The sequence below is a fragment of the Gopherus flavomarginatus genome, chromosome 6 (genome assembly GCF_025201925.1).
Source record: "Gopherus flavomarginatus isolate rGopFla2 chromosome 6, rGopFla2.mat.asm, whole genome shotgun sequence".
NCBI classification, from domain to species: Eukaryota; Metazoa; Chordata; order Testudines; family Testudinidae; genus Gopherus; species Gopherus flavomarginatus.
The window spans coordinates 735,404-846,582 of record NC_066622.1 but is presented as its reverse complement, the minus strand read 5'-3'; the positions used below and the strand labels follow the sequence as shown (position 1 = coordinate 846,582).

At 56.8% G+C, this 111,179-nt stretch overlaps 2 protein-coding genes across 9 annotated transcripts; both read right to left on the bottom strand.

The window, feature by feature from the left end:
- Positions 1 to 2,412: 2,412 nt before the first annotated feature.
- On the bottom strand, positions 2,413 to 37,395 carry CPNE9 (copine family member 9). 3 transcript variants are annotated; one of them, XM_050959818.1, is made up of 20 exons: positions 37,307 to 37,395; positions 28,040 to 28,080; positions 26,016 to 26,062; positions 23,639 to 23,742; positions 20,069 to 20,108; positions 17,174 to 17,250; positions 14,518 to 14,581; positions 13,031 to 13,134; positions 12,803 to 12,907; positions 11,636 to 11,677; positions 10,826 to 10,901; positions 9,818 to 9,871; positions 8,784 to 8,845; positions 7,675 to 7,721; positions 6,434 to 6,615; positions 5,893 to 6,020; positions 5,230 to 5,332; positions 3,946 to 4,003; positions 3,497 to 3,570; positions 2,413 to 2,898 (listed from the first exon to the last, which is right to left on the bottom strand). In XM_050959818.1, the coding sequence occupies exons 1-20, from the start codon at positions 37,381 to 37,383 to the stop codon at positions 2,746 to 2,748; spliced, it is 1,638 nt and encodes a 545-aa protein (XP_050815775.1). In that variant the 5' UTR covers positions 37,384 to 37,395; the 3' UTR covers positions 2,413 to 2,745. The 3 variants fall into 3 exon arrangements, with proteins under 3 accessions (XP_050815775.1, XP_050815777.1, XP_050815776.1); XM_050959820.1 differs by lacking the exons at positions 17,174 to 17,250; positions 26,016 to 26,062; positions 28,040 to 28,080; positions 37,307 to 37,395 and having other exon boundaries at positions 23,639 to 24,332; XM_050959819.1 differs by lacking the exons at positions 20,069 to 20,108; positions 23,639 to 23,742; positions 26,016 to 26,062; positions 28,040 to 28,080; positions 37,307 to 37,395 and adding an exon at positions 18,909 to 18,998.
- Positions 37,396 to 38,134: 739 nt separating this feature from the next.
- MTMR14 (myotubularin related protein 14) lies at positions 38,135 to 100,098 on the bottom strand. Of its 6 annotated transcripts, none has more exons than XM_050959812.1 (19): positions 99,873 to 100,098; positions 99,304 to 99,452; positions 84,169 to 84,277; positions 77,495 to 77,570; positions 76,627 to 76,687; positions 75,003 to 75,125; positions 73,423 to 73,496; positions 68,013 to 68,083; positions 66,751 to 66,825; positions 63,591 to 63,657; positions 62,336 to 62,421; positions 61,856 to 61,932; positions 61,530 to 61,566; positions 60,440 to 60,510; positions 59,553 to 59,602; positions 59,187 to 59,325; positions 55,767 to 55,931; positions 42,724 to 42,879; positions 38,135 to 38,496 (listed from the first exon to the last, which is right to left on the bottom strand). In XM_050959812.1, exons 1-19 carry the CDS (start codon positions 100,002 to 100,004, stop codon positions 38,316 to 38,318), a joined length of 1,899 nt encoding a protein of 632 aa, XP_050815769.1. In that variant the 5' UTR covers positions 100,005 to 100,098; the 3' UTR covers positions 38,135 to 38,315. The 6 variants fall into 6 exon arrangements, 5 of the variants coding, with proteins under 5 accessions (XP_050815769.1, XP_050815770.1, XP_050815773.1 ...); XM_050959813.1 differs by lacking the exon at positions 73,423 to 73,496 and adding an exon at positions 73,385 to 73,422; XR_007775187.1 differs by lacking the exon at positions 42,724 to 42,879 and adding an exon at positions 53,179 to 54,034 and having other exon boundaries at positions 38,417 to 38,496.
- Positions 100,099 to 111,179: the final 11,081 nt, after the last annotated feature.

Below are 111,179 nucleotides of genomic sequence, written 5' to 3'. Positions count from 1 at the left end.
CTGGGCTGGGGACAGGAAATGCCCCATGTGACACCTGCCTGACCCTGTTCTTCATAGATTCCAAGGCGGGAAGGTCCCTGGTGCTCACCTCGTCTGAGTCCTTTGTAACCCAGGCCAGAGACCTGCCCCCCTCCATAACCCCTAGAGCAGAGCTGTTAGAAAACAGCCATGCCTGGTTTAAACCCTGTGGGACATGGCATCCACCAGGCCTGCAGGGAAGTGTTCCAAGGGTGAATTACTCCTCTCAAACCAGGGGGCAGGGAATTATCCAGCCCTAGTGCACGTGTTTTCACACCGAGTGCCCCCCAAAGCCCGAACCCTGGGAACTGAGTACAAGAGGCAGCGGTGCCCAGTGGATGACGCCCTCCACTGAGGTCCCTGGCTGCTGCTGGGTGGCCTTGGGCAAGTCCCTGCCCCTCCCACCCCTTGTCTATTTACAGGCCAAGCTTGACTATCAATGTTCATCTTGTGATGCTTTCCGGTGGAGTGGGGGCCTGATCTCTGCTGGGCAAGGGGGCTGTACAGCCCTGGCATGCACAGTGGGTGTGTGCAGCACCTGGCACAATGATGGCTGAGCTCTGTTGGAGGGGAGGCTGGGGGCTGTGCAGAACCCGGCACAGTGGGGCCCCGATCGCAGGCATAACCATAATATAAAATGCTTTCAAGGCCTAGCAGACAGCCAGACCTACTAACAGCACACTTCATTTATAATAGAATCCCCCCACCAGCCCCCATGGCTGTGGGGCACACAGAAGTAAAGCCGTATTGGAGACCCTAAACTCAGCACCTTAGCCTCTGATTACTGTGGGGGGCAGAGCAAGAACAGGCCCATTCCTAGACTCTGGAGTGCGTCTACATCGGTGTGATGCCTAGTGCAAAGGTGAGTTGGGGGGGGGGCCCAGAGCAGCTCCCTCCATGCTGCAGTGCCAGAACCCACTCAGGGGATCAGTGCTTCCTGCGGGGAGCAGTTGGGCCCGAGGGGTCTGTGAAGGCAGATGGTTCTGGGTGCTGCCCACCTGCCGTTGAGCAGTGATATCTGGAGGGGCTGCTGCCACTGCCTGTTTTAAGTGACACAGGCTCAGCCCCTGAGTGCTCTGTGTGTCCCAGGACTGGCCATGATCTTTCAGGTTGAGGGGTGACTGCAAGGGCTCCATACTCAGGGCTGTGGCACAGCTAACAGCTTGCTGGGCATGCAGGGGTGCTTTGGCCACACACGCCCACGCTGGTGAACGGCCCTCAATGCTCGTTTAGAGAGAAGTTAATGCACGGGACATTGCTCTTGGCTGGCAGACGTCTCACCAAGCTGTGCCTGGTGACCAGGGACTGGCTAGGATGCAGCTTGCACTGATGTGCTGTGGGTAGATCACTAAAGCCCTTTACTGCTAACTGCTTCCTTAGCTGTAGGCTGTGCCAGCCCTATAATGCCTCGTGGCACGACAGCACACAGCAGCCTGGCACAGAGCCCCCCACCCCCCGACAGGGCAGCTGTAGTACTGTGTCCTGGCCCTTCCCCATCCCCCACCGCACCACCTCAGCATGCCCAGCCTGTCACCTGGGAGTGTTCACACTAAAGTGTGTGTGGGGATGCAGCAGCTGCTTGGCCCATCCAGAGCAGGGAGGCAGGCCAGCTCCGTAGCTGCCTGCAGTGACCTGCCCTGAACAGAGCTGAGCTCCCCAGCAGGTCCCACAGAGCCCAGCTGAGGCTGGGCGAGTTGCCCTGATTTATCGGAGCAGGGACTGATGCCCACCCCCAAGGGCTGCACGGTCAGTCTGAAGAAATGGCCTCAGCTAGGGTGTGCCCATGAATCGTGGGCTCACGCCCGGGGATGTGCCTGAGGCCCCGTTAGCCCTGCCCCCAGCTCATCCATCTGCCCCGCTCAGACTGAAGAGCACGGCGGATCTGGGGCTCAATGCAGCCAGTCCCTGGCAACCATGGAGGCAGGGATTTCCTGGGCGAGCACTCAGCGCAAAGGAGTTGGTGGCCCAGTTGCCCCTTACCCTCGCCCATGGTTCCCAGGGGAGATGGTGAGTGGGAGCCCCAGTCAGGTTCAGAGGGAGGCAGCATTGGCCGAACCGTGCAGCATGGAGCCCATTGCCCATGATCAGCAGGTGCCCAAGAAACAGCAGCCACTGGCTGCAGCTCCACGCAGCATGGCACTGGGCCCGGGAGCATGTGGCACCCACACCCTGCTGCCATCTCAGGCCCAGGCTCAGGCCTGGCTCTGCTGGGAACACTGCTGCGGCCTGGGCAAGGACCCAGGAGGAAGCCCTGCATGCCAGCCGAGAGCGCTAGCCTGACGCTGCCATGTCAACAGGGAGCAGTGGGGGGGCTGGCAGGAGAACGAGCCTGCCAGGCCTGAGCCAAGGCGCTGCCCTGAGCCCCAGCACGACACAGGCACCAGGGCACCTACAAAGCTTTATTGGCAGGATCTGGACAGGGCAGGGCTCCGTGCCCCCTTATTGGGCCAGTGGGGGGGGGCCTGACGACACTGCTGAACACCTCTGACCCTGCTCTGCTCCCAGGCCCCTGGGCTGCCTGCAGCTGGCAGGGAAGGGAGCCCAGGCCAGCAGCTGCCCTCCCCCCGACAGAGGCACAGTGCCAGCCCTGAGGGCCAAGCCAGCCTCCGGGGCTGCATCCAGGGGGCGACAACCAGCTCGACTCAGGTGGGCGCGTGCTGGGGGGTGAGGTCTCAGGCCTGGCAGGAGCAGCAGTGTCTGATTGGCTTGGGCTGCACAGAGGAGGAGCTACTGTGGGTCAGTATGGCGGGGCTTGATGTCGTGACTCTTCATGTAGGAGAGCAGCTGCTCCGGGATCTCGGCCAGCACGTCCTTGGCCAGGCGCGCCATGCTCAGCACCTGGTTCCCAGAGCGATCCATGTAATCCCGGAATGGCACGAACTGCAACACGAGACAGGCAGTGCTGGGCCCCGGAGCACAGCACTGCAGCCACCGGGGGGGCAGTGCTGGGCCCCCAGCTCCACGCTGCAGCCACCGGGGGGGCAGTGCTGGGCCCCGGAGCACCCCACTGCAGCCACCGGGGGGGGCAGTGCTGGGTCCCCAGCTCCCCGCTGCAGCCACCGGGGGGGCAGTGCTGGGCCCCGGAGCACCCCACTGCAGCCACCGGGGGCAGGGGCAGAGCTGGGCCCCTGAGTGCCCGCAGGGGACAGGGCAATGCAGGGCTCCCGCCGGGACCACCCAGGGGATTGGCCTAGGGAGCGGGAGCTCCGGAGCCCCGCTCTCGGTCCTGGGCCAAGTTCTCAGGTAAGCAACATCACACTCTGGCTTGAGGGAGAGAGAGCGCAGCAGGTGCTGCCCTACTGGCCCATTGCAGCCCAAGGGCACCATGTGGGGGTCAGGGGAGAGACTGCATGCGTGTCTGGGGGCTTGAGGGGCCTGAGGTCCTTCCCCAGCCCGGTCCCCCTCTCCACCACGCCGTCCTGAGGGCCATGCTGGGTCGGGGGCAGCCCAGGGCGTGTTGGGGCTGGGCACAAGTTACCTGCACAATGTCCCGCTCTGCATAGCGCCCCCTGGAGGAGACCCGCACATCATCTCCATCCAGTTCTTCCATGGCTGGGGATGGGAACGCCAGTCAACATTTACAAGCTGCCACCAGCCTGTCATGCCTCCCTCCTGCACACCTGTCCCCATGAGGCTGGGCTGGGCTGACCCAGTGCTGTGATGTGGGGGTGCTGCCTGTCCCCTCCCCGGGTGCACTGTGCATCTGATCCTGCTGCCTGCTTTTCCTGACCTCACAGCAGACACATGCCGCACCCCCCAGTGCCCTGGGACTCCAACACACACACACACCCCCCGCGCCCTTGGACTCCAACTTCCCTGCCCCCAGCAGAGAGACCTCTGCAAGCACCCTGTGAGTGGCCTCAAGCCATGGCTAGTGCCACATGGTCAGCCCTGCACATCCACAATGCACCTAGGCACCGAACTTACCATCAAACTCTGCTGGGCCCACTCCCACGATGATGATGGACATGGGCAGGGCAGAGGCCTGCAGAGCAAGGGAGAGAGTTACTGCCAGCCTGGGGCCTGCCACCTGCGGCTCCTCCATGCTTCGCCAGCCTGGGGCCTGCTGCTCTTCCCAGCGCTGCCACAGGACTAAGGTGGCATGGCTGCGGCGCGGGCATGCCAGCCAGTATCCCTGCGCTCCAGGGCCTTGCTGCCCAGGGAATGGAGCCCTCAGGCCCAGTCAGCCTGGCCCCGAGCTGGGGCACTAGCTTCACCCCAGAGCTGGCTGGGCGAGGGCGGGGATAGCACACGGGCTGGGTGAGGTGAGGGAAAAGCGCCCAGGAGACGGCTGGGGGAATAACGCACAGGGCCGACTGGGCAAAGGGGGAGGGAATAGCACACAGGGGCCAGCAAGGTGAGGGTAGCGTGCAGGGGCTGGCTGGGTGGGGAATAGCACGCAGGAGATGGCTGGACGAGTAGGGGAATAGCACGCAGGGGATGGCTGGATGAGGGGGGGAATAGTGCATAGGGGATGGCTGGGTGAGGGGGGGAATAGTGCACAGGGGATGGCTGGGGGGAATAGAGCACAGGGGATGGCTGGGGGGCGATAGCGCACAGGGGATGGCTGGGTGAGGGGGGGAATAGTGCACCGGGGATGGCTGGGGGGGAATAGCGCACAGGGGATGGCTGGGTGAGGGGGGGAATAGTGCACAGGGGATGGCTGGGGGGGAATAGAGCACAGGGGATGGGTGGGGGGTGATAGCGCACAGGGGATGGGTGGGGGGCGATAGCGCACAGAGGATGGCTGGGTGAGGTGGGGAGGGAATAGCATGCAGGGGTGGTGGGGGGAAGAGGGGGAACAGCATGCAGGGGACGGCCAGCGGGGAGGGAATGGCATGCAGGGGCAGCGAGGGGAAGGGTGGGGACAGCATGCAGGGGACGGCTGGGGAAGGAAACAGCACATGGGGAGGGAGGGGGGAATAGAGTGCAGGGAACAGCCGGGGGGAGGATGGGAATAGCAGCCAGGAGCCACCCGGGGAGGGAATACCGTATAAGGGCTGGGTGATGGGGGGGCCAGGCCAGACCAGCCTCACACGAGCGAGTCTCTGCCACCCTGGATGGAACTGAGTTTGGGAGACCCAGGCCAGTGGGAGGGCGCTGAGTCTGGCTCCAGCCCAGCTCCCCTAGGAGGGCTCCCTTGCCTGCAGTGGGACCAGGCTGCGCCCTCCCCCCCCCGGCAGTGCCCCTGCCCCCGCCCACTCCACTCACATTGACGATGGCCTCCTTGGTCTGCATCATGTCAGAGATGACGCCGTCGGTGACGATGAGCAAGACGTAGTACTGCGATCCGTCTGTCACCTGAGCAGCCAAGCTAGGGCAAATGCAGAGGGCAGGGGACTCATGCCAGCCCCACTCTGCCCCCCACAGGGCCCTGGTCACAGGGCGGTTTGCTAGAACTTTCCCCTCTCTCCGCCAGCCAAGTGTGGCTCCTTGGGGCCATGCTGGGAGCTGTGCTGCCTGGCTGCCACTCAGGGTGCCCAGACCCAGCCCCACAGAGCCCACGATTCTTCAGACATCTGCTCAGCCCAGCCCTGGAGCTCAGCTCTCAAGTCTGGCCATGCCTGCTGCTTCCTGGCCTAGCCCCCAGTTCTGAGCGGCCTCCCTGACCCGCAGTCAGTGCCGGGCCCTGAGCTCTGAGCAGGAGCCGCCCCCAGGCAGCCAGTGCCGGGCCCCGAGCTCTGAGCCGGTGCCACCCCACCGCAGCCAGCGCCAGGCCCCGAGCTCTGAGCCGGAGCCGCCCCCCGCAGCCAGCGCTGGGCCCTAAGCTCTGAGCCGGAGCCCTCCCCCGCAGCCAGTGCCGGGCTGCAGGGCTCTGGGGCACAGGAGGGCACCCTTCCAGTGTGCCCATGGTGCAGCCTCTGCCCCACTCACCGGGCCACCTGGTTGATGACGGGGGCGAAGTTGGTGGGCCCGTACAGCTGCACCGTGCGCAGGCTCTGGAAGTAGGACTCCAGGACGCCATCAATCCCCACGCAGCTCGGGTTCTCCACGTCACTGTTCTAGCAGGGGAGAAAGCCGGGGCAGGCTGGGCTCAGCGCTGGGGCAAAGCCCTGGCTGTGCACATGCCGGGGGCAGCCATGGGGCTGGGCTCTCTCCAGGACTCTGCACCCAGAGGGCTCTCCCCAATGGACCCTGCAGTCAGTGGATCAGACAGGGCTGGAGCAGACCGTGAAGGCCTGGCGGGGTCCCCTGGAGCCTGCCCTCCTGCGTGCTGCCCTATCCCATTCCAAAATGCCTCACGCTGTCCCGTCTCCTCCTGGCCCAGCCTGCATGGCGGAAGCAGCAGTCAGGACCCAGGGCAAGAGCACCGCTGGGTGTCACCTCCCATCCCACCCAGTCCTGGGGGCCCTGAGGAGCACCCCTAGCCCCGGGCTGGCGTGGGGCTGGCAGAGGCCCTGGCATTGCCTCCTACCAAGGGGAACTGATGGGAAATGCTGCCGTCAGGTGGGATCTTGGCACCAAAACCGTAGGCGGGGAAAAGCTTGTCACTGTCGTAGTCCTGGATGATCTCGCCGACGGCCTTCAGTGCCATAGCGTAGGCGCTCAGCTGGTACGGGCTCATGTAGTGCAGGGAGGTGGGCTGCGACGGGACCCCTGCCGGGCACAAGCAGCACCCGCCTTAGCCTGGGCCGTGCTCCCCAGCCGCCGGCCCTGCCCCATCCGCCACTGGCCCCATCCAACCTGGGCTCCTCACCCGCCCCAGGCCCCTGGCCCTGCCCCGCACCTCATCCACCCTGGGCCCCTCACCCCACCCCATCTACCCTGTGGCCCCTCGCCTTGCCCTATCTGCCCCGGGCTCCTTGCACCGTCCCATCCTCCCCTGGCCGCTCCACACACCCCATCCACCCTGGGCTCCTCCCTCCACCCTCCCCCATCCTCTCCAGGCCCCTCCTGCCCCTGCCACTGGTGACAGAATAGGGAGTGGGGAGGATTGACCTGGGAATGTTGCATGGGAGTTTTACTGGGACTTTCTGCAGTGGTGTTGGGATATCAGGGGTGATCACTTGAGGGACAATACCTGAGCATGTAACCTGAGCCAGGAGGGGGCTGGGGCCAGGTGACACCTCCTGCCTGGGAAACTGGACAAAGGCTGGGGGAGGAGCCGGGGAGACGCTGGGTGAGACGGCTGGAGGAGGTTTCAGTTTGGAGCTGGCTGTGGAAAAGGAGGGAGACCCAGGGCTGGGGTCTAGGCTCCCTGTCCCCCAAGATGGACCGAACTGAGGGGATCCTGTTCTCTGTACCTACAAGCTCTGTGTTGGATCGTGTTCCTGTCATCTAATAAACCTTCTGTTTTACCTGCTGGCTGCAAATCACAGTGTGGGGGGTGCAGGGCCCTGACTCCCCCACACTCTGTGACACCCCCCAGGGTCCCCCTGCCCTCATATCCTCTCCAGGCCCCTCTCTCCCCTTCCCAGGACTCCCATCACCTTGCCCCTCTGAACCCTGTGGCAGGACCCCAGAGGCTGGGGGGCGGGTAGCTGGGACTGGGGCAAGGGCCGAGAATGGGCTAGAGAGCAGCTCCCTGGAGCCAGGAGCCCCAGGTCCTCGCTGTGAGAAGGGTGAAGGGGAAAGGAGCTCGGGGGTGATCCGGGGCTGAGCTGTCCCTCGGTTCCCGTAGGAGGCATCTGGGCCCAGCCCACACATGGCACTCACCGTTGGAGGCCGTGAAATCAATGGCGACTGTGAAATTCAGCTGTGTCCTGCGGGGGCAGGAGGAGAGAGTGAGAGTGCTCCCCCAGACCCTCAATAAGGCATTCCCAGCTCCCCACCCTGTTCCCTTTCTCCCAGCTCCCTTCCCCACCCAGTCCTCCAGCCCTGCTCCCCTCAACTCCGGTGCACTTTCCCCACCCTGATCCCCCACCCCACTCCCCTCAATCCCGCTCCGCTCCCCCAGCCTCGCTCCCCTCAACCCAGCTCCCCCAGCCCTGCTCCCTTCAACTCCGTTGCCCTTCCCCCACCGTGTTCCCCTATCCCCACTCCCCTCAACCCTGCTCCCCAGCCCCACTCCCCTCAACTCCGATGCCCTTCTCCCACACTGCTCCCCCACTCCATTCCCCTCAACCCCGCTCTCCTCCCCCAGCCCCACTCCCTTCAACTCGGCTCCCCCAGCCCTATTCCCCTCAACTCCATTGCCGTTCCCCCACCCTGCTCCCCCAGCCCCACTCCCCTCCCCAAACCCCGTTCCCCTACCCTGCTCCCCTCCCCTCACCCCACTCAACCCTGCTCCCCTCACTCACTTCCCTCAACCTCACTCCCCTCCCCAAACTATGCTGCCTCAGCACCCCTCCCCACCCACCACCCTCCCATCCCCCAAACCTACTCCCCCAAACTCCCCTCCAGACCCCCAGCACCCCTCCCCACCCACCACCCTCCCATCCCCCAAACCTACTCCCCCAAACTCCCCTCCAGACCCCCCTTCCCAGCCCCTGCAGACCCCTGCGACCCCCGCCTCCCAACACCAGCGGCACCGGTTCCCTCTCCTGCTCTCTGCCAGCTCTTCCCACCTCCCGCTGTCCCCTGCCCCTCAGAGGCCATGGCCCGTCTCCCCGCTCCCGGCACAGCGGCCAGGGGCTGCCAGCAGCGGGTGCACAACTTCCTCGGGGCTTCGCGTGGGAGGCTGGGCCAGGGCCGTGGGCGCACGGTGGGTGAATGGAGGGTGCGGGGCGGTGGGGAACAAACCCCAAAGGGGCTGAGGAGTGCAGAGGTTTGAACAGAATTGCCTGGGGGGTGCGTGCGGGGAGAGTCCCTGGGCACCCACTCACCCGCCTCGGATGTAATCCACAAAGGTGAACTCAGACTCCACAGCAAAGGAGAGAAGGGTCACCTGCCGGAGACAGAATATCAGAGCCCACTGAGACAGCCCCCCGAGACAGCCCCACGAGACTACCGTCCCTTCCCACAGAAAGACCCCTGAGAGAGGCCCCCCCCTCCCCACAGGCAGCCCCCTCAGTGAGGGCCCCCTCCCCACAGACAGCCCCTTGAGACAGGCCCATCTTCCCCCAGACAGACCCCTGTGACAGCCCCCCGAGACAGGCCCCTGAGACAGCCCCCTGGGATAGGACCTCCCTCCCCACAGATAGCCCCCCGAGACAGGGCCTCTCCTCCCCAAAGACAAACCCCTGAGACAGCCCCCCCTCCCCACAGACAGACCCCCAAGACAGGCCCCCTCCCCACAGACAGCCCCCCGAGACAGGGCCCCCCTCCCCAAAGAGCCTCCCGAGACAGGCCCCCCGTCCCCACAACCAGCCCCCTGAGACAGGGCCCCTGGGATAGGTCCCCCACTCCCTACAGACAGCCACCTGAGACAGGCCCCCCTCCCTACAGACAGCCCCCCCAGACAAGTCCCCCCGGGGTCAGACCCCTAAGACCCCCTCTGCCCAGAGTCAGACCCTCTAAGACAGGGCCCCCCTCCCCAGAGACAGGCCCCCAGAGAGACATCTAGAGAGAGTTACTGGAAACAGAATGTCAGAGACCACCCCCCGGGACAGAGCCCCCAACAGACCTCTGCACCGCCACAGAGACCCCCCAGATACCCCCTGTCTCCCCAGTGACCCCCCCAAAGAAACCCTCCCCCACTCCGCAGGGAGACAGAGCTGGAGACTCCCCTCTCCTGTCCCCCCCAAGGACAGGCACAGGCTGCAGGGCAGGCGCAGAGGTCGCCCGAGCTGAAGGGAGTTGTGGGGTGTGTCACCAAGGGGGCAGCATGCAGTGGGCAAGGGGTAAAGAGGGAGCTGGGGGCACTGCCTGGCCTGTGCGGGGGGGGATTCCCTCAGGGGCTCCGGCAGGTTTCACTCACCGTTCCAGAGTTGATATATTTCTTCTTCTTGCATTTCTTCTTTGGATTTAACACCTGATGGAAGCAGAGGAACAGTTCAGGGACCCCAACATCAGCACACACACCCCAGGCAGTTCCTGACAGCCCCACCCCCAGCCGCCAGCCCTCCAGGTGTTCCTGCCAGCCCCCCCAGGGAACCAGCCCCCCCATGCTGCCAGACCCACTGGCAGTTCCTGCCAGCACCCCCCCAGACCACCAGCCCCCTAGGTGTTTCTGCCAGCCCCCCACTGAGGAACCAGCCCCCCATGCTGCCAGCCCCCCTGCAGCCCACCAGCCCCCCCAGGGGAACCAGACCCCCCCGTGCTGCCAGCCATACTGGCAGTTACTGACAGTCACCCACCATGTTGCCAGCCCCCTCATCTGCTCCTGACAGCACCCTCATATCACCACCCTGGGCCGTTCCTGACAGCGCCCCCAGCCACCAGCCCCCTCGACCTTCCTGAGAACCACCCCCCCAGGCTGACAGACCCACCCCCCGGGGCTGCAACACCCCCCAGCCATTCCTGACAGCCCCCCTCAGGCTCCCAGCTCCGTGGCCATTTCTGATAGCCCCCCTCGGCCATTCCTGACAGCCCCCCTTTGCTGCCAGCCCCCTCGGCTGTTCCTGAGACACCCCCCATACTACCAGCTTCCCTGTACCGCCAGCCCTGCTGGCCGTTTCCGACAGCTCCCCCGGGGCCGGCCCCCCCAGGCTGCCATTTCCCCCAGCCATTCCGGACAGCCCCCCTTTGCTGCCAGTTAAATTCCCGAGCCCAGAATCTTGCCTGGATTCTAGCCCTGCAGCAAACTCCAGGTGAATCCGGCCCCTGTGAGAGCCACCAGCCCAGAGCTGCCCAGGAGGGGGACTCCATGCCCCAGAACTGGCACTCTATGCCTCCATGCCCCAGAACTGGCCCAGGCCCCCAGCCCCAGTGGGGCTGAGCCAGGCATGGGGAGGAACCAGGAGAGCTGGGCAGCAGCAGGCCTCACCTCGTAGACTGTGAACTGGCTCTGAGCGCGGGAAAGCTCCCGGTAGCTCGTGGCAAACTCCCCGATGAAATCGTGGCTGTGGGCAGAGAACGAGCACAAGACAGCTGTTAGTGGGCACCGCAGATACTCACTCAGCCTGTTGTGGGGGGAGAGGGCACAGGGGGCCTCGCCCACTATAACCTGGCACACCATGGGCAGAGGCTGTGAGACAGCCTCCTACTCTGACCTCTCAACCCCACTCCCCTCCCAGAACCAGGGAGAGAACCCAGGAGTCCTGGCTCCCAGCCCCCCTGCTTTAACCACCAGCCTCCACTCCCCTCCCAGAGCCGGGGAGAGACCCAGGAGTCCTGGCTCTCAGCCCAGTGCCCACTAGCCCTTGCTGCCTCACAGGCAGGGCAGAAAGGGGGGGTTGGAGGATGAGAGAAGGGGCAGCCCTGGTGCCCAGACACAGGAGCCGTCCAGCAGGCAGCCCCAGCAGGGCGGAGAGGTGAGGCCCAGTGCGTAGGGGCAGGAACCCAGCCAGGCCAGGGCTGCTCCCACTGGCTCTGGACAGACTCAGGGATTGGCTCCCTGCGCCCCAGAGCTTGGAGGCCAGCGGAGGAGACCCACTGGCTACAGGGTGACCAGGAGAGCAGTGGGATGGGCACAGGCAGCAGCCCAGGGCAAGCCCCGGGAGAGCAAGGAGGAGGGGGTTATGGCCAGGACAGACCAAGGACCAGGCCTAAGGCCAGACAGTAGCTGGACGGGGGTGGGTGGGCCACTGGGGACGCGCCCTCGCCTGCCCCCGGGCTCCTCACAGCCTGGTCCCACCTTCCATCCCGGTCCCAGTCGTACACGTCTATCTTCACCGTCCTGAAATACAAATGCAGGCAGCAGGTTAGCGAGCACCCAGGATGGGCCTGGAGAGTCCCGCGGGGCCTCGCACCCCATGTTTCCCCCTCCCCGCCCCCAGGCCCCTGTTGGGGCCCTGCTACCCCTCCCCCATCCCCACCTCTGGGCCCCCGCTCCTCCATCCCTCCCCCACTCCTCCACCGGGGCCCTGTTCCCCCAGTCCCCCATTCCTTCCACCACTCCTCTGCTGGGGCCCTGTTCCCCCATCCCTGCCCCCACTGGGCCCCCACTTCCCGATCTCCACCCCCGGGCCCCCACTCCTGTACTGGGGCCCTGCTCCCCCATCCCCTCCCCCACTCCTCCGCCGGGGCACTGTTCCTCCATCCCTTCCTCTGCTCCCTCATCCCCCACTGCTTCCAGGGCCCCACTCCCCCATCCCCTTCCCCACTCCCCCATCCTCCCTGACAGGGTCCTGCTCCCCCATCCCCTCCCCCACTCCTCCACCGGGTCCTGTTCCCCCATCCCTGCCCCCACTGGGCCGCCACTCCCCGATCTCCACCCCCGGGCCCCCACTCCTGTACTGGGGCCCTGCTCCCCCATCCCCTCCCCCACTCCTCCACCGGGGCCCTGTTCCTCCATCCCTTCCTCTGCTCCCCCATCCCCTCCCCTGCTTCCAGGGCCCCACTCCCCCATCCCCTTCCCCACTCCCCCATCCTCCCTGACAGGGCCCTGCTCCCCCATCCCTCCCCCACTCCTCCGCCGGGGCACTGTTCCTCCATCCCTTCCTCTGCTCCCTCATCCCCCCCTGCTTCCAGGGCCCCACTGCCCCATCCCCTCCCCCACTCCTCCACCGGGTCCTGTTCCTCCGATCCCCCATCCCCTGTCCTGCTCCCAGGGCCCCACTCCCCCATCCCCTTCCCCACTCCCTCATCCCCTCCCCCCCCGACAGGGCCCTGCTCCACCATCCCCTCCTCCTCCCCCAGGCCAAGCCCCTCCTGCCCCACACTGGACTGGCCCAGAGAGCTGCCCCTCCCCTAGGGCCCTGCTGGGCCCAGGAGTTTGCGTGTCTTGGATCTGCCCGCACTCTGGCTCTGTGTTAGCAGCCCCCGGTGGCAGGACAGGACGGACACGTGTCTGGCTCCTGACCTGTCATAGTCCCCGTTGCACAAGGCTCGCACGGGGATGGAGAACGGCTGCCATACAGGGTTGAGTGTGTTTTTCACTACTTCTGTCTTGTGGCAAATCGTGAACCTGGAGGAGGCACCAAAGAAGTGGGGCTGAGGGCAGGCACTAGCAGGTAGGAACCCACCCCAGCTGCCCCTCGCTGGGCATCCACCCCACGCAGGCTGGGGCGTCGCACAGCCCCACACGTACGTGCCGTCCTCGTTGCTGCGGTAGAAGACGAGGAAGGGGTCGGATTTCCCAAAGAAGTCTTTCTTGTCCAGCTTGTTGGCGCAGAGCTGCATGGTGACAATGTCCTGAAAGAAACGGACTCCGTCAGGATGAGGCAAGGCAGGGGGAGTCAGGATCCAGGCAGGGGGTGGATGGCGAGAGGCAGCTGCCAATGCAGGCAGGAGGGGCTTGCACCATGGTAGCCAAGCCCCCTGCTACCCCATCCTGCCCCCCAACTCTACCAGTGCTCCCATCCTGCCATCAGCCCCGTTACCACATTCTGCTCCCCCAACTCTACCAGTGCCCCCATCCTGCCATCAGCCCCCCATTACCCCCTCCTGCCCCTCAACTCTACCAGTGCCCCTGTCCTGCCATCAGCCTCCCATTACCCCATCTTGCCATCAGCCCCGTTACCCCATCCTGCCCCCAACTTTACCAGGGCCCTTGTCCTGCCATCAGCCCCCTGCTATCGCACCCTGGCCCCCAACTCTACCAGTGCCCCCCTGTGATGAAGTGGGACTGTTCTTAATGTTTCCTCTGAATATTGTAGGGGTGCCTCAGTTTCCCCTATGTATTTCTTAAGTCTCTAAGTGGTGGGATAAGGAGGTGTAATTGTTGCAGAGCAAAGGGCCGACCCTCTGTCACCTGGCAACTAATGGCCTGGGCCCTTCCCCCCTGCAAGGGGATGCTAAAGGTGTAGGAGACAAAAGAGGTCAGATGACCTCCTGGCCCAGGAAAGGAACTGAGCAGAAGAGGAGGGGCTGGAGGGGGTGTCAGTTTGGGGCTGGCTGACTGCCCCCAGAATGGACCCGGCCAAGGGGTCCGGTTCGCTGTACCTACAAGCTCTGTTTTAGACCCTGTTCCTGTCATCGAATAAACCTCTGTGTTACTGGCTGGCTGAGTCACGTCTGACTGCAAAGTGGGGGTGCAGGACCCGGTGGCTTCCCCAGGACCCCGCTGGGGCGGGCTCGCTGTGGGAAGCGCACAGAGGGGCAGAGGATGCTGAATGCTCCAAGGAGAGACCCAGGAGGTGAAGACATGTGAGCTTCTTGCCCTGGAGACTGTCTGCTCCAAGGGAGAGGAGGCTCCCCAAAGTCCTGCCTGGCTTGGTGGGGAGCAGTTCCAGAGCATCACCCAGGGACTCCATGACACCCCCATCTGCCCACACAACTAACTGGGCACTGGGGCAGGGAGCCAGGGCCAGCCCAGGACCCAGGCAGACGGCATGTTCAGAGCCTGTAGGGCAGGCCCCACCTGACCTGGGCTACCCCACTGACATGGGGAGAGCACTGCCCCGCCCAGTCCCATGCCTTCTTCACACACACCCATCCTTTGGCCCCCCCAGCACAGCCCCCCACGTACACATGCCTCAGCCCTCCCCTGCCACCATTGGCCTCTCAGCATCCTGTGGGTCCTGCAGCCAGCCCTGAGAGCAGGCAGCGTGCCCAGGCCAGTGGAGACGCACTCACCCGGCAGTTGCTGAGCTCCTCAGCTGACAGCAGGATGGTCCCACACTTCTTACCTGGGACCCCCCTGGGACAAGAAACATCCCATTAGCACTGGCAGGAGTGGACAGCAGCAGGACAGGGGCGCAGTTGCTGCGGGCTTGGCTGCTCTCCCCCCAGGTCCTATTTGCCCCATTGTGAAATCCGCATTTCAGCCCACTGAAGGGCCAAAGCCAATAGCCAGAGCCGAGCACACCCTCAGCAGGGGGTGCTGTGGGGGCGGGGCGCTGGCTATGGGGGAGCTCCCAGTAGGGGATGCTGTGGGGGCAGAGCAGGGAGCTGGCTGTGGGGGAGCTCCCAGCAAGGGGTGCTGTGGGGGGGCTCCCGGCAGGGGGCGCTATGGGGGCCAGGCAGGGTGCTGGCTGGGGGAGCTCCCAGCAGGGGGTGCTATGGGGGCGGGGCAGGGTGCTGGATGGGGGGAAGCTCCCAGCAGGGGGTGCTGTGGGGGTAGGGCAGGATGCTGGATGGGGGGAAGCTCCCAGCAGGGGGTGCTGTGGGGGTAGGGCAGGGTGCTGGATGGGGGGAAGCTCCCAGCAGGGGGTGCTGTGGGGGTAGGGCAGGATGCTGGATGGGGGGAAGCTCCCAGCAGGGGGTGCTGTGCGGGCAGGGCAGCGCCCTGGGCTGGTGGGGGGAGCAGACACAGTGACAGGTGCAGTGGGTGAGTGGGGGGACGCTGGCTGGCTGGGAAAATGGTGGTGCTGAGGAATCGCTGACCCCGGAGCCAAGGGCCCTGCTGTCTGTCGCCCGCACTGCTAGGCAGGCTGGGCACTGCAGTGGAAACCATGGCTCATGTGGGACAGCACGCAGGGAGCGCTGGGGTCTCCCTGGCCCCCTATGCCGGGCACGTCCTTGCACACTGTCCCTGAGAGAGCTGGAGTGTGGCTGGCAGAAGGACCTGAGCCTGAGACGCCCAGCACGGGGGGCAGCGGGTCAGATGAGGGCTCCCAGCCCCCTGCGCTGCAGCAAAGCTGATGCACCAAGCAGGCCCTGCAGATTTCAGGGTGGGTTTGCTTGGCACATCCCCACTGCCCTCAGGAGGGAGAGTACGTGCTCTGCCGGCTGTGGGGGCCCCTTCCCTCGCGGAGCCGCACCCCACAGGGGACTGAGCCCATGGGGACTCGCTGGCCCCTCCAAGCCACCTTTCTGCCAGCGGGCAGGGCCAGGAGCCCTGGGGGCAGGGCAGGATGGTCCCTGGGGCTGTGGGTTGTTGGGGGTCCCCCCTCAGCCCAGCCTCCCCCAGCTACACCCTGAAGAAGTCATCTCACTCCCTTACTGGGCCTGTGTCTGACTGGCCCTGCTGCACCAGGCACCGTGACAGGCCTGCCCAGCCCCAGCTCCCCTGTGTGCCGTGGCATGGGCCTGGCGGGCTAATGGTTGGGGACTGGGACACAGGGCCTTTCCCCTCTGGGGCGGGGGCTGGCTCTCACCTAGCTCCAGGGCCGGGGCTGGCTGGCTGGGGGGTAGTATGGGGAAGCAGGGACAGGCTGGCTGGGGGGCAGTATGGGGGGGCAGGGACTGGCTGGCTGGGGGTCAGTATGGGGGAGCGGGGGCAGGCTGGCTGGGGGGCAGTATGGGGGGCAGGGACTAGTTGGCTGGGGGTCAGTATGGGGGAGCAAGGATAGGCTGGCTGGGGGGCAGTATGGGGGGCAGGGACTGGCTGGCTGGGGGTCAGTATGGGGGAGCAGGGACAGGCTGGCTGGGGGACAGTACAGGGGGCAGGGACTGGCTGGCTGGGGGGCAGTATGGGGGAGCAGGGACAGGCTGGCTGGGGGGCAGTATGGGGGGCAGGGACTAGCTGGCTGGGGGTCAGTATGGGGGAGCAGGGATAGGCTGGCTGGCGGTCAGTATGGGGGGCAGCAACTGGCTGGCTAGGGGGCAGTATGGGGGAGCAGGGACAGGCTGGCTGGGGGACAGTATGGGGGAGCAGGGACAGGCTGGCTGGGGGACAGTATGGGGGGCAGGGACTGGCTGGCTGGGGGACAGTATGGGGGAGTAGGGACAGGCTGGCTGGGGGACAGTACAGGGGGCAGGGACAGGCTGGCTAGGGGGCAGTATGGGGGAGCAGGGACTGGCCGGCTGGGGGTCAGTATGGGGGAGTAGGGACTGGCTGGCTGGGGGTCAGTATGGGGGAGCAGGGACTGGCTGGCTGGGGGTCAGTATGGGGGAGTAGGGACAGGCTGGCTGGGGGACAGTACAGGGGGCAGGGACTGGCTGGCTAGGGGGCAGTATGGGGGAGCAGGGACTGGCTGGCTGGGGGTCAGTATGGGGGAGCAGGGACTGGCTGGCTGGGGGGCAGTACGGGGGGCAGGGACAGGCTGGCTGAGGGGCAGTACAGGGGGGCAGGGACAGGCTGGCTGAGGGGCAGTACGGGGGGGGGCAGGGACTGGCTGGCTGGGGGGCAGTATGGGGGAGCAGGGACAGGCTAGCTGAGGGGCAGTATTGGGGGCAGGGACTGGCTGGCTAGGGGGCAGTATGGGGGAGTAGGGACTGGCTGGCTGAGGGGCAGTATGGGGGGACAGGGACAGTAGCTGGGGGGCAGTATGTAGAGTTATAGGAGCTCCTGCCCCAGGCCCTCCCCCCCCCACATGGAGGCCCCAGGAGCAGGCGAAGGGAGGCTCACGTGAGGGGTCTCTCCAAGCGGCTCCGCTGGGATCCGATCACTTCGCCCAGCGCCATGAACGCCTGGCCCAGAAAGTCCTGCCAACAAGGCTCGCTAGTTAGGGCACACAGAGCACTGGTCTCGCCCGCAGGTGGGGAGGGAAGCCCATGGCATGTCCCCAGACCCTACCCCAGGGCGCCTCCAGGGCAGGGGGGCTCAGAGCACACCCCACCCAGGTGGTGGCAAAGTTTGCAGATGACACTAAATTACTAGGATAGTTAAGTCCAAAGTAGCCTGCGAAGAGCCACCAAGGGACCTCCCCAAATTGGCCGATGAAATTCAGTGTTGAGAAATGCGAAGTGAAGCACATTGGAAACATAATCTCGACGCTACAGACATGGACAGCGAGTGAAGCATCCCCGTGGGGTGGCTAGTGCCCTACTAAACCTCTTCCAGCTGAGGCCTCGCCCCTGCTCGCTGCTTTCAGCCCCCGCCCCGGTAGGCCCGGCCTGGAGTCATTGTGGATAGTTCTCTGAAAACATACACTCAATGTGCAGCGGCAATCAAAAAAGCGAACAGAATGTTGGGACTCATTAAGAAAGGGATAGATAATAGAGAAAATATTGTATCGCCTCTATATAAATCCCTGGTATGCCCACATCTTGAATACTGCGTGCAGATGTGGTCACCCCATCTCAAAAAAGATATATTGGAATTGAAAAAGGTTCAGAAAATGGTAACAGAAATGATTAGGGGTATGGAACAGCTTCTGTATGGTGAGAGATTAATAAGACTGGGACTTTTCAGCTTGGAAAAGAGACGACTAAGGGAGGGATATGAGAGAGGTCTATAAAATCATAACTGGGTGGAGAAAGTGAATAGTGAAGTGTTATTTACTCCTCCTCATAATGTACGAACTAGGTGTCACCCAATGAAATTAATAGGCGGCAGGTTAAACAAACCCAAGGCCGCACTGCTTCACGCAGCGCAGTCAGTCTGCGGAGGTGCCAGCTCCGTTGCCAGGGGAGGTGAAGGCCAGGAGTGTAACTGGGTTCAAACCTGAAGGAGCTCAGTTCCTGGAGGACGGGTCCATCAATGGCTGTTAGCCAGGAGGGGCAGGGATGGGACACTGTGCGCTGGGGTCCCTAAGCCTCTGACTGCCAGAAGCTGGGAGTGGGTGACAGGGGCTGGATTGCTGGATAAGTGCCCTGTTTCCCTGCTGCACCTGGCCACTGCCAGAGCCAGGACACTGGGCTGGACGGACCATTGGTCTGACCCAGCAGCTGAGCTGATGTTCTGGATTCTTGCCTGCACTCTGCCAGCCAGGGCTTGCTGCTGAAATGAGGCCAGTGCTGCAGTGGGGAGCAGGTGGTGTGGGGCACCGTGGTGGGGAGGGATGGCCCATGTCTTGGTTGGCAACCTCCACCAGCCCTTTGTGTTCCGGAACCGCAGGAGCAATGGCCAGGGCCCAGGACAAGATGTGGGGAGAAGAGAGGCCTCCCGTGGCAGGAGGCATAGGTACCACGGCTCTGTGCTGCAACAACTCCAACTGCTTCCCTGCCCTGGAGGCGTCGGGCCTGTCCAGGGACCCCAGGCCCTCCCGGCTGGGGGTGAGCATTGCCTGCAGGGGTAACCAGCATAGGCAGGGTTCAGTCCCTGGTGACAAAAGGCCCCTGCCCACCTGGGGTTCCCAGCCCAGCCCTCGCTCCCGGCTGTGCTTTGCCCATTTGCCACTGGGGGCAGGAGAGGCACGTACCTTCTGTGGTCCCAGTGTGGGCAGCAGAGAGAGAGCAGGTTACACAGGGTGATGATGGAGCCCGGGCTGCCACCCCTCTCAGGTAGAGGGTTGCCCCATCGCTCTGGGCCACTGGCAGCACCGGATCCAGCCAGGCACCCTGGGGGCAGGCTCCGCAGAGCAGCAGGGAGGGGATGCCGGAGAGCCGGCAGCAGAGCCTGGGTGAGCAACGACAAGCAGCGGCCAGGGCCAGGCCCATGTTCTCTGTGCCAGACACGCAGTGCAGCTCCTTGGGCACATGGTGCCTGTCCTGTGCTCTCTCGCCAGGACCAGACGGCCAGCTGCTCCTGCTGGGCCAGGCCTGCACCCAGCGCACTGCCTGGGAACCGGCTCAGCCCCTGGGCAGCCTCTGGCCAGCCCCTGCCTCGTCAGGCTGCAGTTCCCATTGGCGCAGTGGGGCTGCAGGGTGCCCCAGCAGCGGGGCTCAGTCTGCGCCTCCTACAGATAGGGCCGAGCCGCCTCTGCACCACAGTGGGGAGACTCTGAAACACACCCCCACCCCCATAGGACACAGAGCTGCAGAGTCTCACTGGTCCAGCAACATGGCTGAGACTAGGGACCCGCAAGGCACATGATGACAGGGGAGGGCTGAGCCTGGGGGAGGGCAGAGAGGGGTGCTAAGTGGGGTGCTGAGTGGGGGGTGGGCAGAGACGGAGGCTGAGTCTGGGGGGTCCGAGAGAGGTGCTGAGCAGGGGAGAGGGGCTGAGTCTGGGGATGCAGAAACGGAGGCTGGGTCAGCAGGGGGGCACAGAGCAGGGGCCTGAGTCTGGGGGGTCCAAGCGGGGTGCTGAGCGGGGGAGGGTGGCTGAGTCTGGGGAGGCAGAGCTGGGGGTTGGGTCCGTGGGGTCCTAGCAGGGGCTGAGTGGGGGGGTGGGCAGAGCCAGGGGCTGGGTCTGGGGGGTCCGGGCGGGGTGCTGAGCGGGGGGGCAGAGACAGAACCTGGGTCTGGGGGGGCAAAGCAGGGGACTGAGTCTCAGGGGGCTCAGTGCAAGGGGGCAGAGCTGGGGGTTGAGCCCAGGAACAGAGCTGGGGGTGGGTCCAGGGGGACAGAGTCGGGGGCTGAGCGGGGGGGGCTCAGTCCAAGGGGGCAGAGCTGGGGGTGGGGCTGGGTCCACACTCACGTGTTTAGAGATGTTGCAGCTCTTGGAATCCACGTTATAGCTTGTGGGGAAGAGAGGAGAGCCGTGAGCGCCTTGCAATGGGTGCAGGACCCCCCCACCCCAGTGCTGCCCCAGTCAGAGCCCCCCCAGGAACGAGCTCCATCCAGGACAGCGCTGGGACGAGACAGGGGCTACGGGGCCCCACAGACAGGGCGCTGAGCACACCCAAGCCCAGCAGATGATGGAGGCTGGTGCCCGGTGGCCGCCCTGATGCCCCGCACTGCCCGGAGAGGCCTGTGGGGCTCCTGGACCCCCTGTTGTGGGCAGCGACTGGGGGGGCACCGCTTCGAAGCACCAGCACCTGCTGTGTCCTCAGGCAGCTGGGAGCTGGGCCCTCCATGAGTCCACGAGCTGCGCTGGGCCCTGCACAGACAGAGACGGGCCCAGACAGGCCCCTGGCACCAGGCACAGCTGTTCCCCAGCCCCCCACATCTCATGTTCTCGTCCACCCCGGGCGCTGCTGGGTGTTTGCATACTGGGTCCTGCCCTGCATTCCAGGGTCATGACGACTTCAGGCTGGGCCCATGTTACACCCTGCCCCGAAGAGCTTCTGTTTCTGCCTACGGCAGAGTCAGGAACCCTGAGAGCAGCATGAGGAGCCTTGTAATCGTCCTGCCTTGCTGCAGCCACCCTGCAGCCACCATGGCCACCGCCCCGCAGCCACCCTGCAGCCATCCTGCAGCCACCCTGCAGCCACCATGGCCGCCACCCCGCAGCCACCCTGCAGCCACCACGGCCGCCCCACAGCCACTATGTCTGCCCCACAGCCACCCTGCAGCCACCACAGCCACCCTGCAGCCACCCCACAGCTGCTCCATCATGCCACCCTGCAGCCACCACAGCCGCCCCACAGCCGCCCCACAGCCACCACGGCCGCCCCACAGCCACCCCACAGCCACTATGTCTGCCCCACAGTCACCCTGCAGCCACCACAGCCACCCTGCAGCCAACCTGCAGCCACCTCGCAGCCACTCCACAGCCACCACGCAGCCATCCTGCAGCTGCCAGGGCCACCCTGCAGCCACCGCGGCCATCCTGCAGCCACCCCACAGCCACCACGGCCGCCACCCTGCAGCCACCCTGCAGCCACCACGGCCGCCCCGCAGCCACCCTGCAGCCACCCCGCAGCCACCCTGCAGCCACCACAGCCACCCTGCAGCCACCCCACAGCTGCTCCATCACGCCACCCTGCAGCCACCTCGCAGCCATCCTGCAGCCGCCAGGGCCATCCCGCAGCCACCACGTCTGCCCCGCAGCCACCCTACAGCCACCCCGCAGCCACCATGGCCACCCCACAGCCATCCTGCAGCCACCCCGGCCACGCTGCAGCCACCTCGCAGCCACCATGGCCACCCCGCAGCCGCTCCATCACGCCACCCTGCAGCCACCCCACAGTCACCACAGCCACCCCACAGTCACCCTGCCGCCACCCAACAGCCACCATGTCCGCCCCACAGCCACCCCACAGCTGTTCCATCACGCCGCCCTGCAGCCAACCTGCAGCTGTCAGGGCCACCCTGCAGCCACTCCGCAGCCACCACGGCTGCCCCAAAGCCACCCTGCAGCCACCACGGCCACCCCGCAGCCATCCTGCAGCTGCCAAGGCCACCCCGCAGCCACCCCGGCCATCCTGCAGCCACCCCGCAGTCACCATGGTCACCCCGCAGCCGCTCCATCAGGCCACCCTGCAGCCAGCCTGCAGCCATCACGGCTGCCCCACAGCCACCCTGCAGCCACCAGGGCCACCCCGCAGACACCCCGCAGCCACCCTGCAGCCACCATGGCCGCCACCCCGCAGCCACCATGGCCACCTCGCAGCCGCTCCATCACGCCACCCTGCAGCCACCCCGCAGTCACCACGGCCACCCCACAGTCGCGCTGTCGCCACCCAACAGCCACCATGTCCGCCCCACAGCCACCGCACAGCTGCTCCATCATGCCGCCCTGCAGCCAACCCGCAGCCACCAGGGCCACCCTGCAGCCACCCTGCAGCCACCACGGCTGCCCCACAGCCACCCCACGGCCACCATGTCCGCCCTGCAGCAACCCTGCAGCCACCACGGCTACCCCACGGCCACCCCGCAGCCACCAGGGCCATCCCGCAGCCACCCCGCAGCCACCACGTCTGCCCCGCAGCCACCCGGCCACGCTGCAGCCACCTCGCAGCTGCTCCATCACGCCACCCTGCAGCCACCCCGCAGTCACCACGGCTACCCCACAGTCTCCCTGCCGCCATCCAACAGCCACCATGTCCGCCCCACAGCCACCCCACAGCTGCTCCATCACGCCGCCCTGCAGCCAACCCGCAGCCGCCAGGGCCACCCTGCAGCCACTCCGCAGCCACCACGGCTGCCCCACAGCCACCCTGCAGCCACCCCATGGCCACCATGTCCGCCCCGCAGCAACCCTGCAGCCATCACGGCCGCCCCGCAGCCACCCTGCAGCCGCCAGGACCACCCTGCAGCCACCCCACAGCCACCCCGGCCACCCTGCAGCCGCTCCATCACGGCACCCTGCAGCCACCCCGCAGTCACCACAGCCACCCTGCAGCCACTCCACAGCTGCTCCATCACGCCACTCTGCAGCCACCCTGCAGCCACCCTGCAGCCACCATGTCCGCCTTGCAGCGACCCTGCAGCCACTCCGACCACCCTGCAGCCACCCCGCAGCCGGTCCGTCACGCCACCCTGCGGCCACCCTGCAGCCACCACAGCCACCCTGCAGCCACCCACAGCTGCTCTGTCACACCACCCCGCAGCCACCACGGCCACCCTGCAGCCACCACGGCCACCCTGCAGCCACCCTGCAGCCGCTCCGTCACGCCACCCTGCAGCTACCCCACAGCCATCCTGCAGCCGCCAAAGCTGCCCCACAGCCACCCTGCAGTCGCTCTGCCACACCACCCTGTAGCCACCACAGCTGCCCCACAGCCACCACAGCCACCCTGCAGCCACCCCATCATGCCGTCCTGCAGCCGCCACTGCCACCTTGCCATCCCGCAGCCTCTCTGTCATGCCATCCTGCAACCAGCCCATCACGCTGCAATCGTCAGAGCCACCTTGCTATGCCACGCCTGCTCCGTTACACCAACCTGCAGCCACCCTGCCACGCTGCAGCCACCGCCCTGTTGTGCTGCAGCTGCCACAGACATCCCTCCACAGCTGCTCTGTCATGCTGGCCTCCCGCAGCCACCCTGCCATGTCCCAGCACACTGCAACTGCCCTGCCGTGTCACACCACGGCCACCACATCCCGTCATACTATAGCGGCCCCAGAGCTTTGCAACCTCACCTCCAGCTCTCCCAGAAAGGACTCCACTTCGGCCCAGTTGGCAGCCATGCCACAAATAACCTAGTCTCCAACTACGGCCAAGTGGGAAAGCAAGGGGTGAGCAGAGCCAAGGCAGGTGGGGGAGAGGAACGGGGAAGAGGCGCAGAGGAGGGACGGGGGGGGGGAGAGGAACTAGGCGGGGGGGGCTGAGGCAGGGTCAGGGAGGGGGATCTGGTGGGGGAGGGGATCAGGTTTCACTCACACATCAAAGCGCAGGTTCTGCTTCTCCTCAAAGAAATAATCAAGGACAAACTTGCGGACGAAGTCGGGGTTCAGGGTGTTGTCAATCACTTCGGTGCGTCCAAACTGAGGAGAGAAGGGGGTGAGGGGACAGCGCTCAACCCAACCCAGAGTGGCCACCTGGGGCTACGTGGCTGTGGCAGGGCCCCTGTGTCCCAGCACGTATGTGAGGAGCTGCCTCCCAGGCCTGTAATCCAGATTCCCTGGGATTAAGGCCAACGGCAGAGCCAGATCATTAGCGTGGGAGCAGGAGGCCATATGGGCCCATTTAGCAGAGCAGGGGATTAGGCAGCCCTGGCCGAGAGCCCCGACAGGGATCAGAGTGGAGCAGGCCCAGCCCCTCAGCAAGGGGGCACTGCGGAGTCCCCAGCCGGGCCAGGGGCCGCACTGGAGCTGGTGCCCGGAGCTGACTGGCTAGCGGAGCAGGTGCAGCCCCCAGAAAGAATCTATCTCAGGCCTGGGGCAGCCCAGTTCCGAGGCCCCAGCTCCGGCTGATCTCTGCTGGGCCAGGGGGATGGATCTGGAAATTCCCAGGCCTGCAGGTCTCAGCCCCGGTTCAAGGAGCAGCAGCAGCCTTTGCTTGTGGCCACTCAGCATCCCCCCGTGAGCTGAGCCCAGGGCAGGAGCCTGGTGCTGCCCACCCCCTGAAGCAGCAGGGTGCATGGTGCTGGTGCGGGGGAGGCCAGCGCCAGCAGGGAAGGCAGGCAGCAGCAGCGTGACGCAGGGGAAGCAGACACGCTGCTGGCAGTGCCCCAGGAGACGCCATGCAAAGTTGCAAAGCTGAAAACTCGTCCTAGCCTGAAGCAAACTGAGGCTGCGAGATGGGCAGTGGTGCTGCGGAGAGGGGCCCAGGCCGAAGGCTGCTCATTGCACTGCGAGCTGCCCACTCTGCTGCCCATGCAGCACTCTCTGGGTGAACAGGGAATCAGGGGCCCTGCTCAGCCGCCAGCGAACCTGGCTGCTGGGCCCAGGAGCAGCCAGGCCCATAGGTATGAAGGAGTTAGACAAGGAACCCTCTGAAAATGACTCAGAGCCGCTGGGAGTACAGAGCCAGGCTGGGGAGGTGCTGGGCACGGGGCTGGGCTCTGGGAGCAGCTGGGCACGGGGCGGGCTCTGGGAGCAGCTGGGCACGGGGCTGGGCTCTGGGAGGCGCTGGGGCACGGGGCGGGGCTCTGGGAGCAGCTGGGTACTGGGAGCAGCCGGGCACGGGTCCGGGCTCTGGGAGCAGCTGGGCACGGGGCGGGGCTCTGGGAGCAGCTGGGCACGGGGCCGGGCTCTCGGAGGTGCTGAGAACAGGGCCGGGCTCTGGGAGCAGCTGGGAACAGGGCGGGGCTCTTGGAGGCGCTGGGAACGGGGCCGGGCTCTTGGAGGCGCTGAGAATGGGGCCGGGCTCTGGGAGCAGCTGGGCTCTGGGAGGCACTGGGAACGGGGCGGGGCTCTGGGAGGCGCTGGGAACGGGGCAGGGCTCTGGGAGGTGCTGGGAATGGGGCTGGGCTCTGGGAGATGCTGGGAACGGGGCGGGGCTCTGGGAGCAGCTGGGAACGGGGCGGGGCTCTGGGAGCAGCTGGGCTCTGGGAGGCGCTGGGAACGGGGCGGGGCTCTGGGAGGTGCTGGGAATGGGGCTGGGCTCTGGGAGATGCTGGGAACGGGGCGGGGCTCTGGGAGCAGCTGGGAACGGGGCGGGGCTCTGGGAGCAGCGGGGCTCTGGGAGGCACTGGGAACGGGGCGGGGCTCTGGGAGGCGCTGGGAACGGGGCGGGGCTCTGGGAGGTGCTGGGAATGGGGCGGGGCTCTGGGAGCAGCTGGGCACGGGGCTGGGCTCTGGGAGCAGCGGGGCTCTGGGAGGCACTGGGAACAGGGCGGGGCTCTGGGAGGTGCTGGGAATGGGGCTGGGCTCTGGGAGCAGCTGGGCACGGGGCGGGGCTCTGGGAGCAGCTGGGCACGGGGCGGGGCTCTGGGAGCAGCTGGGGCTCTGGGAGGCACTGGGAACGGGGCTGGGCTCTGGGAGGTGCTGGGAACGGGGCAGGGCTCTGGAGCATGGGGCCGGGCTCCAGGGGAGCGGGAGGAGACAATGTCAAGCGGCTAAGTCTCGCCCTGGACTGCTCAGCTTTGCTCTCTCCTTGACAAAGACTCAGCCGTGGCAGATGAGCCCACTGGCTTGTTCGGGGTGGGGGGCACAGGGCTAGATGGGCGCATTGGCAGCTGGAGCTGGGGTGGCAAGCGGGTCTCCCGAGCACCCTGTAAGGAGCCTGTGTCAGTGGGGGCAGGGTGTGGGCAGCCGGCAGGGTGCCTGCTCTGGGCACTGGGACGGGCCCCGGTGCGCTGACGCTCGGCACTCACCTCCCTCCACTCCTTGCTGCCACTCCCCTGGACAAACAGAACCACTACTGCAGAGAGGAGAGCGCCGGGTTAATGACTGCCTCTGCATCAGAAGCCACCCCTTCCCACTGCATCTCACACATTGCACCCCCACACCCCTTCCACTGCATCTCACACACTGCACTCCCACACCCCTTCCCACTGCATCTCACACATTGCACCCCCCACACCCCTTCCACTGCATCTCACACACTGCACCCCACACCCCTTCCACTGCATCTCACACTGCACCCTCCACACTCCTTCCCACTGCATCTCACACACTGCACCCCCACACCCCTTCCCACTGCATCTCACACACTGCACCCAACACACCCTATTCCACTGCATCTCTCACACTGCACCCCCCACACCCCTTCCCATTGCATCTCACACATTGCACCCCCCACACCCCTTCCACTGCATCTCACACATTGCACCCCCACACCCCTTCCCACTGCATCTCACACACTGCACCCTTAACACCCTATTCCACTGCATCTCTCACCCTGCACCCCCACATCCCTTCCCATTGCATCTCACACATTGCACCCAACACACCCTATTCCACTGCATCACACACTGCACCCCCCACATCCCTTCCCATTGCATCTCACACATTGCACCCCCCACACCCCTTCCCACTGCATCTCACACACTGCACCCTCACACCCTATTCCACTGCATCTGTCACACTGCATCCCCACACCTCTTCGAACTGCATCTCACACACTGCACCCCACACCCCTTCTCACTGCATCTCTCACACTGCACCCCCACACCTTTCCACTGCATCTCACACACTGCACCCCACAACCCTTTCCACTGCATCACACACCGCACCCCATCTCATTGCATCTTACACTGCACCCTGACACACCCCTTCCCACTGCATCTCACACACTGCACCCCCACACCCCTTCTCACTGCATCTCTCACACTGCACCCCCACACCCCTTCCCACTGCATCTCACACACTGCACCCGACACACCCCTTCCCACTGCATCTCACACACTGCACCCGACACACCCCTTCCCACTGCATCTCACACACCGCACCATCTCACTGCATGTCTTACACTGCACCCCGACACACTCTATCCCACCGCATCTCACACACTGCACCCCCACCCCACTGCATCTCACACACTGCACCCCCCCACTTCCCATCCCACTGCAGGTCTCAAACACATTTCCCCACTGTGCACACACTTCATGCACACTCTCCCCACCTCATGCAGGTGCACCCTGTGCACACACTTCTCCTCCCCAACTGTGCATGCATGCTTTGCACATCTCAGTGACTACACACACACATCACTGCACATATACACCTTGCATATATACACTGCACAACTCACCCCTCTGTGCACACGCTGCATGTGCACTCCCCTACCCCACATGGGCATACTTTGCACATGCATACCTCATGGACAGCAACCCACTGCATGCACATACCTTGCACATCACACTGCATGCATACACACGGGCATACCTTGTTCACCACATTGCATATACACATTAACCTTGCTCATCCCAACACTGCACTTTCCCCATGCCCCTGCACACACTGTGCACGTCCCTTGTGCGCTACACCAAGCATGCACGCTTCATGCATGCCCTCATGCACCCCTTCACACACACTGTGCACGACCCCACCCCAGACATGCAGCACACCAAGCATACACTACACACTGGACTGCGACACCAGCCTGTCTCCTTCTCAAAAGCTGCTTCTTCCACAAGGCTCTAGTGCTTGTCTCAGCTGACTGGGCCAAGCCGGCCTGTGCAGCACCCCCACTCCCCTGCCCCGGACAGGTTTGTCTCTGCCCAGGCTGTGCAGCTTGGTGCAATCACACACCCCTCCCACCGCTCAGTGCCAGGCACAGCCTGCAGGAGCCAGCTGCCCAGGCCTTGCTGCCCCCTCAGAGCATGTTGCCCGCCTGCCCTGCCAGGGGCTACACCCTGAAGCAGGTCCTCCAGCCAGTTCCACTCCCCACACGTACCAGGGTCAGACTTGGAGAAGGTGTCCATGTCCAGCAAGTTCCTGGGGAGACAGACAGACGGTCGTGAGCCAGGCTGGAAACTCGTCCAGCAACGGGAAAAGTGGGGGAGCTGGGCTCTACGAACCTGGCTCCAGCGGGAGCTCCAACTACTGCAGAACTTGCAGCCCCCTAGCGTTGGGCCCCAGCCCAGCTGCCCTCCCCGCTCCCAGCCCAGGCCATTGGAGTCCATCCACATTAAACCGTTCTGCGAGAACAGGACATGTCAGTGGAATCTGCACCCAGGAGCAGGCAGCATCCCTGGAGCTCAGACGCAGGGTCCCCAGGCCGGGCGGGAGGGTGTTGGGAGCTGGGAGAGGAGGCCAGTGTCTGTTTGTGGTGGGGGCCCCACCCCTCCCCCAAAGCTCAGAGGGGCCTGCCTGGCCCTCAGTATAACCTCTCCTTGTTGCCATGGCAGCTTGGCAGTGGCACAAATAGTAACTAAAATTAATATTTCTGTTAACAGCTGGTTCCTGCAGCCCCTGACCTCCTGGGCAGATACACTGGAGAGTCCAGCCTGGCGAGGGGCTGGAGCATCCCAGGGTGCTGTGGGGGTACAGAGGGGACTCAGTAGGGCAGGCAAAGCCACAGGCAACCGGGAGAGGTGACTAGCTGGGGGTGCCCTGACCCTACAGCCCCAGCCCTGTACTAGCCCCGGGGTCCTGTCTCTGCCTTTGGGGCCTCTGGGTGAAATCTCTGCTCTGTGCAGTGTGGAGGAAACGCGGGTGTTCCGCTTTGCCCAGAGGCCCAAGGTGTGCACAGGCAAGGGGAGCCCAGCAATCGGCTCCCTGTCAGTCACCACCATCACAGGCAGCACTTTTAAACAAACAGAATAACCCACACTTTATAAACCATGGCAAGAAACCAAGATGGCTGTGGGCATGGTGCAATCCCAGCAGGGGGCACTGTGGGGGCGGGGCAGGGAGCTGGCTGTGGGGGCTCCCAGCAGGGGGCGCTATGGGGGCAGGGCAGGGTGCTGGCTGTGGGGAGCGCCCAGCAGGGGGCGCTGTGGGGGTGGGGCAGGGCGCTGGCTGTGGGGGCTCCCAGCAGGGGGCACTGTGAGGGTGGGGCAGGGAGCTGGCTGTGGGGGCTCCCAGCAGGGGGCGCTATGGGGGCAGGGCAGGGCGCTGGCTGTGGGGAGCGCCCAGCAGGGGGCGCTGTGGGGGTGGGGCAGGGCGCTGGCTGTGGGGGCTCCCAGCAGGGGGCACTGTGGGGGTGTGGCAGGGCGCTGGCTCTGGGGGGGGCTCCCAGCAGGGGGTGCTGTGCGGGCAGGGCAGGGCGCTGGGTGTGGGGGGAGCTCCCAGCAGGGGTGCTGTGGGGGCAGAGCAGGGTGGTGGCTGGGGGGAGCTCCCAGAGGGGGGAGCACTGTGGAGGCAGGGCAGGGCGCTGGCTGAGGGGGAGGGCAGGGTGCTGGATGGGGGGGAGCTCCCAGCACAGGGCGCTGTGGGGCGGGGCAGGGCGCTGGCTATGGGGCAGGGCAGGGTGCTGGATGGGGGGGAGCTCCCAGCAGGGGACGCTGTGGGGCAGGGAAGGGTGCTGGATGGTGGGGGGGAAGCTCCCAGCACGGGTTGCAGTAGGTGCGGGGCAGGGGAGTCTCCCAGAGGGGGGTGCTGTGGGGGCAGGGCAGGGTGCTGGATGGTGGAGGGGAAGCTCCCAGCACGAATTGCAGTGGGTGCAGGGCAGGGGGGTCTCCCAGAGGGGGGTGCTGTGGGGGCAGGGTGCTGGATGGTGGAGGAGAAGCTCCCAGCACGAATTGCAGTGGGTGCGGGGCAGGGGGGTCTCCCAGAGGGGGGTGCTGTGGGGGCAGGGCAGGCTGCTGGATGTGGGGGGAAGCTCCCAGCACGGGGCGCCGTGGGGGCGGAGCTCCTGGCTTCCTCAGCCCCAGGGTTTCATTCTTTCCCAGCAAGCACACACCAGGCAGCTGCACAGCTGCAAGGGACCCGCACTACCTGGCACGGCCAAAGAACAAGTCCCTTTGCGCTCCCTTTTTTATGCCTTCAACATAAAAATAGGGCATCAGAGCTTCAGTACGGGCGGGTGTCAGCCCCTGGGCCGCAGCCCCGAGGCCAGAGACCACAGGGATGGGAGGAGTCTAAGAACCCCCCTGTGTGCGGGGGGCAGATGCTGGTGACTGTGGGGCTGGAGCGGTTTGATTTCATCGCCCGGTGGCAAAGAGCCCGTTGTGAAGACCCTGCTGGCAGCACGACTCAGCCAGACACAGCTCGCAGGACACAGGCAGCTCTTCCGGCTTGGCTCTGAGCTGCTGCTGAGGGTTGCATTCTCCGGCCAGGCCAGGGGTCCTGTGGGCCGTGCTGATTCTGGCTGGGGACTGGGGACTCTACCCGGTTAACAGACGCAACCAGCTGAGCGGAAACAGCCCCCATGTGTGCTGTGCCAGGGACGCTCCATAAGGGGAAAGAGGACATTGGCCAGAGACTCCCTCTGCCCCACAGGGCTGGCTCTCCCCACTTGTCTGATCCTTCCTCCTCACGCAAGGCTGGGGTCGCTGCTCGCTCAAGCCCTGCCTGTCCCCGACTGCGCTGGGGTTGCTGCTCGCTCGAGCCCTGCCTGTCCCCGACTGCGCTGGGGTTGCTGCTCAGCCCCATCATGTTTCTCTGCACCTCACATTTTGGACAAAAATGGACATTTGTCCTGTTTGCTCTCTGCCAACTGATCTAGTTGGCAAAAACAAACGGGACAAATGCCCACATTTCCCAAAAAAGTCGGGACAGCCGGGACAGGGCTTAAAATACGGACTGTCCTGGCCAAAACTAGACATATGGTCACCCTACACCCGGGAGCCCTGGGGGACGCCAAGGCAGAGGGCGCAGAGCAGGGAGAGGCCTTGAGCTGCTCACATGCAGCGAAGGTCCCTGCCCTGAAGAGCTCCCAACACACAACCAGGGAGTGCAAGAGGAAGAAAGGGAGGAACGCAGGGACTAGCACCAGGCCCAGCTGAGCGACAGGGCCCAGCACTCCTGGGAAACAGGTTTCTGTGGCCAGTCACCAGCTGAGGGCACCATCACTGGCCAGCCTCAGGGCCCTGTTTCTTGTGGGGCTCGCGAGGGATGTGCAGGTGAGCCCAGGGCTGACCCGCTGGGCTGAGAGCTGGTGCTGGAAGAGCAGCAGAGCAGTGCAGGAAGGGGGCTGCACTGGCAGGGCACTGCAGAGCACGCACTGGGGGGAGGTAGGGTCAACGAGCTGAACAGGGTGAGGAAGAAGCAGTGTCTCTGGCCCAGACGGTGATTGAACATGACAGGGAACCCATTTACTAGCGCACTTGGTGGTGGCTGAGTGGCTATTGCACCCAGGCACAGGAGCGTCAGTAATGGAGAGATGAGCGGGGGCAAAGTGAGAAGAAAAGAGACACTTAGCAAGGTCTGAATAGCCTGACTGAGTGAGCGGGTGATGGGGCTCCCCTCGCTCCGAAATAGCAGCAGCCGCAGCACTTTGATCATTCCTAACTGCGTAGAGTTTGACACTGAAAAGCACCAAAGGCTGCTATTAAATCCCCCAAGCTCTTTCCTGTGCCCCATGACGTCTGCTCTCACCAGGGATGGGGACACCCCAGCCTGAGGCTGGTGGCACATTCAGAGCAGGGCTCTCCCCTGCCTGCTTCTGGGCCAGGGTCCCAGGGGGCCTGAGCCCCCTACCCAGCTGGGACTGCTCAGAAACTCAGCCAGAACAGAAGGGTCCCTCCACTCTTCCCCACCTGTGCTGGGAGCAGGACCCAAGGGTGTTTAACACTCTGCTGGGCAGAGCCACACAAGGGAAAATTGTTCAGCTAGAGAAAGCCGTTTGGGCCTGGGACCCAGCTCACTAGAACCCCTCAGACCAACTGTCAGCCCGTGCTGGGCCTGGGGGCTGTAAAACACCAAGGGTCCCTCCCTGCCCTATCCCGGCACAGCCACGCCCAAGCCCCTCCCTGCAACACTTACAAAATTCTCACTGTTCCTTCATATTTATTTGCAACAGAGCCCCCCTCCCCCATCCCTCGGGGCACATCTGGGCTCCATCTGAGGATGGATGGGCAGATGAGGGAAAGGGGAGTTCTGTACAGGTCACCTGGATTTGCTGTGAGCAGCTGGGTCTGTCAGAGGCAGGTGGCCAGGGGCAAAGAGGGACCAAGCAGACGAGCTCAGGTCACACCCTGCACAGGGGGCCATAAGGAAGGAGACACAGAAGTGACCGCTCCAAGGATTGTTACTTGGCCTCCCTCCCGCTCCCCATCCTCAATCCCTACAGGTCTGACATGCCCATCACCATGGCAGTGAAAGAGAGGACATCTGAGAACAGGCTCCAAGCTATGACCTAGAACTAGGGGGGCTGCTGAACCCCCTGGCTTGAAGTGGTTTCCATCATATCCAGGTGCTGCAGTTTGGTTTACTGGCTCTCAGCCCCCCACTGCACAAACTGTTCCAGCCCTTGTATGGCCATGCAGAGGGGAAAGGGCCCAAAGCCTTTGGAAGCAGGGGCCAGGCCCAGCAGGTCCATTTCCTTAGGGAGGTGATGTGGTGAGGCCTGGGGAAAGCTGAGACGCTCGGGCACCTGAGCCTCGCGCTCTGTGTATGTGCAGAGCTCAGCTCTCTTGATCCAGAGAGCTCCCCTGGCTGATCAGAGGCAACAACTGCTGAATTCCGAACAGCTGTAAAGGGCAGACACGCCTCCTTGGGGAGAGGATGCCATTTCCGCATCTCGCCCCCCCAAAGCACAGGGCGATGTGAGCGATCCATCCCTACTGATCCAGCCCATGCCCCCCGCCTCCTGGGGCGAGAGCTTCCTCGCTGCCCTTCGAGATCAGACAGTTAGTCCCTGCTCCTGCAGGAAGGGGGTACGGGTCTCCATCTGCTCCGAGCCAGTCATAGCCCTGGCTGCTTTCCCAGCTGGCTGAGGCACTTCTCCGGGTCCATGCACCGAAGGCTGCAGCAGCCAGGCAACAGTGCCCCTGCAGGCCTATTTTAACGAGAGCCTCGAGGGGTCACAATTGTTCAGTTCACTTAGCTGTTTTGGGGCTTCCCTTCGCACCAGTCAGGCTGGGCTCCCAGGGCTGCCAGTAACCCCTCGGGTCCAGTAACCCCTCAGGCTCCCCTGGCAAGGAGCTTCACAGCCCCCTCATACCCTGGCTCTGCCTCACCAAAACCCTCGTGAGCACACGGTGCTGCCAGACCCAAGTGAAAACCAGTGACGAGCTTGGGCATCTGGCTGCTGCACAGAGCAGGGGTGTTCCCCAGGACACCCGATGGCTCTGCCCATTGTCCCCTGCCCTCCAGCCTCCTCTGCCTCTCCTTGGGCAATGGAGACAGACACCTCTAGGCTGGGGTCAGAACCAGGAAGACGTGGTGAGAACGTGAGCAAACCCTGCTCATGGAGCCGTGCGCAGGCAGAGACTCCGCACGCACCTTCCCCTGGCTCGTTCCCGGGCGCCAGCAGAGCAGCTCCAGGGCCCAGGCCCCAGGGCAGAACAGTCAATGGGCCTCCAGCCTGCGTGGACACGTCCACCTGACATTTGGGCAGTGCTGCACCTGCACTGGCTGGTGCCCAGCGAGCTGCCGGCTGCACTGCTGGGCGCAATCCTCCGGCACGGCCAGGGCTTCCTGATGCCCATCTAGCTGCCTTTGCTGCCCCTGGTACCACCCCACGTGCGCCTAGGAACTGCGGCCCACCCATAACCTCTGGGGCTCCCTGTCCCAGACCAGCTGGGTGGGAATCCCAAGCTGCAAGCTAGGGAGCCACTGGGAAAAACTCAGCTGTTGTCTTTGCCTGGGCCTGAGGTCAACAGCCAGGCCATACAGAGCCGGCGGGAAGTGAGTGCCTGCTGGGAAAGGGGCGCTGGGTGAGAGCGAGCGATGGGGGTAGGAGGGTGCACTGGGTGTGGACCAGCTCTATCCTGGGCAGGCCATGCTCTCCCCCGAGCGGGACCAGACTCTTACATGGCCCTTGGACCATGGTCATGCCGACGAACTCTCACTGAGCGGGGGTGAGGGCTGGTGGGTGTCGCTCACGCCAGCAAACAGAACGAAAACCGCATTTACATTTAGGGGTTAAGAGGAAATAATCACTGAAGAGCAAGTTTGCTGCGTGCGCAGGCTGCACATGCGTCAAACACACTATCCCTGCACACACGGCAGGCACACACGCTCATGTACACCCACTCTACGCACATATGGTAGACATGCAGGCGTGCTCATATGCACGCACAGCTGGCATACATGCATGCATTGCACACTCACACGCTCTTTGCACAGGCTGGCTGTGCATTACATGCTCACATGCTATCACACACACATACATGATGGATGTTTTTTCATGCTCACATGCTGTCACACAGGCACACATGATGGACATGCTTTGCACACTCGTGCTGTTGCATGTGCACACACAATGGGCATGTGTTGTACTCTCACATGGTTGCATGCACATGCACGGTGGGCATGTGTTACATACTGACAGGCCGTTGCATGCACAGACGTTGGGCATGCATTGCAAACTCACATATTGTCCCATGCACACACACAATGGGCATACGTTGCTCACATGCTGTTGCACACAAACAGGAATGCATTGCACATTTACATGTTGTCCGACACACACACAGTAGGCATGCATCGCACGCTCACAGTCTCATGCACACTCACACAAGGGGAATTCATTGCATGCTCGCATGCTGTTGCACACGAACACAGGATGGACATACATTGCATGCTCATAGGCTGCCCCAACACATAAATAGTGGGCATGTGCTGCACGCTTACATGTTGTCAAACACACACGATAGGCATGCATTGCATGCTGTCATTCTATTTGCACACAAACACATGATGGACATGTGTTGCATGCTCAAACACTGTCCCCCCCCAGACATGTGCTGCATGCCATACACTGTTTCCCACACACACGATGGGCATGCGTTGCACATTCACATGCTGTCCCCCCCACACACAACGGGCATGCGTAGCACGTTCACATGCTGCCCCCCCCCACATGATGGGCATGCATTGCACGCTCACACTGTCCCCCCCCAATGGGCATGTGTTCCACACTGACATGCTGTCTCACACACAATGGGCATGTGTTGCACGCTCACATGCTGTCCCACACACACACAATGGCCATGCGTTGCACGCTCACACGCTGACCCACATACACACGATGGACATGCATTGCACTCTCATACACTTTCCCACACATACAAGATGGACGTGTAGCACGCTCACACACTATTCCACATACACACAATGGCCACGTGTTGCACACTCACATACTGTCCCTCACACACATGGTGGACATGTGTTGCACGCTCACAAACACATGGTGCTGCATGCTCACACGCTGCCCCCCCCACAGAGATGATGGACATGCATTGCATGCTCACATGCTGTCCCCCCCCCATGATGAACCTGTGTTGCACGCTCACATGCTGTCCCACACACACACGATGTCCAGGCGTTGCAGGTTCACACGCTGTCGCACACAAACACACGACAGGCAGGCATCGCATGCTCACACGCTGTCCCACACGCACACGATGGCCAAGTGTTGCACGCTCACATGCTGTCCCACACGCACACGATGGCCAGGCGTTGCAGGCTCACACACTGTTGTGCACACACACACGATGGCCAGGCGTTGCACGCTCACACGCTCTCCCACACACACAGGATGGCCAGGCGTTGCAGGCTCACACGCTCTCCCACACGCACACGATGGCCAGGCGTTGCAGGCTCACGTGCTGTCCCACACGCACACGATGGCCAGGCGTTGCAGGCTCACACGCTCTCCCACACACACACGATGGCCAGGCGTTGCAGGCTCACACGCTGTCTTGCAGACACACACACGCGCACACGATGGCCAGGCGTTGCAGGCTCACACGCTCTCCCACACGCACACGATGGCCAGGCGTTGCAGGCTCACACGCTCTCCCACACGCACAGGATGGCCAGGCGTTGCAGGCTCACACGCTCTCCCACACGCACAGGATGGCCAGGCGTTGCAGGCTCACACGCTCTCCCACACGCACACGATGGCCAGGCGTTGCAGGCTCACAGGCTGTCTTGCAGACACACACACATGCACACGATGGCCAGGCGTTGCAGGCTCACACGCTCTCCCACACGCACATGATGGCCAGGCGTTGCAGGCTCACATGCTGTTTTGCAGACACACACACATGCACACGCAGGCCAGGCGTTGCACGCTCACACGCTCTCCCACACGCACACGGTGGCCAGGCGTTGCAGGCTCACACGCTCTCCCACACGCACACGATGGCCAGGCGTTGCAGGCTCACACGCTGTCTTGCAGACACACACACACGCACACGATGGCCAGGCGTTGCACGCTCACACGCTCTCCCACACGCACACGATGGCCAGGCGTTGCAGGCTCACACCCTCTCCCACACGCACACGATGGCCAGGCGTTGCAGGCTCACACGCTGTCTTGCAGACACACACACGCACACGATGGCCAGGCGCTGCACGCTCACACGCTCTCCCACACGCACGATGGCCAGGCGTTGCAGGCTCACACGCTGTCTTGCAGACACACACACAAGCACACGATGGCCAGCCGTTGCAGGCTCACACGCTCTCCCACACGCACACGATGGCCAGCCGTTGCAGGCTCACACGCTCTCCCACACGCACACGATGGCCAGCCGTTGCACGCTCACACGCTCTCCCACACGCACACGATGGCCAGCCGTTGCAGGCTCACACGCTCTCCCACACACACGGTGGCCAGGCGTTGCACGCTCACACGCTCTCCCACACGCACACGGTGGCCAGGCGCTGCACGCTCACACGCTCTCCCACACACACGGTGGCCAGGCGTTGCACGCTCACACGCTCTCCCACACGCACACGGTGGCCAGGCGCTGCACGCTCACACGCTCTCCCACACACACGGTGGCCAGGCGTTGCACGCTCACACGCTCTCCCACACGCACACGGTGGCCAGGCGCTGCACGCTCACACGCTCTCCCACACACACGGTGGCCAGGCGTTGCACGCTCACACACTCTCCCACACGCACACGATGGCCAGGCGTTGCAGGCTCACACGCTGTCTTGCAGACACACACACGCACACGATGGCCAGCCGTTGCAGGCTCACACGCTCTCCCACACACACGGTGGCCAGGCGCTGCACACTCAGGCTCTCTCTGGCCAAGGCGCCCGTCCCAAGCTGCCCGTGGCGCCCCGCGCCCCCTTGCCCGACGGCCCCGCACCTGCAGGAGACGGTGAGCTCCAGCTTGGTGGCCGGGACGCTGGCGGGCGCCGGCTCCAGAGCTCCCGGAGACGCCATCCCCGCTGCCGGCTGCTGCGCTCCGGGCGCGCCGCGCTAAGGCAGGCGCGGGGCGGGCTCCATGGGCGGGGAAGCGGCGGCCCCGGGCAGGTCCGTGCGCCGAGCCGAGCCGAGCCGAGCCGGAGCCTCCCGCGGGCGCCCTGCCTCCGCCCCCGCCTGCGTCCGCTCCGCTCGCCCGGCGCAGCGCGTCTGGCCGCGGCCCCCGGGAGCCCCGGCACTGGGGCCCGCCCGCCCCTAGTTAAAGCTCCGTCGAGGGGCCAGCCGAGCCCTGAGCCCCAAGCGCCCCCCAGGATCCCACCCCGGGCAGAGGTACCCCTAACCCCCCCCCCCCCCGCCCTGAGCACCGGCAGCTCTGCCATGGGTCCCATGGAGGGGGCAAAGGGCCAGGACCCCCGCCCAGGCACAGGCCCAGGCCTTGGGTGCTGGGGGGTAGGAGCAGAACCCCAGCCCTGCTGGCAGGATGGAGGGGCCGCCAGGCCCAAGGTCTGTGAGTGGCATTGCATGGGACGCTCCCCCATCCCCCAGATCGTGTCAGGGCTCCCACCAGCTGCAGCCCTGCCCGTGTCCATGTGCTCCATGGCACACAGCCCTGCGGCCAGGCTCCTGCAGGAGCTCAGCCTAGTGGCCAAAGCAGTCTCAGGCAGAGTGTCAGCCAGCAGCCACCTGCCTCCGACCACACACGAGCACCCAAGGCCATTCCCCCTCCCCCCGTGCTGCCGGGGCCTGAAACAAGAGGCAGGGCAAAGGCAGCGGTGCAGATGCCTTTACTGAAAAGATCTGTCACAGCCAGTCAGGGGGAGGAGCCCCTGCTGGCTCTGGGCCAGGCCCCAGCTGCAGGACAGACCCAAGGGGCAGCTCTGGCACTCGCATGGCTTTTAGCTTCCTTCAGCAGCTGGACACACATAGGAGCCAGTCCAAGGTGTGCACCATGTTCAGAGGGTGCTACTGCTTCCTCTCAGTCCAACGCCCCGTGCAAACTGCTCCAGCAGGCCCCCAAGGGCTCCAGAGGGGCTGGATGGCACAGCCTTCAGGCCAATGGTGCTGCTGTAGGTGGCTAGGAAAGCAGAGCGCACCTCCTCCAGCCGGGACTCGCGGCCTGCCACTGGCACCAGCCTGCAAGACAGATGGGGGAGGGGTCAGCAGCAGCCTTTGCTGGAGCCAGCTAGCCCCAGCTGTACCCCACAGGGAGTAGACATCAGCCCTTCCCCTAGCAAGGCAGGAACACCACAGCCCCCCATGGAGTCTGGCTGCAACCTCCTGCCAGCTAACGCCAGCTGGCTCCAAGCCAGGGAGTTGGCAGCAGAAAGGTTCTCCCAGGTAGAACCTGTTACTAACCAGTCCCTGGCAGCTGGTGCTAGAGTAGGGGATCCTGGCTGGTGTCCTGGCCCCATGCCAGCCTCATCTCAGGGTTCCAAGCCCCAACTCTCCAGCACCTGGGCCTCAGTGCTGCGGATGCTGCTTTCTCCCCCCTATGAAGGCAGCAGAACCAGCCCTTCTCTCTGCTTCCCTCCCCGGCCCAAACCCTCTCCATCACACCCCTCAGTTTTACAACAGTCCCAGACCTCCCAGCAGACAGCACCATGAGCTGTCTCCCTCAGTCCACACTGGCCTCAGCAGTCGGCTTTGCAGCTCCTGCAGTCTGGCAGAGCCTTGCTGCAGCTCCATTGTCCCTTGCCATTACCTCACTTTTTGCTTCGCCTGCCCCCGTCTGCAAGGCCCTTAGGAACCCTTTATGTGGCAAATGGTACACTTCATTTCTGAGTTCACGGGTCAGATTTTACCCTGGATCCTGGCCAAATTCCAACCTAAGTGGGTCCCACATGCAGTTTAAGTGGCTACTACTACACTTCACTTCCTTGGTAGGGAGTTGCAATTGGGTGCATTGGTATTCTTCTGGATTGACCATTATAGTGATAGCATTTAGGGAGCTTTGAGTATTCCCCACTTTCTTCTGCCCCTTTCACCCCTCATCCTCATACAGCTGGCTCTGCGCATGGGACAAGCTAGGCTGGATTATGGGGGATGGGTGAGGGGGTGAAATCTCCAAGGGTTCCAGCCACAGTCACTAGAGTGAAGAGATTTTGCACATCTGTTCCGCTGCAAGCCTGGACTGCGTCTGCATCACTCTCCTAGTGCAGGGTCTTTTTCCCCTGGGACCTGCTCTCCTCTCCAGCTGCTCTAGGTACAGCTTCAGGGCAGGGGAGGAGAGAGAAGATAACATGATAGTCTAGATGAGAGTGATTACAGTTCAAAGGCAGCTGTTGTAGGGTTTAGGATTGAAGCAGTCCTTGCTGTGTCTCCACCAAGGACTGTGCGTGGTTCCCAGAGAGAATAAGACATTCCTCAAAGGTCATGCCAAGGGCAGAGCACAAACCTTCCCCTAGAGATTTCCCTTTAATCTCATTAGTGCCTGGCCGGCTCTCCCTTGGCAGTTAGTGAGTGGAAGCGTTAACCATCCACAGCCAACAGCATTCATCCGGAAACAGCAGCAAGAGGGGAGATCTGGTGGGAGGCTTTAAAACACCAAGTGATACGGAGGCGGCCATCTAGGCCGCTAGTTACTTTCCTAAACACTAAGAAGAAGGGCACACTGGGGAGGTAACACATTTAACAGATACAGAGGAAATACTTTAGTCTGTGGAACTCCCTGGCTCAGGATATTAAGGCAACTTCTTAAAATTCAAAAAAAGAATTACATATTTATGTGACAAATAAAAAAATGTCCTAGTGTTCAGATAATCAGACTGCTTCATGCAGCATAAAAACAAGGGCACATCTTTGGCCGTGAATCTGGACTTGCCATGTATTTACTTCCCAACTTTCAGCTGCTTATCTGCACAGCTTTACTGTAGTGCTTCCTATTTCGATTCCCTGTTTATTTTTGAAGGAAAAAGAGGTGGCCTGGTTTCCTTCAACAGAGAGAGGTCAACTAATGGTTGTTAGTACTGCAGACTAAGTCATGCATACATCCACTGATGAGCAGTCAAAGATCTGAGGCAGGCTTTCAGCCAGTCCCCCAGTTTTGCCATCGTATAGATGGTAGGCTTGGATACTGCGGAGGTGTTAAAGCTTCACGGGACGTTTAAACCCCAGCTAAGGGCGCAAGAGGATGCAGTGCATGAGACAAGACTACGTCCAGGCCAAAACGCCAAACTGGAGCCTTTTTGGTAGAGGCCCACAAGAGATTCTGTGTAACGACTCTGTGGAAAATGTCCTGTCAGCAGAGAGCAAGCCTGGGAAAGCTCAGTCTATTAGGTGCAAGCTGCATACCCAGAGGGAATTACAATGGAAACGGGTTTGCATCCTGAACTAGGAGACAGCTGCAACTGTTACCAACAAAGGCTGCTACTCAGCAGAGAAGTAAGGACCTGAACCCCAGATCAGGCTTGGAGAAGTCCCCTGGATTACCCCACTTGACCCATAGGCAGACCATTCCCGATGGCCGGTCTAGCCCCAGCATGTGGAGCTTAAGTAGGTTACAGGTCTGAAAGCCATGGAAAGCCAAGGCAGGTGGACATCGGGGCCACGGTCTCACTTGTGAATATTTTGGGGGTAGCAGTAGTGGTTAATCAATTATACAAATCTGAGGAAATGAGCAATTCTCCCTTGTCCATTGCCCTCGGTCTGGCTGGGCCCAGAAGTTACATTCTAAGCACGTCACATGCTCCAGATTCCAGATGCACACGTGTCCACTGCAGCAGGACCCTGCCAGGACCCAAAAGTCACAGCTGTGGAGCTAGTGACTCTTCACACTGAAATCCCAAACCAGAGACAACACTTCCAGGAGATTGCGCTAGCTCGAGGCCAGACCCTCGTAGGCTTCAGTGAGCCTCAGCTGCAATCCCACATTGTTAGTACTAGCTGTTTCCGGGCACTGCAGCTACCCGAGCCGGGGAGAATGGACGCGTTACCTATTGGGTAAGAAACCTGCAGCAGCCACCAAAGGACATGGATTAAACTGGTTATTCATTGACACTATGTCCTTCAAGATGTCTCCTCCCACCCCTTCCTGGCTGTCAATCACATCTCAGAGCTGCACAGAGTGCTTCTCGCAAAGGAGGACCTGTCACCACCTTGTGTGGCTGAAGCTTAGGTTAGAAGAGGCCTTTCTGAGGTCGTGCCCAGGATCCCTCCCAGGGTTTCTAGCTGTTAGTTTAGGGTTTGCAGCAGTGCAGGAAGGTACAGAAGCTGCTGCTATGGTTCTGGCCTGCAGGACAACAGATGGTCACATTTAATCAAAGAGGGCTGGTTGCACGGAAAGTTTGTCTCAAAAGAAATGTGTTTTCCAGGTCTCCGACCCTCCACCTCACCCCATTTTATGAGGCTTCCTGAAACCCTCACTCACAGTACGTTAAAAGGATGCTAGGAGAGAGCAGTGCAGTTGTTTCCAAAACTAGAGCAATAAGATTAGGTCCCAGTGCAGCGCACTGACTGAATCCACCACTTTGCAACCACTAGATTGACAGTTCAGAGGGTAGAGGCACCAGCCTACATTTTTTTAGTTGCAATTAAAATGCATTTAATGTCTTTGAAGTTCCCTCACAAGTAACTTTCTGTTTGTGGAGCAAAGTGTTTGCGTCACAACAGTTCTATGAAGCAAATGTCAGTGTTTATTTGGCACCATGGGTTGCACTGAACCATGCACGAGCAAGTGGACAAGCTGAGGGTGGGGGGAAAAAAGCAGCAGCTCAGTTTTGGAGGGTCTGGAATCCTTGAGTTCAGGGGACTGGACTAGATGACCTCTTGAGGTCCCGTCCAGTTCGGTGATTCTAGAACATGGGAGAGATAAAGGGTCTATCTACACAGCAAAGAAAAACCCATGGCTGGCCTAGGCCAGCCAACTCGGGCTGTGGAGCCGTTTCACTGCTGTGTAGATTTCAGGCTCGGGCTGGAGCCCAGAAATCAACCTAGCAATGGAACAGCCCTGCGAGTCCAAGTCAGCTGGGTTCTTCTTTGCTGTGTGGACAGACCCAGAGAGGCTAAGTGGGGTTCAGGGAAAAAAACAGGCCTGACTCACTCCTCCCATTCCCTCACCGTGTTACACGGCAGAACTGCAACCTCTCTCTGATCTTGTGCCCAAAGGTGCAATGGCTCCAGTGAAGAGCTCGGGAGTCCTTCCCCTGCCTCAAGGCTGGGCACAGCTCACCTAGCACTCAGCAAGCCAGGGAGTGCGTATGCGATGGCTTAACTCAGAGTGCACTTCTGATAAGCGTTAAGGCAGGGCAGACTTCGGTAGCCCGAATTATTCTGGAGGCTAGTGCAGCTCTCTGGCTAGTCCCAGTTTCATAGCCAGCCAACTGTTACGCACAGGGAGGCATCCTCTCTGCTCAGAACACTTACAGGCGACTGCTAGGGAGCTCATCCGGGAAGCTGCCAGGGAGAGCGGCGTCTGTGCTCAGGATTGCATGCTCCTGAATACTGCCACACCCTGTTACCATCTGCCAGCTGCCAAAGTCTGTAGAAACGGAGGATCCAGGCAGGGAGTGGTCCACTGATCTGGGTCAGAAAGAGAGAGGGGACATGGGCAGTCAGTGAAGTCATGCAATCACAGGCTTTTCTGCTAAACTCTTGTGCCAGTGGGCACAGTGGGTTGACTGCCAACATCTGTGCCAGCACGTGATGCTAGAGGTGAGGGTGCGATGACAAGTGGTACTGGCACATAGCGCAAGGCAAACCTTCCGTCCAAAAGCAAAAGGAGAGGCCAAGCTGGTTGTGACTGAGAAAGCAGTAGATTCATTTGTGACTTAGTAGAGCAAAGCTAGCAAGAAAGAGGATCATGCAGGAACAGGGAAACCCACCAGCACGTCCTGCCCCCAGAACCATGGACACTGCTTCGCAAAGGGGATCCCTCCACAGCCCACTTCAGCTGTTAACACATCTAAATGCAACTGTGGGGACTTTGACAATAAGAATGTGGCTTGTCTGGTGCCTTCATGTACCGGAGACAGTTTGGGAGAGTCCTCGAGAGCCCTGCTTCTGCACTCAGTGAAATGCGACTCCCTGCGGGAACCCTGATCTTGGGGGAGAAGGCAGAGCAGCCACACCTGCGCCTGGTGTGCCCAGCGAGCACAGAACTGAAGACCTATGAAGACGCTTTGTATTCACTCATCAGGAGCAGGATGCTGCACTAGCAGGCAGTTAGGCCCAAGGCCCCCAGGACAGGAAAAGGAGCCCAGAGAAGAGGATGTACTCAACGCATGCAGCCCCCTACCAGGAAGAGAAACATGAGTGGACTTGGGAAGTTCCTCTGACAATCTCCACGAGCAGACGCCTGGGACTGCCTAAAGTCATTGGACCCTGCAACGTGGCAGTGTAGGCAGATGGCCCACGACGCAGAGCTCTCAGTAATCTGAAAGGTGGTTCTGAGTGTGACAGCATGATGATGGGGAGCTGGGGAGCAAGCCGGCATTGCTATTTACTTGCTGATTTTACAGTAGCAACCTAAGAAAGAATTGAAGAAAAACCTGGGGCTATTAGCATGCCATCACAGCCTGGAGCTTGGGCAGCTGCTGGCATTGCCAAGGGCTGGCGTTTGCCTCTGACCAGCAGTAGCCATCCAGAGTCTTAGAGGTCACCAGTACATACAGAGAATAGGGTGTCTCCAGCTGTAAAAGGCCATGACACCTACATAAGAGACACTCGATTGGTTCTCAATGCGACAACCTCTGGATTCTTAACATGCATCAGAAACAGCACAGGCCTCTCCCAGAATGGGGGTTGGCTGTTAAAGCTTAGCACATGCCTTTTACCTGGGTGCCTGTGCTGAGAGATGTAGAGCCCTGTCCCCAGACTCTCCAGTTCATTGGTCTTCCAGGGATTCTGCTGTTCGCCCCCAGCGAAGACTCCCGTCCCAGCAGATAAAAGCTTCTGGGGACCCCCTCCCCAGAGAATGATGATGCTATTTCAAGGCTGGAAGAAGGATCTCCTGGTTCCCAGGAAAGAGGCACAAACCCAAGCAGTAAGAGCTGTTGGTGGTAAGAGCAGAGCTCGCTCCAGTGAGAGCTGGAACGCTTCATGTCACAGGTGGAAGCGCAGAAGCCAGGTTTGGAGGGCTGAGCCCAAGCGACGTTTGCTGTAGGGAAGAATTCCCTGCTATGGCAAGTTGGTGTCGCTGAAGCACAAGGTTTAGGGGACAAATGTAAAGAAACCAGTTTGCTCCCCCAAGGCTACACTTACATGGTGCTTTGCAGACCAGTAACAAGGACATCCCATGCCCCAGCGCACAGAGCTCCTTATACCCAGAGCCACAGTTCAGAGGTGCTCCCTTCCTCCCCCCTTAGATCTCCTTGAGAGAAAGGAGCAGTGATCTGAAGGAAGAGGGGACGCTGGGCAGATGAGGACAGTACAATGCTGATAGCCAGAAGAGGGGAAAGGATTGGGAAGAACACAGGAAGCAAGGGGGAGCAGGGAAATGAGAGTGGAACTGCAGGTGAGGACTGGCGTCTGGTGAGGACAAGGCTGTAGCAATGGGAATTCAAAGAGGTGAGGAAGGGGACACCAGCTGTCCCTTTGGAGGGCGTAAGGGGCAATCAGAGGCAGGGAGACCAGACCCAGGAAGGTGACAGTAGCTATGGTGCATTGCAGGCAGGCAGCAGGAAAAGTGAAATAGAGCTCGACAAAGCAGCAAGAGGACTTACCAATTGGCTGTGGGGAGAGGGGACACGTGAAATGACAGCAGGATTATGGGAAGGATTGTGAGTTGCCAGTAGAGCCAGACAAGAGAAGCCAGGGGAAGGGGCTGGGCAGACAGGTGAGGAGATCTATTCTGGAGGGGCTGAGTTTGAGAAGAAGCCAGGGTGCAGAGGGATGAGACAAGTCCCAGAGTGAATGCACGGAAGGAAGAGCAGGGGCACCAGCTAGTGAGAGAAGAGCGGAGGGCGAGGAGCCAGGGTGGATTCTGAGTGTGAGATCAGTAAGGCAGGGGAGAGCAGCAGAGCCATTACCAGGGGACACCCAGAGGAGTGCTCTGCTGGTGTCACTAGGTGAGGCCAGGTTCATGTCGAGGTGAGATGATCCCAGCTGCAGGAGAAGTCCGGGCAGTGAGACTAATGGCACACCAAGGTTTTGGAGGCAGAGGGAAGAAAAGAGACTGCTTGGAGGCAGACAGGAATGTGCCAGTGCTCTAGAAAAAGGGGCAACTGTAAAGAACTGTCTTCTGCCAAAATCATTTGTTTTACAGCCTCTGCAGACCCACAATGAGATTGGACAGCCTGCCCTGGGTGGAAACAGATTCAAATCTGGAGTCACACCTGAAGTTAGGACAATGGTTAATCACCCCCACTTAAAAATTTGCCTCTTATTTTGAACCCAAATTTGGTTAGCTTCAACTTCCTGCCATTGCATCTTGTGCTTTCGTCTGCCAGCCTGAAGAGCCCTCTAGTATCAGACACCTCGTGGGTCCCCACGGAGGCACTTCCAGAGTGATCAGCTCACCTCAGATCCGCTCTTTGCTAAGCTGACTAGGTAGAGCTTTGAAGTCTCCCTGTAAGGCAGGTTTTTCAGCCCTCTTCTTTGAAGCCTCAAGGCAGTGAGGAGCTAACTACACAGCAGCTGTTGTGGTTACAGCCAGTAGTGCCACCTTCAGTACCAGCCAGGGCTAATGGAAGGGACAAGCCTGGAGTGGAACGACAGCAACATCCCCACAAGGACTTTGGAGCTCCTGGGGAAAATGGGGCTGCACGTGTTTGGATTCTCCAAGCCCACCCGTGACACGGACAAGGACGAATCCAGGCCAGACTCCTCATGGCTGTGAACTCAAAAGTCCAGAAACACTTGCACCAAGGAGCAATTTGCTCTTTTAGGTTTAGTCTTGTGGGGACAAAGGCATCCAAATGGTGCAAGGATGTGCCTAAAACCCTTGTATTTGGGAGTTTTTAAAAGGCCGCATTGCAGGCCAAAGAGGAAAAAACCAAAAAAAAGCACAAAGCATCAACTCCAAGGGCAAAGGGGAGATAAATACTATTTGAACTGGATCAGTGGTGTGGAGTCTCTTTAAGGCCCTCCTGCCTGTCCCACTGCCTCAGAGTAGCTGCACCCTCAACTCTTGCTGTATCCTCCAGAATTTACCAGATTTACCAGAAGGGAGAATCTCATTCCCATTTCACGTGGCTATTACTGTGCTGCCACACAAAATCTCTGTCCAGGAAACGGGGAAGTTCAGAATAGTAAAGACATTGAAATAGAACTGGCATAGAGGACAGACAGGAAGCCACCCTCCAATTATGGTTCTGCTGAAACAGAAACAGTGGTTCGGAGCCCCAAGAACTGTCAGGGCAGTGGCCTTAACACTTGGTTTTGAAGCCAGGTAGTGTGCAGCTCCAGATGCCAATTTCTTCTCTTGTAGAGCAGATCCTAGCCACTCCAGAAGCTCCAAGTCAGAAAGCCAGCCCTGCACACTGCAATCAGGGTGGAGGCTGAGGTTCCATCTACAATAGGCAAATGGAATTAGGATATTCCTTCCATGCAGACACTACACAAGAGTGTTTGGCTGTCGGCAGCGCTTGGTCGGGATACTCCGGATACTTCTGTCACAATTGCTCTCGAATTCCCTTCCTTATCAAAGGGATGTGGATAGTAAAACAAGCAGAGCAACACGCTGTCACGGAGCATGGGGGAGTCCGGACCCTGCACCCCCCACTTCCTGCGATCCACAGGGACTCTCAGCCAGCCAGTAACACAGCAGGTTTATTAGATGACAGGAACAGGGTCTGTTATAAACAGATAGCTAAGGGTTAATGTCTCTTTCACCTGAAGCACCTGACCAGAGGACCAATCAGGAAACCGGATTTTTTCAACTTTGGGTGGAGGGAATTGAGTGTCTAAGGTCTTTGTTTTCTGGCTGCCTGCTTGCTCTGAGCTTTGGAGAAGTAGCTCTACTTTCTAGTCTTCTGTTTCTAAGTGTAAGGACAAAGAGATCAGATAGTAAGTTCTATGGTTTTCTTTTCTTTGGTATTTGCATGAATATAAGTGCTGGAGTGCTTTGATTTGTATTCTTTTTGAATAAGGCTGTTTATTCAATATTCTTTTAAGCAATTGACCCTGTGTTGTATCATTTAATACAGAAAGAACATTTGTACTTATTTTTCTTTCTTTTTATATAAAGCTTTCTTTTAAGACCTGTTGGAGTTTTTCTTTACTTCAGGGAAATTGAGTCTGTACTCACCAGGGAATTGGTGGGAAGAAGAAATCAAGGGGAGATTTGTGTGTTGGATTGCTAGCCTGACCTTGCATTCCCTCTGGGGGAATAGGAAAGTACTTTTTGTTTCCAGGATTGGGAACAGAGAGGGAGATTCACTCTGTTTGGGTTCACAGAGCTTGTGTCTGTGTATCTCTCCAGGAGCACCTGGAGGGGGGAAGGGAAAAAGGATTATTTCCCTTTGTTGTGAGACTCAAGGGATTTGGGTCTTGGGGTCCCCAGGGAAGGTTTTTCAGGGGGACCAGAGTGCCCCAAAACACTCTAATTTTTTGGGTGGTGGCAGCAGGTACCAGGTCCAAGCTGGTAACTAAGCTTGGAGGTTTTCATGCTAACCCCCATATTTTGGACGCTAAGGTCCAAATCTGGGACTAAGGTTATTACAGGGTCCAAAACAGAGCTTGTAGGTACAGAGAACAGGACCCCTCAGTCAGGTCCGTCTTGCAGGGTGGGGAGTCCAGACCCCAGTTCTGGGCCTCCCCCACCGCGTCTTCCCAGCCAGCTCAAAGCCGAAACTCCCTCCAGCCCCTTCTCTGGCCTTTGTCTCCTTCCCGGGCCAGGAGGCCACCTGATCTCTTTGTTCTCCAACACCTTCAGTTGGCACCTTGCGGGGAGGGGCTCAGGCCATCAGTTGCCAGGAGACAGGGTGTCGGCCACTCTCTGTGCAGACACCATCACACTGGCCCTCTAGGGCTCTGCAACAATCACACCCCCTTATCCCACCACCTAGATCCTTAAGAAAGGCATAGGGGAAACCAAGGCACCCACACAGTATTCAGAGAAAACATTAAGAACATTTCTATTTCATCAACCATGCCCTGTAGGTAGGCCTGACCATCAGCACCAATGCCTGAGCAGCCATTCTTCTCCAAGAGTTTTCTTGGCTACAATCAGTTAAAGTTGGTGACAGCTGCATATCTTTTTTCCCAACCACACATGGCCATTTTTTGGAAGACAGCTATACAATCTTTGTAAGTTGCCAGACTAACCTTTTGGTGACCTAGGATAGAAACAGGACTTTTCGAACTTTCAAGTGTTTATTCCCAGTTATAATCAGCCACCCACAATGCCCTGGTGCAGCACGTTTCATGGCTGCAGCTCACAAGGGCCCTGGAAATCCCACATTGGCCTTTTGATTTTTGGTGGAATGACTGAAGTTGAACTTTTGGAAACTCCTCTTACCCCAGTCTACTTCCCAACTGCCTCAGCTTCCTAAGCCTCCATGTTCCACCTAGGAGCCTTACGAACACGCCCCCCCCCCCCCCCCCCCCCCCCCGTAACTGAATCCATTCCTTCTTGGTTAAGCATACTAAAGAGAGAGGTGGTGGCAGATGGAAGGAACTAGTATCCCAGACTGAGATTTTAGTTCAATAGGAGTCACCTGATACAATACCTAGTGCATAAATAATGGACCTAAATTCTGTAGCAAGATTCCTGGATTCTGCGTCTCCCTGCTGGGGCAGACTCATCGAACCAAGACTCGTTTTTAATTAAGTTGAAAGTGGTGATACAGCAGCCCACGTCTATTTTAATAATTCCATTCAGGTTTCCACTGGCCCCACATTAACTATGTCAAAGAACTGAAATAATCCCTAGAGCACTTGGGAAAGGGACAAGAGCTACAGTTCTAGGGCGGAGCACATCCAAATCACAGGCACCAGGGCGATGAGGGGGATGGCCACATGCAGGTGCAACAGAGGGGAACCCCACAGAGCAGGGGAGGGGAGACTGGGTGGCATGCACACCAGCGATTCAGGTCCGAAGAGGGCAATAGATTAGCTAGTTTAGGAACAAAGGTGTCTGCAGGGGGTGTTCACAAGTATATGCTGTCACAGCGGGATCTGCATCAGAGCTGCGCCCTTCTCACAAACATCTGATGGCGGAGAGGGGATGCTAGGACGAAAATGAACCTCAGACCCCCCGAGTGGGAGGAAAATCCCTCAGAAACAAGAGACAGGCTAGTGAGACAAGATGGGCAGAATATAAAGGGGAGTGGCACAGCTGTCCCTTTACGCAAGTGCAGCAGGACCATTAAGTCTGCTGGCTCCCTAGCAACTGCTACCCTAAAATGGTTCCATTTAATTAGGTCATGGCTCCCCATGCAGCACCTTTTCCCACAGACACTCTCTGGCTTTCTGAGCATGCAGACTGCCGCCTGCACGGAGGGAGTCAAGGCTTTCAGCACAGGAGCAGCCAAGACTAGTTCCTCTTCTACGAAGTGTGAGAAGACTCGGGTCAGCCAGCCTGGCCGCTTGGTCTCATCTCACCCCTTTTCTGCCATTCTTCACATGCCATTTGTCCATGTTGTTATAAACCGTGTGGAGAAGAGGCTGCATTTCCCTACTCCCTTACACTAGTGCAAGCATCACCAAATTCAGCTGCAAAGTATTAATGCTCTTTAGAAGGTTAAAACTATCACAAACTGGACTAGAGCACTGATTCCAGAGGCAGGACAGGCAGGTTTCTTGCAGTCCCTTCCAGCCCTCGGATGGAAACAGCTGGTAAGTGGCACTTGGCAGCTAGTGGCATTTACAATATTGGCTAAATCTCAGGCACCTATTTACCAGTCTTCTTAATGCTGTAGCATCCTGGAGCACAATACTGTATGAGCACAATTCCCTTGCAGCATAAGCCACATGCCAATTACAGAACTACAGGTAAGCAGGGACCGCAAGGATCATCTAGTCTAACACCCTGCCAAGGTGCAGGATTTGTTATGTTAAACCAAGACAGATCGCTATCCAGCCTCCTCTGGAAAACCTTCAGTGAAGGAGCTTCCACAATCTCTGTTCCATTGTCCTACTGTTCTTATAGTTAGGATTTTTTTTCTGCGCTTTAATCTAAATCTGCTATGCTATGATTTGAACCCATTGCTTCTTGTCCTGCCCTTGGTGGCAAAAGAGAATAACTTTTCTCCATCTTTTTTAGTGGCAGCCTTTCAAGTATCTGAAGACCACTATAAGATCCCGTCCCTCTTAATTTCCTCTTTTCCAAACTAACCATACCCAGTTCCTTCAGCCTTTGCTCGTATGGCTGCATTCCTTCCTTTTGATCATCTTTGTCGCTTGCCTCTGGATCCTTTCCAATTTCTGTACATCCTTTCTATACACTGGTGACCAAAGTTGGACACCGCTACTCCAGCTGAGATCTAACCAGCACTGAATAGAACGATACTATCATCTCCCGTGACTTGCATGCTATGCTTCTGTTCATGCAACCTAAAATTGCATTTGCTTTTTTTGCAACAGCATCGCATTGCTGACTTATGCAGAGGCTTTGATCCACCACAACACCCAGATCCTTCTCAGCAGTGCTGCTGCCAAGCCAGTTTTTCCCCATTCTGTATTTGTGCATTTGTTTTCTCTTCCCTAAGTGTAGCACCTTACTTTTGTCTTTGTTGAATTTCATTTTGTTGTTTATAGTCCAGTTCTCCAACTTACCAGGATCCCTTTGAATTTTAGCTCCATCCTCCAAAGTGTTGGCAACCCTCCCCCTCCCCCAGTTTTGTGTCATCTACAAACTTGATCAGTCTGTTCTCTATTTCTACATCCAGGTCATTAATAAAGATGTTAAACAACACCGGACCCAGAACAGATCCCTGTAGAACCCCACTTACCAACCCGACATCATTCCATTAATAGTTACTCTGTTTGCAGTTGTTTAACTAATTATGCATCCACTTAATGGTAGTTCTGTCGAGCCTGCTTTTCTCCAGCTTACTTATCAGAATGTCAGGTGGGACTGTGTCAAAAACCTTGCTAAAGGCCAGGTATATTATGTCCATGGCATTCCTCCTATTTACCAAACCAGTTACCCTGTCAAAGAAGGAAATCAAGCTGGTTTGGCAGGATTTGTTCTAGGTAAATCCATGCCGGCTGCTAGTGATCACCCCTCCATCCTCCAGGTATTCGCAAATGAAATGTTTTATACATGGCTCTAGTAGCTTCCCCGGTATCGAAGTCAGGCTGACTGGTCTATAGTTTCCTGGCTCCTCCTTCCCCCCTTTTTAAAGATGGGCACAACATTAGCCCTTCTCCAGTCTTCTGGGACCTCAGTCAGGATCTTGGCAATGTCACACTCTTCGCCACAGTATCAGTTCAATTTGTAGCATAGTTAGAGCTTCAGTTCTGGAAAGACTCTTCATTTCCTTCTGCAGTCAGGTGTTTCAGTCCTGGTCCTGGCAAGCTTTGGGCCTGGTTTTTCTTTAGGACATAGAGAATGACAGATGCCCAGCACAGACATGGTAAAACCTCTAGCTACCAAGCACCTCAAAGCAACTGTGAGAAAAAATTTCCCAGTGGGGGCTGAAGAGAATACCTTACAGTCACCAACTACAGCATCCGCGGATCCCACTGAGTAGCCACATCCATTGGGGTGCTGCTCTTTGCAGTCAGAGCACTTTACTGAACTGACTGCAGCAGTATCTAAAGAGCTAGGATTTCCTGTGATTCACACAGCCACCAGAAGACCCCAGACTGGATTCCTTGCCTCTTAACAGAACACAGCACACCAGGGTTGGTTAATAGACTTAATGAAAGCACGAGCAACGTTTGTCCACTTTGCTAGTACAGCGTCACGAGGTGTGTGCTCGTGAGTCAATGCCCCAATACAGACACGCTGCATTTTTCTGCAGCTTCACCGGCTACTCCTCCCAGCAGTAGTGTGAAACATGAGCTCCAGGGCACTGTGTCTACAGCTCAGTCCACACGGGCACAAGGCGTCAGCTGGAGAGACCGTCATGCCCTGCTCTGCAAATGCCTGGCAAGTTTGGGACACAACCTATGCAGAGGTGTGGTGGGAAGTGGTTTTCTGTCAACCAGAGACCTGACATCTGACTATGCCTTTGGACTGGGTCATGGGCCACTAATCACATTATTAGTATGACAGAAATTCCAGTCCCTGGAGAAGCCCACACACTGGCCAAGTGTAACATATGCAACATTTCCTTCGAGGATGCCCCAGTGGAAACACCTCAAGGGTCATCCTGGTGCCCTTCCCCTTCCTTCACTACACGTCTGTCGGCATTACTCTGCTCTCCATTCTGGCTGCACCTGGAACAACTGAGATTAGCTGTTTGAAGTGCTGTTGGCCCACTAGGAACAGTCCATTTCTCCCCTGCGGCTGCTGCGTGGCTAAGTGTTTTGTTGCCATGACCACATGGCCAGAGGATTAGATAGTCAAGTGCAGTTGTTTCCTCAGTTTAGACCTTCCCCAGGAACCAGCCTCCAGCTGTAGAGACAAGAGCATTTCTGGCAGCAGGGTCAGCCAGTGGACTCCAGCTGCTCCCATGAGGACACTCCAGCCAAGTGTCTGGCTGCTGAACACTGTTCGTAAGGGGCCAAGGGAAAAGGCTTCCTCCTTGCTCCCCTCTCCCTCCAGCAGTGATGCTGGATGGACAGGTCAGTAGGTAGGGTGTCGGCCTGGGCCATGGGAGACCGGGGACAAGTCACCTAGCTTCTCTGTGCCTCAGGCCCCCTTTATACAATGGGGCGAGTCATGTTCTCCCATCTCACAGGGCGGTGTAGGGATAAATACACTGATGAGTGGGAAGCACTTCGAGATCTACTGATGAAACACACTATAGAGGAAATAATAATATTGACCATTTTGCATTCAAATGTATGTTTCCCCCATCCCCAGGTAGAACTTCAGCTGGAGATTGTTATAGACCCTCTGTGACCAGATGTGACCTGGATTCATGTAGCCAGAGAGAAGGCACCAGCAGTGCTGAGTGGGGCAATGCAATCCCTTCCTCTCCTGAGCAATAGGACATGCAGACACCATTCATGAAGTTCAGGACAAGGGGAAGGCCCCAGCCATGTCAGTCTCTTAATTAGGAGGGTGTATTTGGACCATGCCCCCAGCTCGCCCAGGAGTGATCAGCTCAATCCTGGAGAAGGACGGAAGGCTGTGTGTGGACCAAGGCGTGGCTGGATTCAGCGGGGAAGTGGGAGCTGGAGCAGTGTGACTGGATCCAGAGGACTAGATCAACTGCGGCCCTGCCAACTGCACCCCTTTCCCTAGGGTCACCCAGCCATGAGCTTACAGCTGGCGTTCGGGGACACAGGAGTGGAAAGGAAATCCAAGCTGCTTCTGTATCAAGGGAAGCAGATCTCTACTCTGTGCTGGAGCTGCTGGCCGAGAGAGGTTCCAGCTGTCTGCACACGGCTGACTTGATCCCCTCAGCCTTATTACTGATGTTCCCCTCTGTGCTCCTGGCTCCAGTATTTACCGCTGCAGAGTCCAGCCCAGGTTCACCCCACCCCACGCTCTTGTGCGGGAGCTTGTATATTCCAATTGTCCAAGGGAACAAGAGTCCAACTCAGCCCATTACACACAACCGTCTCCACCAGGCAGCCAGGGCTGGAGCGAGCATGAACAGGACTCGTCACGTTAGAAGAGCTGGGCTCAGAGTTCCCGGGGAAGTCACGGATCAGCGTAATGACGAGCTGGAAGACTCTAGAAAGGGGAGGAATGTTCCTAGTGGAAATCTCAGTGTACTTCTGCTTGGTCCCAGTTAACAGCATGAGACTGCCACCTCTTCTTGAGCACTGTTTATCAGGGCAGAGAAAGAGCTACCAGCAGGGCCTATGGATGGACAGAACAAACTTTACCCTAACTGGCTGCTGCTGCCTCTCCCCAGCCATTTTTTGGGACCCCAGAATCCAGCACGACCCTCTTGGGTGTTCACCCTGAGTGGGAAAGGCATCCTAACCAGACAGACTCAGGGAGGGACATCAGCTGCACTGGCTTCTGCTAAATCCTGAACACTGGGGTTCTGCTATTATCCCTCCCCGGGGTCACTTTTCCTTCCCCCACCTTGTTTCTCTTCCTTCCCCTCTTATAAGACAGAGGCAAAAAGTCTGGCTGAGCTGCCAAGACAGCGCCTTCTTTTACAGCAGACTGGGAGTTTGTAACCAGAGAGGCAGCTTAGCCCGTGTCAGTGAGGGGCTACGCTGGGCCTACGTTACTCCAGCAGGGAGGTTGCAAGCAAAAGCAGCCATCAAGAGACAAAAGCTGCATTTCTCTTTGCTATTCCCCCCAGCCCTCCTTGGACCATTATCTTCCCCGCGTCTGAGCCTGTTCATTCCAAGACAAAATGGCAGCAGCAGCTCGAGAGAATCGGAATGACTGCCTGCGGCAGAGAGACGACCCTTCAGACTAGCTATGGAGACTGTCAGTGATCTCTCTGTAACACAGACTCCACACACACACCAACTGCAATTAAAGGCTGTTTTCCTTCGGTTTCTCTGGATTGAGGAGAGGTCAGTACTATTTAAATGGCGGCTGTTGTGATGGGAATCACCAGCAACAACTCAGCACGAAACCCCATGTAATAGTGAACAAGGGCTTAACAACAGCACCTCCCTCCCTGGTCCTCAACACAAAGTCGTAGCTGCAGGCTTCTCCTCTTCATCCCTCCCTCCCCAGATTCCCCTCCCAAGTACCCCAGCTCACTGGTGCTGCACAAAGGCAGTGATCAGACTCCAGAGGCTGCTGGAATGCCCTTCGTTATGGAAAGCAACTCACTTGGTTTCAGCCCAAGTTTTAGCCTGTGTCCTGGCTAATCTCCCGGCTTCCCTGGGTTCTCACCACACCCCCTTGCACTGCGGGAAAGCACAGCCACCACATAGCCTGACGTAAAAGCTCAGAGCCCCTGCGCTATGCAAGCCTCACTGCCCACTCTTCACGATTACATCCTCTGCCGGGGCGCCCAGGGGCTCAGGGGAACAGACTCAGATGTCAACGGGTGCAGTTCAGTTGGAGCAGGTCCCAGTCCCCCTGCCTCCACATGACACTTTGCTTCAAGTCTCCTGTGCACCTACTGAACACTTGCTTCCAAGCACAGAGTGCACTCCAGTACCGGGAGAGCCGAGCATGCAGGAGGGAGAGACCAGAGACCCTGTACTTACTGAATCAGCGGGGCTGAGACCGGCGCGCAGTTCATGTCAGGTGGGACCGCCACCACCAGTTCTGCCTCTGCACACTCACGTTATTCGTGCATATGGACTGAGGCAAGAATCACCGGGCGCAATTCTCTGGCCTGTATTGCACAGATAATGGCCCCCTTCTGAGATTCAGTCTATGAACCCACTGCACACCAGGTCTTCAGAGCAGCATGAATGCAACTCTCTTTCCCTAGACCCGACTTTCATTTTGCTAAGAAATGGTCTGCTCTGGTGCACCTCACCTGGGTTTCGGGACCTCCAATGGGCTGCTTCCAACCCTCAGGAAGATGTCAGAATGGTTTGAGGAGGAGCTAGAGGACTTTGCTTCATAGTAAGGCGGTCTGTCTTCAGGCTGTGGGGTCCAACTCCAGAGCACTGTTTGGGGACAGGATGTGCGGCTCTTCTTCCTGCAGGACAACAGGAGCCCTGGGTGAGAAGTCAGCTTCACCATGCAGGAAGCCATTCCATGTCAGGGCAGAGATTCCCGCCCCCAACTACAGAGATTCAGCTCCCGCCGAGCCCAGGACGACGAATGAGTCAGGTGTAACTGCACCAGCAGAGTCTGCCAAACAGATGTGCCCTCCCCCTAGCATCTGCTGAGCTTTGCCCCCCCGCTCCCCCCCAAGCCAGCTCACACTTCTGGAGTGCGGCACATCAGAGAAGAGAGGGAGCAAGAGGCCATTCCGGCCCATCACCTGGGGCCAGGGTAGGATCAGCCCATACGGGCACATTCTAATATTCTGTCCCATCTAATTTTGACATGCCCCAAGCGCCAGGCCTCCCAGCATATCTCTGCAGAAAGACAACTCCAGTGAATGCCCATAGACGCGTGCAGTGCTGTCATGAAGGGTATGTCTGCACTGCAATGAAACACTTGCAGCTGGATTGTGGCAGCTGACTTGGCCTGCGAAGCTGTAAAATTGACTTGTAGACATTTGGGCACAGGGACCGCTCCCTCCTCGTGGGGACCCAGAGCTTGGGCTGCAGCCTGACCCCACACATCTATGCTGCAATTTTACTTCCCGAGAGCCGGTCAGCCAACGCAGCCAGCAGTGGGGGTTTCACAGCAGTGTAGACATACCCAGGTGAATAAAACTGTGTAAGTAGCTGGAGGTGAGGGATCTCTGCGTCCCTTCAATCTTTCTTGACAAGTCAGCCAGCTGTGCCTGGCCTCTGATCACTGTCACTCCTCTGCTTGGGCCCCCCGCTGAAGGGTGCAGTCGCATCACAGCTCTAGAGACAGGGCTGCTCTCCCTAGTTGGCTAGCATGTCTCTGCATTGGCCCTCTTCTAGTCATACCACACTCCAAACTCCTGTCCAGTTTGCTGCCCACCACCGCCTCCTGGCTGAAAGCCATTACTGCTTCCCTTACACACCTGCCAATGGAGGGAGAGTTATGAACTGACCCCCCGGGCTTGCAAGTCAATCAGGGTTCTCCTCAGACACCAAGGATTTTCTGAGAGGAGCGCTAGCTCTGTTCTCCCAAACTACAAGCAGTTGGCCAAAGCCCTCTCTAGCCCTTACCCTCTTGCTGGCACTGCAATGCTGTCCTCAGTGCAAACCAGCAGAGCTAATGAAATGCCCAATCTGGTGACAAGAACTGGGGCAGGCAGAGCCCTGAAGGAAGGTTTTAAATCCAAGGCCCCCTACAAGCTAGTGTAGCCACCCTGGCCTCCAGAGACGCCACAAGTACAAACATCAGAGAATCCACAGCTAAACCCAGCTCTTTGTACAGAGGAGGAGAACACGATGTCCTGCCTTCACCCCACAAGGGCTTGTCTGCACCACGGGGGCTGAGGTGCCCCAGCAATGCTGCTGTCACAGCCATGGAGGGGTTTTTCCAACGCTGGAGGAACTCTATCTCCCCGAGAGGCAGTAGCTAGGTTGAGAAGCATTCTTCTGTCGACGGAGCTGTGTCTACACTGGGGGTTAACCAGGCACAGCGACAGTGCTCAGTTTTTTCACACCACTGAGCATGTACTTATGTTGATCTAAACATTTATTGTAGACCAGGCCTCAAATGTCCCACATCTCAGCTGCTAACGACGTGTTATGGACCTCAAGTGTTAGCACTCTGCCAACATTCCTCCCTGCGTAACCTGCAGGGATCTCAGTGTCTACCTAAGCAAGGAGAGCCCGTGCGTTTGGCAGAACGCATGTACGTTGAATTGTTTAGCACCCACAGCAAGGCCCCAGCCCCCCAGCACCCACAGTAAGTGAGTGAAGCAAAAACACACAAGTGTGAGTCAACCCCACAAGAACAGCAGCTGTTTCCTCCTCTAGCCTTCCCAATACATCCTGGCTAGTCCATGTTTTGCTTCAACAAGAAGCGCCTTGGGGAGGAACAATGCTCTTCAGGTTTTGAGTCTGTGGCCTACCATTGTGGGTCCTATGAAGTACTGGCCATTACCCAGAGCCCTGGGGTGGAGGGGCTGCTTTGTACTTGTCGCGGTCGGTTCGCTGTGGACAGACAGTGGTTCATGTTAGAGGTGACCCTGCACTAGGTCAGGTACGCAAGTGTGCTGTTTCAGCCTTCTCATCCCGGCTCTCATGGTTCCCAGGTTCGTTAAAAATTTCCCTGCACAAGGCATGAGGAAGCCTGGGTTGCCAGAAGTGTGCCGCAGGTAACTCTCCCCCAGAGCATTTCCAGATGCCCCAAGCACAGTCCAGATTTAATTTAAAATAACTGTGGCACAAAATAGCATCACAGCTTGCGTTTAGGGAGAGGAGAGAAAGAAATTAAACTCAGAGGGGCAACCCCAGAGAAAGGCTCTGTAATCCCCAAACCCAGCTGCCCCTACAATAGTGAGTCTGCCAGATACACCCCCTTTCCTGGCCCTAATTTCACCACTGTGGCTTCATATCAGCCACAGACTCTCTCCAGTCACTTTTAAGGAGAAGTGGTTAGGGTTTTGCAATCTTTTCTGGAGCCATCTCCAAGAGCAGTAACCAACCATCTAGCCAGCTTCAGCACCCAGGCCAGGTACTTGGCTTTATAGAGGCAGCTATTAGCTTGGGCAGCCTACTGTACAAGGTTAACCCCGGCTCCAGCTGGCACCTCCACACTGCAGAAGTGGGAGGAGATACCAGCTGGGTGCACGGGGAGCAAGGACTGCTCCAAGAAGTCCTGCTTTTGGAGTGATCATTCTTCACCCAAGTCCCCTGGGAGATGCAGAGTCACTAATGGGAAGTAAGAAAGTCACTCCATGTATGGAACCACTGGGGCAAACGGACCCGCAGCTCTGCAGCAGGCGAGATTGCAAGAAACAACAGGCTTTGATGTGATTTAAGTGCATTTTAGAAACAAACAAAGCAGGCCTAGGCCATGCGAGCAGCTGCTCTGTCCTCAGATCACGGGCCAGGCTGTAGGCGAAGGCCTCCCGTGGAAGCACACGGCAGCCCCTCTCGGCAGCATTCTCAGTATCTCCTGGAACAGAAGGCCCTGGAGCTCTGTAGCATGGGCCCAGGTTAGTGCTACAGCTGAATTCCTTCCTTTGCTCTCTGCAGTGTGCTGCTGGTGCCTGTGCCACATGGAGTGGGTGCTCAGCGAGGGGATGGCAACTCCCTGCTCAGTATGCCACCTTCTGAGCACTGCACAAGGCAACAGCGTGAACCTGCCCCTGCCTGCTATGCCCTGGCCAGGTGCTTGGGTGGCTTCTTACCAAGCGGCCTGGGTCTGTGCGCCAGCTGGCATCAGCTCCACAGCCTCAGAGGTGAAGCTCCCAGCTGCTCCTGGTGAACTCTCCAGCACTAGGGAGAAGTCACTGCTCAGGCTCGTGGTGCTGCCCCGATCCCTCTGCTCTGCAAGAAGAAAGAGAGGAGCAGACTGAAGCCAAGCCTGGGAGCCTTTGATTAGCCACGTCCCCATCCTACTTCCCACCCCCATCCTTGCTGGTGCCCGAGGGCTTCACGCGTGTGGAGTGGAGAAAGAAACAAACAGCTCATGGCACTTCCCCCAGAAATCTATTCAGCCCCGAGCTCTGTACTCGCACCGAGGGGAGTGGCCAGTGTTCCGGGACAGCACTCACTGAGCATGCAGATTTCTTCCACCGTGAAGCCAGGCAGCAGGCTCTTCCTCCTGGGGGGAATGGGAAACAGTTACACAGGATCAGAGCCACAGGACGTCTGCTGCCATCCTGCCAGGCCAAGCCAAGCCAGCGAAGAGGGGCTTGTGCAGTTTAGGGATCTCAGAGCACTAACTGACCCTCGACCTGTCCCCAGCCCGCATGCCCGCTGCCTTCCATCATGGCAGCAAAGGACAGCAAACAGAATGGGGCATATCCCTCTGCTCGCCTGGCACGTGACAGAACTGGTGTTTGGAGTGCTATGGGTCCCAACATTCCCCTTCCAGAGAAGCGGACATAAAGCAGTCCCTGGCTGGGGTGATGGTAACCAATGTGCTTCTACCCCCACTCCCAGCTGGGGTGGGAAGGGAGGAGAGCGCTCAGCTCCTTCAGCCTGGAGGGACCCGGCAGAATCCTATGCAGAGAGAGGTTTAGTTAAAGCTGTTAGAAGCCTCCTCCAGGGAGGGGCTAGATTCCTGCCATCCTTACACACCGAGGTGCTATTGTCCAGCCCTCTCTGCTCCCCCGAGACCCTTCTCTTAGAGCAGCACAGACAGGACTTGCTGCGTGGCCAGAAGGCGAGTCAGAGCCCTCTCAGCCATTGACTCAGCTGGGCTAATGGACGCCCCCACACACCCTTCATTCAGCTGAGAGCACATTTCAGCCTGGGCAGCTTTTCTGAGCATGACGTGCGCACCTCACAAGCCTTGGCCCAATTCTTCAGTCTTCCGAGTGCAGAATAAATTAAGGGAAATTGGGCCAGGACACCAGGGCTTCCATCTCCCCATGGTAACAGCCCTAACGAGCTGCTTGGCTCTTTAATCCAGGCAGCAGCGGCACAAGGTCCTTACCTCTGCAGCTTCACAGCAGAGAACTCCTCAGAGGTGATGTGCTTCAGAAAATTGAAACAGAAAAAGAAAATCTGCGCAAAGGGAGAGAGGAGAGAAGCTTGATAAGAATTCACAGGGGCTGCAGCCTCTTATTTTAATTGGGGGAGGAGACAGCAATGCATCTGCAGTTACCAACAGAGAGTCCAGCATTAGCCACAGTCACGTTTTGGGCCTTCTGTTTCAGAGCCCTCTGCTGGCTTGCCCTGGATCTGAGTGTGGAAGCTCCCTCCGGGGGTGGTACCACCACCCTTGCCTGCTGAACGGGCCAGCTGGGCGAGTACATGTCAGAAAGTTCTTAACCAAGGACCTTCGCACAAGGCCCACCCCAGTCGAGAAGGGCCAGGACAGGTCCTGTGTGCTTGCCAATGCAGCACCAGAGGGTGAGGGTCACCCAGCAGCAGAATAGGGGCGCTCAGGAGAGCAGTGACCTCTCCAACACCAAGTATCACGGCACAGCCTGCTCTTTGATCTGGCTGCGCTCCACACAGCTCCCACCGCCTGACACAAATGTCTCTTGCCAGCCTGACAGCAACAGGACAGCTTATCTGCAAGGATCACAAGTGTCAGGACTGTGGTGCATCTGATCGCTAAATAGCAACTATGAACCCCCGGGTGCCAGAGCGCCCCGAAAAGAGGCATGTGGGTTAGCCACCCAGTTTGTGAACAACTTCTCAACTAACTATGTTTCAGCACTCTGAATTCAGAAGCCTGAAGCGTCCCTTCTCAGAGCTGAACCAAACCGTTCTATCTCCAGGCACTGTTGTCTGAGATGAGGTAAGGAATGCCCTGCTGCACTAACAGCGGACACGTCGGGATTACAAGATCTAATCCACCCACAGTCCTTGGGCCCCAGGACAGCGTTCTTTCACGCAAGGAAGGAGCAGACGCAAGGTACGGTCCTAATACCGCCAAGGCCTGGCTACAATGGATGCCCAGCCAGATCAATGAGATGCTGAGCTGCAAGGACTGCTGCTACCTTGAGCCTACTGTGTAGTGGTAGAGTACTGCACTCAGGCCCTGCTCACCTACTGCCTCCTGCAGGGCCACTCACCTCTTCTCCTTTACTGAGCCGATCAACCAACATGTGCCTGGAAAGAGAGCAAGGGAAAGGAGATCACAAAGTAGGAATGAGAATGAGCAGTGAAGGACCAGGCCATGAGCTGTCAGGCACAGGCAGCGGCCTTAGGCATTGGGCAGAACTTGTACAAGCCCCTCCTGCCCAGCAAGGCAGCAAGCAGCTCAAAGGAGATGTGCCAAGTCCCCCAAGGAAAGCAGTCCCCTCAACCCAAGCAGGTCACCCCCTAACCAGACCATGAGAGGGCCCCTCTGAGACCCTGCCCAGCCCTGGGCAGTGTCTGCACCTCTAAGCGAACCTACCCAAAAAGGAACCAGTCATAGGCCACTGTCAGGTAAAGAATCTCTGCAGGCTCCAGCGAGGCATGGATAAGCCCATCCTGAAAGGAAAGAGGAGGGAAGGCTCAGGGATGCAGCAGCCACTAGAACTGGTGCTGAGGGTGCAAGCCCCACCGGGAACCGCCAAGGAAAGCATCTCCAGCACCACAAAGGGGGACGTCCAGCTGACTCTGTCCCCCCCACCAGGTGCGGAGCAGCCCCCATCTCCGTTACCCAGCATCTCATGTCCAAAGCAGCAGATGCAGCCCTAATGCAGAGCTGCAGGTGCCTTACCTTGCCCCCCTCCGTACAGGCCAGCACACCAGGCTGTGCCCCCAGAGCCCATTCCCACACCCCTCTCCAGATGCTGCCCTGGTAGCTAGGAACCCTCTCTGGGTCACATGGCTGCTCAGCCACCCCCAAACTGTCACTCCCCGAGGCGCAGCAAGTCCGTTCTGTACTTACGGCCCACAAGGAGAGGCGCAGGAGGGCGACGAAGAGAGGGGTTCGGTCCCAGCCGGATATACAGTGTACCAGGAGTCCACTGTCATCTGCTCCAGGGGCAGGAAGGAGAGGGAGAGAGCGAGCTTTGTAAGGAGAATGGAGTGTTACTAGCCCTGTGATTCACTGCACACCCCTCCCCGGCAGCACCGAGGGCTGTTTGCAGGGGAGGGAAGGGAGAGCACAACTGGCCTTACTAGCTAGAATGTCCTCTTGGGCGAGGGCTGTCTCCAGAATGAAGGACTTGGAAAGTCCCGGGATTCAGCATGTCATGCCAAACTGTTGCAATCCTAGTCTCCTCAGCTGCTAGCAGTAAGGAATTCCCTAAAACAGCTGGCCAGTTACACCTCCCCTAGCCCCTCACCATTCAAAGCACCAAGCCTGCCTGAGGTGAACATTTCCATCCTTCTTCCAGTTTGAATGAGCTAGAACTCAGCTCCAGGAGCAGCAGGTCCCCTTTCACCCCAGAGGTGTGACGACATCTCCACAGAGCAGAGTGGCCAAGAACAGGCCACCACCACCACCTCCATTATACAGACCATTTGCAGGGCACAGGCCATTTGGCAGCAGCACACAACTTGGCTGCTAAGTCACCCACGGCTCCTGCTAGGCTGCGAGGGTGTTGGCAGTGATCTGATGGCTCTAACTCTGCGAGTGTTGAGTGCAGTGTCTGACACTGCTCTAGATCTACAAGCCACCAGCCCAGAGCTAAGGGGCTTGGCAAGAAGAGAATGAAAATGAAACAGATAAAAGGAGACCCTTTTGGAGCCCCTTCTGAGGCCAAACCCAGAGAAACGGCCCCAGCAAGATAGGAACAGCAGGCTTTTCCCTTCAGCTTCTACAAACGCTAGTCTTAGCGCACAGCTTTCAAAAGCACCAAAGTGATCTGGCGCCCATCTCATCGCACCAGGGAGGCTCAGAGCTGGGGTCTAACTCACTTTTGGGGAAAATGAGACCTTGGCCTTTGACAATTTGATTTTTACATAATTAGCCGCCCTGCCCGTGGGGAAGGAGAGGCCTCATCCAAGGGTTGGGATTTTCCTGGGTAACAGGACTCCCCTTTGAGTACTGAAGTCCAGGATAACACCCCACAAGGGGCAGGAAGAGAAAGTCACGTTCTCTAAAAGGTCTGGCCAGTGGCAGTGTTAGTGCCCTGGAGAAAGCCCATACGCTCTGGCCACAGAGCCAGCTGGGAGTGCAGAGAAGGCGCAAACCTCACCGTCCCCATTGATGAGTGAGATCAGCAGCTTCAGGTAGTTCTGTGTCTGTTGCACCAGGTCCCAGCTCTGTGGAGAACAGGAGGTGAGGCCCTGCATACAATTAACCACTGCCCTGCAGCATAGGGAGCCTGCTCTCCTCTCTCCATGGCTGAATGCAGGAAGAGGGCGCTAGGGCTAAGAGAATCCCATGGCAATATCCAAGGGGGCAGTCCTCCCCCTCCCTACCCGGCCTCCCACTGGCCTGCCAAGGTGCCAGCCGTGCAGTCCAGGAGACACTGCCGACAAGGCAGAGATTGGGAACAGGGGCTGGGCAATGAAAGCAATTCTGCTGCTCACAGGACTTCCCCAAGAAGCTGTTCAAACCTCCAAGAACAGGTTCTTTGGACTAAAGGGAGGACACAGAACCCATTTTGCCATCGCAGCAGCAAGGCGGCCCAAGCTGCATAGGAAATACAGACATTCTGCTGAGCTCCCCCTGGGCCACAGTATGTTCAGGACGATGACCCAGAGCCAAAGAACTCCCTACTGGGTGCCGACCCACTTCTGCCAAAACCCCAAATGCGTATGGGGAACGGTGACTGAGCGGTGGCGTTCCAGCTGCAGTGCGTGCTGGGACAGGCATGCCGTGGTTAGGAGAGCCTCCCCTGTGACTGGAGTGCTCTGCCTGCAAGGCTCAGACAAGCCTGCCTAAGCGACCCCCTCCCCTGCTCCACAGACAGGTAACAGACTTCTTGAGCCACGGCATTCCCAGAAGTAGCACAGGAGGGTGGCTCAATCCAGACAGCTCCAATGCTACAGGGACACGGGAAGCAGATATTTTACCTCCCTAAACAAAACCCTTCCACTGCCCTGTTAGCACCATCACAGCCCATCAGCATTTGGCCATCAAGTGGTGACTGACTGCAGGGGGCTCTGCCTCTTTGGCAGTCTGCACTCACCACCCCAGCAAGGTTGTGTTTGGGGAAGACACGGAGGGTGCAGGCAACCGAACCTTCTAATCTTCCTCACTGACAGCAAATGCACAGAGTCTCTTCTCAGCCCTGCTCCAGCAGCAGCAGACACAACACTGCAGTAGCACCCAAAAGCGCTCGGTGACGGTCAGATGTACAAAGACACCTGCCCTGCTCTGCAATCTCAGAAACAGGTAAGTGGGGGAAAGGGACACACCATATGTCTAGGGGGCAGCGGCACATGTCCTCCCAACATTTTAGGCTGGGCCTCTCATCTGCTCTCCCCCTAATCTTGTCAGGATACCTGGGGTGAGCGATTCCCAGAGTTCATCCGCTGCCTGGTATTCTGATGAATAGAGTTGGCTGTGCTCCAGGGCATCTGTGCTCTGACTGGGTCCACTCTGAGACCGCTGATTACTTTTGATTCCTGTTGTTTATGTTGGTATTTTAGTATTTTCATTGCTGATCCTTTGACAAATAATGGCACCAACTTTGAGAGGCTGAGAGAGCCTCTTCATACTCCAGGGCGAGCGGTGGAGGATGGAGCATGCCAGGCGCTTCTGTACTACAACTTGCCATGGAAAACCGGAGAGGCTGAGGGAGCTGCAGAACGTCAGGAAGCGAAGTGGAACAGCCTGTAGTGCTGCTGCGCTCTAATGCACTGTGAAAACACCAGCACTAAGGAAGCCATGGGAGCCTCAGTGGTAACTCGTGCTGCTGCTGCAGTAGTGAATGAGGGGAGCCCGCTGGTCAAGTGAAGAGTTGTCCATGTTCCTGTCTGAACTGACTACAGACACTGCTGCAGGTCTGAACCAAGCGCACTGACTCAATTGGCACCATGAAGGGCAGAAGGAAAGAAGCCCTGGCTGATAATCTTTCAGTAGCGAAAGAAATCTGTCCAGAAGTGCCATGGAAGGCATGCTCCTTCGGGAAGTGTCTAGCGAACGCGGTAAGGCGTGCGTGCAACACTCGGCATTTATGGCGCTTGGCCTAGATTTTGCTTTTTGCTGGTGATGTATCAATAGAACCGGATGAAATGCCGGCTATGCCAGTGACGTGATAGCGTGGCATGTATTTTACAATCACTTGTATGTACACCATCTTCGCAGGCCATCACCACACTGAACAATCGCACCTTGGGGGCTCTGTGGAGCAGGATGGGTCATCACTTTAGCAATCTGTCAAACGGGAACACCTTATCTGTGGGCCCAACTGGAGAAGGCACGTCTCACGTTCCTTTCACAGGCATAACTCCATGAACCCACCCTGTGCGCCTACACAAGCTAGGCCTATATAGCTGGGATTGAGTAATTTATTGCAGCAACTATTTGGCTACTGTGAAACTAAGGGATGTCGTTTTCAAATCCAAGAAGGGCCTCGTTAGCCACGTGTGAGGGACAGTAACAACATGGGGCATGTTAGACCAGAACTGCCTATTTTTCTGGGGATTTTGAACCCATCTAGAAAACAGGCAGCCATGTTGCTGTCTCCCCACTGCCCAGCTTAATTTGCAATGGCACCGATGCATGCAAGCAAAATGGCTGAGGCCAGGAATGCCCCATGTTAGTGACATTTCTGGTTTGGGAGTTTAAGTCAGCTGCTTTTCAAGGCAATGCTGCAAGGGGGTATTGGAGTGATTAGACCAGACGAAGGTGGAGGGAGGATTCCACAAGGCGATTCCATGCACACAGGATAGCATGGAGGTGCTCAGGAGAGAAAAAGAGAAAGAAGTGGAGGCTGGCATCACTGGAAGAGTGGTGGAGACACAAAGGGGCCACGCAGCACACGCACTTTGAAGGTAAGAGCAAATGCAGATGCAAGGACCCCAGTGAAGCAATACCGATGGGGCGGGAGGCACAGGGGACCATGCTTGGAAGCAAGAGGCAAGAAAGGATTTGGGCAGTGGCATTTTGGATGGCACTGCCTGACCTGCAATGATGGGAGGGCTCATTCTGTAAGTGCAGCTCCCTGCTCTTAGATGCAGGGAGTGACAGCCTGATGATCTGAGCACTTGTGTGACAGGCATGTTCCTACTTGCAGAGCTCTGCCACCAGGGGAGCCATCCCAGTAGAGCATGCAGCTAAACCTGCCACCTAGACTCACCAGAGGATGCTGCAGAACCTGCACCATGCAAGAGGACAGACTAGAGAACCAGAATGGCCCCTTCCGGCCTTACTCTGAATTCAACAGTGAGCACCCCACTCCTCACCTGGTACTCACTCCAGTCAATGTTCAAAGACCGAGTCAGAGACACTGGGATATTTAATGGAGCATCTACGTAATCCTGCAAAGAGACACCTCAGTCAATCACAGCGTACTGCTGAAGAGAAGAGAAGCCATTGGGAGGTAACCAGTTACAGACAGCAAAACAGCAAGAGATGAACAATGCTTCTAGCGGAACAGGGCCCAGTAGCACAAACTGTGGAGTGACTTGATCATTGCTCGTGTTCTGGATGCTACCAGCGCACGACTGTTTCTGCCTAATGAGGGCTACAGAGCGCTTCTGGATGGGGACGCCTGCCGTGAGGTGAATGCTTAGGATCTGCTGCAGTGATTGGCGCACAACCGTGACTGTTTCCCCCGACCAGGAGAGGAGACAGCTGGGGACAAAGCAGTCTCCAGCATTTCAGGGGTTCTCCATTGCACAGCTGTCCCAGAGCCACTCCCACCCAAGAACACAGGCTGCTTGAGAGCTGAAACCAGTTGTCCGCAGTGTCCCTCAGCATTCTATGAGCAAAGAAGTGATGCCCTTGCACAGTGCTTGGAGACTGGAAACGTCAACTTTGAGAGACCATTCCTCTGAAGAGAGCAACATATTCCTCCCACCCTACAGTACAAAGGAGCTCCCACAGATACTCCACACATCACAACGTGCTGCCCGCCGCCCACTACCCCAGAAATTCTCATGACTTGGGTTATTACCAGACCCCAACACACAGCTTCCCTCACGCTCTCACGCCCACATTCCCCTTGCACTGCAGCACGCTCCTCCAAAATAGGAGATGCCAGGACTGATAGCTGCAAGGCATTCTTTCCCTTCTCCTTGCACTGCCAGCATCTGGGGCAGACCACATCACTTCTGTTACACTCTGTCTGCCCCACAAGAGAGAGGGGAGCACTACAGTACAGCCTACAGCCAGGTGAGTTCAAGGGTCCCCAAGGCCTGCCCCGTCCTCCCATGAAGGAGGGACAAACCAAATACAAAGGACATCTATTACATGATGACATCATGTTGCTGGATACCAGGACACCAGAATACCACACTTGCCATAGGAGGCTGGACCATTGGCCTGAGCTACTCTTTAAGGAGTTAGTGTTCAGAGATGCCCTCCATTTGTTTGGTTTGAGGGCTGCTGATTCCCTTCCCGTGCCAGGGAGGAAGCACAGACTTCACCTGCTATTTTGAAAGCCCAAATTCAATTGCCAGGCATAACAGAACTGCAAGCTACCCTGTCAGAGAGATCTTGGTACCTGCTTCCAGTTAAATACGAGACCCTCAGCTCTGTAATCCCGGTCTTTGTACTCCTTAAAAAATTCACAGCCTGCAAGAGAAGAGGTAATAAACGACAGTGCAGATAACTGATCATGAGCAGCAAAAGCCCCTTTGGGACTGCCAGCCTTAGCTCAGGAGCCAGAGGCCCCAGAGCACCAAGCGAATCAGCAACAGTATGTCTGTAGGAGTTAAAGAGCAGCAATCAGCCCAGCGTGCAGCAACGCTCCAAAGCATGACTCGGAGAGAGCAAAAGCCAAAGACTGAGCACGTCTGGAGCTCGAGGTACCCTGATATCCCTCCTTTCCCAAACAGTACATTTCACATAGTGAGCCCCAGCCCCTAGGACCACCACAAGGCTGTATCGTAAGATCCCGACAGGTCTGTGAGCAGGGCTGAAGTGCCTCAGCAGAGCTCTGGGGGACAGCCAGGACTGAAAGGCCCTGGCACACTAGGAGAGAGGTCCTCTGCCACTGAGCACCAGAGCCCCACACCTGCAGTGACCCTAAGGGGAGGTCAGCAGACATGGCACATGCGCCATGTTCACAGGAGCACTTTGGTAAGTGTTTCCAGTAGGATTTGAGGAGCACACCAGAGACTGCCAGTTACAGGGAAGAGGGGCGCTGAGTCCCCACCCACACTAGCAGATCCAGAGGCAATGCTGTGGGGGGAAGTCCAGCAAGTTTCAGACAACCCCACGTTCGGTCAGTGTAAACCCTTAGTACACACTGATTGCTAGGAAGGAAAGAGACCTCTCTCTCTTTCTCCCGCGCCTCGTGGACTGGGGAAACCCACTAGCCCACACTTCCTATAGCCTATGTTTTTTGGGTCCTCTTCTCCTATGAGCCACCTTATTATTCTGCTGCCATCTGCACAGGTCACTACTGCCCAGAGTTCTCAGAACCAAGCAGTGAGAGTCTCTTCAACATTGCTTGGCAAAGCTCTGTACAGCAGTGCTAACAGCTGTCTGCAGACTCTGGCAGACCACACTGCCCCAGGCAGGAGCTCTTCTGAACCTCTGTTTGTGCAGCAGTAGTGAGCAGAGACCAATCAGGGATCACGGCCCCACTGTGTTAGGCACTGCACACAAGATGGTCTCTGCCCCAGAGAGCTCACATCCAAGGAACCAAAAAGGATTACACATTGCTTTTTTTTTTTTTTTTGTAATTATTAATATAAAACTTAAATCTGGCTTAAATGATGTCTGACCCAATCCCCCCACCCCCACCCTAGTAAGAGGCTCCTAGACACTTTGCTGTTTGAAAAGCCCCCTTGGCAACTCAACAAACAGAAGAAGTCCAGAGAGCCAATTCAGAGTGATGGCAGTGAGAACTGGCACCTAAGTTCTGCAACGACGGGCACATCAGATGTCTGCGAATAATGGTCTCAAGTTGCAGTGGAGGGGTTTGGGTTGGATATTAGGAAAAACTTTTTCACTAGGAGGGTGGTGAAGCACTGGAATGGGTTACCTAGGGAGGTGGTGGAATCTCTTTCCTCAGAGGTTTTTAAGGCCCAGCTTGACGAAGCCCTGGCTGGGATGATTTAGTTGGGGATTGGTCCTGCTTTGAGCAGGGGGTTGGACTAGATACCTCCTGAGGTGCCTTCCAACCCTGATATTCTATGATTCTATGAATGAGAGGAAGCCATTTGAATCATGGGAGCATAAGCACATCTACAGACTCCTCTCCTTCAACACATGTTGAGAATTTGAAAGTAGAAGGAAGCTTGGGTGAAAGCGATCATGAAATCATAGAATTTGCAATTCTAAGGAAGGGTAGAAGGGAGTACAGCAGAATAGAGACAATGGATTTCAGGAAGGCGGATTTTGGTAAGCTCAGAGAGCTAATAGGTAAGGTCCCATGGGAATCAAGACTGAGGGGAAAAACAACTGAGGAGAGTTAGCAGTTTTTCAAAGGGACGCTATTAAGGGCCCAAAAGCAAGCTATTCCGATGGTTAGGAAAGATAGAAAATGTGGCAAAAGACCACCTTGGCTTAACCATGAGATCTTGAGTGACCTACAAAATAAAAAGGCGTCATATAAAAAATGGAAACTAGGTCAGATTACAAAGGATGAATATAGGCAAATAACACAGGAATGCAGAGGGAAGATTAGAAAGGCAAAGGCACAAAATGAACTCAAACTAGCTATGGGAATAAAGGGAAACAAGAAGACTTTTTATCAATACATTAGAAGCAAGAGGAAGACCAAGGACAGGGTAGGCCCACTGCTCAGTAAGGAGGGGGAAACAGTAACGGGAGACTTGGAAATGGCAGAGATGCTTAATGACTTCTTTGTTTCGGTCTTCACTGAGAAGTCTGAAGGAATGTCTAATATAGTGAATGCTTATGGGAAGAGGGTAGGTTTAGAAGATAAAATAAAAAAAGAGCAAGTAAAAAATCACTTAGAAAAGTTAGATGCCTGCAAGTCACCAGGGCCTGATGAAATGCATCCTAGAATACTCAAGGAGTTAATAGAAGAGGTATTTGAGCCTCTAGCTATTATCTTTGGGAAATCATGGGAGACGGGGGAGATTCCAGAAGACTGGAAGGGGGCAAATATAGTGCCCATCTATAAAAAGGGAAATAAAAACAACCCAGGAAACTACAGACCAGTTAGTTTAACTTCTGTGCCAGGGAAGATAATGGAGCAGGTAATTAAAGAAATCATCTGCAAACACTTGGAAGGTGGTAAGGTGATAGGGAATAGCCAGCATGGAATTGTAAAGAACAAATCGTGTCAAACTAATCCGATAGTGTTCTTTGATAGGATAACGAGCCTTGTGGATAAGGGAGAAGCGGTGGATGTGATATACCTAGACTTTAGTAAGGCATTTGATACGGTCTCGCATGATATTCTTATAGATAAACTAGGAAAGTACAATTTAGATGGGGCTACTATAAGGTGGGTGCATAACTGGCTGGATAACCGTACTCAGAGAGTAGTTGTTAATGGCTCCCAGTCCTGCTGGAAAGGTATAACAAGTGGGGTTCCGCAGGGGTCTGTTTTGGGACCGGTTCTGTTCAATATCTTCATCAACGACTTAGATGTTGGCATAGAAAGTACGCTTATTAAGTTTGCGGACGATACCAAACTGGGAGGGATTGCAACTGCTTTGGAGGACAGGGTCAAAATTCAAAATGATCTGGACAAATTGGAGAAATGGTCTGAGGTAAACAGGATGAAGTTCAATAAAGATAAATGCAAAGTGCTCCACTTAGGAAGGAACAATCAGTTTCACACATACAGAATGGGAAGAGACTGTCTAGAAAGGAGTATGGCAGAAAGAGATCTAGGGGTCATAGTGGACCACAAGCTTAATATGAGTCAACAGTGTGATACTGTTGCAAAAAAAGCAAACGTGATTCTGGGATGCATTAACAGGTGTGTTGTAAACAAGACACGAGAAGTCATTCTTCCGCTTCACTCTGCGCTGGTCAGGCCTCAGCTGGAGTATTGTGTCCAGTTGTGGGCACCACATTTCAAGAAAGATGTGGAGAAATTGGAGAGGGTCCAGAGAAAAGCAACAAGAATGATTAAAGGTCTTGAGAACATGACCTATGAAGGAAGGCTGAAGGAATTGGGTTTGTTTATTTGGAAAAGAGAAGACTGAGAGGGGACATGATAGCAGTTTTCAGGTATCTAAAAGGGTGTCATCAGGAGGAGGGAGAAAACTTGTTCGCCTTAGCCTCCAATGATAGAACAAGAAGCAATGGGCTTAAACTGCAGCAAGGGAGATTTAGGTTGGACATTAGGAAAAAGTTCCTAACTGTCAAGGTAGTTAAACACTGGAATAGATTGCCTAGGGAAGTTGTGGAATCTCCATCTCTGGAGATATTTAAGAGTAGGTTAGATAAATGTCTATTAGGGATGGTCTAGACAATATTTGGTCCTGCCATGAGGGAAGGGGACTGGACTCGATGACCTCTCGAGGTCTCTTCCAGTCCTGGAGTCTATGAGTCTATGTGCTCACTACATTCTGGAAACTCCAGCTCAGAGCAAGCCAGTCTAAAAACCTGAAATTCTTACAATGCAACCCGAATTTGAATATTTGCACCAAGTTTTACCACCCATTTGCCACGTTGCTCAGCTTGTGTGTATATGCATCTGGCTTAATGCAATGCACAGTATTACTCTCCTTCCACACCCTACTGTGATTAGGCAACACTCTGAACGACTCCAGCATGGAAGCGAGGAGCTGCTAAGGGCAGCAGCTGCACGGGCACGAGGAGAGGAAGGAGTGTTTTGATGTCACTGTGATTATAATAAGTGGGGTGTGCCAGGCCCCACAACACAGCAGCATTTCATTTTCACAGCCTCCTGTGCAATTCTCCCTCCTCTGTCTAAACCCTTCACATAATTAGCCACCGGACCTGGCCATGGGGACATTATGGCTCGTTGGGCCAAAACTCTGCTGCAAACACAGGTACTCAATTGCGTAGAAGTGGCAGGTGGATGTTTATGGAGCTAATCCCAGAAGACAGCGACATTGGCTTCATTTCTTGGCACCCTGACTATATGGCATAGCAAACTTGGTACATAGCTTGGTTTACATAGCTTATTTTAATGCAGCCCCCCAGTTTTCTTTTGTCCCTGGTCTTTGTCTCAATTTGCACCTTCACTGTAGGACATTGAGGGGACATGCTGAGAGGTCTGGCAAGGGAGAGGAGGGGGAGAGAGCTTGGGTTTGGAGCAGCAGCTAGGGCAGCTGATGCTTTGCAATAGAGGGAATGAATCTTCCTTTCACCCACTCCTTTGTGGACAGGAGCAGAGAGATGGAGCCATCTCACCCTCTGTACACTCAGTCATGTAACTGAACCCAGCACCAATGGGCAGGTTGAGCCCCTCCATTTGTGTTTACGTGATTAGTATTAACCAGCAACTGACAAGGGCCCTCGCTACACTCCAGAGCTAACACAGCCAGCACGGCCAACTGGTGCAGTTCACATCAGTTTGCAGTCTCGGGGCATTGCACTGCAGACTAGCATGGCAGTTCTCTTCTGAATGACAAAGACTAGAAATATCTTTAAAATGTTTTTCCATCAAAAGGCGGCTTCCGTGGCAAATTCTCAAGCATGCGGCCTGGGGTGGGGCTGCAGCATCCTGGCTGGATACAGAGAGGAAGCTTCTGAACCCAGCTACATCTCTGGGACCTCCTCCATGCACTGGAGACCCTTCTGCTACCACAAGGAGGGCTCAATGCAGATTGGTGCTGGCTGCATCCTCTAGTCCCTCCCCTGCTGCCCTCAGGAGAGGAGTTTCCCCTCCAGAGAAAATAAGGGAAACATCCAGCAACTCCCAGTTGCCTCACCACACACAGAGACAATTCCCAATCCCCACCAGCAGATTGTCACCTGGCCCTTGGGAGTCCCTCTGGACATCAGTCCTGTACCTGGATATGGGATGGAGAGGAGAGTAAAATCAGCATAGCGCTGAGCTTTGTCCACTTTCTCGGAAGACGTCACACTGAGAAGGATGAGAGGAGAACAGTGCATGTATTTAGTGCATTCAACACAAAGGCACCAACTCCCAGAGAGCAGGAGAGCCACTCCATCTGGCCTATTAGAAGAATCTGCATAGTCAAGCAATTCCTCCTACAGTGCTACATGACAGAACAGCCCCGACTCCAGTTGTGGAGTAAGAGTCCAGCTCACAGACAGTCACACCCTCAGCTCAGCTGAATCCCAGAGGAAGCATTCCCAGTCACTCCTCCACCCACAGACTGGAAGGACACCCCCACTCAAAAATGAGTCTCCTGATCATTGCATCAACTAGCCTCACAGGAGGAAGTCGCATCACAGATATGATGTGTCCTGCACTTAGGACAGAAGAATCCCATTCACTGTTACAGACTAAGGACCGAATGGCTAGGAAGCAGTTCTGCAGAAAAGGACCTAGGGATTACAGTGGACGAGAAGCTGGATATGAGTCAACAGTGTGCCCTTGTTGCCAAGAAGGCTAATGGCATTTTGGGCTGTATAAGTAGGGGCATTGCCAGCAGATTGAGAGATGTGATCATTCCCCTCTATTCGACATTGGTGAGGCCTCATCTGGAGTACTGTGTCCAGTTTTGGGCCTCACACTACAAGGATGTGGAAAAATTGGAAAGAGTCCAGCAGAGGGCAACAAAAATGATTAAGGGGCTGGAGCACATGACTTCTGAGGAGAGGCTGAGGGAACTGGGATTGTTTAGTCTGCAGAAGAGAAGAATGAGGGGGGATTTGATAGCTGCTTTCAACTACTTGAAAGGGGGTTCCAAAGAGGATGGATCTAGACTGTTCTCAGTGGTACCAGATGCCAGAACAAGGAGTAATGGTCTCAAGTTGCAGTGGGGGAGGTTTAGGTTGGATATTAGGAAAAACTTTTTCACTCAGAGAGTGGTGAAGCACTGGAATGGGTTACCTAGAGAGGTGGTGAACTCTCCTTCCTTAGAGGTTTTTAAGGTCAGGCTTGACAAAGCCCTGGCTGGGATGATTTAGTTGGGAATTGGTCCTGCTTTGAGCAGGGGGTTGAACTAGATGACCTCCTGAGTTCCCTTCCAACCCTGATATTCTATGAGTCTATGATGCCATATGGGATTGTGCCCAATGGATCAGAACATCCACCCACCCACTCCCTACTCAGAGAAGCCATAGGACAAACAGGAACCTATTGTGACTGCAGAAGACGGCAAAGTTAAGCAGCTATTCACCCCACTACCACAATCTTCACAAAGGCACTGGCACTCTCAACTTGGATATGGAAGAGAGGACCTTGACGTACAGCCTCGTATACTTCTGGGGTTTCACTTTAAGACACTGGCTGAATGTCTGGATAACATCTCTAGAAGGCCCTGCCATGAGGGATCTAGGAACTCCTGGAATGCAGTTAGGGGAAGTCAGACTTTTGTGCTTGCTTTAGTCACTGGTCTGCACAATCTAAACAGCAGCTCCATTCCAAAGCCCACATATAGACAAAGGATGCCATACTTACTTTAAGCCAAACTTCACTTTCTTGTTCTCCACCATTAGGTCACAGATATATCTGATAGACAGGTATCGAAGCAGCTTGATGTCATGTCCTCGGACCTTGTCAAACAACTGGGAATCTGCATTCCTGCAACAAGGTACAAGGGAAAGCAAGATTCTCAGGGCCACCCAGACAGGTTCGATTTCCTACCCAGGGCTGTGGTGAGACTGGATTATACTTGCTGAAGTAGAGCTCCACTAGCAGTACTCAAGCCGCACTAGCCAGAGCTCTCCTACCCTACACCACAGTAATGGCTTCTGGACCCCTTCAGTAGAAACCTGCAACCAAGAAGCAAGCTGGTGCCATTCATTCCTATAACGACTGCCCAGCTGCTCACTAAGAACTCAGAGGGGTTAAGGGCTAATTTTATAACAAGGAATTAGACTGAATCTCAGAACCTGTGTGACTTTTCTGCGATGTACTTATCCTTGAGAGAACACGCACAGCGCCAGGCAAGAAAAGCAGGCCTCAGTTCAAGGGCTGGAGGCCATTCCCCTATAGACTTGGACATGCTCAGAAAGCAGAATCTCCTGGAAGACTGGAAGCCAGTTTACGCTCTAGAGCTACCCCATCTGCAGAGGCAGCACCTGCATTTCTGCCTGTGGCAGCCTTGGAAAAGGGCAGGAATGCAGGTGCTGCCTCTGCAGGTGGGGTAGCTCCAGGGCATAAACTGTGCGCTTTCTCTCAAGGATAACCCTGATAGAATCATAAACTATGTTCCATGTAACTATAACACGCAAGGGTCAGAACCCGGTGTTGAGAAGTGAATGGAGCCCCCTAGCCATAGCCTAACAAGAACTGGAGAACGGGGCTAGCCACTTCCTGGTGTGATTCACAGATGTAACAAGCAGATGGGACCCAGACAGACTGGTCAGACCTCCTGCTCAACACAGACCTAGGACTTTCTTGAATTCATTCCTGCTTCAAGTCCAACAGTGTGAACATGATGCCTCATTTATACAGCGTTGCCATATTGTGCTGTGAACCTGTCTAGTTCTGTTTGCCATCACCCATAGGTCTTTCAGCATTGCTGACCCCACATGGCTCTCCCACCCACCGAATCTCAATTCGGCAGGATTTCCCTTCCAGGTACGTCAGCGACAGCTTGGCAGGCAGAATGGTGCTACGTTCAGTGTCCTCCTTCCAGCCCCGAACCACGACCATGCTGCAGTCACATATGCAGCCTGTTCCTCTCTAAGCAGAGGTCCAGAACCATTTCTCCTTGGTCTGGATTATACACCTGCTAGACCCAGAAGTACCACTTCTGCATAATTTAGGAGCCTCTTTAATGACTTGGGATCTGCCTGCCCCAGTCTCTCCTCTCTCAGTCTCCGGTGGGAGATTGGGAGGCTTTAGTTAGCTAGTTGGCCCCAGTGTGCTAGCACATTAGGTTTTAGTTTTTTACCTACATCCTGTGACGTTCTGAAGGGCTCATCTTTATGAACAAGGAAAACAAGAGCCCACAGCCTGCAGTGACCCCACACTGATCCCACGGTTCAATTTAGACAGGAAGGAGTTGGAAATTCAGAGGCTGAACTAGCCATCAGCTCTTAACTCCTCTCCCACAACCCAAATAACACATGCAGACCTGAACGCCGAATCTTCTTCTGAAAGGTCTTCGGTATCAGCCCATGCATCGTCAGAGCCCCCTGCAGGGAAGCCACAGCAGGGACCATGCATTAGTGGCCAAGGCTTGTTTAACATCTCCAACCTCCCTCTCACTTCACATCCAAGTGGGTTACAAGTTGCCTTTGTCACCTCACTTAAAAGCGTTCTCAGCTGTGACCACCTCCAGCCAGAAACGACCCCACTGTCCCACACACCAAGCCTATCAGTCTCATGAGAGCAAGAGAGGGTTTGGACAACCTAGACAGGTCTGTTCCAGGATGGAATCCAGAGCGGAAAGATGCCATCAGATCACAGAATCATTCCCTGGCACCTATGGCAGAAAAATTACCCATGCTCATTAGTGTTTCGTCCAGTCTAGTTTTAGAAGATCCGGGTTATGGGCTCCTACCACTTCCCTTGAGACTCTCATAGACTAATACATGCTACCATTACCAGAGTTACAAACCTAAACCTAGATTTTATGCCTTGTTCCTAGTTCTATTCCATGTAGTAGTACAAGTTTTTCGACCTGTGAGTGGCCCTTCAAATATTTGAGATCATTGCTCTCTGCCAGCCACCCTTTAACCAAGCTAGATATACTGATCTCCCTAAGTCACCCCCTCCATCCCACAAACATTTTTTGCTACTATTCATTGAACTCTCAGCTGTATCAATACCTTTCTAGTAATCAGGAGCCCAGAAATAGACACCATATTCTAGGTGGCACCATACCAGACAGGGATTATTATATACTGCCTCCCCCACCCCTAAATGCGCACAGGTGCTATATTCACACTGATTTGCAGGCACTGGCCAGCCCACTCAAGTATCTATTCTGCCTCACTTACCTGAGAAAATGTAGTTGTACCCAGTACGTCCATACAGTTCCCCCCATCCAGCCAGGGTCGCTGACCTACAAACATGCTGGAGAAAATGTCGTTATTAACAACTTATAGAAGCTGTATTTCTCTGCAGGCCTCCTGCCCATTTACACTGAAAGCCCATGCCTCGTTTCTGTCCACTGCGCATCCTCTATCTCAGCATTTTTGCTTCACAGGTTTCTCCCTGGAACTGAGCCTCTATGGTCTGGATTATTTTTCATTAGCTTGTGTATTTTCTAGATGAATTTCAGGGTTATTTCTTACCACCTTGCTGATCTCTAGTGCCTGTATCTTCCTCATTCTCACTAAGTTGGTCATGTTGGAGTTTTGATAACATACTGGCTGAATCTGATCTTTCCAATCGCTACCTTGCTACATCTCCCCCCCCCCCTCCCCAAACAACTGATGACATTGATTCACTCGTTCTGAAGGGCCAGCAAGGTCAGTCCACATAACACTGTACTAGCCAAGTCAAAATGAACGGGGTTTCAGGTAAGACAGCATGAGACAAAAGACGGTTACCATAGTTCTTCGAGTTGTGCCGCACATGTTCTTTCACTGTAGGTGCATGTCCTACTCCTGCGGGAATTCTGTGCCACTGCACAATGCAGAATTTTGCAGAAATTAACGTTGTGCATATAGAATTTCATTTCCCCCACAGAAATGGGCTGCAGTGCTACTAGCCACCACTAGGGGCTGCTGGACTCAGCAGAGGCCAGCTCTTACATAGAAGACACTGCTGGGTGGAGGGTCAGGGGGAGAAGCTAAAGGGTTCCTGGCAGCTGTAGTTCCCAGCATGCCTGGAGGGAAGGAGAGGGCAGCATGCAATAAACTCTGTGCAAGCCTGGGACTGAGCATCAGGCTGTTTCTCCCTCTGGATCCCTGGGGGGGCGGGGGAGCAGGTGTCTGGGCTGGGGGGACCATAGCTGGGCTCTGGGGGGAGGGGGTTCAGGTGTATTGGCTGGGGGAGGCCCAGCTGGGCTCGGTGGAGGGGGGGGGGCAGAGAAGCAGGAACTGGGTTGTTATAGGGGTTTCTTTAACTCTCTACTCCCGGGGGAATTTTTGTGTGTGTCTGTATTGTTACAGACATACTTGCTGACAGGTATTTCAAAATAAATTACCAAAATAACTCAAACTGGTGTGATTATGTAGTGTTATTTTGACAAATTTGCAGAATTTGTAAATATCGTGCGCAGCATTTTTAATGTTTTGGCACAGAATGCCCCCAGGAGTAATAGCAGCAAAGAGTCCTGTGGCACCTTATAGACTAACAGACGTATTGGAGCATGAGCTTTCATGGTTGAATACCCACTTCGCCGGATGCATGTGCATTTCATGCACAGTTGGAGATTTCCCCCTCCACAGTATCTGTTGAGGCAGCTCGAGAGCCCTCGTGCCTCATACCACTACATGCAGCTATAGAGAACCACGCTGCCCCAACCCCCCTCAGATCCTTCCTCCCCAGGAAAGACTCCGACTGAGAGGAGAAGGAGGGCAAGCTGTGGAATGGGCATGTGCAACACGTCTCGAAGAACCACCATGATGGAAAGGTAGGGACCTCTTTTTTCTTCAAGTGATTGCTCATGTCCATTTCACTGTAGGTGACTCACGTGGTTTGAGGTGGAGGTGGGCTTGGACTCTACTCAAAGACTGTAGGAGCACTTGTCCAAATCTGGCATTGCCTCTAGATTGATAGGAGATGGCAGAGTGAGAGGCAAACGTATGGCGTGCTGACCAGGTTGCCAACCTACAAATATCAGAATGTGAATACAAGCCAGAAAGACAGCAAACGTTGCCTGTGACCTGGTCAAGCGAGCCATCACTTCACCTGATGTTCCACCTCTGAGTAATCAGTGGCATAAATGAATACAGGCAGAGACCCCCTGGGTGGCCCTTTACTCTGCCTGACACTGTGACGAAGAGTAGAGATCTAGTCCAATCCAATAAAAAGCCAAAGCTCTTCTAACATCTAGAGTATGGAGCTTTTCTTCCCCTCTACTCGACTGGGGCTTTGGAAAGAAAGTCAGGAAATAAATCATCTGATTCATGTGAAATTCGGAAACCACTTCAGACAGGAATTTAGGGTGCAGTCAGAGGAAAACCTAGTCCCTAAGGAAAGTTGTACAGAGAAACTCTGATACTAAATCTTACAGCTCTTCATTTCTCCTGGCCAAGGTTATAACAACCAGAAAACCCACTTTCATAGACAGATATAACAGAGAGCAAGTTGCTAGTGGCTTAAAGGGGGGGACCCATCAACTTTGCTAGCACTAAATTTAAACTCTGCTGTGGAACTGGGCTATGAACCTGTGGGTACAATCTGTGCAAACCTCTTAGAAATCCGATGAACATAGGGTTTGAAAAAGCTGACTGGTTATCCACTGGAGGGTGGAAAGTTGAGACATCCGCCAGGTGGATGCTGATGGAACTAAGAGCTAACCTTCCTGGTTCAGAAACAAAAGACAGTCCACGATAATGGCAATTTGGAGCTTGAGACAGGAGGCGTACCTCTTTGTATGGCCCAGACAAAGAACCTCTTCCATTTATCAAGGTTACGCAACATACCTGAAGGCTTCCTGCACCCCCCTGAGAGCAAACTCGTTTGGGGTAGTCAGCCATGAAGCATCCAGTCAGGTGCAGGGCTTGAAGGCTGGGATGAAGGAAGTGGCCGTGGCCCTGGGACATCACATTCACATCTCTTGTGAGTAGCAGTGGAGGTCTGATCAATGGTTTTCAATTCTACTAGTCCCACTGTTGACAGGGCCATGCAGGGGCTCTTAGAATAAGGTGAGCAGAATCTTGCTTGACATCAGATCGGACTTTGGGCAGGAGCGGAACTTGTGGGAAGGCATACAGCAGACCTCTCAACTGGGCCAGGAGGAAAGCGTCTGTCAGTGAACCTGGGCTGTGACCCACTTGGGAACAACAAAGATGACTTTTTTGTTTTCTCTTGTTGCAACCATATTGGGGAGTTCCCCACTGCTAGAAAATGGACCTGGACACATCTGGTCGAAGAGACTCCTTGTGGTGACCTGCAAACGACCTGCTCAGTGAAATTGCTATGTGAAAATAATAGGGTTGGCAAGCGATTAAAAAAATTAATCACGATTAATCGCACCACTATTTATTTAAATATTTTTGGAAGTTTTCTATTTTTTCAAATATATTGATATTGATTACAACACAGAATACAAAGTGTACATTGCTCACTTTATATTTATTTTTTATTACAAATATTTGCACTGTAATAAACAAAAGAAATAATATACTGTATATACGTGTTCATTAGCCTGTTCATTTATAAGCCGACCCTCCAAGATGGATAGGTAAAAATAGCAAAAACTGTATGACCCTTTCATAAGCTGACCTTATATTTTAGGGGTTGGCAAACTTTGGCTCCTGGCCCATCAGGGTAGGCTGCGGGCAGGCCTGGACGTTTTGTTTACCTGGAGCGTTCACAGGCATGGAGCCCTCAGCTCCTAGTGGCTGCGGTTCACCGTTCCCAGCCAATGGGAGCTGCAGGAAGTGGTGCCACTTCCCGGAGCTCCCATTGGCTGGGAACGGCGAAGTGCGGCCACAGGGAGCTGAGGGCTCCATGCCTGTGAACGCTCCAGGTAAACAAAACAACAATGTACTAGATATTCAGTTCAATGATTCCATAGAGTTTAAAATTATCAAATTTTGGTGTAGACCCCTGCTCTTTGATGCGTCACTTTTTTACCAAAAATATTCAGCTTATGAACGAGTATATACGGTATTTCAATTCACCTAATATAAGTACAGTAGTGCAATCTTTTTATCATGAAAGCTGAACTTACAAATGTAGAATTATGTACAAAAAAATAACTGAGTTCAAAAATAAAGTAATGTACAACTTTAGAGCCTACAAGTCCACTCGGTCCTACTTCTTGTTCAGCCAATCGCTCTGACGAACAAGTTTGGTTACTTTAGCTGCCCGCTTCTTGTTTACAACGTCAACTGAAAGTGAGAACAGGCGTTCGCATGGCACTGTTATAACTGGCATTGCAAGATACTTACATGCTAGACGTGCTAAAGAGTCATATCCCCCTTCATGCTTCAAACACCATTCCAGGGGACATGCGTCCATGCTGATGACGGGTTCTGCTCGATAACGATCCAAAGCAGCATGGACCGACACATGTTCATTTTCATCATCTGAGTCAGATGCCATCAGCAGAAGGCTGATTTTCTTTTTTGGTGGTTCGAGTTCTGTAGTTTCCACATCAAACGTCTGAAAGCATGCTCCACACCTTGTCCCTCTCAGATTTTGGAAGGCAATTCTGATTCTTAAACCTTGGGTAGAGTGCTGTAGCTATTTTTAGAAATCTCACACTGGTACTTTCTTTGCATAGAAAGAATCCCATGCGGAGGTGCAGCAAGAGTAGAAGCTGCCGGTACCAGTATTGCTCTGGGGCTGGGGCTGGGAATGCAGGAGCATGTAGTTCCAGTACCGGTACCAGGCAAGGCTCCTGAATCATGCAAGAAGCCAGCACCAACATGTTAAGAAATTTCCTGGCTGCCTCGAAAGCCTTGGCTGTAGATGGCCCCGGAAAGGGCTCCTGAGCCTGCTCGTCCTTTGGAGAAAGTCTCAGACCCTTCCTGGATTCTGGAGCCTGCAATCCCTCCTGGCTGACAGATTACTCCTGAGGGTGTGACTAAGTGTCCCTCCGAGTCCTTGCATCCTCTCAGTGCCTCCTTAGTAGGCTTGGAAGCCTCACTACACAGTCTCTTCTTAGGCCCCACCAATGCAGATCTGCCTGTGGACTCAGTCGGGGGGAGCTCTCCGAACCAGCTTGATGCTAGGAACTGTGGATCTTGAACACAGGTCCTGAGGGCTCTTTGGAGCCAGTAAATTCCAACCTGCCACCCAGGGACCTGCTAACAGTTGCCAGAATAGCGACTGAACCCCAACAGAGGGCTCCAGTCCTGGACTCCAAATGGCAGAAACCTGGGGGTCCTGACTGGTTCACAGCTTCTGTATAAACCCAGCACAGGAACAGGAAGTTTTCCATGCAAATGGGATCTCCCTCCTTAGCGCTGCTTCCCCTGCAACACCTGCTTCTTGCTACTGACCTCCTGGTAACCTGACCCTGCCTGCCTCCCGCCACCTGCCACTCAGTTTTGCCCTCTGGCTTGCCTTGGACTCTGACCTCCCAGCATCTGACGTAGACTGACTCCTGCTCCAACCACTAAGTCAGACCACCCACGCTGCAGTTGTGACACTTGGACATGCTTATTACCCATTCGGAGCGGGCAGGTTCTGATGGCAGATGAAACACAGGCTCCATAAGCAGATACTGGAATCTGGCAGCCCTGTCCTTTTTCGAGTGGGGTTTAACCCTCTACAAAGGTGACGTTTGTCATTTTCATGCACTTCTCCCCAACACTCAATGCAGCTGGGGTGTGGATCGCTCACTGGCATAGACTTGTTATATGAACAGCAGGCCCTGAAGCCAAGAGAATGGAGCACCAGTCCGGTACTGAGCCCAGCACCCAACCAGGCACCGGTAACCCTCCGCTAACAACTACTGTTCTAAATTTAGTCTTGTAACCATCTATTTGCAGATATACCATACAAGACTGAAAACTACACTACAGGCACCATGTACCCTAACAGCTAAAAGCTCTGACAACTGTGCACAAGGCGTGCACACATCTACAGTGGAATGGACACGTGTGATCACTTGAAGAAGAACTGTGGTATATACAGTGTCCCACAAACTCTCTTCTATGTAACGTCTTTTCCAAAAACATCGCTATGATCTCTTTGGTCTTTGCCAATTAAGGAACATTACAATTATGCTTAAGTCTGAACTTCCATTGTACCTCCAGCCCCATCACTATTGTCCAGCGGAAGTTCAGGATGTCAATCCATACACTGGCCACTTCAGACCACAGAGCCCCATAATCCCTTTCTGTCCCAGTTCAAGAGATGAAAAGCAATAGTCCTAGCTCCCTTGGGATAACAGAAATACAAGAATCATGGACATTGGAGACAAAGCTCCATTAGGCCATCTCTGTAATCTTGCCTTTCCCCAGTGCATATACAGCAAGCTACTTAATCTGGTCAGGAACAACCTCTGAGGCACACCTCCACAATAAACTATTTGAGAGTACGTTTCCAGCAAAGACAGGGCTACAGAGAAGGGTAACCCTCCCTCTCAACCCCGCAATTTCCCTAGCTCTTCAGGAAGAATCTGGTGCTCAGTGAGATGCCAGATGAGGCTTTGTTTGGCACCCTGGCACACTAGAGTGGTTGCTTGATGAAGCAGTACCTTGTTGTAACCTCTAATGCTGTTCTCAGAGTTAGTGTGAGAGCTCCATCCAAGCACAGTTCTTCCCCCTAACCCCAGCTGCCAGGGTCCTAGCACAAATCCCACCTGTTTGGGGCCTGGAGAGCAGATATAGCCCCAAGCAGTGACCATCTTCATCACTGATCCAAGGCAACTTACCGGACTCCTTAGTCTGTGCCCAGGAATAAACATGGAGGGGGCAGGAGAGCTGATGTCCCATAAAGACCTGCCTCTGCACAGCTCCAGTAAACACTGTTCAGAATGCAGGGAGAAAGGACATTCCTGAAGTTAAAGCAAACAGAGATAAATGTGCTTATGCAGCTTTACCTTTCCCTTGTACAGAATGACTGGGCAGACAAATCGTCCTCTACATCTGGCCATTTTACTGCGGTTGATGAGGTCCTGCAGTTTGCTGACCTGCACAGTGCTCTCAAACCTATCAAACAGAGAGAAGAGTCCCCATTATCTCACATCATCATGGTGGCCACATTTCTGGCCATAATCTCAGCACCCACATCCCTTTAGCTGAAAAGCCAGCTATAAAGTCAACGAGCCAGGGGACTCCTCGAGAAACTACTTGGCTTGTAATCAGATGGATGTGCTCCCAGCACCTAAGTCAAACTCTTGGTGCTGAAACACAATTGCCCCGTTTGCTTTTGAAGACACTCACTGTGGCAGTATTAGGTGTGTAGAAAGACTGTTGTCACGTGCGACGCTCCTGGGGGTATATGCAAGGCTGTGAGGCACTTTGCTACCACCTGCCCTGAGTGTGAGACCATCTTGTCTGCACCTGCCAGGGGATAGCTCACTGATTTGAGCGTTGGCCTGCTAAACCCAGGGTTGTGAGTTCAATCCTTGAGGGGGCCATTTGGGGAACTGGGGTAAAAATCTGGGGATTGGTCCTGCTTTGAGCAGGGGGTTGGACTAGATGACCTCCTGAGGTCCCTTCCAACTCTATGATTCTATGAGGGGTCGGGTCCCTGACAACTCCAGGGACAGACAGCACAAACACTCATTTGTTTGTGCTCCGCTGCCCCTCTACAGGTTAGCAATAGATACACTCCAAGTCCTCCAAACAGCCCCTGCTCCAACAGACATGCAATTACCAGAACCGCTGTTCTCAAAGGAACAGGACAAAGCAGCTTATTAGCCCACCTTACATTACAGCTCCGCTTTAAACAAATCTAAGTGGTGTGCGTTTAAAGAAAGCAAGTACAAGTTTATTTAGCAAAGAACAGAGATTCATGCAATAGAAAACAAATACAGAAGAACCTCAGAGTTACGAACACCAGAGTTATGAACTGAGCAGTCAACCACACAACTCATTTGGAACTGGAAGTAGAGACACACACACAAAAAAGGCAAATAGATTACAGTACTGTGTTAAACTCCGAGGTTCTTCTGTATTGGAAACAAAAGGTTAATAGACAACAAACTCACACCACACTTTCTATGTTCTAAACTCACCCAACAAGTTCTCCTCCTATCCAAAAACATTTCTTACCCAAAGTTCTTTGCAGCATTTTCAGACAAGCCTGGCTGAGATCCCCTTTTCATGAAGCAAACTCACTGTCAGTTTACTTCCTCAGTGAGGGATGCCAGGGCATCTTTTTTCCATCCCCAAGAAATACCAGATCAAACATATGACCTTCACCTGAAAACAGGGTTCCTCCCCCCACGCCCCACTGTTTACCTCTCCCTGTTTACTTCCTTCTGAAATCTCCACAAGATCTTCATTAGCATTTGTCTTAGGATGCTAACAGACGTCTACTGTAAAACACAACACATGGCACTCAGTGCGTAGCTAGGGCAATCAGTGTCTACCACCTCCTGTCTGGCAATGTTTTTCTCAAAGCATGCTACTTTAGAGTGACCTACCTAGAATTACAAGGCCTTAAGGACATAATTTCCTGTATATACACATATCTTCTTACACATTAACTGCACACGCCTCTCGTAATGATTTATCTGACCAATGAGACACAGGCTTTCGCTGGAGACCTTCCATGACATTCTCTGGGGGACTAGCAGGTAGACACCAAAACCAGGGGATCTCTGTAACCCTCAGGTACCCCTGGGCACAATGCCAAAGGGGTGCCTGGGTCACAGTGTCTGGGCAAGATCCTCCCAGTGCAAGCAGGTGGCAGTGAAGGGCTGGAAGCCCACCAAAGGAAACACTCCCCTGCCACTGGCTGCTAGTAACACAGGAGTTCTGCTTCTGGCCCCCGGAGCCCTGTTCTGTCCCAATGCAGGCTAGTAATTTACACACCCCACCTTGTTACACTCGAGTGCACAACTCCCTGTTTTCTGGGCACCTGCAATGTGCACCAATCCACTGCCTCCATGGAAGCAGCTCACTGGTTTCACCTCAGTGCAACTCTCTCTTTAGCACAAGGCACTTAGATGTGTCTGTAGTGAAACCAAACAGATCAGTATGTAATAGTGCTTGAGCTAGAGATTCCAATATAAATGAGTATAAGGATTTGGAAATGTAAGATTACAGGAAAAACATAAGGGGCACTCTCTAGCCTATAATTATTACCCAGTTACTAACCTGTCTCAGAAGGTATTTCTCACCCAAGGTTGGTCTTTGCACCACCTGTTCCAGCTCAGGGTGGAACCTACTTTTCATGTCACCCCTTCACTCTGATCACAGTCTCCTCCTGTAACAGATAACCATGTGGGCCATTTCTTCTGTGCTTATACACTCACAAGCTATTGTTTCTTAGCCCAGGGCCCCCTCTTCCAAGAACTCTCCTGGGGTTGGTTTGTCTTTGTATATCTCCAGCCTGCATCTAGTGCAGAGAGGCTGTCTCCAGGGATGGTCACTATTCCAGCATAGGCCTGTCCCATGAGAACAAAAGACCCTTGGCATGTCTGGGTCAGCTGACCAGGGCTCACACTGTGGGACTGTAAAATGGCAGTGTAGATTTTCGGATATGGGCTGCAGCCCAAGCTCTGGGACCCCATGAGTGGGCAGGATACCAAAGGCTGCACTCCAGGCCAAGCCTGAACGTTCAGCCCCGCAGTCCAAGCCCCATGAGCCCGAGCGATCTGACCCGGGCCAGCCGTGGCCATGCCACAGGTCTTTTATTCCAGTGTAGAATTATCCATGCTGACTGGGCCAGATCTCAGACTGCCCCTCCTCAGGTGACAGGTTTCTCTTCCAACAGATTTGGAACATGATATCCTACATGTTACACAACTCTACAATTGTTCTCCATATAAACACCATGCACAAACCACTACAGTCAGCTAGTTCTTAGCTTTGGGCAGAGACCACACACAACCCCTTTCAGTAGGGCATCGAGAAAATGGTAGGACCCAGATGTAATATACCTGCCAGGGCATACCTTGGCATGTTTGGGCAAGTCTGTTTCATACATGGCTACCAGTATAGCCTGCTATAGACTGGCTGCAGCAGTATCGTGGTTCTCTAGTTTAAGGCACTAGTAAGTGATATGCCAATACCTTGTAAAAAAATCCACTCTATATTCACACTACTTTTTCTCAAAAGAAAATCCTCAACACTCACTGTTCAGGCTGCATTTATGTACACAGATCAAAAAATAGAGAACTCAAGCCTGAATGCTCACTGGAGTTTAATGTTGATGATTTGTGCACGTACATTATAGCGTAATTAGACTTATCAACAGTCTAAAACTGGCTGGAAGTTGGAGTGCTAGGTAACTAGATGAATGAAGCATCTCGAGAAGCATCTCCACTGTCAAGGCTGCATTCAGCTATCTAATTAAAGCAAAACTGAAATCCCAAAAGTTTTAGGCCTGTAGACACATTGACCACAAGCTAAACCTCTGTCACTTATGCCCACATAGCAGTCTAGGGTTTATAAGAATATGAAGCTGCTCCTCAGTGGGTTCTGGATAACTCAAAATGATCCATGGATAGAGTCTGTGGTCGGTATTTAACATTTTTCATATTCTTCCCATGGACAACTTTATTTCGGCTCTCCACTTCCAAAGAATCTTGATATGCAGAAGATTTTAAAGAATTAAAAAAATCCAAGTAGTTGTCATTCTTTAATGGTTTGCATTCACAGCCATCTAGGGGAAGTTAGCAAAATGCCAACATGCAAAGTTGTACATAACAGTGGGTAAGCCTGTGTGAACCTTTGTACAGGGAAAGGTTACTGAACTATCCTTCATGGTTCCTACATCTGGTTGGCAATACTGTCAAACGAATCACCACCTAACACAGCTGGACAGGCAGAGTCCGAGATGTATACATCAGCAGTGTTTAAGTTAAAAGAGTTCATAGTGCACCTTGTTTAAACTGGATGTATAATGTGAAAATTCACATAGCCAGGAACTAATTTCACAGACCAAAAAAGGTTTGTTCATGCAGAGCTCAGGTGCCCAGTGGTCTCTCATGTCCTTCCAGAATATCAAGCTCAGCAAAACAAACTTCCAAAAACCAGGAAATACAGAGTTAAGCTAAATGCTTATGCAGCCTTAACTCTGCCCCCACTGGAGCTGGCAGGGCCACTGACAGTTATCTGCATGCACTCCAGCTGCATTCACTGTGTTAGGTATAGGTATTAGATGGAAGAGCTGGGACTATGACATGAGGTGATTTGGGGGGCAGTATGTGTGTGAATCCCTCTTCCTGACTCCCTCGTGTGGGTGGGGGAGAGAGATGAGAGGAAAGAGATATGTGTGGTACCTTGAGAGATCCAGTATGCCTCATCTCAGCACTGTGCTATGCAAGTCATGGGCTTGGCAGCACTTAGGTGGGAGAGGAGCATGGTCTGTGGGTTTAATGAAGGGTAAGTGAAAGTAGTATTAGATGGCATTGTGCACACACGGGTGACAGGACTGTAACAATTAGCAGATATGGTATACTATCTGTGGAGTAGGCTGAGTATTTGAGCATAGGACAGGTGAGGTACCTGCTGCTCAGTACAGGGCAGAGGCAGATCCCAAGTATGTGTTATGAGCACATTGGGGCATTACCTCAATTAGGGTAGAGTTAAGGTTGTGTGTCTACATTCACTCTGTATGTCCTGGTTTTCAGAGGTTTGAGATTTGTTCAACGCAGTCTTCTGGAAGGGTACAATATAGCATTGGACAACCTTAACTGTATGTTACAATGTTTGTCATCAGTGAATTTCCTAGGTGGGTGGTTTGGTTTGTTTTTTTTTTTGTGGCCGGGGGGGGAGGGGCTTTATAACAGAAAGTGTGTTGTGGGTAGAAGTTTCCGGATATTTAGGCAGTTGTAATTCTCTTGTAGATCTGCAACTGAGACTCTGCTATGGCCAGTTGATAATATCTAATTCTTGTATAGCACTTTTCATCGGTCGCTCCAAAGGATGGAAACATCAATGTGGTGCAGATGAGGAAACTGAGGCAAAGAAATGAAGTGCTTCACCAAAGTCACCCTCCATGCCAGTGGCAGAGCCAGGAACACAGCCCTGGTTTTCTGAGTCCCAGTCACTCAGTAAGCCACAAAGACGCTAGCCGATTGCTAGGTGCCTGCCTCCCTCAGTGCACTTTGTTCTAATGGAATGGAGATAACCACTGTGTTTTGAAGTGTGGGGAGCATGCAGCTGCCATTGGCCCTGTTAGCAAAAATCTCATCTGTGGGTTACGTTCCAAGAACTTGACCGTTCGCGTAAAAGGTGGTTACAGGAAGTCTAAGCATCTGAGAGAAGACTGGTATCTCTTCCCACTCTCACCACACCCACACAACATAGAACCCTCCCCCCATTATTTCCAGATCACCCTCCCTTCCCGATGTCATTAGAAATTTAGAAGCTAGGTGCACACAAAACGCAGTGGTAGAATGTGTGTGAACTCTATGAAAACCTGCTTTTTCGGAGGTTGTGTCTCAGGAACCACTTTCTCAAATGACCTCAAATTTGGATCTCTAATCCTGCCTTGCACTACCGAGGCACACCAAATTTCAAGACAATGCAAATAAGCAAAGGGGTTTTCGAGCACTTAAAAGAATTCTCCTTTAAACAGAGAAGTCTTTTCAATCGTAAACTACTGGCCCTGCTCTACAGCACTGTACGAAATAAACCATCAGCATCCGCGCTGCTATATCTAGATTCCCAGGACCTCTGGTGAGGACGTGCACCGCCAATATGAGGAGCGCAGCATGGACAGGCAAAAGCAAATCAATTGCTCTGGTTGCTGTATGTCAACATAACTTTGGTGGACTTCATTTTGTCATGTAGACTTGCCCTTAGGAGTACTCAATATTTTCCTTTCTAGTCTATCCAATTATGGACATGGCCATCATTTTCAGCACTCTTATTTTACTGTACAAATGTAAAGCATTTATCTCACTTCTTCCCCACAAGACTAACATGTTACAAAACACACACCTCAGTCATATCCAATCACTATTAAAAAGTTCACGATCAACAGCAGCCTAAAGCTGGAGATTATTTAATAGGCTGTAACAAAGTCGTAATTGAAATTTCATCTATTAACATTCAGTTCTTCCATGTAACTTCCATATTAGCAGACATCCAAGTCAGAGTGCTTTCCAGAGGTATGACCAATAAGGACTTAGCTCTCCTAGGCCCATCTCCAACTCCACAGCGTCTAGTCCCACTCATGTAATTTCTGGGATAGCCTCCAGCTTTCCTGACTTTAGGCACAAAGATGAGGGGAGATGCCACAGCAGGTGACACTGCTCAGAACACCAGTGCCTCTTCACCAATCCTGTCCAATCAAGCACACTTGTCCCTGGAACTGCACCCACACCATCCCATCCTGTACCTCAAAACAACTGCTCTTGGGCTAAATGAGATGTATAATATGCCGTTGTAGAAGGCCGGGAGCTTGCCTGAACTGGGGATTTTCTGCACTCTAATGTAAGCGCACTAGTGTAGCCCTCCAAACTAGGACATAGCATTAATGGCGAGTGACTTGCACTAGGGTAGCTCACTCTGGTGCAGCTCACCTACAGCCAGAGTTTGCCCCACTCAGCTCCACCAACACAAACATCCTACTGTTGACAAGCCCCCGCTCCCTGGGAACCTTCCCCAGGAACACACACTGCTGGGAGGCTAGAGAACCAGAACTGCCCTTCCACCTTCCTCCAGGAATTTCTTCAAAGCTTTTCCTGAAGTGCTGTTTGCCTGCTCTGGAACGCAAACCTGCAATGAAGCCAATTGTTTACAGACAAGCAGCCACCAGTACAGAATATTGCTCACACCCAGCCTTCTCCTAGTTTGTTTACATGCTTAGTAACTGTTCATCTCAGCCAGTCACTCCTTTTGCTAGCTGCTTAGCATTCAAGCAGCATTTTGTTGCTATATTTTACTATTAGGGCTTGTCTACACCTGAAACACTACAGCGGCACAGTTGCAGCAGTGCTCCAGTGTAGACAGTACCTGTGGGGTGGGGAGCCTCCGGTTGGTGTAGGCAATCCACCTTCTCAAAAGGCGGTAGCTTGGTCAGCAGAATTCTTCCATCGACCCAGAGCTGTCTATACTGGGGGTTAGGCTGAGTCAACTACCCTGCTCAGGGGTGTGGATTTTTCACTCCCTTGAGTGACATAGCTGAGTCAACCTAACTGTCAGTGTAGACCAGGCCTTAGATTCATAGATTGAGTTACCTGTTTAGTAGTATTTCAGTACTGCATAGTGGTCCAATCAAGACTGAAGTCCTACCTGACCCCTTCCGTCTTTCTAAGAAGCAAAGGAATTTTCATCCTGATTTTGTAGGCAGCCAATTTTCATTTTTATTATTTAAATCTGAGTCGTGTGCAGGGGGTGCCTGGAACTCACAGGCAGAGGTGGGGTTAACCTTCAGGTTGCTGCAGCGGTGGGGGGGGGGGGGTCTGGGAAGGAGTCTTGACCCAGCTTCTTGCCCATCCCACTCCTCCAGTGAGGACAGGGCTGCATTGAAGGGCCAGGGTCAAGATTGACAAAATGGAACCAAATTACTGCCATGTAAAATTCAATAGGTCGTAGAGGTGTTTTTAAACTAAGAGCTGGGGAAAGCCAACAGATACAGAGGAGCACACAGTTCAGACAGACACATCCTTTAGGGGAAGCTCTATTAATGGGAATTCTCCATAGTTTAGTAAAGAGGAGAGGATACAAGTTGATAGGGTGGAACTGAAGAGAAACAGTCAAATGAAAAAGAGACCCCTTCAATTATATTACACAATGGCACACAACTAAAAAGGGACACATCTTATAAGACACATCTTATAAATGCTAGAAGTCTAAATATTTATATGGGTGAATTTGAGTGCCTGATATTAAAACGAGGATATTGATATAATAGGCAACACAGAAACTTGGTGAAATTATGATAATCAGTGGGACATGATAATACCAGGGTACAAAATATGTAGGAATGACGAAGCAGGTTGGACTTGTGGGGGAGTGGCACAATATGTGAAAGAAAGAGTCAAATATAGTAAAAATCTTAAATGAATCAAACTGTACCACAGAATCTCTCTGGAAAGAAATTCCAGATTTGAATAATAAGAGTAGAGCGGTAGGAATATGTTACCGACCACCTGACCAGGAGGTGCTGGCGACTATAAAATGGTCAGGGAGATTAGAGAGGCTTCAAAAACAGAAAGTCCAATAATAGTGAGAGATTTCAGCTATCTCCATTTTGATTGGGTGCATGTCAACTCAGGACAGGATGCAGAGATAAAATTCTAGACACCATTAATGATGGCTTCTTGGAGCAGCTAGTCCCGGAACCCACAAGGGGAGAAGCAATTCTTGATTTAGTCCTCAGTGGTGCACAAGACCTGGTTAAAGAGGAGAATGTAGCTGAACTGCTCAGTAATAAGAGACCATAATCTAATTAAATTTAACATCCTTGTGGGTGGGAAAATACCAAAGAAGCACAGTAGCATTTAACTTCAGAAAGGGGAACTACAGTAGAATCTCAGAGTTACAAACTGCCCAGTCAACCACGCACCTCATTTGGAACCGAAAGTACATCATCAGGCAGCAGCAGCAACAGACAGACAGCCAGCCAGCCAGCCAGCCAGCCAAAAGGTAAATACAATACCATACTGTGGTAACCATATACTAAAAAAATAAAGGGAAAGCAGCATTTTTCTTTTTCATGGTAAAGTTTCAAAGCTGTATTATGTCAATTTTGTGTTTAAATTTTTGAAAGAAGCACCAAAATGTTTTGTTCAGAGTTACAAACAACCTTCATTCCCGAGGTGTTCGTAACTCTAAGGTTCTACTGTATGCAAAAATGAGGCCGCTTATTAATGGAAAGTGGGCAAACACAAGAGCAAAATCCCTGCAAGCTACATGGAAATTTTTTTAAAAACATCATAATAGAACTCAAATTAAATGTACACCCCACATTAAAAAACATAGCAGGAGGACCAAAACAGAGTCACAGTGGCTAAACAGCAGAACAAATGAGGCAGCTAGAGGCAAAAAGGCATCCTTTAAAAATTGAAAGTCAAATCCTACTGAAGAAAACAGAAAGGTGCATAAACTCTGGCAAGTCAAGTGTAAAAGTATAATTAGGCAGGCCAAAAAAGAACTTGAAGAGCAACTAGCAAAAGACACAATACTAATAGCAAAAAAAATGTTTAAACTGTTGTGGGATAAGAGGGAAGGTCCTTTCATGGATCAGTAGCTGGTTAAAAGATAGGAAACAAAGGGTAGGAATAAGTGGCCAGTGGAAAGAGGTAAATAGTGGTGTCCCCGAGGGGTCTGTACTGGGATCTGTCCTATTCAACAGATTCAGAAATGATCTGGAAAAAGGGGTAAACAGTGAAGTGGCAAAGTGTGCAGCTAATACTCAAGATAGTTAAGTCCAAAGCAGACTGCGAAGAGTTACAAAGGGCTCTCACAAAACCAGGTGACTGGACATCAAAATGGCAGATGAAATTCAATGTTGATAAATGCAAAGTAATGCACATTGGAAAAAACAATCCCAACTATCCACATAAAATGATGGGATCTAAGTTAGCTGTTATCTTGCAAGAGAGAGATCTTGGAGTCATCATGGATGGTTCTCTAAATACACCTGTTCAATGTATAGCGGCAGTCTAAAAAGCTAACAATGTTAGGAGCCATGAAAAAAGGGATAGATATTTTCTGTCTTATTATCATAATGCCATTAAATAAATCCATGATACACCCACACCTTGAATACTGTGTGCAGATGTGGTCATCCCATCTCAAAAAAGCTATATTGGAATTGGAAAAGGTATAGAAAAGGGCAACAAAAATTATTAGCAGTATGAAACAGCTTCCATATGAAGAGAGATTAAAAAGACTGGGACTGTTCAGTTTGGATAAGAGACGACTAAGGGGGGATATAATAAAGGTCTATAAAATCATAAATGGTGTGGAGAAAGTTAATAGGGAAGTGCTATTTACCCCTTCTCATAATACAAGAACCAGAGGACACCCAATGAAATTAATAGACAGCAGGTTTAAAACAAACTTAAGGCAGTACTTCTTCGCACAACACATAGTCAACCTGAGGAACTCGTTGCCAGGGGATGCTGTGAAGGCCAAAAGCACAACTGGGTTCAAAAATGAACTGGGTAAGTTCATGAAGGATAGGTTCATCAATGGCTATTAGCTAAGATGGTCAGGGATGCACCCCATGCTTGGATGCCCCTAGCCTCTGTTTGCCAGGAGCTGGGAATGGGTGACAGGAGATGGATCACTTGATGATTGCCTGCTGTATTCATTCCCTCTGAAGCACCTGGCATTGGCCACCGTGGGAAGACAGGATACAGGGCCAGATGGACCATTGGTCTGACCCAGTATAGCCATTCGTATGTTCTCAGGAGGGGATTCTGTCCAGCAGGGAAGGTGGATGGAGGCTCTCTCTCCCCCTCACTCAGCTGCTGAGAGCCCGGGCCCTGCCGATCTTGCTCCCCCACAACGCAGCAGCAGCCGCCAACCGGGAGTTCACCTCCTCTGAGTATGTGTACTGTGTCAGCTAGTGGGGACTCTGGGGTGGAGAGCCAGGTGCGGGGAGATCCAATACTGGCAAAATTAGGGTTAAAAAGAATAAAACTCAGAACAGTTGCTTTTTTAAAACCCAGTAATTTTTCAGGGAAATTCAGTCAAACACACAGCTTTAAATACTCTCCATGGTATTCTCTCTCTCATTCCTCATGCACCTGAACATTGCTCGCAGCTGCATATTTGAGAGAAGTCAATGAAGATGTCAGCTCAATGATGCCCAAGTCCCTTTCTAAGGACTGGCCCAAACCAAAAACTAGGTCAGCCTTGCTACATCGTGATGTAGTTAGTTGGACCTAACCCCTGGTGAATATGCAGCACAGCCGACACAAGAATTCTTCCCTCAACCTCACTACCACCTCCCAGAGAGGTGGCTTAACCACTTCGACAGAAAAATCCCTTCCATCACCGAAGGTATTGTCTACACTATGCACTACAGTGACAGCTGCTGTAGCTGTCCCACTGTAGTGTAGACATGGCCTAAATTGAGAGTTAATTTAGAACCCTGGAAGCTGTCTGGGTAATTAAATTTTTCCCTCCTCTGTACAACACTCTGCATTTATCAACACTGAAATTTCATTTGCCATTGTGTTGCCCATTCATCTAGTTTGGTTAGGTCCCTCTGAAGATTCTCACAGTCCTCTCCCGATTTGTCTAACCTAATAACTTATCTTCGAGTTGCTGCCTCATGGCTCATCTCCCTTTTCAGATCATTCATATAATAAAACCCAAATATAACACAGAACCTTGAGATCTCAACTGTTAAACTTTTGCCAGGAAGTAAAATTGACCTTTATTTTCTTTTCCTAGTTTTTGATCCATGACAGTACTTGATACTTCACCTCTCCCCCGTGACTATTTAGTTTCTTCAACAGTCTCTTGTGAGGAGCCTTGACAAAGCCTTTTTAAAAGTTTAAATAAGTTATGTCAAGCTAGACATGAGAACATAAGAACGGCCGTACCGGGTCAGACCAAAGGTCCATCTAGCCCAGTATCCTGTCTGCTGACAGTGGTTAATGCCAGGTGCCCAGGAGGGAGTGAACCTAACAGGTAATGATCAAGTGATCCATCTCCATTCTCTGACAAACAGAGGCTAAGGACACCAATCCTTACCCATCCTGGCTAATAACCATTAATGGACTTAACCACCATGAATTTATCCAGTTCTCTTTTAAATGCTGTTATAGTCCTAGCCTTCACAACCTCCTCAGGTAAGGAGTTGCACAAGTTGACTGTGTGCTGCATGAAGAAGAACCTCCTTTTATTTGTTTTAAACCTGCTGCCCATTAATTTCATTCAGTGACCTCTAGTTCTTGTGTTATGGGAATAACACTTTTCCTTATCTACTTTCTCCACATCACTCATGATTTTATATACCTCTATCATATCCTGCCTTAGTCTTCTCTTTTCCAAGCTGAAAAGTCCTAGCCTCTTTAATCTCTCCTCATATGAGACCTGCTCCAAACCCCTAATAATTTTAGTTGCCCTTTTCTGAACCTTTCCTAGTGCCAGTAATCTTTTTTTGAGATGAGGAGACCATATCTTTAGACCACCACACAATATAAACTTTAAGTCATTTGTGTAAGACTTTGGTCTGAAAGTTTCCAACCAAGTACAATAATGTTATTGATGTGGAAAGATTCTGTATTTTGTTCTTAAACATAAGTACTTGGATACAATAGGGTACAACACTAGAGACATGAGCATTCTGGGCACAATCCAGACAAGAATTTAAGTATATGCTTAACTTTAGACATGCAAATAATTCCACTGACATCAATGGAGCTATTCACATGCTTAAGCATTTTAAAGTGCTCTGATGGATTTGTGTCAGCTTGCATCAAGCACTTTGCTCAGCAAGTGAAATGCTTCCTCCACTTCCTCATGCATCTGAAGAAGTGGGTATTCACCCATGAAAGCTCATGCTCCAAAACGTCTGTTAGTCTATAAGGTGCCACAGGATTCTTTGCTGCTTTTACAGATCCAGACTAACACAGCTACCCCTCTGATGCTTCCTCCACTGTGTGTTTAACTGCACCACTCAGTGTTACAGTCAGTTTTTTGGAATGGAATTTCTTTGTTTAGAAAAGAGTAAAAATAAAAGTAAGAGGAGATAATAACTTAACAAAACAAATCTAAGGGCAAATAGGTGGCCTGTGTATAAGGTACAAGCACAGACTCTTATGTACAATACTCAGAGAGATGTGTACAAGGGGGGAGATGATGGAGACAGTGGCACAGATTCTCACCTGCACCAAGACTGACTGAGTGCAGGAGAGCACAGCGGGCGGCTGGTTACAGCTCCCTGTTATCTGGGCCAGGCCTGATGCAAGTTACAGCAATGTAGGGGCTGTTCTGATGTTAGGCAGTTGAATACACCATTGTCCAGGTCTTAACCCTTCTATTGGGGGTCTGTCAGCTCTGCTATGGGAGCCAACTATGTTGGTTTAATGGCAGCTGGGGTCAGGAGTAGCATGACTTTGGCCCTCTTCTCATAGCTCAGCTTTGAATCACTAAGGGCTGGTCCACACTACAGGGGGAAATCGATCTTAGATACGCAACTTCAGCTACGTGAATAACGTAGCTGAAGTCGAATATCTAAGATCGGATTACTCACCCGTCCTCACCGCACGGGATCGATGTTCGCGGCTCTCCCTGTCGATTCCGCAACTCCGTTGGGGTTGATGGAGTTCCGGAATCGATATAAGCGCGCTCGGGGATCGATATATCGCGTCTAGATGAGACGCGATATATCAATCCCCGAGCAATCGATTTTAACCTGCTGATACGGCGGGTAGTCTGGACGTAGCCTAAGTGTGGGTAGATGCATCTATTGTTTGATCAGAGGTGTAAACAGATTTGAGACAAATGTAGATTGTATGTTTACATGTGGAATTAACGGTCATGAAATCCTAAAGCAATCACTGTGAGACTCTATAGTGGCACAATCTCCATTCTGCCACAGGAGACTATGAAACTAAGACTCAAGTAAAAGTTTTGTGCATGCATGTACTAAAGTGAATAAAGATTGATTTTTAATATTCTTTTATTTCTACTTATATACAACACCTCACGAAGGGCTGAGTGGACTTCTAAATTTGCAAAGAAAATGTACTGTTCTGAAACAATAAAGTTTCAGAACAGAAAGTCAGTAAATCAGACAAATGCTAACTTATAACTTTTGCAAAGCACAACCAGTTTGTTCTATCCATTCAACAGTGGTCACTTGCCAGACTTTCTATGCAGGCACAGTACCTCTCAGGAAGTGCTCACATCTAGACTTAATGGAGCTCTCTTGCACATGCCACACACAGGCTATTTAAAAGCTTTATAACTTAAGTCAAAATCAATGGTTTCCAACATACAGTAAGCTGATTTGCTAATATGTTCCAAATAAAAGCACAGAGTTTGGGTTGTTATACGTGGCTCACGTGTCTAAATTAGTGTCTCCAATCCACAAATCCCAAAAGCCGAACAAGTTTCATCAGCAAACGATTGTCCAAAAACACATTATAAAAGTTTGAGTAACTTTCAAGTTTGAAAATTTTCAGGTCATCTGATGGGGCAGCACAAATACCATGGAACTTAAATCACCAGTCATAACAAACCTACTGCACCCAGGAAGAGAGCAGCTTGCTGACGGCCTGAAGGCAATTCACACTTTGGGACCTCAGAGCCAAGTACTGGCCTAGCCTAACCATGCTCAGTGATGAGATCTGACATGATCTCAGTCCAAAGTACAATGAGTTTCTTACTCTCACAGTCAGTGGCACAACACAGTTCAGAGCATGCTCCTCCCTTGCCCCTACTCTCTACCTCAGCCTCATCCCCAAAAATAGGGTCAAAAGTCCAGTAACATTTATTGAACACCAAGAGTGCATTCATCCCTATATAAATATGAATGATGATGCCGTACCTACACCAGATAGTGTAACCTGAAAAAAATTAGCCCACCCATAACTGTTATGCACCTAAAGCTGCCTTGCAACATATTCTATGCTTCCCATCCACAGCAAACTGAAGAAATTTAGCTTATTTCTTCTCTTGCAGAAAAGCCCAAGAGTTTGAGGCAACAGCTGCTCTGAAAGGGCCAGAAAGACTGCAAAGCTACACAAGACTGGGGACTAGAACAAAGTATCCTAATAGCACTGCCAACTTCACACTAAGGTGCAGAGACAGATCCCAGTTCCATGGGACAAAGTAACCCAGCGGGTGATCTGTCTAACTAAAAATAGGGAGTTCATCCATACAGTAGACAGTGCAGGCACAACTATAGCTCAGCAAAGAGTGCATTTCCAGTTTTCTCATGCTTCTTAAGAGCCCAGTCATGCAGGGAAGACAAGAAGACTAGCTAGCCCTCTGTGGAAATGCCCCTTGTTGGAGCTACTCAACCTGGAACCACGGTTGTGTGTCTTGCAGGTGAGACAGGGCTTAGGCAGTTTTGTATGGTTCTCGTGCAGCCAGCTCTCCTGGCAGGAAGGAGGGGGGGTGGGGCAGGAGTTACTTACATGTTCCGCTCCCTGTCAGTGCTCTCGTACTCTAGGAAGACAATCTGCCGGGGATAGTGGCCACAAATTTCCCCATTCACATTCTGGATCAGGCTGTAGCAATAGTCCCTGCCAAACAGCTCCAGACAGCGCTTCTCAATCCTCTCCACCTGCAAGACAGCCAAATTTACAGCTCAGGAGCTGGAGCTCAGGCTGACCCTTCCCCTCAGGGCACAGGACACCTCTGCTATCCTCTTCCCCAGAGGCCTTGCCTTAGCCAGGAGGGGCTGGTGGGGCTTGGCCCAGCTGGAAGCGAACAGCCTGTCTCGCCCAGCCAGAAGCGGGAGAGGGTGTCAGGGTCTCTCAGACCAGGGAATGTGGGGGGTTGTCCCGCGGGTATGTCTCGGCGCAGCCGGGAACGGATCGGGGGGGGGGGGGTGAGGCTCTCTGGGGCTGAGCAGGAAACGGGACGTGTCTCGGGGCCCGGCCCGGCGGGGGAGGGTCTCTCTCCCGGGTCTCAGGTGCCGGCAGGGGGAAGAGACGGGGGCGGGGCAGTGGGTCCCGCGGGGGGCTTGGCCTCAGCCTCTCACCTTCGCGCTGCTCCCGGCCCCGCCGCCGCCCCCGTCCTTGGCCCGATACTGCGCCCGAGAGAAGGCGAGCAGCAGCTCGGCCAGAGCCCGCTGCCCGGTGCCCGCCTGGGGGCAGCCCCGGGCCCCCGACATCCCCGCCCGCTCACGGCTCACGGCCCATCACGGCCCCGCACTCGGCCACCGGGCCGCTCCCGTTCCCCGCTTCCGGGGCCACGGCGCGCACCGGACATTCCAATAGGCCCAGCCAATCCGCTGCCGGCGGAAGCACGGAAGCACCAGCCCTCCGGGCGCTTCCGTGACGTCATCACACAGCGACGCACCGACTCGAGCGCCTTGCTCCAGCTCCCTCACTCCCGCTATAGCCGCGCATGCGCCCGGCCGGGTCCCTGTTCCCGCCCCCTCGCCCGCCGGGGTGTGCTCCAGCCCCGCCCACGTCCAACCCGCGGGCCCCGGGGCTCTGGCTCCCGTGGGGCTCTGTGGACGCAGCCCGGGCCGTGCGCGAGCTGGGCCTGGCGCCTGTGGGCAGCGCAGGGTGTTACTGGGGGGGGTCCTGGCGCCTGTGGGCAGCGCAGGGTGTTATTGGGGGGGGGGGGGACCTGGCGCTTGTGGGCAGCGCAGGGTGTTACTGGGGGGGGGTCCTGGCGCTTGTGGGCAGCGCAGGGTGTTACTGGGGGGGGGTCCTGGCGCCTGTGGGCAGCGCAGGGTGTTACTGGGGGGGGTCCTGGCGCCTGTGGGCAGCGCAGGGTGTTACTGGGGGGTCCTGGCGCCTGTGGGCAGCGCAGGGTGTTACTGGGGGGGGTCCTGGCGCCTGTGGGCAGCGCAGGGTGTTACGGGGGGGGGTCCTGGCGCCTGTGGGCAGCGCAGGGTGTTACGGGGGGGGGTCCTGGCGCCTGTGGGCAGGGCAGGGTGTTACTGGGGGGGGGGTCCTGGCGCCTGTGGGCAGCGCAGGGTGTTACTGGGGGGGGTCCTGGCGCCAGTGGGCAGCGCAGGGTGTTACTGGGGGGGGGTCCTGGCGCCTGTGGGCAGCGCAGGGTGTTACGGGGGGGGTCCTAGCGCCTGTGGGCAGGGCAGGGTGTTACGGGGGGGGGTCCTGGCGCCAGTGGGCAGCGCAGGGTGTTACTGGGGGGGGGGTCCTGGCGCCTGTGGGCAGCGCATGGTGTTCCCGGGGGGGGGGTCCTGGCTCCTGTGGGCAGCGCAGGGTGTTACGGGGGGGGGTCCTGGCGCCTGTGGGCAGCGCAGGGTGTTACTGGGGGGGGTCCTGGCGCCAGTGGGCAGCGCAGGGTGTTACTGAGGGGGGGGGTCCTGGCGCCAGTGGGCAGCGCAGGGTGTTACGGGGGGGGTCCTGGCGCCTGTGGGCAGGGCAGGGTGTTACTGGGGGGGGGGGTCCTGGCGCCTGTGGGCAGCGCAGGGTGTTACTGGGGGGGGTCCTGGCGCCAGTGGGCAGCGCAGGGTGTTACTGGGGGGGGTCCTGGCGCCTGTGGGCAGCGCAGGGTGTTACGGGGGGGGTCCTAGCGCCTGTGGGCAGGGCAGGGTGTTACGGGGGGGGTCCTGGCGCCAGTGGGCAGCGCAGGGTGTTACTGGGGGGGGGGTCCTGGCGCCTGTGGGCAGCGCATGGTGTTCCCGGGGGGGGGGTCCTGGCTCCTGTGGGCAGCGCAGGGTGTTACGGGGGGGGGTCCTGGCGCCTGTGGGCAGCGCAGGGTGTTACTGGGGGGGGTCCTGGCGCCAGTGGGCAGCGCAGGGTGTTACTGGGGGGGGTCCTGGCGCCAGTGGGCAGCGCAGGGTGTTACTGAGGGGGGGGGTCCTGGCGCCAGTGGGCAGTGCAGGGTGTTACTGAGGGGGGGGGGTCCTGGCGCCAGTGGGCAGCGCAGGGTGTTACTGAGGGGGGGGGGTCCTGGCGCCAGTGGGCAGTGCAGGGTGTTACTGAGGGGGGGGGGTCCTGGCGCCAGTGGGCAGCGCAGGGTGTTACGGGGGGGTCCTGGCGCCAGTGGGCAGCGCAGGGTGTTACTGGGGGGGGTCCTGGCGCCTGTGGGCAGCGCAGGGTGTTACTGGGGGGGGGGTCCTGGCGCCTGTGGGCAGCGCAGTGTGTTACTGGGGGGTCCTGGCGCCTGTGGGCAGCGCAGGGTGTTACGGGGGGGGGGGTCCTGGCGCCTGTGGGCAGGGCAGGGTGTTACGGGGGGGGTCCTGGCGCCTGTGGGCAGCGCAGGGTGTTACTGGGGGGGGATTCCTGGCGCCTGTGGGCAGCGCAGGGTGTTACTGGGGGGGGTCCTGGCGCTTGTGGGCAGCGCAGGGTGTTACGGGGGGGGGGGTCCTGGCGCCTGTGGGCAGCGCAGGGTGTTACTGGGGAGGGGGTCCTGGCGCCTGTGGGCAGCGCAGGGTGTTACGGGGGGGGGTCCTGGCGCCTGTGGGCAGCGCAGGGTGTTACGGGGGGGGGGTCCTGGCGCCTGTGGGCAGCGCAGGGTGTTACTGGGGGGGGTCCTGGCGCCTGTGGGCAGCGCAGGGTGCTACTGGGGGGGGGGGTCCTGGCGCCTGTGGGCAGCGCAGGGTGTTACTGGGGGGGATCCTGGCGCCTGTGGGCAGCGCAGGGTGTTACTGGGGGGGGGGTCCTGGCGCCTGTGGGCCGCGCAGGGTGTTACTGGGGGGGGGGGTCCTGGCGCCTGTGGGCAGCGCAGGGTGTTACTGGGGGGGGGGTCCTGGCGCCTGTGGGCAGCGCAGGGTGTTACTGAGGGGGGGGGTCCTGGCGCCTGTGGGCAGGGCAGGGTGTTACAGGGGGGGTCCTGGCGCCTGTGGGCAGCGCAGGGTGTTACTGGGGGGGGGGTCCTGGCGCCTGTGAGCAGCGCAGGGTGTTACTGGGGGGGGGTCCTGGCGCCTGTGGGCAGCGCAGGGTGTTACTGGGGGGGGTCCTGGCGCCTGTGGGCAGCGCAGGGTGTTCCCGGGGGGGGTCCTGGCGCTTCTGGGCAGCGCAGTGTGTTACCGGGGGGGGGTCCTAGCGCCTGTGGGCAGCGCAGGGTGTTACTGGGGGGGGGGTCCTGGCGCCTGTGGGCAGGGCAGGGTGTTACTGGGGGGGGATCCTGGCGCCTGTGGGCAGCGCAGGGTGTTACTGGGGGGGGGGTCCTGGCGCCGGTGGGCAGCGCAGGGTGTTACTGGGGGGTCCTGGCGCCTGTGGGCAGCGCAGGGTGTTCCCGGGGGGGGTCCTGGCGCTTCTGGGCAGCGCAGTGTGTTACTGGGGGGGGGGTCCTGGCGCCTGTGGGCAGGGCAGGGTGTTACGGGGGGGGGGGTCCTGGCGCCTTTGGCAGCGCAGGGTGTTATTGGGGGGGGGTTCCTGGCGCCTGTGGGCAGCGCAGGGTGTTACTGAGGGGGGGGGTCCTGGCGCCTGTGGGCAGCGCAGGGTGTTACTGGGGGAGTCCTGGCGCCTGTGGGCAGCGCAGGGTGTTACAGGGGGGGATCCTGGCGCCTGTGGGCAGCGCAGGGTGTTACTGAGGGGGGGGTCTGGCGCCTGTGGGCAGCGCAGTGTGTTACGGGGGGGGGTCCTGGCGCCTGTGGGCAGGGCAGGGTGTTACGGGGGGGGTCCTGGCGCCTGTGGGCAGCGCAGGGTGTTACTGGGGGGGGATCCTGGCGCCTGTGGGCAGCGCAGGGTGTTACTGGGGGGGGTCCTGGCGCCTGTGGGCAGCGCAGGGTGTTACTGGGGGGGGGTCCTGGCGCCTGTGGGCAGCGCAGGGTGTTACGGGGGGGGGGTCCTGGCGCCTGTGGGCAGCGCAGGGTGTTACGGGGGGGGTCCTGGCGCCTGTGGGCAGCGCAGGGTGTTCCCGGGGGGGGTCCTGGCGCTTCTGGGCAGCGCAGTGTGTTACTGGGGGGGGGTCCTGGCGCCTGTGGGCAGGGCAGGGTGTTACGGGGGGGGTCCTGGCGCCTGTGGGCAGCGCAGAGTGTTACTGGGGGGGGGGTCCTGGCGCTTCTGGGCAGCGCAGTGTGTTACGGGAGGGGTCCTGGCGCCTGTGGGCAGCGCAGGGTGTTACGGGGGGGGTCCTGGCGCCTTTGGGCAGCGCAGGGTGTTATTAGGGGGGTTCCTGGCGCCTGTGGGCAGTGCAGGGTGTTACTGAGGGGGGGGGTCCTGGCGCCTGTGGGCAGCGCAGGGTGTTACTGGGGGGGGATCCTGGCGCCTGTGGGCAGCGCAGGGTGTTACTGGGGGGGTGTCCTGGCGCCTGTGGGCAGCGCAGGGTGTTACTGGGGGGGTGTCCTGGCGCCTGTGGGCAGCGCAGGGTGTTACTGGGGGGGTGTCCTGGCGCCTGTGGGCAGCGCAGGGTGTTACTCGGGGGGTGTCCTCGCGCCTGTGGGCAGCGCAGGGTGTTACTGGGGGGGTGTCCTGGCGCCTGTGGGCAGCGCAGGGTGTTACTGAGGGGGGGGGTCCTGGCGCTTCTGGGCAGCGCAGGGTGGTACTGGGGGATCCTGGCGCCTGTGGGCAGCGCAGGGTGTTACGGGGGGGGGTCCTGGCGCCTGTGGGCAGGGCAGGGTGTTACTGGGGGGGGGGTCCTGGCGCCTGTGGGCAGCGCAGGGTGTTACTGGGGGGGGGTCCTGGCGCTTCTGGGCAGCGCAGGGTGTTACTGGGGGGGGGGTCCTGGCGCTTCTGGGCAGCGCAGTGTGTTACTGGGGGGGGGTCCTGGCACCTGTGGGCAGCGCAGGGTGTTACTGAGGGGGGGGGGGGGTCCTGGCGCGTCTGGGCAGCGCAGGGTGTTACTGGGGGATCCTGGCGCCTGTGGGCAGCGCAGAGTGTTACGGGGGGGGTCCTGGCGCCTGTGGGCAGGGCAGGGTGTTACGGGGGGGGTCCTGGCGCCTGTGGGTAGCGCAGGGTGTTACTGGGGGGGGTCCTGGCGCTTCTGGGCAGCGCAGGGTGTTACTGGGGGGAGTCCTGGCGCCTGTGGGCAGCGCAGGGTGTTACTGGGGGGGGTCCTGGCGCCTGTGGGCAGCGCAGGGTGTTACTGGGGGGGGGGGTCCTGGCGCCTGTGGGCAGCGCAGGGTGTTACTGGGGGGGGGGGTCCTGGCGCCTGTGGGCAGCGCAGGGTGTTACTGGGGGGGGGGGGTCCTGGCGCCTGTGGGCAGCGCAGGGTGTTACTGGGGGGGGGTCCTGGCGCCTTTGGGCAGCGCAGGGTGTTACTGGGGGGGGGTCCTGGCGCCAGTGGGCAGCGCAGGGTGTTACTGGGGGGGGGTCCTGGCGCCTGTGGACAGCGCAGGGTGTTACTGGGGGGAGTCCTGGCGCCTGTGGGCAGCGCAGGGTGTTACTGGGGGGGGGGTCCTGGTGCCTGTGGGCAGCGCAGGGTGTTACCGGGGGGGGGGGGGGTCCTGGCGCCTTTGGGCAGGGCAGGGTGTTACTGGGGGGGGTCCTGGCGCCTGTGGACAGCGCAGGGTGTTACTGGGGGGGGTCCTGGCGCCTGTGGGCAGCGCAGGGTGTTACTGGGGGGGGGGGTCCTGGTGCCTGTGGGCAGCGCAGGGTGTTACTGGGGGGGGGTCCTGGCGCCTGTGGGCAGCGCAGGGTGTTACTGGGGGGTGTCCTGGCGCTTGTGGGCAGCGCAGGGTGTTACGGGGGGGGGTCCTGGCGCTTGTGGGCAGCGCAGGGTGTTACTGGGGGGGGGTCCTGGCGCCTGTGGGCAGCGCAGGGTGTTACTGGGGGGGGGTCCTGGCGCCTGTGGGCAGCGCAGGGTGTTACTGGGGGGTCCTGGCGCCTGTGGGCAGCGCATGGTGTTCCCGGGGGGGGGGGGGTCCTGGCTCCTGTGGGCAGCGCAGGGTGTTACGGGGGGGGTCCTAGCGCCTGTGGGCAGGGCAGGGTGTTACGGGGGGGGGTCCTGGCGCCAGTGGGCAGCGCAGGGTGTTACTGGGGGGGGGGGTCCTGGCGCCTGTGGGCAGCGCATGGTGTTCCCGGGGGGGGGGTCCTGGCTCCTGTGGGCAGCGCAGGGTGTTACGGGGGGGGGGTCCTGGCGCCTGTGGGCAGCGCAGGGTGTTACTGGGGGGGGTCCTGGCGCCAGTGGGCAGCGCAGGGTGTTACTGGGGGGGGTCCTGGCGCCAGTGGGCAGCGCAGGGTGTTACTGAGGGGGGGGGTCCTGGCGCCAGTGGGCAGCGCAGGGTGTTACTGAGGGGGGGGGGTCCTGGCGCCAGTGGGCAGTGCAGGGTGTTACTGAGGGGGGGGGTCCTGGCGCCAGTGGGCAGTGCAGGGTGTTACTGAGGGGGGGGGGTCCTGGCGCCAGTGGGCAGCGCAGGGTGTTACGGGGGGGTCCTGGCGCCAGTGGGCAGCGCAGGGTGTTACTGGGGGGGGTCCTGGCGCCTGTGGGCAGCGCAGGGTGTTACTGGGGGGGGGGGTCCTGGCGCCTGTGGGCAGCGCAGTGTGTTACTGGGGGTCCTGGCGCCTGTGGGCAGCGCAGGGTGTTACGGGGGGGGGTCCTGGCGCCTGTGGGCAGGGCAGGGTGTTACGGGGGGGGGTCCTGGCGCCTGTGGGCAGCGCAGGGTGTTACTGGGGGGGGATCCTGGCGCCTGTGGGCAGCGCAGGGTGTTACTGGGGGGGGGTCCTGGCGCTTGTGGGCAGCGCAGGGTGTTACGGGGGGGGGGGGTCCTGGCGCCTGTGGGCAGCGCAGGGTGTTACTGGGGAGGGGGTCCTGGCGCCTGTGGGCAGCGCAGGGTGTTACGGGGGGGGGGGGGGTCCTGGCGCCTGTGGGCAGCGCAGGGTGTTACGGGGGGGGGGGTCCTGGCGCCTGTGGGCAGCGCAGGGTGTTACGGGGGGGGGGGTCCTGGCGCCTGTGGGCAGCGCAGGGTGCTACTGGGGGGGGGGTCCTGGCGCCTGTGGGCAGCGCAGGGTGTTACTGGGGGGGATCCTGGCGCCTGTGGGCAGCGCAGGGTGTTACTGGGGGGGGGGTCCTGGCGCCTGTGGGCAGCGCAGGGTGTTACTGGGGGGGGGGGGTCCTGGCGCCTGTGGGCAGCGCAGGGTGTTACTGGGGGGGGGTCCTGGCGCCTGTGGGCAGCGCAGGGTGTTACTGAGGGGGGGGTCCTGGCGCCTGTGGGCAGGGCAGGGTGTTACAGGGGGGGTCCTGGCGCCTGTGGGCAGCGCAGGGTGTTACTGGGGGGGGGGTCCTGGCGCCTGTGAGCAGCGCAGGGTGTTACTGGGGGGGGGGTCCTGGCGCCTGTGGGCAGCGCAGGGTGTTACTGGGGGGGGTCCTGGCGCCTGTGGGCAGCGCAGGGTGTTCCCGGGGGGGGGGGGTCCTGGCGCTTCTGGGCAGCGCAGTGTGTTACCGGGGGGGGGTCCTAGCGCCTGTGGGCAGCGCAGGGTGTTACTGGGGGGGGGTCCTGGCGCCTGTGGGCAGGGCAGGGTGTTACTGGGGGGGGATCCTGGCGCCTGTGGGCAGCGCAGGGTGTTACTGGGGGGGGGGTCCTGGCGCCTGTGGGCAGCGCAGGGTGTTACTGGGGGGTCCTGGCGCCTGTGGGCAGCGCAGGGTGTTCCCGGGGGGGGTCCTGGCGCTTCTGGGCAGCGCAGTGTGTTACTGGGGGGGGGGTCCTGGCGCCTGTGGGCAGGGCAGGGTGTTACGGGGGGGGGGGGTCCTGGCGCCTTTGGGCAGCGCAGGGTGTTATTGGGGGGGGTTCCTGGCGCCTGTGGGCAGCGCAGGGTGTTACTGAGGGGGGGGTCCTGGCGCCTGTGGGCAGCGCAGGGTGTTACTGGGGGGAGTCCTGGCGCCTGTGGGCAGCGCAGGGTGTTATAGGGGGGGATCCTGGCGCCTGTGGGCAGCGCAGGGTGTTACTGAGGGGGGGGTCCTGGCGCCTGTGGGCAGCGCAGGGTGTTACGGGGGGGGGTCCTGGCGCCTGTGGGCAGGGCAGGGTGTTACGGGGGGGGTCCTGGCGCCTGTGGGCAGCGCAGGGTGTTACTGGGGGGGGATCCTGGCGCCTGTGGGCAGCGCAGGGTGTTACTGGGGGGGGGTCCTGGCGCCTGTGGGCAGCGCAGGGTGTTACTGGGGGGGGGTCCTGGCGCCTGTGGGCAGCGCAGGGTGTTACGGGGGGGGGTCCTGGCGCCTGTGGGCAGCGCAGGGTGTTACTGGGGGGTCCTGGCGCCTGTGGGCAGCGCAGGGTGTTCCCGGGGGGGGTCCTGGCGCTTCTGGGCAGCGCAGTGTGTTACTGGGGGGGGGGTCCTGGCGCCTGTGGGCAGGTCAGGGTGTTCCGGGGGGGGTCCTGGCGCCTGTGGGCAGCGCAGAGTGTTACTGGGGGGGGGTCCTGGCGCTTCTGGGCAGCGCAGTGTGTTACGGGAGGGGTCCTGGCGCCTGTGGGCAGCGCAGGGTGTTACGGGGGGGGTCCAGGCGCCTTTGGGCAGCGCAGGGTGTTATTAGGGGGGTTCCTGGCGCCTGTGGGCAGTGCAGGGTGTTACTGAGGGGGGGGGTCCTGGCGCCTGTGGGCAGCGCAGGGTGTTACTGGGGGGGGATCCTGGCGCCTGTGGGCAGCGCAGGGTGTTACTGGGGGGGTGTCCTGGCGCCTGTGGGCAGCGCAGGGTGTTACTGGGGGGGTGTCCTGGCGCCTGTGGGCAGCGCAGGGTGTTACTGGGGGGGTGTCCTGGCGCCTGTGGGCAGCGCAGGGTGTTACTGGGGGGGTGTCCTCGCGCCTGTGGGCAGCGCAGGGTGTTACTGGGGGGGTGTCCTGGTGCCTGTGGGCAGCGCAGGGTGTTACTGAGGGGGGGGTCCTGGCGCTTCTGGGCAGCGCAGGGTGGTACTGGGGGATCCTGGCGCCTGTGGGCAGCGCAGGGTGTTACGGGGGGGGGTCCTGGCGCCTGTGGGCAGGGCAGGGTGTTACTGGGGGGGGGGTCCTGGCGCCTGTGGGCCGCGCAGGGTGTTACTGGGGGGGGGTCCTGGCGCTTCTGGGCAGCGCAGGGTGTTACTGGGGGGGGGGGGGTCCTGGCGCTTCTGGGCAGCGCAGTGTGTTACTGGGGGGGGGTCCTGGCACCTGTGGGCAGCGCAGGGTGTTACTGAGGGGGGGGGGGTCCTGGCGCGTCTGGGCAGCGCAGGGTGTTACTGGGGGATCCTGGCGCCTGTGGGCAGCGCAGAGTGTTACGGGGGGGGTCCTGGCGCCTGTGGGCAGGGCAGGGTGTTACGGGGGGGGTCCTGGCGCCTGTGGGTAGCGCAGGGTGTTACTGGGGGGGGTCCTGGCGCTTCTGGGCAGCGCAGGGTGTTACTGGGGGGAGTCCTGGCGCCTGTGGGCAGCGCAGGGTGTTACTGGGGGGGGTCCTGGCGCCTGTGGGCAGCGCAGGGTGTTACTGGGGGGGGGTCCTGGCGCCTGTGGGCAGCGCAGGGTGTTACTGGGGGGGGGGGTCCTGGCGCCTGTGGGCAGCGCAGGGTGTTACTGGGGGGGGGGGGTCCTGGCGCCTGTGGGCAGCGCAGGGTGTTACTGGGGGGGAGTCCTGGCGCCTTTGGGCAGCGCAGGGTGTTACTGGGGGGGGGTCCTGGCGCCAGTGGGCAGCGCAGGGTGTTACTGGGGGGGGGTCCTGGCGCCTGTGGACAGCGCAGGGTGTTACTGGGGGGAGTCCTGGCGCCTGTGGGCAGCGCAGGGTGTTACTGGGGGGGGGGGGTCCTGGTGCCTGTGGGCAGCGCAGGGTGTTACCGGGGGGGGGGGGTCCTGGCGCCTTTGGGCAGGGCAGGGTGTTACTGGGGGGGGGTCCTGGCGCCTGTGGACAGCGCAGGGTGTTACTGGGGGTGGTCCTGGCGCCTGTGGGCAGCGCAGGGTGTTACTGGGGGGGGGGTCCTGGTGCCTGTGGGCAGCGCAGGGTGTTACTGGGGGGGGGGTCCTGGCGCCTGTGGGCAGCGCAGGGTGTTACTGGGGGGATCCTGGCGCTTGTGGGCAGCGCAGGGTGTTACGGGGGGGTCCTGGCGCCTGTGGGCAGCGCAGGGTGTTATTGGGGGGGGGTCCTGGCGCCTGTGGGCAGCGCAGGGTGTTACTGGGGGTGGGTCCTGGCGCCTGTGGGCAGCGCAGGGTGTTACTTGGGGGGGTCCTGGCGCTTGTGGGCAGCGCAGGGTGTTACTGAGTGGGGGTCCTGGCGCTTGTGGGCAGCGCAGTGTGTTACTGGGGGGGGGTCCTGGCGCCTTTGGGCAGCGCAGGGTGTACTTGGGGGGGGGGTCCTGGCGCCTGTGGGCAGCGCAGGGTGTTACTGGGGGGGGGTCCTGGCGCTTCTGGGCAGCGCAGGGTGTTACTGGGGGGGGGTCCTGGCGCCTGTGGGCAGCGCAGGGTGTTACTAGGGGGGGTCCTGGCGCCTGTGAGCAGCGCAGGGTGTTACTGGGGGGGGGACCTGGCGCCTGTGGGCAGCGCAAGGTGTTACGGGGGGGGGTCCTGGTGCCTGTGGGCAGCGCAGGGTGTTACTGGGGGGGGGGTCCTGGCGCCTGTGGGCAGCGCAGGGTGTTACGGGGGGGGGTCCTGGCGCTTGTGGGCAGCGCAGGGTGCTACTGGGAGGGGGGTCCTGGCGCTTGTGGGCAGCGCAGGGTGTTACTGGGGGGGGTCCTGGCGCTTGTGGGCAGCGCAGGGTGTTACTGGGGGGGGTCCTGGCGCTTGTGGGCAGCGCAGGGTGTTACTGGGGGGGGGTGGGTCCTGGCGCCTTTGGGCAGCGCAGGGTGTTATTGGGGGGGGTTCCTGGCGCCTGTGGGCAGAACAGGGTGTTACTGGGGGGGGTCCTGGCGCCTGTGGGCAGAACAGGGTGTTACTGGGGGGGGTCCTGGCGCCTGTGGGCAGCGCAGGGTGTTACGGGGGGGGGTCCTGGCGCCTGTGGGCAGCGCAGGTTGTTACTGGGGGGCGGGTCCTGGCGCCTGTGGGCAGCGCAGGTTGTTACTGGGGGGGAGTCCTGGCTCCTGTGGACAGCGCATGGTGTTCCCGGGGGGGGGGGGGGTCCTGGCTCCTGTGGGCAGCGCATGGTGTTCCCGGGGGGGGGGTCCTGGCTCCTGTGGGCAGCGCAGGGTGTTACTGGGGGGGGTCCTGGCACCTGTGGGCAGCGCAGGGTGTTACTGGGGGGGGTCCTGGCACCTGTGGTCAGCGCAGGGTGTTACTGGGGGGGGTCCTGGCGCCTGTGGGCAGCGCAGGGTGTTACTGGGGGGGGGACCTGGCGCTTGTGGGCAGCACAGGGTGTTACTGGGGGGGTCCTGGCGCCTGTGGGCAGCGCAGGGTGTTATGGGGGAGGGTTCTGGCGCTTGTGGGCAGCGCAGGGTGTTACTGGGGGGGTCCTGGCACTTGAGGGCAGCGCAGGGTGTTACTGGGGGGGGGTCTGGCACCTGTGGGCAGCACAGGGTGTTACTGGGGGGTCCTGGCGCCTGTGGG

Coding starts and splice junctions, on each gene's coding strand:
- MTMR14 (XM_050959812.1), bottom strand. CDS start 100,004: ATGTCGGGGGCCCGGGGCTGCCCCCAGGCGGGCACCGGGCAGCGGGCT. Junction 61,567..61,855: donor TATGACTGGTTCCTTTTTGG/GTAGGTTCGCTT, acceptor CTCTCTTTCCAG/GCACATGTTGGTTGATCGGC. Junction 55,932..59,186: donor GCACAGACCCAGGCCGCTTG/GTAAGAAGCCAC, acceptor GTTGTCCTGCAG/GAAGAAGAGCCGCACATCCT.
- CPNE9 (XM_050959818.1), bottom strand. CDS start 37,383: ATGGCGTCTCCGGGAGCTCTGGAGCCGGCGCCCGCCAGCGTCCCGGCC. Junction 7,722..8,783: donor GTGGATTACATCCGAGGCGG/GTGAGTGGGTGC, acceptor CTGCCCCCGCAG/GACACAGCTGAATTTCACAG. Junction 6,616..7,674: donor TGATTTCACGGCCTCCAACG/GTGAGTGCCATG, acceptor TGTGCCCGGCAG/GGGTCCCGTCGCAGCCCACC.